Raw genomic sequence first — 141,564 nt, forward strand, 5'->3', positions numbered from 1 at the left:
GTCAGGGAGCAGCCCCTGCCTTGTCCCTGCCGCTAACGCGCCCCCGTCCACCCCTGTCTGTCGCAGGGGGCAGATGGCCTGTCGGAGCCCGAGGGCGTCTCTCTGAAGCGGGTCGCTGTGGTGGAAGATTTCTTTGACATCATCTACTCGATGCATGTGGAGAGCTCAGCGGAGCCCGGCAAAGCCCCCAAGCACGCGGGGCAGAAGAAAACCTACCGAGCGGTGAGATTTCTGTCTCTGCCTCGCTGGCAGCCCCGGGCCTTGGCAGGAGGCCACGGGCTCCGCACATGTTGGGAGCAGAGGGCGGGGCAGGGAGCTGAGGCGTGATGAAACGGCCTGTGGGGACCCGGGGCGGGGGGGGGGTATGGTGGTGGGGGGCGCAGGGCAAGGGCACCGCAGCCAGCCGTGGCGGCTCCGGGGCAATGGGGCGGGCTCTGGGGTCCGAGCACAAAGGAGAAGCAGGTTGAGGGGAAGAGGACGGGGCTGGGGAGGGCAGGAGGAACTCGAACCCTCCCCACCTTGGCCCCCCCGCCCTCCGACCCCTCCCCTGTGCCCTGGCAGCCTGCTCGGGCTCTGATTGGGAGTGGGGGGATGACGGATGATGGTGATAGTAGAACAGTCGCTGCCGTGGCATCTGCCCCGGGCCAGGCCTGCCCAGGATGCTTCGTCCCCGTGAGTGCACGCGGCTTCCTGCGTCCCCCGGGAGGTCTAGACCAGGCCTTCCCCAGGGGGGAGTCTGATGTGCCCCCCACCCCCGGCTCCTGAGCCTCACTCCCACCCACACACAGGGAGAAGTGCCCAGGGAGGGGTCACTGGTCCATCAGGGCGGGGAGACCGAGAGCAGAACCAAGATGTGAGAAACAGGACCGTCCCCAAGACGAGCCTGGGTGCCCGGGCACCTAGCAGAGGCACCCCCAGACCCCCAGTCTCAGCCACCGCGCGGAGCGCCAGGGGGGCCATCACGGAGAAGGCGGCAGGAAGCTGGGTAGGCAGGAGGGAAGCAAATGATAGGCTCCTTGGGGCGGGAGAAGGCACCCACGCTGTCGGAGGGGGTGTGGGGCAGAGCCCGGCGCCTGCTTTCTGGGTCCCACACCCCCCCGGCCCCCCTGCAGCCTCCCCCCACACACAGCTGGGAGCTGGTTACATACTGCACACCTGTCCAGGCAAGACTGACCCTCTCTAGCCCTGCCCCGCTGGACAGTCCTGTGACCCAGGCAGGGGTCCCCCGCACTCAGGCCGAGGGAGAGGGAGCTGGGCAACCTAGCTGGGGTCCCCTGAGCACCATCTGCGTGGGACTCATCTCGGTGTCCCTGTGAGGGCCTCCCGCCCTCCCCCGCCCCCACCCACGTTCTTGGTCTCAGCCACTGCGCTGCAGTCGAGGTGGCCGCCAGATGCCTCTAATCTCCCCACATGGCCCTGGTCTGTGGCCTTGGAGGACGATGGCCTTTGCCCTGAACAAGCCTTCAGGATGTGCCGGTGGGGGGGTACAGGGGGGGGAGCAGGAGAGGGAGGGGAGGACAGTGCCATCTGCCCCTCCCCCTCACTTGTCACTGGGCAGTGACCCTGGGAAAATGGCCCATGGGAGGGGACTTCCTAGGTCACAGACAAAGGGAGAGACCCCCCCCAGCGGGGAGTCTGGCCCCCTTGGCACAGAGACCCCATGCATTTTCCCGGCCCTGAATGGACTTGTGCCAGGCTCTGGACTCAGCCCTGCGCCATTGTTGGCTTTCAAGAAGGTGGCATGGCTGCAGGCCGGGTGCCCATCTCACAGATGAGGAGACCGAGGCTCCGAGGGGCAGAAGCAGCAGTGCTCAGAGCCAGGCAGCCCACTGGGGGCCACCTTCTGCCTTTCGCCAGTCTCCCGTGGTCAGCACAGAGCCCAGGTGTGCCTCCCCTGGCCGGGCCTTCCCAGGGGCCGTCCCCGGGTGCTCCTGGAGACCAGGGCGCAGGGCGCTCTTCAGTGTCTGTGCCCAGGAGAGGGCAGGGAGGGCCGCTCCCACCTCGCCCGCTGCCGCCGACCCGCCCGCCCGTCGCAGCTCTGGGCCAGGCGCGTTGCTCCGCACTTCCTGGCTGCCTGTCCATATGCCCGCCCGCGTGCCCCACTTCCCGCGGCCCGGCCTGGAGCTGGCACATGAGTGGCAGCACGCCAGCTGGGCTGTGCACAGAGCTGGAATTTCAGCAGCAGGGCCAAGCCCGAGCGGAGCAGGCCAGGGCCCTCCTGCGGCGGGTGTGAGGCCAAGGGGGCTGCCACCCGCCCCGCCTCCCCTCGCCTCCTCCCTTCCCTCCTCTTCCCATCTGCCACCCTTCCCCGTTCGTTCGTTCGGGAGGAGTAACGGGGGTGGTGCCTGGATGCTTTTGTGCCCCTCTTCATCTGCTCCCATTTTCCTCCAGCCAGGCCTGGGCCCTGCTGCCTCTGTGGACAGAAGAACCCCCAAGGGCACCCGGCCTGCGTGGCCACGGGGGGGGGGCAGGGGGGGCCAGCCTGGTGCCCCAGGGTTGCCACCTTTGGCTGAGGGACTCTTGTCCCCAGCTCTGTACTTCTCCAATACCCGGGCACTGCCAGCCCATTCCAGGCACCAGACACTTGGTGTTCTTACAGGCTTGTGAGGGTCCGATGGGAAATGGACGCACGGGGAGGAACGGGGGGACACCTAACCCCGTGGGACGAGGCTTTGTCTGGCCCCTCTGGCCACCCAGCACGTGGCGCAGGGCAGGGCGTGAGCTTTCTGAAATGGGGTCATGTTGACAGAGAGACTCGTCCCCGTGTCCCTCTGATGCTGGTGAGTCAGAGGCCCCGGGGTCCCCAGGGTGGTCCTGCTGGTATACAAAGCCCCCCTCCACACCTTTCCCCTAGGGGACCGGCCCTGGCTTTGGGGGCCCTGCGGGTGTCTCTTGGCACCCGCCTCTGAGGCTACCCCTCCCTGCCAGGGCCCTGGAGGGCGCGATGGGGTTCCGGAGTCCGGATCCAGCGGCCCAGACCACGGCATGCAGCAGTCTGGCCAGATGTGGTCAGCAGCTGCTCGGGGCCTCTGGGAGCTAATCCGCCCCTAGGGCAGAAGGGGGAGCTTGTAAAGTGGCCCAAATCCCCCCAATTGGCTTCATCTGTCTCTGTCGGGCCTCGAGCAAGCACAGGAGCGAGAAGGGGCCTTGCAAGTCAGCGACTCTGCAAATAGCCTCTGCCCTGGCGGCCGGCGAAATGGCGCGGCTCTCCCACGGGGGCACCCCTCCCCGGCCGCGGACCAGGCAGCCCCTCCAACCCCCGCCTCAGCCCCCAGTGCCATCCTGACCGAGGTGTGTTCCCAGAACTGCACAGGAGGCTCTGAGACCCCCCTCAACCTCTTCCAGCCCCCTGGCCCACAGCCTGGCCCAGCGTGTCCTGCACCGGCTCCTGCTTTTCCTGGGAGACCCGGAACTGCCTGCAGGAGGCTGCTGCCCAGGCCGGGCTGACCCTCCGCCATCCGTGTGGGTCTGTGGGGCCGGACTGGCTCAGCGGGGAGCCTTAGCCAGACCACAAGCTGCTCCCCTTCCTGTGGGCTGCAGTGGCCCCTCATGTGGCCCAGCCTCTGCTTACCCCGGGCCCCTGCAAGGCCAGGACACTCCTGGCACCATCTGCCCTCACCCTGCAGAGCAGCCAACCTGAGGCCCACCCCGGCCCCTCCAGCACAGCTCAGCTGGTGACCCAACACACCCCCGGGCCAGGGGACTGCTCCAGCTCCTGGTGGAATAAGGTGGCTGTGGCCCCTGCGGAGCCTAGGAGGCATCTATTGGCCTGGTCAGTCGGCCAGCTGCAGTCCGTGTGGGTGTCCTGGCCCCTTCACTCCTGTTGCCTCTAGTGCTCCCATCTCCCCGTTCTCCCACTGACCTTCCATCCCACCCACCCCGGCCTCTCCCATTCCCCATCCCCCTAACCCTCTCACCCCCCAACCTTTCCCATCCCCCCAACTCCTCTCACCCTTTAGCCCCTCCCATCCCCCATCCCCTCCCATCCCCTAACCCCTCCCACCCCCAACCCTTCCCATCTCCCACCCCTCTCACCCCCCCAACCCCTCCCATTCCCCTAACCCCTCTCATCCCCCAACCCCTCTGACCCCCCATCTTCCTCAACCCCAACCCCTCTCATCCCTCCAGCCCCTCCCATTCCCACACCTTCCACCCCCCACCCTTCTCATCACCCCTAACCCCTCCCATCCCCCACCCCTCTCATCCCCCTAGCCCCCTCAATCCCCCAACCCCTCTCATCCCCACCCCTCCCATCCCCACCCTTCTCATCCCCCCAACCCTGCCCTATCCCACCTCACCCATCCCCAGCTCATCATCCCCCTACCCGTCATCCCCCATCCTCCCATCCCAACCCCCCCTTCCCCTAACCCATCCATCCCCCCTCCTATCCCCCTCCCTTCCCATCCCCCTTCCTACCCCCCACCCTTCCCAGCCCCTCTAACCCCTCCCACCTCCCATGCCTCTCATTTTCTCTAATCCTTCCCCTCCTCCAGCCCCTCCCAACCCCTAACCCCTCCCCCTCCCCACCCCTCCCCTCCTCCAGCCCCTCCCATCCAAACCCCCCCATCCTCCCTCCCGCTATCTTCCCATCTATCCCCACTCCTCCTACCTCCCACCCCTCCCATCTTCTCTAACCCCTCCCACCCCCTAACCCTAACCCTAACCCCTCCCACCCCCACTTTCTCCCCCTCGCCCATGCCTCCCATCCCCAAACCCCACCATCCCCCTTAACCCCTCCCACTCCCGACCCCTCCCCTCCCAGGACCCTCGAGACTGATGGGCAGCTGGGACTGGGATGAAGACGTCCCCGCCCCTTTTCTGGCAGGTCGCTCACCCCTTTCCCAGGTGAGGCCCAGGCAGGTTGGCCCCGGCTCCTCGGAGAACGGACCCTCGGATCCTCACGGCGCCCGGCTGACCTCTGCACGGGCGCCCGCCGGCCGCAGGGGCCCTGGACAGCCTCAGGCCTGGGGCAGGGAGCACAGCCCGGGTCCTCGCGCGCCCGCCCGCGCCCCCCTCCCGGCCAGTGCCGAGGGACCGGCCGGTCCCCGGACACAGCCCGCCGCCCCCTGTCGGTTGCCCGGCGCCCGCTGCCAACTTTCCCCGCGGGCTGCGTGCGGCGGGCGGAAGGCTGGGGTAATGCTGCCCCTTAGTGGACAGAAGCGGGAGGACTCCGAGCCGGGAAGGGAGGAAACTAGCCACTGGGCAGCCCCAGCCCAGGACACCCGGGCGAGGGCCCAGCCCCATCAGGGCGGTCCCCAAAGCCAGACGCCGGCCGGCAGGAGTGTCCCCACGCGGCCTCGGCCCTCTCCTTCAGCCTCCCTTTACCCCCTCCTCTCTCTGACCTTCCCTGCCAACGCCTTTCTCCTCCCCAGCTGTGGGGCCCTGCGGCCAGGCCAGGGGCTTTAGGGGGGCACTGCCACTGAAGAACTCACGACCCCAGGGGACCTCCCGTGGAGTATGAAGGTCCCCGGGAGCCTCTTTTCCCACCCCAATCCCCTCCCCCACCCAATCCCCGGGACCTCTGCCAGAGAGAAGCCCCCCTGAAAATGGCCCGGGAGAACCCAGTGTTCTCTCCCAGACCCCTGCGCGTGCGATTTATCTGCAGGGTTTTGATTTATCCATCTCCAAGAGGGCACATGGTCGATCCTGTCCCAGAGCTGCCGAGGAACATATTTTTCAGGATTCAGGGCCATCTTGCTCTCAAACAGGTTAGAAACCAGAAGATGAAAAAGGTTTGACTCGCTCTGATTTTTTTTCTCTCTCTCTTTTTGGGTCACACCCGGCGATGGTCAGGGGTTTCTCCTGGCTCATGCACTCAGGAATTACTCCTGGAGGTGCTCGGTGGACCCTCTGGGATGCTGGGAATTGAACCCGGGTCAGGCACGTGCAAGGCAAACGCCCTCCCCGCTGTGCTATCCTCTGTCTTTTTTTTTTTTTTTAAATTGCCCTTGCATGTGGGCTGGAGTGATAGCACAGTGGGGAGGGTGTTTGCCTTGCATGCAGCCAACATGGCCAACCTGAGTTCGATTCTTCCGCCCCTCTCGGAGAGCCCGGCAAGCTACCGAGAGTATCTCGCCCGCACGGCAGAGCCTGGCAAGCTACCCGTGGCGTATTCGATATGCCCAAAACAGTAACAATTGTCACAATGGAGACATTACTGGGCCTGCTCGAGCAAATCGATGAACAGCGGGAGGACAGTGACAGTGACAGTGCCCTTGCATGCAAAACTCTGGAAGCTGGTGCTTTCCCACCTCAAGAACAGAGCTGACTGGTTTCCGAGGCTGGACCCCCACTCCTGGCTCCTGGCCCCCCCCCCCCCATCCTTCCCGCTATGACGGGTCACTCCTCGGTTCCGCCCTTGGTGTCCGGGTGGCCTCCTGGCAGAGCGACGTGACGAGCGTCCCTCCTCCCGCCCGCAGATCGCAGAGACCTACGCCTTCCTCCCGCGAGAGGCCGTGACCCGCTTCCTGATGAGCTGCACGGAGTGTCAGAAGAGGATGCACTTTAACTCCAATGGCCTGGAGCCCAAAGGTAGGGGCTGTGCGGGAGAGGGCCGCCCCCTCGACAGACAGTCTCCCTCTTGCCCCCCACCCCTGGGTGGCTCAGAGTCTCTCCTGGGCGGTGGGAGTGGTGTGCTAGAGGGGTTGTGTTTTGAAGCTCTCGCTCAGAAACCAGTGCTGCCTGCCCAGTGCCCGCTTGCATGTAGGAGCCTGGGGTTAGGGCCCTAGCCCTGTGCACTGAGTTGGAAGTAGCCTGTGAGCACTGCAGCGTGTGACTTAAAAAAAAAAAAGACTAAAACTGACTGACTATTCCCTCCACCTGGGACCGAAGGGATAGAACAGCGGACAGGGTGCTTGCCCCAGGACCAGCCTCTGGGCCCCTGGTCCCAGGGAAGAAGGATCCCCGATGAGGCCAGAGCGACAGTACAGGGGGCAGGGTGCTTGCCTTGCCCATGGCCAACCTGGGATTGATCCCTGGTACCCCGTAGTGTCCCCCGAGCCCACCAGGAGTGACCTCTGAGCTCAGAACCAGAAGGAAGCCCTGAGTGTCGCCGGGCGCAGCACTAAAATAAAACAAACAGAAAAGGCTGATCCCTGAGCACAGTGCCAGGAGTTGCCCCAAACTGTCCCAAACAAATGAAAGACATTACCCAGCCCTTCAGAGTCAGGCTGGCCCTCTCCCCCACCCCACCCCCAGCTTCCGCAACGGAATGACCCCAGGCCCATCCTTTGGCTCTTGCCTGCTTCCCACTCTGGTCTCTGACCCCTTAGGAGCACCCCTTATCGGGCTGGAGCGATAGCACAGCAGGTAGGGCGTTTGCCTAGCACATGGTCGACCTGGATTTGATTCCCAGCATCCCATAAGGTCCCCCCGAGCACCGCCAGGAGTAGTTCCTGAATGCAAAGCCAGGAGTGACCCCTATGCATCGCCGGGAGTGACCCAAAAAGCAAAAAAAAAAAAGGAGCACCCCTTGTCCTCTGAGTCCTCCCTCTTGTGACCCCCCCTAGGTCCCCCCCTACGTATCATTTATCCCCTATAGATCTACCCAGCAGATCTAAAGGAATTGCTTGGAATTTAAAATCCTGGAGCAGGGCCAGGGCCGGAGGGCTCCCTGACTGGTCTGAGCACTTTCTTTCTTGGGGAACGGGGGGCTGGGTTCCATCCCTGGCTCTGTGTGTTCCCCTAGCACCGCCCAGTATAGCCGCAAGCCCCCCCAAGACAGATGAGTAAAAATAAAACACCTAGAGCACTTGTGACAAACCCAGGCTGACCTCCCGGCCTCGGTCCACACTGTCCAGCTCTGCCGCAGTGGGGGGAAGCCATCCCACACCCACCCACCCCAGCCTGCATCTCCCCAGAGGTCTCTGTTGGCGGGACGCTCTGACACAGGGCCACTAGGTTCGCTGGTAGGGTGACCACAGTGCCCTGGGAAATGGTGCCTACATGGCCAGTTGGCCAGGTGGGCTTGCTTCGAGGCTTCCCCTGGGCCCGCCCATCCTGCAAAGGTGGAGTCTAGGTTTTCCTCAACTCCCTGCTCTGTGCCAGCTTCTCTCTCTCTCTCTCTCTCTCTCTCTCTCTCTCTCTCTCTCTCTCTCTCTCTCTCTCTCTCTCTCTTTCCCCCCGCCCTTTTTGTTTTTGGCAATGCTCAGGGGTTATTTCTGGCGGTGCTCGGGGGCCCGTGTGGGATGCCTGGGATTGAACCCGCGTCAGCTGCATCCAAGGCAAGCGCCTTCCCCGCTGTGCTATGGCTCTGGCCTCTGTACCTGGCCTGTTGGACGGTGCCAGAATCACCCCCACCAGAGGGAGGGAGGGAAGAGCAGCCAGGAAGCCCAAGCAGGTGGTCCCCAAGGAGTCAGCACCGCAGCCCCCAGCCCGCCTCCTCTCAGCCCCCTGGGTGAGTGGGCACCCGCCGACCTGCTGAATCCAGAGGCTGGGCTGCTTCTTGGGAGAACCTCGGCTAGATTCTGTTTATTTATTTATTTTGCTTTTTGGGTCACACCTGGCAATGCACAGGGGTTCCTCCTGGCTCGGCACTCAGGAATTACTCCTGGCGGTGCTCAGGGGACCATATGGGATGCTGGGAATCAAACCCGGGTCCGTCGCGTGCAAGGCAAACGCCCTACCCGCTGTGCTATCTCTCCAGCCCCACCTCGGCTAGATTCTAAAGCCGCCCCTGGGACAAGAAAGAACCCAGCTGCCCCCTCTTGGGCACTTGGTTCAGAGCTGGGATCCCCGCGCTGGCCCATGCCCAGGCCAAGGCTGAGTCCCTGCGTCCCCTGCTCACACCCTCCACCCCGTGCCCTGCCCCCGGCTGCCCCAGTGGGTCCCCTGCTTGCACCCCCCCTGCCCTGGCCCCAGCTGAGTCATCTCCACCCCACCCCCCTGTCATCAGGTTTGGGATGACAGAGGGGCCAGGGCAGCTCTGGGTCCCAGAGGCACATGTCCCAGTGGCCGTGCCTGGTCCCTTCCCCACCCATCAGCCGGTCCCCTCCTGTTCTGTCTTCCTTGTTTCCATAGCAACGGGGGTGGGGGGAGTCAGCTTCAGAGTCGCCTGCCTGCCTGGAGGAACGGAGGCAAGGCCAAGAGGGGCCAGGGTGGTGGGCTTCTCCAGGGTGTCTGCCTGCTATTCTGCTGCCTTGCTCGCCCTCCACCCCCCACCCCTGCTGGCATGAAGGACGGTTCTCACCTCCCCCTCCTGGCCCGGAGGCGCCCAGGTCTCCCCCTCCTCCTCCCCCTCAGCCCTGGTGGGCGGGTGCCAGGCAGGGCAGTGGCCCATTTCTTCTGTGTCCTGCCCCCACTGTGCCCCCACCCTCCCCAGGAAGGGGCGGGAAGAGGAGCAGGGGAGGGAGGCGGAGGCAGGGAGAGAGCACAGCGGGAGCTGCCTGGAATATAAACCAGCTCCGTGGTTAGGCTAGGCGTTGGTAGGAACCTCTGGGGGCAGCTCCAAGCCGGCCCAGGCCAGGGGGGTGGAGGCTCCCTGGACTGGAAGAGGCAGGAGACCTGGGGGTGCCACCCTGCTCCCTGCGGGGTGCCCCGGCAAGCTGGGGGGGGCTGCAGCAGGCTCGCTGAGCACCCCCTGCTCCAAGGCAGCTCCCCCAAACCTAAATGCCACTTGCTTTACAGCTGAGGGGTGACTGGTTCATTGGCTTGGTCAGGACCCCCCAGAGGTGAGGCCATTGTCTCCTAGGCACCATGGGAGCCCCCGGGAACTGCAGGGAGGGGGGCTCATATGGTTGCCCCAGAGGCAAGAGCACGGCTGTCTGTTATGTCTCCCACATACCTCTGGGCCAGTACCCCAGGGCCACACCTGTCAAGAGCAAAGGAAGTATGGCTGGAGGGGTCGCAGGCTCTCCACCCAGGCTTGGTCCCCGGCACCCCTTATGAAAGGTCCCTGAGTCCACCGGGAGAGATTCCTGAGCACCACCAGGTGTAACCCAGAAACGAACTAACAAAATGTAAAGGGAAGTCAGAGGAAGGGGTCTGGGCCGAGGGGGAGTGCAGGGGTTAAGGCACTGGCCTTGCACAACACTGACCGGATTTCCACCATCACCCCCCTCCATCCCATGCATGGTCCCCGAGCCCTGCCGGAAGTGAGCACAGAGCTAGGAGTAAACCCCCGTGCACAACTGGCCCCCAAACCAATTTTTTTTTTGCCTTTTGGGTCACACCCGGCGATGCACAGGGGTTACTCCTGGCTCTGCACTCAGGAATTACTCCTGGCAGTGCTCAGGGGACCATATGGGATGCTGGGAATCGAACCTGGGTCAGCCACGTGCAATGCAAACGCCTTACCTGCTGTGCTATTGCTCCAGCCCCCCCCCCCAATTTTTTTTAAAAGATAGAAAAATGAAAGGGAAGGAAAGGTTTAGTTTTGGGAGAGGCCCTGCGCCTCCTGGCCAGCTGCAGGGTGAGATGCTATCACAGGGCCACGCTCAGCTGCACACTGCCTGCGGCCCCTCCCTCCCGCAGCCTGCCCAGAGGGGGGCGGGTGGGCCGGGCACTGGGCTCAGGGCAGAAACTTCTGAGGTGCCATGGGGAAAAAGAAGGGTCCACTCCCTGGCCTCATGCTAGGCAGAAAGGGCAAAGGCAGAGCTATCTGCCGGCCCCCAAGGTCTGTCCCCTGCAGCCCCGTGGGCCCTCCCGTGTCCTCCCCCTGAACCAGGAGTACAAACAAAGGAGCCCCCGAAGTTGGGGAATGGGGCCTCGGTGGTGGTGGTGGGGGGGGGTTGTTTTCTCCATGCAGCTGTTCAACGAGGAGTTAGGGGGTGGCTTGGTCACCTTCCCAAGAGTCCCCTTGGCAGTGACAGACACTGCTCAGGATGACAGCTGTGACCCCTCTGCTGGTACCCATTCCCCACCTCTCCCCCATGTGGCCCCTCCCCCAGGCCCCGTCCCCGCTGGGGGGGGCTGCAGACAGTCCTGTTGCCTCCTCTGTGAAGTGGGGGTGGGACACTGGGGAAGGGGGGTACTGGGGGGCTTGTTCTCGGTGCTCTCCCGGACTGGCTCCTAGTGCTGATTTCCAGGACCCACACCCCTGGACTGGGCAGCTCTCCCCCCCTGCATCCCCCCCGCACACATGTCTGTGTTCCCAAAGTCTCCCCAGATTCACCTCCCCGGGGAAGGAGCTTCCCCATCGCCCCAGGCCTGGGATCTGCTTCCAAAGCTGGACCCCTTGACGGGACGGCTGGACTCCCCCGACCCAGGGCCCCCTCCTACAGGTGGCCTTCCGCTCTGACCTTGCCTACAGACCCCCCCCAAAGCATCTCTGAACCCAAGAATCGTTCCACTGTCATCCGCTCTGTCTACATAAGCACCCGAGAATGGCCACCTCCAGGGTCTCACCCCCGGCCGGCCCCGGAGTCAGACCTGGGCTGAGGTTTGTACTATGGGCCTGCCACCTCACCTGGCTGCCACCTCACCACCTCGCCCCGGGCGCAACTCGGCCCTGGGCAGAGCCTTCTGCAGCGCCAATGCTTCCCCAACTTCCCTCTCTGACTCCTGGAGCTCCGGCTGGTTTCAGTTTTCCTTGGCAAAGAAGGGTCAAGGGCCGAAGAAGTGACTCACTGGGCTGAGCATACGGTTTACATGTAGGAGACTCAGGTCCCATCCCTGGCACCACATGGTCTCCGGGCACCCATAGGGAGCTGAGCACAGCAAAAAAAAAAAATTTTTTTTTTTGCCGGGGGCGGGGGTGGGGTGGGGAGGAGGTTCACACCCAGCGATCCCAGCGATTGCCCAGTTTACTCCTGGCTCTACACTCAGGAATTACTCCTGGCGGTACTCAAGGGACCCTATGGGATGCTGAGAATCGAACCCGGGGTTGGCCCCGTGCAAGGCAGATGCCTTCCCCGCTGTGCTGTTGCTCCAGCCCCAGTGTTGAATGGTTTGGGGGAGGCTTTCTGTTCAGACCACTCCCCCTACTGGGTTACTTGGTCGCTCTGAACTCACTGATGGCAACAGGTCATTAGTGGCCAGAGTGTGGCCACTCTGTGCTGACCCCTATCATGCCGAGCCCACCTCCCCAGGGCCCAGGAGAGCACGTCTTCCCGGTCCCTGTGTCCACCCCTCCCCGGTGCCCACTAGCCCCTGCTCCTTCCCTCCTTCCTGCTGTGCCACTTTGTCATCTCCAGATCTGGGGGGGGAGCTCCCTAGGATGACACCCCCCACCCCCACCTGTCTCCTTGCTGAGGGCCGTGCCTGGGCCCCCCCCACCCCTACACAAACTCACTCCCCCCCTTCCCAGCTCATTCCTTCGCATCCAGGTCCCCGCCCCACCAAGGACAGAGCTCAGTTCCAGAACTGCTGAATCCAGCGTTGCAGGGCACACTGACCTCTAATGCATGTGTGGCTGCACCACGCCGGTGTCCACTTGTGTGTGCGGGCACTCAGGATGCCCCGCTGCGCCCAGAGGAGTGCGCTCCGCCCCCTCCGAGCTGTCTTGGCTCACCCTGGACAGAAAGCTGCAGTGGCTTAGAATCTGTGGCAATGCTAGGGGCCCCTCTTGTGGGCCCGTTCCCAGCCACAATTATTTTCTTCTCTCTTTTTTTTTTTTTTGAGGGGGTGGCGGGGAATGGTTAGGCTATACCCAGAGCTGCTCAGGGCTCACTCTGGGCTTTTGTGCTCAGGAACCACTCCTGGTGCGGCTCAGGGGACTGTATGAAGTGTTGGGGATGAAACCCAGGTCAGCCTCATGCCAACACCTCACCTGTGGTCCCGGCCTCTGCTCCCCTTCCTTGTTTGAGTCCCAGTAGGGACAGGTGGTCTGGAGCAGATCTTCTCAGCAGCCCTGTCCCCTGAGGTCCCCCAGGCAGAGCCACCGCCACGCCCAGGAAGTCCCCTGCACCGTGTGTGGGGGCCTCTGTGGGTAGGGGAAGTCCCTCTCCTGCGCCAGCTTTGCGCCAGACAACCCCAGAGTTTGAGGAAACGAAACAGCCAAGGCTGAGCTTGGTCTGGACTCATAGTCTGAACACAGGACTGTGGCTCTCTTTTTGCTTGCGGTTTTTATTTGTTTGTTTGTTTGTTTCTTTGTTTCGGGGCCACATCCAGTGGTGCTCAGGGCTTCCTCCTGGCTCTGCACTCAGGAATGACTCCTGGTGGGACCCAGAGGACCTTATGGGGCGTGAGGGACGGAACTCTGGTCACCCACGTGCAAGGCAAGCGCCCTCCCTCCCCGCTGTACTATGGCTCCGACTCAACCGGGGCTCTTCTGAGAGACCCTCTCAGCCAGTCCCATAGATTTAGGGCGAGTCAGGCCCCCCACATATCCCAGGGCTTAGGAGGGGTTTCTGAGAGAAGGGCACAGGCAGGCGAACAGTGTATTTTAGCTTTCCCACCTGCAACCTTAGCACCAGGGCAAAAGGGGCTGGTGCATATTGGTGTCAGGGAGCCCCTTTCCCCCTGCAAATGAGGAAAGACTTCTCTAAAGACAGACCGAGGGGTTGGAGCAATAGCACAGCGGGTAGGGCATTTGCCTTGCATGCGGCCAACCCGGGTTCAATCTCCGGCGTCCCATATGGTCCCCCCAAGCACTGCCAGGAGTAATTCCTGAGTGCAGAGCCAAGAGTGACCCCTGAGCATTCCTGAGTGTGACCCCAAAAAGTCCCCCCAAAACCTGAATTAATTAATTAAAACCTAGGGAATGGGGGGAGGCTCATGCATGCATCTGACCCCAGTTCTGTGTCATCACATAACATCACCCCAAGAAACTTTCATTTTAATGAATTGGGGAAGGGGGAATCCCAGAATCCTACACAGAACCTCATACATACAAGGGCTACCTCCTGGCTTGGCACTCAGGAATCACGCCTGGTGGGACTCGGGAGACCACATGAGATTCCGGGGATGGAACCCTGGTCGGCCATGTGCAAGGCACACAGGTATGAGCCCCACCGTCGGGGAGGGAGGCTCGGCCACACCAGCAGTGCGTAGGGGTCATCCTCAGCAGTGACTGGGGATCAAACCAGGGTCAGCCACGAGCAAGGCCAGTGCCTTCACCCCACCCTTGTCTGTCTTGTCTGAGCCCACCCCATTTTAATAATCGAGAGATCAGTTCAGCGGCACGAATGCCATTCATGCCGATCAACTGTCACCGCTGTTGCGCCCCAGACAGATTTATATGCCCCAGGACGCAGCAGATTCCTAGGGCTGCCCCAACCCCAGGAACCTCTGTTCTGCTTTCTGGCTGCGGGTACCTGCCTCGTCTAGCTGGGCTGTCTCCCTAGAGTCACCCCCTCTTTGTCCCTTGGTGTCTGCCTTCCTACAACCTGCATCATGCTTTCCCAAACTCCGGTAGCCTCTCCAGCCCGAGCTGCAGGTTCCGCCTCCATCCTCCTCCTCTGGTCCCTTCCCCCCTCAGTCCTGGGCACTGTGAGAGTGGGCAGGCATCAGCTGGTCGGGGAGTGGCTCCCTCTTCTGCGCTCGCTACTCAGATCCAGCCTGTGAATGGGAGAAATCAGGGGGCATCTCTCCCCGCCGCAGCTGCCTCTGCAGAACGCCATTGGTTAGAGATTTGGGGAGTTACCAAACATTCCCACCCTTTAACCCATGAGATCCACTTCTTGGAATCTGTTGGCTGTAACGGAAAGGATCAGAAACCTGGACGGGTACCCATGGGCCAAGATGTTCCCTGCAGCGTTGTTTATAACATTCCCCCCCCCCCCCCCCAGTCAGAAGCCACCTTGATAGCCAATAAGGAAACGATTTAAGTAAACGATGGTAAAATAGCACCTGGTTATGAACACCCGATTGGCAGGGCAAAGCAGGGTTTAAATTAAGGTGCCGTGTTGGGGGTGTGCAGGGGCACACCAGCTGTTTTCTGGGGCTCTTCCATGCGGGGAATCACACCAGGCCCTCGCAGACAGGGCATATGCTCTACCCCTTGAGCCACGTCTCCAGACCCCCAAACAAGATTGTTTTTGACGGTACCTCTTGTACAATGTTGCAGGGGGGAATCGCAGATTCTAGTTCTTTGTATGCATTATGATAGCCAGCATGTGAAGAGAAATCACAGGGAAAAATAAACAAAAGCATATGCCAAGCTGCATGGTGCAATTATCCTTTTTTTTTTTTTTACATCTTTCTACATTGCAAATATGCTACAAAAAGAACATGAGTTACTTTGATCTTCAGGACAACAAAGCAATAAATGGGAGGAACAATGCGCCTCTCAGGATGACTAAGGAGGAGCTAGAGCTGGGGGGGGGGGACAACTGGAGGCTTCCCCCAAACCCCGGAGCCATGTGGCACCCGAGGGTGCTGGGCAGGTTGGCTTGGCAGGGGTGCCCACCTGGGAGGGGGCTGCCTCCTTCCAGGATGGGAACCTGGACATAACCCCAGCTAAAGGGGAGCACGGCAGGAAGTGGGGAGGATCACAGCAGAGAGAGGCTGAGGAAGGAGACTCCTATAAGACAAGACATCCCCGAGACCCAAATACAGACCTCAAACACAGACCCCAGACCCCAGATACAGACCACAGACCCCAGACCGAGACCCAGACCTCAGACATAGACTGCAGACACAGACCCCAGACCCCAGACACAGACCTCAGACACAGAACCCAGACACGGACCCCAGACCCAGATCTCAGACCCCAAACCCAAGGCCCCAGACACAGACCCCAGACCCCAGACACAGACCCCAGACCCTCAGATCTTCAGATCCACCCCCAAACTTTTGTCAATTTTTTGGGGTCACAGCGGATGGTGCTCAGGGCTTACTCCTAACTCTGTCTGTGCCCAGGGATCACTCCCGGAAGTACTGGGGGACCCTCTGGGGTGCCAGGGATCGAACCTGGGAGGCTCTGGCAAGGCAAGCACCTTCACCCCTGTACCATCATTCCAGGCTCCTCTTTCTCCTCCCCCCTAAAGAAGCCCCAATTTCCTGAGTTTTAAAATAGGAAAAAAATCTTAGAACGCTGGCACTGGATGGGGGCGCTGGCTGGGCGGTCTGAGCGGGAGCCCAGGGTTTCACCTCTAGCCCCGTGTGTCCCTGACCATGAGCACCAAGGGGGGGGGTCTTCCTCCCCAGCTCTGTGCTAGGCACTACAGGTGTGGCCCCTGAGCCAGAAACTCGCCACTGTTCCCTCACTGAGAACTCTGAGGAGAGGGGACTCACCCAGGCCAGATAAGGTTCTGGGGCCCCTGGCTCTCTCCTCCACCTCATTCCCCCCCCCCCCCCGGCAGAGATGGGACTCTCCGTCCCCTGGGGTATGGCCTCCTGGCCAGGCTGCCCGAGGCGAGGCCAGCTGAGTCCTGCCTGTGGATCCTTCTGGGTGTAGGGATGGGGGGAATCCCCACAGCACCCCACTGAAGCAGACATCCTTTTGCTCTCTCTGCCAGAAAACGAGCCTGCCTCGCCTCTGGTCTCGGGGATCATCGACTACAACATGCCCCTGACCTCCACCTACCTGAAGCAGATGAAGCTGCGTGTGATGAACTCCCAGGAGCAGGTAAGGGGCCCCCAGCCCAGACCCCTCGCCCTGCCTGGAGGCGCTGCTGCCTGGACTTGCCTGGATATAACTGATGATCCATTCCAAGCCTGCCCCCCCCCCCCATAAACACCCTGGAAATCAAAGAGGCCCTTATCTGGCTCGCTGGGCGGCAGGCGGGAAGGAATGTGTCCTGGTGGAGGGTCTGCGGGGTGCAGGCGGCAGAGGGACCGTGCAGCAACCCCCCCTTTGCCCTTTGTCACTCGCTTCCTTCTCCCCTCACCCCCCCAGGTGAGAGAGAGGGTGGGCCAGGACCCCTGCTTGTGGCCTCTGTGTGGCTCCTGGGGCCTCTGAGGGTTGCCCAGGCGAGATAAGGCTCTGGGCCCCCTGGCTAACCAAGAGCCCCAGCTGGGGGTTGCCAAGGGCCTGCAGGAGCCATGGAAACAGGCTTTGAAAAGAAACCCCAGCTCTTCCTGCTTCCCCCACTGCCCTCTGTCCAGCCCTTTGCAGAGCTGAGGTCCCCGTCCTTCCCAGGGGGCTCCGAGGGGGAGCTGAGCCGAGCTGGCTAGCCTCCCCTGCCCTCCAGGTCCATGTGGTCGCTTCGGTCACCCCATCTCAACACGCGCCCCCCCCCCCCCCAAAGTCCTTGCAGGATCTTTGTCTTATTTATTTATTTATTTATTTATTTATTTTTGGCCTGTTGCTCGCTCGGGGTTCCTCCTGGCTCTGCACTCAGGAATTACTCCTGGCAGGGTTTAGGGGGACCATATGGGATGCCGGGGATCGAACCTGGGTCGGTTGCATGCAGATGCCCTCCCCACTGGACTATGGCTCCAGCCCTCCTTGGGGAACCTGTGTATGTGGAAGTGGGTCTCTCTCTCCCCGGCTTGCACGTGGTCTTCCAGGCCAGCGCCCCTTCCGCTTTCTCTGTTCATCGTTTCTTTCTGCCCAAGCGAGGCAGTGGCATGGGTGGGCCCTGCTGGAAGGTGAATGTGCCTCAGACGTGCCCGGGTGATTCCGCTTTCGCTAGGAAATGTTTCACTGTTGCCAGAGTTTTGCCGACACCCCCCCCCCCCCGTGTTGGGTGAGGCGGGTCTCGGGTGCCCTCTTAAGATGCCAGGTGGTGCTCACTGTCCCCTGGCCACCCATGTCCCGCCCTGAGCAAGCGTGTCGGGGACCTCCGCTCCAGGAGAGGTCATCGCAGGTGTGATGGGAGCGTCTGGAGCCGCGTTTGAGGAGCTGAGCTGGGCGGCGTGGACAGACCCGCACCGCCCTGGGGTGGACGGAGAGATGGGGCTCTCCAGCTCCGGCTTTGCTGTAGCGATGGGGTGGGGGTCTCCCGGCCCTGTGTCTGTTCCTGAGGAACTTCATCCCTCACCTCAGAAACCTCGGCCAGGAGGGCGGGAACGTCAGTAGGGGTGTGACTTTTGTTTGTCATTGTCACCATCAAGCTGAAGCATTGCCCTCCCCACAGACCCCAGCACTCTTTGCACATTTGGTGGCTCAGTGTGAAGACTCCTCGGACCCCCGCAGAAGGGGATCAGAGGCCTGGCTGTTCCTCCCCCCCTCCCCCCCATCTCACATTCTCATCACGGCTTTTGCCATGAAGGGTACAGGTCGAAGCCGTGGGCACTGCCCCTGCCTCTGCTTTCCTGCCAAACGGTCTGGCTCCATCCAGGTCACCCCACGTCCTGTCTTATTAGGGGAGCCCAAGCCACGGTCTCTCAACCCTGGGCCGTCTTGGGGCTCCAGGTTCTTTCTGCCCGCGGAGGGCCAGGCCCGCTAGCTGAGGAGGTGAATGCTTCTGGCAAATGCTGTGCCCTTTCTCATTCTTTGGCTTTGTTTTGTTTCACTGGGGGGATTTGTCCCCTCTCGGTGGTGCTCGGGGCTTCCTCCTGACTCTGCACTCAGGAATCCCTCCTTCTGGAGCTTGGAGGACCATAAGCGGTGTCAGGGATGGAACCAGGGTCGGTCGCGTGCAAGACAAGCGCCTTAGCCTTGCACAATCCCCTCCCAGTTCTTCTTTCGGTCCACGGAGAAACTGACCATAGTGAGATTCCCTTGGCCCCGGCTCAGGGCAGGTGGCTTGAAACAGCCGAACAGGGGCCTGTCCGCAGGGGTGAAGGCGGTGCCCAGAGCACCCAGTTGGTGGGGGTGCAGCTTCGAGGAACACCAACGCACAGTCCAGGGAGGTAGACCCTGCACGGGAAGCCTGAGCTGAGATGGAGGTGTCAAGGGAACAGTGCGCTGGCTGGAGGGAACTGACCCGTGGCTCCTGGGCTCTCATGGTTGATGAGCGGCTTGGAGAGCAAGTTCCGCTGCGGAAGGCAGGGGGGTCTGTGGGAATGTGTGGGGAGGGGGCTCTGAGTGTCCGGGGGCTGGGGGGGGCAGAGCTGGGCGGGAGAGCTGCATCTTCATCACATTTCCCCCAACCATCCTGAGAGGTGCAGATGTCCTATGTGCTGGCACCTCGCCCTCCCCCGCCCCCTTGTGGGTGGGCTCACTGGGAAGGGAAACCATACTGTCCACACGCTATTTCCCTGCAGCCTCCAGGAAGGGCCAAGGAAGGCCAAAGCAATCCTGCATTGCTTCTTTGCCTTGATTTGGAAGTAAAAATAACAATACTAAGGGACAGGAGCCATAGCAAAGCGGAAGCTGTTTGCCTTGCCCGCAGCCAAGCTGGGTTCGATTCCCAGCATCCCATACGGTCCCCTGAGCACCGCCAGGAGTAATTCCTGAGTGCAGAACTAGGAGTAACCCCTGTGCATTGCCGGGTGTGACCCAAAAAGCATTAACATCATAATTGTCACTGTCACTGTCCTCCCGTTGTTCATCGATTTGCTCGAGCGGGCCCAGTAACGTCTCCACTGGAGACTTTGTTGTTACTGTGTCTGGCATATCGAATACGTCACGGGGAGCTTGCCAGGCTCTGCCGTGCGGGCGAGATACTCTCGGTAGCTTGCCGGGATCTCCGAGAGGGGCGGAGGAATCGAACTCGGGTCGGCCATGTTGGCTGCGTGCAAGGCAAACGCCCTACTGCTGTGCTATTGCTCCAGCCCTAACATCATCATCATCATAATCACTGTCACTGTCCTCCCGTTGTTCATCAGTTTGCTCGAGCGGGCCCAGTAACATCTCCATTGTGACACTTGTTACTGTGTTTGGCATATCGAATACGTCACAGGGAGCTTGCCAGGCTTTGCCGTGCAGGTGAGATGCTCCCGGTGGCTTGCCGGGCTCTCCGAGAGGGACGGAGGAAATAACAATAATAACAGTACTAAATTAGCAGCTTCTCTCCTGGACAGCAAAGTCAGTGCAGGACCCCCCCCCCACCCTAGGGCACATGAAGGGCCTGGCAGATGGCCCTGGGACCCCCAGCACCCCCAGCGCCCGCCCTGCTGCTGTGTCCTGCCTCCAGCGTCACTCGGCACAGAGAGCCGGCAGGACTTAGCCCCGTGCCACCTCCCTCCTGCAGGTGCCAGGGAAACACCTACTGTGGGAGGGACTGCACTTCGGGGGGGGGTGGGAGGGAGGGAAGGACCATGCATTCCCGCCCACCTGGGCCTTCGGGGTGAGGAGAACCCCTGTCACCGGTGGTGGGGCTCCCGCATGGACAGGACCCCAGGGTGTTCGTGTGTGCTGTCCCGTTGAGTCTGATTAGGCATCTCTGCAGAGCGCTCTGGATATATGAAAATGCAAGCGCCAGGTTCACACAAAGAGGGAAAAAAAATCCCTCTTGAGGCCTGATTCAATATAGCCAGTATTTACAGTGGCCTCGAGATGCAAAGCAGGGGCTGTAGGGAGGACAGTGCGGAAGGTGCTGGCCCTGCACTAGGCTGGCCCCAGCTTGATCCCCAGCGCCACAGAGCATCCTCCTGCATTGCTGCAAGTGGCCCCTGAGCACAGAGGCAGGAGTAAGCCCTGAGCACAGTCGGGTGTGGCCCCACGAGGGGGGGGGCAGGGAGGAAGGGAGGGAGACAGAGACAGAGGGAGAGGGAGAGAGGGGGGGACGGGGGGGGGAGTGAAAGGGGGTGGAAGAGAGAGAGGGGGAGAGAGTGGGAGAGAGAGTGAAAGAGAGAGAGGGAGAGAGAGAGAGAGGGAGAGAGAGGGAGAGGGAGAGAGAGAGAGCAGTCAGGCGAACACGGCCGAGACTCTGCCCTCCTGGCCAGCTCTCAGAAGCAAAGGCAAGGACTACCCAAATCAGCACTGTGGGGCCTTTGGCCAGGCTGGAGCAGTCAGAGGAGGGGAGGGGCACCATCGGGTACCTGTCCCGGGGCCGGCTCAGTTCCCTCTGCCCTGGCTGTGTTGCGCAGAGGCTGCAGCCCCAGCTGCCGGTCACAGGGCGCACAGACAGGAATCAGGGAAAGCCAGACAGAGCCCGTCCCTCCCGGAATGTTCCATGCACCTGCCAGCCCCCACCCAGCCTCTCCCTGACTCACCGTCCAGGCAGAACAGGAAGTGGGTGTGCCACCTGCAAGGGGCACCCCTTGGCTCGGTGCAAGGAGCTGTCCCAGGCAGAGATGGTGGCAGAGTAGGTCCGAGCCTTGGCGTAGGGGCTGGGGCTCTGCCTTATATATCCTGAGCTCAGGACTGTGGTCGGGGAGGGAGTGGGGAACCCCACTTGGTTTGGGTTTGGTTTGATTGTTTGTTTTTTTTGGGGGGGGGGGTCACACCTAGATGCTCAGGGATTACTCCTGGCTCTGCACTCAGAAGTTTCTCCTGATCATACCCCGTGGGGACCACATGGGATGCCCGGGATGGAACCCGGCTGGGGCGTGTGCAAGACAGGCAAGTGCCTGACCCACAGAGCTATCGCTCAGGCCCCGAGCACCCGGCCTGGGAGCTCCCCACCCCGTGTTCTGCAGGTGCAGGCGACTAGGAGGGCTGGGGATGCCCGTCTCCCTGAGGTTGCAGCCTTGAAACAGGATCCATACCCGGCGGGGGTCCTGCCCCACACTCACACTTGTGTTTTATGGCACTGGAGGCTGAGGCCCCGGGCTGTCCCCAGGCTGCCCCCCACTGCCCCACCGTGTCCGCAGCTGGAAGGCTGTCAGCACCCCCTTCCCTCCCCTGCCTCCAGTTCCTGGAGCTAATGTCCCACTAATGGTTTTAATGGTCCTCCCAGCCGCGTGTGAAGTGGCACGAGCTCCTTTGTTTAAGCCCCTGTGACGAGGCTCTCACTTGTCTCCATTAACCTCTGCCTCCCTCTTCTCTCCTGCTCCGGAGTTTTCCTTGGGTCCTGGAGAGTGGGGGAGGGGGCCCAGGGCTCCCCAAGCCCCCTGGCTTACAGTCTCTGCTGGCTCCGAGGCCCCGCCCCCTGCTCAGGGCTCCTGGGGTCTCCAGAGCATTGGCCTTCCAGAGCCTGTCAGCTCTGCGCCAGGATGCCCCACCTCAGCCAAGGGCCCTGAAGCAGAGTGGCAGCCCCAGTTCACCCACTACCCAGCAGCTGTGTGATCTCAGGAATATTACAGCTGTGTGATTTCGGAAATATTGCTTCACCTCTCTGTGCTCTCCACCCCATCTGTTCCTTGAGAGCGATAAACAGTAGAGCGACTCCATGGTGTTATTCCAAGTGTTCAGTGGTGCCAGGCCAGCTCCGTGCCTTGGACATTGTGGGGGGGGGGGTGCCCCTTGGAGGCAGAGAGGAAATGGCCGTGGTCTGTCCTGCAGCTTATATTTCATTGTCGTCCCCTGGAATAGCCTTACCCATGAGACCAGGGCCAGAAGGAAGCCCCAGACGGTCACTGCGCAGCTGATGGGCTACAGTGAGAGCCAGTCACTGAAGGAGCCTTTGTCCAGCAGAGCAGAGAAGAAGCAGCCTGGGAGGGTAACAGCCTTGGGCAGAACCAAAACCCAGCAGCAAGAAGGGGCCGCAGGGTGGGAGAGACAGGACAGCAGTCAGGGTGCTGGCCTTGCACGCGGCTCACCCGGGCTCCCAGGAGTAAGCCCTGAGCATTGCTAGGTGTGACCCGAAAAGCAAAATCACGAAGAAGAGGCCGAAACCTGGCAGGCAGCTGGGGACTCGGGCTTCTTTGGAGCTGAGAATTGGACAAGCAGAGGAAAGCAGAGGTTTCTGGGAGGATTTAGCTGGAGGAAGGCAAAGACTGCCAGGAGAGAGGAAGGAAGAGGAGGAGGAGGAGGAGAAAGAAGAGGAGGAGGAAGAGGCAGAGGAAGAGGAAGAGGAGGGGGAGGAGAAGGAAGAGGAGGAGGAGGAAGATGAGGAGGAAGAGAAGGAGGACAAAGAGGAGGGAGGGACAGACTCAGAGCCACTGGGCATGGTCCTTTCTTGGAGCTGAGAGTCTGGGGGAGCTGTGGGTGGGGACGGGGTGGGGGGGAATACCCAGAGGATGAAGGATCAGGACAGGAAGTGAGTACAACACAACCCCCTCTGTCCTCCCCCCCCCGCCCCCCCCCCACACACACACTCTGAGCTCCCTCCCTGGAGAAGGAAGCCAATCCTCCGGGAAAGCCTCCCCACACTCCCTTTTCTCTCTTCTCCTGGAAACTGTGTAAGAGAAAATTGGCCAATTCCGCGGCATTAAGCACATTCACTGTGTTGTACAACCTTTATCACGACTTCCAACATTTTCGCTCACCCCAAACGGAAACCCAGTAATCACGACGCAGCATCTCGCCAGCCCCTGGTAAAATACCATTTACTCTGCCTCCGCAAACTTGACTAGCTCCGGGCTGGAGCCGGCACAGCGGGTAGGGGTTGCCACTGGCCTGGCTCCACCCCTGGCACCACGTCTGGTCCGTGGCACCCCGCCAGGAGTGATCCCTGAGCACAGAGCCAGGAGTCGTCCCTGAGCACTGCCAGTTAGTTATCTCCCATCCTCCACCCCCACCCCAAAGAAACAAACTCGATTTGACAAACTAGCCTTTTCCTTCCAGTAGAACTGTGCACTACTGGGGCTGGAGCTATAGTGGAGCGGGGAGGGCATTTGCCTTGCACTCGGGCAACCAGGGTTCAAGCCCCAGCATCCCATATGGTCCCCTGAGCACCACCAGGAGTAATTCCTGAGTGCATGAGCCAGGAGTAACCCCTGAGCATCGCCGGGTGTGACCCAAAAAGAGAAAAAAGAAAAAAGAACCGTGTACTATTTGTCCTGTGACACCCAGCCCTATGTTTATAGGGTCCATTTGTGCCACGGCATTGGGCCTCATTTTCCCTGACAGCAGAGTCAAAGGCTCGCCAGGAAGCAGCCACGTTTGGTGTCACCGTTCACCTGCTGTGGGTCGAGGCACTGCAGTGCCATTGCTGTGTCTGGGCTCCTGAATCTGCTTTTTTGTCTTTTGGGTTGAGTCGTGGGACACGGAGGGACGGACACAGGATTCTGTTTCTCTCTGTTCTCATCCTGCTGGAGGCCCTTATTTTTCTTACCCAAACTCTCCAGCGCTCACTTGCTCAGAAGGACCCAGAGAAACTGGCAGACCCATGCCGGAGCCATAGCACAGCGGGTAGGGCGTTCGTTTGCCTTGTACACGGCCGACCTGGGTTCAATCCCCGGCATCCCAGATGGTCCCCCAAAGCACTGCCAGGAGTAATTCCTGTGTGCAGAGCCAAGAGTAAGCCCTGAGCATCGCCGGGTGTGGCCAAAAACGAAAGAAAGAAAGAAAGAAAGAAAGAAAGAAAGAAAGAAAGAAAGAAAGAAAGAGGGAGGATCGAAGGAAGGAGGGAGGGAGGGAGGGATGAGACCCAGGATACAGTACAGCTGATGGGCTGCAGTGAGCTCTGGTCACTTAGGGAAAGAGCAGCAGTCCCAGGGCTTCCCCCCAGGACAGGGGCACTGTGCCCAGGAGCTGTGTCTGCTTCCCCTCCCACCCTCGGGCTGCCTGTGGCCCAGACAGGGGTACTGGGGGAGAAAGGGCAGCCCAGGAATGTTGCCAAGTGGGCTGCTGAGGCCCAGCCTGCGTAGCCTTTGATCACCTTGTGGAAACAGAGGCTCTGATGTGCTTCTTTAAAGTGCAACGAGGGCCTCTCCCACAGCTAACCCTGGCACTTAGCTCCCTTACACCACACGGGATCCCCCATCACCGCCAGGAGTGACCCCTGAACACAAAGCCAGGAGTGGCCTCCAGCTCGCTGGGCAGGACCCAGACCTCACCCACAGTTAATTAACCCAAAAAAGAAACGAACGTCTGAAGAGCTAGTGCGGGGTTAAGGCATTGCCTTGCCATGAACCGGGTTCCAATCCCTGGTACCATGTACGGTCCCTTGGTCATTGTCAGGGGTCACTCCTGAGCACAGCCGGAGTCCCTGAGCCAGGAGCGGGTGTGCCACCAAGCCCCTCCCCAGTAATGAACATAAATGACAAAGCTGTTTTTTCAAACTTCCATCTTTATTTTTAAGACATTACTGGTGCCTGCTCGAGCAAATCAATGAACAATGGGAGGGCAGTGCTATACAGTGCTATTTATTTATTTATTTATTGCATTTTGGGTCACAGCCGGCGTTGCACAGGGGTTCCTCCTGGCTCTGCACTCAGGAATTACTCCTGGCAATGCTCAGGGAACCATATGGGATGCTGGGAATTGAACCCTGGTCGGCTGCATGCAAGGCAAACACCCTACCTGCTGTACTATGGCTCCAGCCCCAAATAACAAAACTTTTTTTCAAAAATTATAATTAAATGAAAAAGTAAGCTCCACAGAACAGTAAGCTCCACGCAGAACTGCTAAATCACAGGAGAAAACCAAATAAAATGTCGTTGGTCTAGCAAAAGTCATTAAAAAAGAGATAAGTCAGATAAAAACCCTTAGGTATGGTCACAGGAACAAGGCTGCGAGTCACTCAGTCACAATAAGTATAAATGGGTTAAATTCCACGACCATCAAAAAGAGGCTCCATTGGGACTTTTCTTCTTTTGTGGAGGGGAGGGAACCCGCGATACTGAGGGGTTAATCCTGCCTCTGGCTGGAGCGATAGCACAGCGGTAGGGCGTTTGCCTTGCACGCAGCCAATATGGCCGACCCGAGTTCGATTCCTCCGCTCCTCTCGGAGAGCCCGGCATGCTGCTGAGAGTATCTCGCCCGCACGGCAGAGCCTGGCAAGCTCCCCGTGACGTATTCGATATGCCAGACACAGTAACAACAAAGTCTCCAATGGAGACGTTACTGGGCCCGCTCGAGCGAATCGATGATCAACGGGAGGACAGTGACTTTCCCAGCAATCCTGCCTCTGCACTCAGGGATTGGGATTACTCCTATGGGATGCTGGGGAACAAACCCGGGTTGGCCACATGCAAGGCAAATGGTCCTCCCCACTATGCTATCGCTCCCGTGGGGACTTGTTCCCTTTAATAGTGATTTGTGTCTTTCTCCCCCCCTTTCCTTCTCTCCGTTGTCATGGCAGTGGTGGGGATCCCTTGGCTGTGGTGCTTGCTCTCTCTTCTCAGCAGAGACCACACACACTGAGTGGCACACAGGACCCCACATGGCATTGTGGCCAGGATGGCCCTTGGCATGTCGGGCGGTGCCTGCGATGGACTCAGCCTCACGTCTGCCTCTACCACTAAGGCTTCACTGGGTTCCCCAGATCGGGATTTTTTTTTTCTGGTGGCAAAACACAGTTAATACCTATAAAAGACTTTTTTTTTTAAATGACGCACTAAAGGAAATAAAATCAAGAGTCCAATGCTTCCAGTGTCAAAGAAGCAAACATTCAAGGCAGAAAAACCTTACCTAGCATAGAGGGTAAGTGATCTAGAAGTGAGGTATTTTGTTGGCTGATAGATTTGGGGGGGGGGCACAGCCAAGTGATGCTCAGGGCTTACTCCTGACTCTGTGCTCAAGGATTACTCCTGGTGGGCTGATGGGGGGCATATGTGGTGTGGGGAATAGACTTGGGGTTGGCTCCCTGCAAGGCAGGCTCCTTAACCCCTGTACTATCTGTCGCTCCGCCCCCAGGAGAGCTAGTTTGTGTCCCCAGTAAGATCTCAGCCTCTCGAAGGTCTGCCCCAGGGGCAGGTGGAGGAGGTCTGGGGGTCCTTTGAGCATGATGCAGCATCTTCTGCCGCGTCCCCTTGCATCTTCCCCATCCCAGCCTCTTCCCCCACTGCAGTTCCTCCTCTAAGCCTCTGTCTCGACGCCCAGTGTCCACTCTCTGGAATTGTGCTCGGAGCCCATGCTTGGGTGGACCTGGTAGGGATTGTGTGTGAGTCGACCCCCTGCTCCTGCCACCTTGATTCTAGTCTCTTGTCCCTTTCCCCGGATCACCCACCAAGGTGTCCTGGAACGGCATCCTCAGCTCCCTGCCCCCTTACCCCTTCCCTTCTTATTTTTTGGGGTCACACCCGGCGATGCACAGGGGTTACTACTCCTGGCTCTGCACTCAGGAATTAGTCCTGGTGGTGCTCAGGGGGCCATATGGGATGCTGGGAATCGAACCCGGGTCAGCTGTGTGCAAGGCAAATGCCCGACCCGCTGTGTTATCGCTCTAGCCCCTTCCCTTCTTGCCACCTGCTCCCGGGCTGGCTCCCTTCCCTCACTCCAGCCCTGGCTCTCAGACACCCTCAGCCTCTGGCTGCAGCCCACCTGGTACCTGGTATGTGGCAGAGGCAGTGGGCGCGAGAGGGGCTCCAGCCTGGCCTCTCTGAGAGCCCAGGGCATACCTAGAAGCCACTGGCCCCGTTCTGCAGATCCACGCAGCCATCATCCAAACCGTTTCCCGTTTCCTGTCTCCGTAAATCCCTGGCTCTGCGCGTGGATGGGCTGCTGCCGCCACAGAGACACTGACCTTGACCAAGGCTGTTGGGATTTCTCTCGGCCAAGAAGGATCCTGGGAGCATTTTGGCCGGGAGAAGTTGTGCGGCTGGGGTCGTGCTCCTCAGGCCCGTCTCGAGCCCCCCCCAGCAAGCCCCCCACCCCACAAGCAGCTTCCCCGGAGTGCAGAATCTCTCTGGCTGGGTGGATCTTTGTTAGCTTGAACATTCAGATTTCATTTTCCTTCATAGGTGGAAAATCCTATAGAAAATCAGTAGACGCTGCTCCGGCCTCCTCATTTCAATCTCTGCTCTTCAGAAGTCACCTTTTTCTTTTTCTTTCTTTCTTTCTTTCTTTCTTTCTTTCTTTCTTTCCTTCCTTCCTTCCTTCCTTCCTTCCTTTCTTTCTTCCTTTCTTCCTTTCTTTTTTCTTTTTGGGTCACACCCGGCGATGCTCAGGGGTTCCTCCTGGCTCTGCACTCAGGAATTACTCCTGGCGGTGCTTGGGGGACCATATGGGATGCTGGGAATCAAGCCCGGGTCGGCTGCGTGCAAGGCAAACGCCCTACCGGTTGTGCTATCGCTCTGGCCCCTCACCTTTTCTGTATTCCCCGCCCCAGCTGTCTCTTGTGGGTTGTTGGCTTTGCTTTTGTTGCCATGTGTTTTGTGGGGGCCACACCAGCCAGTGCTTGGAGGCACCTCCTGAGCTCAGTGCTAGGCATGGGTGGATCTTTACCAGTGGTGCTGGGGGGCCCACCCCAGGGCTCCTCCAGGCAGAGCATGTGCCTCAGTCCCTGGGGCGCCCCCCCCCCACTTCTGGGATTCCTACCTCCTGTTTCTAAATTACATGCTTGGACCCCAAGTGCTTGTTCTTGTTTGCTCAGGAGTGACTCCCACACATTGCTCAGGGGTGGCTCCTGGCTGTGCCAGGCTTGGGGGGTGCCAGGTGGTATACAGGGACCAAGACTGAGCCTTCAGAGGCCGAGAGTGGGCCGACCCGCGCCCTCACCTGTCCCCCGGGCCCTGCCTTTAGTCCTTCCGTGTTCACTTTTCTGTGTGATCTCTCACTGTAGGCGCTGAGTACGTACACGCTCACATCCTTGGAAAAACACACTTATTACATCGCCTTCCTCTGTTTCTTAATGTGTCTGTGCTTCTGTTTGTAGATAAACCACTGTCTTCTGCATGTTTTTATGCCCCGTGTTTGTGTTATACATAGTGGAGCCAATTAGCATACCGTGATCACATTTCCTTCCTTTCAGTGGCCTGGATTTAGCCCTTACATCATTTCCCCTCCCCAACATTACCCCTGGTGTTTTGATTTTGCTGCTGACGTGTGTTTTGCATATATATATATATATATATATATATATATATATATATATTCAAACCACCCCCTACCCAACGCAGCACCACCAATCAGACAAGAAACAAAAAATTGAGAGGCTAGTAAGGAATCCCTACATTGACCCCTGAGGGTTCCCATGCAGTGACAAGCACCCTGCATAGTGTGATTTGTCTGTTTTTTACTAGTGAGCCTATACTGCTGCATTGTTTTGATGGGAGGTCACAGTTGGTGGTGGGAACCCCCCAGTTTGTGCTTATTATCCTTTTCCTGTCTCATTGTCCTACTTGGAATAAGAATCACCTCATGGGGCTGGAGCCATAGCACAGCGGGTAGGGCGTTTGCCTTGCACACGGCCGACCCGGGTTTGATTCCCAGCATCCCATATGGTCCCCCCCCGAGAACCGCTAGGAGTGATTCCTGAGCATGGAACCAGGAGTAACCCCTGAGCATCGCCGGGTATGACCCAAAAAGCAAAGACTCACCTCAGCCCGCCTGAGGTTTTCCTGTGTGGTGGCCTCTGCAGTTTGAGATTATGCAGCCGGGGGCCATGTGGCACGTTGACACTAGTCCAGGTTCTTCCCCATGTTAAATGGGGCTCTGAGTTCTGGGGATGCCCACAGCTGCCATTTGGACACATGGTGTCAAGGGCGCTTGTGCTCACAGACTGGATGGTTGTCACACCCTCTGGGGTCTTTGTCAAGTGTCCTTGCTGTACAGTTGCATTCTCCTGCCTTTCCTTACAGGAGTTGGGGTGCCTGCAGTGCCGTGGAGGGGTGAGCATGGCTGGGCTGTCTCTCCCCAGGGTGAGACAGGGTGCATGTAGCCATTGTGAATCTTTGCAAGGGAAATTGTACTCCCTCCTCCCTTATAACAGTATAACAGGATTCCATTGTTACTTTCTCTCTCTCTCTCTCTCTCTCTCTCTCTCTCTCTGTTTTGTTTCTGGGCCACACCCAGCAATGCTCAGGGCTTACTCCTGGCTCTGCACTCGGGAATTACTCCTGGCAGTGTTTGGGGGACCATATGGGATGCCGGGGAATGAACCCAGTTTGGCTATATGCGAGGCAACACACACTTGTGCTGTACCCGCTGTTTCCTCTCTCTCTTTCCTGCCCCACCGTTTATTTCTCCGACTCTTTATGCAGTAGGGCTTTACTTGATGCTGACCTTGTGCCAGCCGTGGCCACTAGGAGGGTTTCTCTGGGCTCCTCTGTTCTTTTGACAAAGTGACATCAATTTCTTTCCCCGGGGGTGGGCGTGAGGAGGAGGGGATGTTTAAATCCAGTTTTATTGTCTTTTGTTTTCAGTGTTTCCTTCTTTCTTTGATGGGGGGGGGGGGTTGTTTTTCTTTTTGGGCCACACCAAAAAGGGATGTTCAGGGGTTCTTCCTGTCTCTGCACTCAAGCAATCACTCCTGGTGGTGCTTGGGGAAACCATAACGGGATGCCAGAGATTGAACCTGGGTTGGCCACGTGCAAGGCAAATGCCCTCCCCGTTGTATTATCACTCCGGCCCCTCAGTCTTTCTGTCCTTGGGGGACCACACCGGGCTGTGCTCAGTGATCACTGTTGACTCTGTCTGGGCTCGGGGGACCCAATAGGGTGTGGGGATCTAACACTGATTGGTCAGGTGCATGGCAAATGCGCTGCCCACTGGACTATCTCAAGCTCCATTGTTGTTGCAGAGCCCAGGAGCACGCCTGCCCTGCTGGAGCCTGTGCATGTTTTTTTTTTTTAACTGTGTTGCTCGCAGGGGGTTGAGCATCTGCCTTCAGTGCCCTCACGCTTGGCCTCGGTGCTCTCCGAGGGCTGCAGTCCTTTGGTTGGGCTCTCACGGCTGTTCACCTGGACTCACACTCTTCACTGGTGCTCACGTGTCTTCTGGCTGGCGCGTTCACGGCGGGTGGACGGTTTCACTGCAGGCGTCACACTCGTGCTCTCTGGGGGTGATGCTTCATGGCCTGGGATTCCTCTTACAACTTCTTAGTTGTGGAGCTCGCTGGGGGTTGCACATCTTTTAGTGTTGCTTACACGTGCCCGCCTGTCGCAGAGCCAGATATTGCTGGTGGTTCTCGGGGACGATAGCTCGCCGGGCTGCTTGAATGCCTTGTGGGGACACCGGGATCTGAACTCGTGGACCAGAGCTTTGTAAAGCTGGCGTTAGGCGCTCTGCCTCCAGGCCCCTCAAGTGTCTGCTTCCTGCCGCCGCAGCTTTCATAATTGAACTAAGTTTTCATCTGAATCTACTAGTCATCTGTCTTCTCTGTTCATGTACCACACGATGTAAAATAGTAAGATTAACATGTTTTAATATCTAATTGAAATGATTCCCTAGCCTTGTTCTCCTTTTTAAAAACGTTTTCCCGGGTTTGGCTGGGGATGTGGTTCAGTGGCAAAGCACGTGCCTTGTGTGTGGGAGGGCCTGGGTTTTGTCCCTGCCACCGCATAGTCCTGTGAGCCCCGCCAGGAGTGATGTCACTTTATCCAAAGAACAAAGAGTAGCTCCTGAGCACAGCTGGGTGTAGTCCCAGACAACACAACACCGTTCCCTGGCCTGTGTTTAAAAAGCAAAGATGGGACTGGAGTAATCGTACAGTGGGGAGGGCGCTTGCCTTGCACGCAGCCGTCTGCGTTCAATCCCCAGCACCCCTAATGGTCTCCTGAGCCCCTCCAGGAGTGAGTGATCCCTGAGCACAGCGCCAGGAAGAAGCCTTGAGCACTGCTGGGTGTAGTCCCAAAACAAAACAAATGTGTCTCGAAAAAAATTGTTCCATGTCTTAACTTCTTGCCTCCCTCAGTGGGTGGGAAATACGCCAGAAGCACCATTGATAGGAGCACAGAGTTGTTAAACTAAGAGACTTTTTGCTACCGGCCTTTGTGTTCAAGAACGAATGGGGGAAGAGGGTGTTAAGCCAGGAGCAAGCAGTCAGATGCCAGTGTTAGAACAGGGGGCTCGAAGTATGGCCAGCCTGGCATCTCACCCCAGCAAGCACTGCAGCACATTTCTGAAACTGAGCGCGGAAGTGTTCTGAGAAACCTCTTTCTCGGAGGCCTGAGACAGCACAGCGGGGAAGGTGGTTGGTTGCTTTGCACGCTGCCTACCTGGGTTCTATTTCCTGCACCTCATATGGTCCCCAGGCCCTGCCAGGAGTGGCCCTTGAGTGCAGAATCAGGAGTAAGCCCTGTGCACTGCCAGGTGTGGTCCAAAAACAGGAAGGAAGGAAGGAAGGAAGGAAGGAAGGAAGGAAGGAAGGAAGGTCTGTCTTTCTTTAGAGGACAAAGAGGCGAGTGACAGTCCATTAGCAGGGAGGATAGTTATCACACAGGCTGCTGACCTGGGTTTGTTCCCCAGCATCACATATGCTCCCCTGAGCCCTGCCAGGAGTGATCCCTGAACACGACCAGGTGTGGCTCAAACACCAGAACCCAAAGAAAATCAAAGTCCACTTTGCCTTCTGTGCTCGGGGGCGTTCTCTGGGTCCCCGCTGCTGTTACTGAGCATCCTTGGCGTAGTCCAGCTTCCCAACACGGCAAGGAAATGAGCATTTCCTGGTTTCCTCCTGGTAGCAGGCAAGCTCCTCTTCTCCCCTTTCCTCCTGCTTCCTCCGAGCTGTGAGTGTGGGAAACACAAGGAAAACAGCCAACATCCTGTCTCTAAAGCTACTCCCCGGAACCCGAAGCAACCCATTGTCCCCATCAGCCCCTAAAGGCTCTGACCCCTTCCAGGCTGCCTCTGTACCCCCACCCTCCCCCTCCACACCCTCCCCCTGCACTCAGGATGCCTCGTGGCCTTTCAGCCTCATTATCCCCGGGAAAATGCACGCAGTGCCCATAATTTACTGGTGCCGGCAGGAGAGCTGCCTGGTGCCACGAGCAGAATCCTGTGCGCAGGCTTGGCCCGTGGGTGCTTTATCTGTGTCACGGGGACAGCTGGGGTGCTTGGGGGGAGGGCTCCCCGAGCCCCCACACAGGAGGGGAGGTAGTCCTCAGGCCCTGCGGGGAGCCCGGGCTGCTGACCCCACGCCGCTGCTCCAGCTCCAGCTCCAAGGAGGAGGAAGGAGCCAAGAGGCGTCTTTCCCGCAGTGCCAGGAAGGAGCCGTTCCAAATGGCCAGATGGTCGCTGAACTGCCCGCGACCTCTGACCCCCTAACTCCAGGCTGGCCTGACCCAGACCTGGAGACCCCTGTGGCCCTGTGGTGAAATCCGTGTGTGTGTGTGTGTGTGTGTGTGTGTGTGTGTGTGTACCCTTGTGGCCCTGTGGTGAAATCCGTGTGTGTGTGTGTGTGTGTGTGTGTGTGTGTGTACAAACTAAATTCCTGACTCCATTTCTGCATCTCTAGAATCCTGGGGTGGCTGGGGCAGAAGACTCAGGCTCTCTCTAAGTTTTGGCCCCTTCCTGCCTGCCCTCCTGCCCCTGGGCAGTTGTGTTGGGCAGCTGAGCCCTTTCCCCTTTGTCCGGCTTCGACTTGGGCTTTTGACCCATCCTGGGCCTACTCTTGGGGGTGAGGGCGGGGCGCAGACAGGTCTCCCCGCACCCCAGCTGGGGGTGGGTGGGCGGCTCTGAAACCTGACCTGGAGAGGGAGGGAGGGTGCAGGGAGGCAGCTGATGTCTGGAGATCAATTAGAGATAATGGCTCTGGGTGGACGCAAGAAGCATGGCCAAGATTTTTCCTGGTTATGATTATGTTTACCTCATTAACAGGCCTGTTTTTTTCTCCTGCAGCGGGTGGGAGGGCAGTGTTAGGCTGTGAATTTGTGCCGACTGCTTTCTCTGTTCAGGGTGTCTGGGCGGGGACCCCTACCCCCACTCCAATGGAGGAGACAGCCAAGCGCCCCTTCTGCTGCTCCCAGCCTGCCAGGCCCTCGTCCTCCCTGTGACCCCATGTTTTTTTAGCTTAGAAAAAAAAATTTTTTTTTCTTTTTCATTCACAAATCATTTAAGTTCTTACTCTGAGGTGTGGCGAAGGAGAAATCGGACAGGAGTTAAGGTGGCAGCCCCAGTTTAAGGCCTGGGACGGCTCAGACCTCCCCTCTGTACTGCTGGGGGCAACCCCCCAGCCCCCAAACACAGCCAGGAGTAAGCCCCAGCGCTGCTGGGTGTGGCCCAACCCTCGCCCCCACCAAATATTCCCCTCTGCCCTAGATGCTGAAGACACAGAATTGAATGAGAGCACGCAGGACCCCGCTGCTGGGGTGCCATGGCCCCCAGAGATGATGAAGAAGACAACAAACAAGAAAAAATAGATACACACGGGGCTGGAGTGATAGCACAGTGGGTAAGGCGTTTGCCTTACGCGGCCGACCCGGGTTTCAGTTGCCAGCATCCCATATGGTCCCCTGAGCACCGCCAGGAATAAGTGCAGAGCCAGGAGTAACCCCTGTGTATTGTCAGGTGTGGCCCATAAAGGGAAAAAAAATAGATACACACAAATGAGATATTTGGGGAAGAGTGTTGACGGCCCATTATACCACTCTGAGTGAGAAACCCTGATTTGCACTAGAAACTGCACACCGAGCGGGGGAGCGGGGAAGGGGTTCCTGGGTGGGGAAGGCCTTGAGAACAGCGGGGAACCTCCACGGCTGGCCCAGAGGGGAACCGCCAGGGGTGGGGCCCAGGACCCAGGAAGCGAGGGATGAGCTCCAGCATGGGTGGAATCTCCCATTCCTCCCCCCTTCTCTGGGGGCAATGGAGGCCAGCACCCCAGATTATAGCGGTTCAGGTCCTCAGGCCCTTCCCCCCTACAACTAGCGTCTAGCTGACTTCCACTTCTCTGGGCCGCAGTTTCCCTGTTCCTGGGCAGCACAGGAGGTGGGAGTAGATCCCCGCGGTTCCCAAGGTTCGCCGCTGGCCACTGGCCAGAGGAACCCCTTCCTTCACCAAAACTCCTGTGGGAGGAAGTTGGCTGTGTGGAAGGCCCCCAGCAGGCAGGCATGTCACAGGCAGAAACTGGGGAAGGGACCCCCTGCACTGTTCCCACCACTTCCTGCCACGGGACCCTCCCCCAGGTCCCAGGAGCAGAGTGGGGCTAGTCCCAGAACTTTGGGTTGGGGAATCTCGGCCCAGCAGGACCCTGTGCCACCAGCCTCAGCACCTTTCATTCTCCTGCTGGTGGAAATGTGTCATGGAGTCAGCCAGCCGTTTGTACAGCAGGGAGGGCACTGGCCTTGCACGCAGCCGACCTGGGTTTGATTCCCAGCATCCCATATGGTCCCCCAAGCACCACGAGGAGTGATCCTTGAGGGCAGAGCCAGGAATAACCCCTGAGCACTGCTGGATGTGGCCCAAAACAAACAACAAAGAAAGAAAAAAATTTAAAAATGAGCACTCCGGCCTTGCCAGTCCCCCCCCCCCACCCCCAGGGTGGTTTGGAGCCTGGACATGTGGAGTGGCTCAGGGGCCCCCGGAGGGAATAGTGCAGGTGCAGAAGATTCTTGGCACGTGCTGGCTGCTGTCCACTGGCCCTGACACGCTCCCGCGCCGCAGCATGCTCTGAGGGGCCAGGACACAGTCCCCTTCTCTGTTCTCTTTATTTTTTATGTCTTGGGCACCCCCAGTGGTACTCCTGCCTCTGTGCTCAGGGATCACTCCTTGGTGGTGCTCACTCCTGGGGCAAGTGGGCCACCTGCTCTCTCTCTCTCTCTCTCTCTCTCTCTCTGTCTCTCTCTCTGTCCCTGTCTGTCTGTCTGTCTGTCTGTCTCTCTCTCTCTCTCTCTCTCTCTCTCCCCCCCCATCCTTGATCACTTCAGGCATTGACACTCGAGAGAATGAGACGTGCGGGTCCTCACCATCTAGTCTGTTCACAACATGGAGTGTAGGAGACAGCTCTGACTGCTAACACAAAGCCCCGACTGGTTGTAGTGCAAAACAGGAACTGACTTTCCTCCTGAAACAGGAAGTGTGGAGGAGTTGCAGTGGGTGCGCCCGTTGGCCATACTGGCTGGTTGTCTCTGGAATGTTCTTGGAGGTCTCCTCATGCCTCCAGGTGGGCTGCTGTTGTTCCAGCCGTCTTGCCCACAAGTCAAGCCAAAGCTGGAGCGATAGCACAGCGGGTAGGGCATTTGCCTTGCACATGGCTAACCTGGGTTCAATTCCCAGCATCCCGTAGGGTCCCCTGAGCACCGCCAGGAGTAATTCCTGAGTGCAAAGCCAGGAGTAACCCCTGAGCATCACCAGGTGTGACCCCAAAAAAGCCAAAAAAAATGCTGAGATGAAAATGGAAGGGGTGGTGTCCATGTCGTCCAATAAGGCACAAGCTACCCCAGACAGTTGCCACGGCAGTGTTTCGTAGACTAAGGTCGCCTGACTGGCTAAGGTCACCTGGCCACATCTGAAAAAAAATCCCCTGCACCACCACCTATCCCATGGAGTTGATATAGGGAAGGAAGAAATATTGAGTTTGGGTGATCTGGTTAGCTAGTTCATCACGTACCCACCAGGAACTGGGCATCCTCAACTGAGCATGACGATTCCTTTGGGCGTTGAGATGCCAAAGGCTTGGGCAGAGGAAACGAATAGCAAGGAAGAGAGGAGAGGGAGGGAGGTGGGCAAGGAGGAGGAGGAGAGAAGATTCCCCAAGGGCCTTTGTGTGCCAGGTAACATGGGGAAATGGGCTTAGTCTCAGCAGGTTGAAGGAACTGGTCCAACGTCAGAGAATCAGTGACAAAGAGAGACCCATCCCCTCCAACACTAGTGCTGGTTGCGAGGGAAGAGGTGGGAGAAGAGAAGGGAAGAAGGAAGTGGAGCTGAGCCCCCCCCCCCCCCCCGCCCCCGGCCGGGCCCAGCCCAGCAGCAGCGGTGCCTTGAGCTTCATGGGAGCTGCTCGTCTTAGCGCCAGCACAAGGCAGAGGCTCTGTAAACAGCAGCTTCCCCACATGACCTTTATTCGAGGCAAATAAAGACCTTCCTGCTGGTGCCCCGTGTTGGGCCATGGCCGACCCTGGCTCTGTGCTCAGCAGTGACCCTTCCTGGTGCCAGGGATTAAACCCAGGTCTGCCTCATGCCAGGCAAGAGCCTTACCTGTGTACCTGCTGTCTGTGGTCCATGGTCTCTCCACCTCCTATTTTTCTTTTCTTTTCTTTTTGTTTCTTTTCAGTTTTTTGGGTCACACCCAACGATGCTCAGGGCTTTGGCTCTGCACTCAGGAATTAGTCCTGGTGGTGCCTGGGGGACTATATGGGATGCTGGGAATTGAACCCGAGTCTGCCTCAGGCAAAGCAAGATCCTTAGCTCTGTCCCCGCTGTCTCTGCTCCATTCATATTCCCCCCACTGTCCCCCATTTTAGAAATGAGAAAACCAAGAGGCAGGGATGCTGCGTCACTTGCCCGAGGTCATACCTGAACCTCAGCACCTCCCCGTGTCTGGCTCAGCGCCCAGCCCAGACGCTGGCCAGCGGTCTTGGGGCTGTGGGACTCCTGACCGTCCCGCACACGCGCACACAGACCTGCCTGTGGGTATGAATGGGAGCGTCCTCTACCCTGCCCCCAGCTCGGGGTGCTGGCCACAGGGAGGGTGAGCTGTCCACAGCCTTACCCGGGCCCCACAGAGGCTCTGCACAGTGCCATCACCCCCAGGGCAGCTTGGGGCAGAAGCCCCAGGGCCTGGGGTCCAGCCCAGTGTCTCGAGCAGCCCGGCCCGTTCCCTGGCCCAGCCCCAGGGGCCTCTGGCTGCCTCCTGGCTGGTCCTGACTTGCTCTGCCAGGTTCCTCTCTTTGCTCCACTGGTGCCCAATGAAGCGTAACACCCCCACAGTCAGGCTCAGCAGTCCCCGCTCAGACCGGCCCCCCACGCACCCCAGAGACCAACCCATGCTAGTTCCAGCCCCAGCAGTCACTCGAGTGGACCCTGGGCCCCGCCCTGGACCCCGAGCGTGTCTGCTGGGCCCTGGGTGTCTGGGCAGGTCCTGTTATCTGCCCGCCGCAGCCTCCTCCTCTCCCTGTGTGAAAGGCAGCTCACATCCGCGCTGTGATGTCAGGCTGCAGCCCAGGGGCCAGCATCTGATTAGTGGGACTGCAGCCCTGGACCGTCTCTACCCGAGGCTGCCCAGCTGACCAACCAGCCTGGCCTTGGAACTTTGTTTGATTTTTAGTTTTTTTCTTTTGTTTTGTTTTTTGATTTTTTTTTGGGGGGGGGCACACCTGGTGGTGCTCAGGGGTTACTCCTGGCTCTGCACACAAAAATTATGGGATGCCGGGGATTGAACCCAGGTCAGCCACGTACAAGGCCAGCACCCGACCCACTGGACTATCAGCCTGGTCCCTTTTAAAACTTTGGTGGAATTTTGATAGAAGAGAGCCGGAGCCATAGTACAGTGGGGAGGGCGCTGGCCTTGCACGTGGCCGACCTGGGTTCAGTCCCCAGCACTACATACGATCCCCCAAGCACCGCCAGGAGTGATTCCTGAGCACAGAGCCAGGAGAAAGCCCTGAGCACCACTGGGTGTGGCCCAAAACACACACACACACACACACACACACACACACACACACACGCACTCACACACGAGAAATGAAAATGACCAATGTCCTTGAGTAGCCAACCTGAATCCAGCTCCCATGACTATTCTTAGAGCAAGAAACAAAACATCGCAGTGCGAGAGAGATAGTCCAGGGGTGAACTCAGCCGCTTGCCTGCATCCAGTGGACCCCAGTTCACATCCCCAGCACTGTGGTCTCCTGAGCACCACCAGGGGTCCCTCAGCATGGAGCCAAGAATAGCCCCCCTGAGCACTGCCCAGTGTGGACCCAGACCCAAACATTGTCGCTAGCTCAGTGGGCACATACTTTGTGTGTGAGCCCGGGTCACTGCATGGTCCCCCAACGCCACTGGGAGTGACCCTTGGCCCCCAGCACAGAGCTGGGTGTGTCCGCTAAACAGAACAAAAACCACTGGAGAGCTAGTACAGCGATGCACTTGCCTTGCATACAGCAGGCCTGGGTTTGATCCCCGCCACCACATATGATCCCCTGAGCACTGCCAGGAGTGATCCCTGAGCACAGAGCCAGAGTAAGCCCTGAGCACTGCCAAGTGTGCATTATCCCCCACCCCCACAAAAAAAAGAAACATCAAACAACAGAAAAACATCAGCATCCCAGGAAACTCTGGGTCCCCTTGGTCCTCTGCCAGCAAGAATGCCTGCTCCCTGATCGGGCAGCCCAGGGGCCTTTCCCCCGACCCTGATCACTGGGCCCATGCAGCATGTCAGAGGAGGGAGGCCTCGGACTGGGGCCTGCTTTCACCAGGCATCTTCCTGCTGCCGTGGACATGTGGCTGCTTCCGGTTGGGGTTGTGGTGAACTCTGAGGCTCTGACCATACTCTCGTGTTCTTTGTGCGCATGTGGATCTGTGCGTCTGCTTTAGTTTGGGGCCACACCTGGTGGGGCTCGGGGCTCCCTCCTGGCAGGCCTTGGGGACCCTGTGCTGAGTTGGGGACTGAGCAGGACTTGTCCATGTGCTTTTCCGGGGATACGGTTTCTTGAGCCCTTGTGTGTGTTCCTTAGGGACTACTTTTACCTGCTTTCATGGTGAGCACTACCCAAAGAGGAAGCACTGGATGGTGGCTGGCCCTGGCCAGGCCTCTGCAGAGTTGCTGGAAGGAAGGACGAGAGAAGGGCGGGAAGGACGAGAAAAGGGCGGGTGTGTGTTCTGGGGGAGACAGAGCACGGCCTCTGGGGGTGAGGGCGGGGGGTGGTGTGCTAGCTCAGATTTCGGGGTCCCACGGGCAGGACACAGCTCCCGGTGACCGGTGATGAGCCCCACCTAGCACAGCAGAACGATGCCTCGGGGACTCTGCCAGTGACTCTTGTCCCTGTCTCCCCCAGAGTTCATAGTCCAGCTGGGGGAAGTGAGGTGTAACTCTAGGTGCATTGCAAGGAGTGGCCCAGGTGATGGTCCAGTGCTGTGCATTCCGAGTGGTTTCGATTTGGTTGGGGTAGACGGTGTCTTTGTTGAGGCCCTTCCACCTGATGCACACATACATACTTCAACATCCAGCTCCAGCAATACCTCCTCGGTGGAGCCCTCCAGGGATGTCTACGGCATCCTTCTCACACCCTGGGCATGGGCTTCCTTTCAGGCTGCACAATGGTCCAAGTGCACACTGAGGATACTTCCATAGTTCCCCAAAGCAGGCTTGATTCACGGCCCAGAGCGGGTAACACATAAGTGGTGGTGGGTGGGGGGTGTCAGAAGATGGTGGGCCTGTGAAGCAGGGTTAACTCTGGATGGCCGTCAGTGGGGGACTTCGGACTCCTTGCCGAGAAGGGCATGGCCAGTGCCTGTCATGGGGGGCTGCCCGAGATTGGGCACAGGGCTGATGTGAACAAAGGTTGGCTGATAATGTTCGAGAATTGACATTTTCTCATTTTGCTGGGTCCAGAGGAGAGTGTATTTCCACAGGCCAGGAAATAGTACATTTGAGCTGTACTCATAACGGGAAATGGATCTCAAAGGAGGAGGAAGAGGAAACGTTTGATGCTGAACTGTGATTTGGGTTTCTTTTGTTCTTTTTGTTTTGGCTTCGCACAGAGCAGCGCTTAGGGGTTCCTTCTGGTTCTGCACCCAGGAATCACTCCTGACAGTGCTCAGAGGACCCTATGGGATGCCGGGGATCGCAACTGGGGTCGGCTACAAACGCCCTCCGGGCTGTACTATCGCCCCGGCCCCAGACCAGTGCTCCTTGACTCCAGCAAAGGGCCCCACTGGTTATGAGATTGAAGCTGTGCAAAATCCAGTGATTGTGGAGAAGGATCAGCTGAGCCGCTAAGGAACTTACAGATGTTTCTTTTGTTGTTGTTGTTGTTGTTGTTTGTTCGAGAATTTGGGGGCCACACTCAGCCGTGCTCAGAGCTTACTCCTGGCTCTTCGCTCAGGGATCACTCCTGGTGGGGCTCAGGAGATGTGAAGTTGGGGGATTGAACTGGATCAGCTACTAGATCAGAGGGTGCAAGGCAGCACCCTCCCCGCTGAACTGTCTACTCTGGGTGCTGGGGATGGGACTCTTGCTTTCTCGCCTGCAAGGCAGGTGCTCTCCTCCTGAGCCATGGCCCCAACCCGTTGGGTTGGGTTTTTCTTCTTCTTCTTCTTCTTCCCTTCCCTTTGGTGCAGTTGCCCTACCAAGGGGGCAGAGGGCAGGTGCTCACCGGGATTTGCATACCTTTTAAACAAAAATAACAGTGTATTTTTTTTTAAATCCCTATCCCTTTGTTTCTGCTGCAAGGACGGGCTGCTTGCTGGGACTTACCTACACCTATTCTCTCACTGAACTGCTGTGCTCACACACTTAGAGCCTCACCCTAAGTGTGCTCACACACTTAGGGACTCACTCTTAGACCCGTGGTGCCGGTGCACTTTCTGGTGGCAGTTCTTGACAGAAGTGCCACTCTTGGCCTTGGTGCCCAAATACAACTGGTTGTGGCATGGGGAATTCTGGATAGCATTGCCCCAGAGACCATGCTCGGAGTCTGTGGTGGCACCAAGGATCAAACTCACAGCCTCAGGCTTGCAAGGCGGGAGTGCTTTTACCACTGAGCCCCCCAACTCCCTCCCATGAACATCGCCAGGTGTGACTCAAAACAGCCCCTAAGGCAGAAACTCCCCTCTGTTCTCCAGTTCAGCCGGAGTACTCTCTGCTGGAGTATACTTCTGGTCTTGCTCTGTGGGGGCAGTTGGCACTGCTGTTCGTGGAGGTAGAGGAGAGTGTTAACCCGACCAGGTCCTCAGTTATGTTCTAGAGTGCCGAGACTGGGATTGGGAGGGAATAGACAAAAATCATGGGGAATGAGTGCATGACAGAGTTGACTTGCTTAAAAAGATTGTATTGGGAAGGTTTTCCAGGGGCCAAGGCACCCCAACCTCCAATTTGATGTCAGAGCCACAAGGAAGTGAGAGGGCGAGGTGAGACTTGAATGGGGACCTGCACAAAGGGGAGGGAGGAGAGAGAGACAGAGACAGAGAGACAGAGACAGAGAGTTTTGCAACAACCTGTCTAGCCACCAAAAGGAAAAATTAGCTAGCTCTTCATCTCACTATTTGGAGATAAATTACAGATGAAATAATGATTTTAATGTAAGGAAGTTAAAATGCTCCAGAAGAAAATATTGAATTACTTTCATCATCTTAGAGTATGTGGATGTTGGGGGAACCACCTTTATTTTGACTGAAAATCCGAAAATCTAAAATGAAAAGATAATTAACTGGTATAAAAATGTAAAATTTCCACATGGCCAAAAAAAAAATTCCATCACAAACAAAAGGAAAGGATTTCATATTCATAAAATGTATGAGTTTTTTTTTTCACTTGCAAAAGAGAGAGATAGGCAAGGGATATAGAAAGAAAGAAGGAAAGAAAGAAAGAAAGACGGAAAGGAAAGAAAGAAGTACAGCTGGTAGGGCTCTTGCCTTGCCTTGTCAGAATCCCATATGGTCCCCTGAGCATTGCCAGGAGTGACTCCTGAGTGCAGAGCCAGGACTAACCTCTGAGCATCACCAGCTATGGCCCGGAGGGGGGGCGGACACAGGGGCTGGAGCAATAGCATAGTGGGTAGGGCGTTTGCCTTGCATGCGGCCGACCCAGGTTCGATACCCAGCATCCCATATGGTCCCCTGAGCACCGCCAGGGGTAATTCCTGAGTGTAAAGCCAGGAGTAACCCCTGTGTATTGCCGGGTGTGACTTAAAAAAGAAAAAAATAATAAAACAGAAAAAAAGAAAGAGAAAAAGGAGAGAGAGAGAAAGAAAAGGAAAGATAAAACGGAAAGAAACTAAATTAACTCAGGTCTGGATGCGTCCATGCTCCAGTCCCCATGAAGAGGGTGAGGGGAGTCAGGTTCCTCCATGCCTCCAAGATGGGCTGCAACAAGATAAAATAAATGCTCAGCGCGGCAGGGACAGGGTCACTGGGAGGCCTTTGTGGAGCAAGGTCTGGCCATCCCCAAGGACCATTTTGGTGATGAGAAGCTCCCCCCTCCACTCCCTGGAGCAAAGATCCCTATCTTTCGTGTGGGGGGGTGGGTCATACCATTCAGGGGCTACTCCTGGCTTACGACTTGGGGAACTCTGTGCCAGTGATGGAGCCCAGGCCTGTGGTCATCCCGTTGAGCTACACTCCGGCCCAGGCAGAGTCCAGGGCACCGTTTTGCTCCCTGCCTCCGGGACCCTAAGCACATGACTGGCCTGGGGGCATGAGGTTGGGGAGGCAGAGGTTAGTCCTGGCTCTGTACTCAGGACTCACTCCTGGCAATGCTCAGGGGACCATATGGGATTCTGGCAAGGCAAGGCAAGAGCCCTACTGACCATCCTCATGGCTGGGGATGGTCAGTCAGGCTTGAAAATGCTGGCTGCCTCAGTTTCCTTCCTTCCTTCCTTCCTTCCTTCCTTCCTTCCTTCCTTCCTTCCTTCCTTCCCTTTCTCTTCTTTCTTTCCTTTCTTTTCTTTTTCTTTCTTTCTTTCATCTTGCTTCCTTCCCTTTCTCTCTTCTTTCTCTTCCTTCCTTAATTCCTTCCCTTTCTCTCTTCTTTCTTTCTCTTTCTTTCATCTTCCTTCCTTCCCTTTCTCTCTCTCCTTTCTTTCTCTTCCTTCCTTCATTCCTTCCCTTTCACTCTTCTTTCTTTCTCTTTTTTCTTTCCTTTCCTTCCCTTTCTCCTTCCTTCCTTTCTTTCTTTCTTTCCTTCCTTTCTTTCCCTTCCTTCCTTCTCTTTCTCTCTCTCTCTCTTTCCCTCCCTCCCTCCCTTTCCCACCCTCCCTCCCTCCCTCCCTTCCTTCCTCTCTTTCCCTCCCTCCCTCCCTCTCTCTCTTTCTTTCTTTCTTTCTCTGTCACACCCAACAATGCTCAGGGTTCCTCCTGGCTCTGCACTCAGGTATTACTCCTTACTCCTGACAGTGCTCCTGATGGTCCACAGGGGATAGCGGGGATTGAACCTTGATCAGCTGTGTGCAAGGCAAGCCCCCTACTCTCTGTCCTATTGCTCCAGCCCTTGGCTGCCTCTGTTTCCGACCTCCATTGTGGAAACTTTGCCAATACTACATTAGACACAGTCTTGTATTGACTTGGTGGGGGAGGAAACTGAGGCTGAGAGCGGTGCCTTTGGTGCCCTCACCGCTCATCTTATGCAAGAGCTAGAATCTCATCCTATCCCATTTGTGAGCTCAGCTCCCTGCTGTCCTTCAAATCCCAGCTCCTCTGAGCTACACTTGTCCTGCCCCCCTCCAAGGATAAGATCCGGGGCCTCTGTTCCTCACCACCCGCTCACCGCCTCCTCCCTTCCCCCAGCCTGCTGCTCTAGGGACACTGGTCCCCTTTCTGTTCCTCAAACATGCCAAGCCCCTTCATGCCCTTTGCACCAACCATTCCCTTTGCCCCAAGTCTTCATCTGTCAACTTCTGCCAAGGGGAGGCAGCAAGAGGCAAGTGGGCTTACTCAGAGGGCCCTCCCTTGACCCTTCAGCTCTCATCCTTGCTCCCCCCACCCCCGTCTCTGCTTCTTTTCCTCCCCTGTCCATCCCCTGCCTCTACTGTCCCCTGTCCCCACCTCCTCCCTTGTCTCTAGGATTCAAACCTGGCACATAGTTATTTCATTTTTGGCTTTGGGGTTACACCTGGTGATGCTCAGGGGTTACTCCTGGCTCTGCGTGCAGGAATTACTCTTGGCAGTGCTCAGGCGACCACTTGGGATGCTGGGGATGGATGGTTTGAGGGCAAGACCAGAGGGTCCTACCCCGCTGTGCTATTGCTCCGGCCCCAGTTATTTCTTTTACTTGATTTAGACCAGTCAAGTAAGTGACCGGGCATCTTTCAAGAGTGCAGGGCTGTTGGCGGGGACAGCCCCCTCTCTGCGTTTCTGGTCTGGCTGTGACAGGTCATTTTGGGTTCAGTCCTCCAGCCTGTGGGGGACACCACACTGGTGACGCCAAAGGCCAGCACAGGGGGCATTTGGTCCTTTGCTCTCAGGGATGTCCAGCAGATCTCTTCCTTGGCCGTGCAAGGAACTCCCTCTCCGTCCTTGAGGGTCTGGGTAAATGTTTTGGTCTTTATTTTAATGAGCTGTTTGAACACTTTCCTACGCTCTGGTCACATGAAGCTCCTGTCATCCTTTGTAACCAACCCCTGGGTCCCCAAGGCCAGGCTCCACTTGGGGGGGGGCACTCTCATTTCTTCGAGGAAATCTGCCTGGAGGGGCTGGGGTGGAGATGCTGAAGGAGCTCCCCCTGCAACACCCGCTGACAAAGGCCCCCACTGTCTGCAGCTCCTGGGGGTGGAGGCGGAGGAGGCACAAAGGCAGTACTGCCCCTTTAAGCAGCCCAGAGCAGCCTCCTCTGCCGCGTCTCCCCCAGACCCCGGCTGGGAGAGGGGACACACTATTGGGAGGAGTGCTCAGGAAACTAGGTCACGACATTCCTTGCTGGGACCTGGGCTGTGGCCACTTTAAGGATGGAGGGAGTTGTCCAGAGGCACAAGGACGCCGCCCCGCCTCCTCCTCCTTCTCCGGAAAGCAACCTACACAAGGTTACTCCAGGCGCAGCCGCTTCTGCGGGAATCCGGAGGGGAGATTCTGCAGGCTTCAGCACACACGGATCCTCGCCTAATTCCAGGGCTCCCAGCTGCTCTCTGTGCCAGTTTATGGCAGAGGTGGCACCCGAGTTGAGTTCACATTTCGTGCCCAGAGAGGATCTCTGCTCTGCCCTCCTGGGCGGCACCCACCAGCTTTTATTAGTCAGAGAAGAGGTGGGTATCTGGGTACAAGTGCACCTTTGCACTTCCTGCACTCCGGTGGTGGCTTTTGACTTATTTCCAGCCCGGATGTCCACTGCCCCTGTGAAACAGTGACTCAGGCCTGGCGATGTCAAAGGTCCCCAGAAAGGAGGTGCAAGGCAGAGGCACAAGCCTGCTTTCCATCTCCTCCTCCACACGGGAAAAGCCCAGTCCCCTGGGAATGAACTGCAGTCTTGGCCACTAATTAATGCTAAAAAAAGAAGTGTGAGGCACCCAAATGTGTGGCCGCGCCGGCAAGGAAGCCTCCCCGCTGTCCCGGGGCGCAGAGGGGGGCCCGGAGCCACCTAAGAGAGAACTGGGGGGAACTGGTTTGGAAGTGCGTGTGTTTTCAGGAATAAGAGGTGCTAATGAGCAGCACGCCCAGACCCTCTTTCAAATCGGAGATTGCCTTCTATCGACGGGCGATGGCTCTGGCGGCTGCTCGAGGACGCCTGTGTGCCGTTAATGCGCTATGTGTTGTCATCTTTTTTTTCTTCTTCTAATGGGGTGAAACACTCAGCCGAGCCCGTGGCGTGGTGCACTTCCAACTCCCACCTGAAGAGGGAGCCTTGTTTACCTCCGATGCTCCACAATGCAAAGCTTTCGGTGCAAAGAAAGAAAAAGGCTTTGGGGAAAAAAAAAGAGAAAAAGAAAGAAAACCCACAAAACCCAGAAAAAAAGTTGGGCGGGTTAAAGGCAGTCAGTTTCAAAATCGCCAACAATCGCCGAGGCTGTCCGGCTTTCTCGTCCTCGCGGGTCCCACCGCGAACGAGTCGTGGCGTCAAGTCAGTCGGCAATCGCCCTTCTGGGATGCGGCGCGGGGAGCGCGGCGGGGGGACCGCCGTGGGCTGAGTTGTTGTTTCTTCTGCCTTGGCTTTTTGGTCTGGCTCCGGCCGTCTCCTCCGCAGAAACCCCGCAAGGGCACACCATCCCCGCCACCCCCCGTTCGAGAGCGCGGGCTGGGCTCGGCTCCCCTTCGCCCCTCGCCTTCCCTCCCGGGGGCCGCTCGGCGGTAACGGAGAGTGCGTTCGACAGCGGTGGGGGTGGCGGCTCCGAGCCCTCCTCTCCGCGGGGGTCTCCTCCTCCCGGCTCGGGGGCGCACGAGCGGCGGGCGGCGGCGGCGGCGCGGAGGCGGCGGGCCCCGCGCGCCCACCTCCCCCCCACCCCCCAGCCCGCGTGCGCCCCGCGCCGCGCGGCTCCTCCGGGCTCCGGCGATGCTGCGCGTCGGCGGCCGGCGCGCGCCCGGGCCGGGGAGGGCGCCGCGTCCTCGGGCGCATCCCATTACTTTCCTCGGGCGCCTTTGCGAAGCGCCGCGCGGAGCCCGCGGCCCCGCGACCCGCGGGCCGGGCGCTCGGCGTCGCTGAGAGGTTCGGGTCGGACAGGTGAGCGCGGCCCGCGCCCGGGCGCCCGCCCCGGGGGGCACGGACGGAGCGGAGCGGGGGTGGGTGTGAACTAAGTGGTGGGAAAGAGACAAAGGAAGAGTGAAGAGGCGAGACGGTGCGGAATAGCGGGAGGGGGAGGGGAGTGGGGAGGAGGGGGCAGCGGGTGGGCAGCGCGCCGCGCCGAGCTTGAACTTGATCAAGACGCGGGCTGGGGGGGGCGGGGGGCGTGAGCGGGGCCGGGGCCGAGGCCGGGGGGGCGGCCGAGAGCTCGCCACGTGCCTGGCTCTCTCAGACCCGGTCTCGCTCCCGCCGACCGGGTGGGGGGGTCCAGCTCCCCACCCCCCAACACACACACACACACGCACACACATTCCCTCCCGGCCTGCAGCCCCGCCCAGCGGGGACCCGCGCCCGTCGGGGACTGGGAGGCGCGCGGGGGTCCCCGGGTCTGCGCGAAGGCCCCGGGGCGCCTAGAGTTCCTAATGGGGCCTGAGTCACTTTCTTTGGGCTAAGTCGCTCCTCGCTCGGCCGGCACGCCGAGAGCCGGTCGGGTGACCCGGCAGCCCCCGATCCGAAGGCTGCGGCGGCCCCGGGTGCCGCGGGGAGGGGAGGGAGAGGGGGGCGAGGCTCCGGACTCAGACCCCCGCGGCCAGGCTCCGGCTCCCAGCGCGTCCCCCTTAAGGACGCGCTCCCCCCGGCCCCCCCGGAGCGCACGGCGCCGCGTCCAGCGCGCCCTCAGCCCTCCCCCCTACCTGGCCCCGCACCCCCGCCTTCCTCCTTCCCCCCAGCCCCCGCCTCTCCCTCCTTTCTCCGCTCTCCGGGTGCCTCCTTCCCTCTCTCCACCCTCCCCCGCCCCCGCGCCCACTCCTCCTCCCCGCCCGCCCCCGCACCTCCTCCTCCGCCTCCTCCCGCGGCGTGCGCCCTCCCGGCGCTCCCCTCCCCCCGGCCCCCGCCCCGCGCCCGGTCCCGCCCCCTCCCCCGCCTCCCCGTGCCCGGTGCCCCCCTCCTCCGCCTTCCTCCCTCCCGGCCGCGGCGCCGCCGCCGCCGCCGCCGCCGCCGCTCGCCTGGGCCCTCCCCCTGGCCACCCCCGCCCCCGGGCCGGGCAGTGACGCGCCGCGGCGGTGCCAGCCCCTCTCCCCGGGCAGGCGCGGCGGCAGCAGCAGCGGCGGCGGCGGCGGCGGCGGCAGCAGCAGCTGGAGCCGCGGGGCTGTCAGCGCCGCCCGCCCCGCTCACTCGCCGAGCGCGGCCGCCCGTCCCCGCCTCGCCTCGCCTCGCCGCCCGCCCAGGTACGGAGTCCGGCCCGGCGCCCGGGCCCGGGCCGTTTCCGGGCCCCCGGCCGCGCCCCCCGCCTGCCGCCGGCCGTTGATGTGCGGTTGGGGGGCGGGGGGCTGGAGGGGTTCCGGGGAGGGGAGCGGGGGCGCTTCCTGCGCCGGGGCCGGGGCAAAGGGGCGCGGGGGAGCGGCTGCTGCGCCCGGGGCCGGCGGGGTCGGGGGCGGCGGCCGAGGTGGCCGGCGGTGATGCGGGGGCGCGGGGGTCCGTGGAGCCTGCCCCGGAGGGCCTGGCCCCGACTGCCCCGGGACCCGCGCGCGCCGCCGGGCCCGGGGGGCGGCGATTGTGCGCGCCGCGCCGCGGTATTGTGCGGCGGCCGGGCTGGGAAGGCGTCCGCGGGCCGGCGGGCGGGGGGCGGCCGCGGCCAGAAGGGAAGTGGACTGACTGTGTTTGGGGATGTGAGGACGGGAAGCGCGGAGTGGCCGGGAGGGGCTCCCCGCCTGGGCGCGGGGAGTTGGGACGGGGTTGGCAGAGTTGCGCCCACTTCGGCAGCTCCTGCCGCGCAGGTGTGCCGGGGGGCACCCTTCGGGCCGGGGGCTCCGCGGGGCGCGGGCGGCGCACCCGCGGGGGGCTCGAGCGCTCGGGTTAAGTTGCATTGGCACCTCCCGCGGGTCGCGCTCTCCGCGCTCCGCCGAGTCCTTCAGGTCCGGACGCTTGGGGGCGGGGTGGGGGCGTGCATTCCGCATTTTTCCGCCGGCCGCCGGGGTTCCGAAGTGACCGGGGCTCCGGGGTCCCACCTGGAGCTGAGGCCGGTGGCCCCTGCCCGGCCGCGCTTCCTGGGGGAAGTTCTCATTAAGCCGCGCTAATTAGCATTATTCCCCGGGAAAGGTTAAGGTTAGACCGTCCTTTTCCGTACCCGGAGGCCCACCCCCTCCTCCCCGATCCCCTCCCTCCCGCCTCCCCGAGAGCACAAAAGCACAAAAAGAAAGTGTGAAGAGGCGCAGATCAATGGAGAAGCCACAAACCCATTAATTCAAATGGAACCCTTCTTTCCCCCCTCTAGAACATTGATTTTCCTTTCTGCCTTCTCTGAGGGGAGATTAATAACCTCCTGATTTCACCTGAAATGGTGTTTGGACTCTGTGATTTCCTCCTCTTTCTCAGAAGGATCTTGGCTTGAAATAGATTCTCCCCTGAGATAAAGCCCTACTTATCCCAGAATCCGCTGGAACCCCCAGCTTGGGCCCAGCCTACCAAGGGGGGTGGGGTGGGGGTGGGGTCTCTCTCAGCGCCTGGGGGTGGGGGTGGGAACCCATCCTTGTAATGGGACCCGGGCACCCGGATCTCGCTGGAGCTCTGCTCTGGGAATTGGGGGGCAGATGGGGGCGGGAAGGGGAGCCCCATCTGTGTTCCAGGCCCCTGTGATGGTTTAACCCCCAGCTGGTCAGCAAGCCCCTCCTTGGAAAGCTGGCGGGGCCTGTGTGTGTGTGTGTGTCCTTGAATAATATCTAGCTCCTGTCTAATCCCAGCTCACGCTGAGCTTGTTTCCAGACTGCACCTCCTCCCTCAGCACCCCCCCTCTGCCCCATGCTTCCCAGTGTGGGGTGACACAACGCCCCCATTCAGCATCCGGCACCTTCCTGCCTGAAACGCTCCAAGCCCAGCACCCCCAAAGTCAGACTTGGGAGAACTTCTGGGGTCTTGACAGCCCCGGGGCTGCATTGCCCTGGCCCCCTACCCCAACAGTTGCTAAAGAACTTTTTTGGGTTCGCCTGAGTCATTTTCTTGGAAGGAGAATCCTGCAGGGGATTGCCTCTTGGAGCAGAGGTGGTGCCTGGGGGCTCCCTGGCCCGCCGCTGCACTCTGAGGCTCATCTCTCCAGCCTCCCTTTTCAAGGGACACCCCCCAACCCCCCCTGCCCCCAGTTCACAGCAGGGCCTGGGCTATCAGTGGGGCCCTCATGGTGCAGAGCCCTGGGAAAAGAGCCAGTTGCCTTTGCTTAAGAAACAAAAGCTCGTTTTACACTTGCCCGGCGAGTAGGAAGGTGTTGGAAAAGCTCCCTCCCAGCATCCCGGCATCACGGCCATGGGCATCCCTGTGTGTGTGGGCATGGGGCATGGGGTTGCAGGGCTCCTGGTGGCCTCCAGGTACGAGCTGGGGCAGGGGTCTCTAAGGGGGCGGGGAGTGCGGTAGATGCCTGGCCAGGCCTCCGCCCTCCCCACTTGACATTTCCCAGAAGGGCTGGTGCCTTGTGAGCAGAGGAGGCGGTTGTGTGTGCAAGAAGGGGGAGGGGAGGGGCGCCTGTGCGTGCAGGCCGCTCCCCCACCCCTGACGGTGGTGGTGGTGGTGGTGGTGGTGGTGGTGATGGGGAACCTCACCTCCCCCTCCCCAGACCACCCGAGGTCCCGCTGGGAGAGGGGGGCTTCCCGGGTCCAGCCCGGGTGGACGGAAGTGGTTAAGTGGGGGTTGGGGGGGGGTCCAAGCGCGGTTCAGTACCTTCTTGGCATGCTCTGAAGACTGCGTGCGTGGGGCTTGCTGACATGGAGACCAGGGAAAGGGTTGCCTGGGACAGAAGATGGCTGGGATCCGGGAGGGGTTCAGCCCTGCACCACCTTCTGCGCCTTGATGCCCCCCTCCCCCCCCAGCTGTATAGTGCCCGATCTGGGGCAGCAGTCAGCCTGAGCTTGGGGGTCTCTCCAGCAGGGAGCGTGGGGGGGCGGTGGAGCTGGCCCTAGGGTGGGTGTGCTTTCTGTTTGGCCAGCAGCAACCCTAGGCAAGGCACATCCCTGCCCCCCACGTCTCCCTAAGACACACCCCAGGCTCAGGGCTGCTGGCCCACAGGCTCACTAAATTCTCAGCAAATCCTCCCCCTTTTCTTTCCCCCTGAGCAAGTGGTGGAGATAGAGTTACAGCGCCCGGGAGGAAAGGCCTGGAAAATGTCGTGCGAGGCACACCCCAGGATCCCTGTCCTGGAGGATGCAAATGGCTCCACTTCAGAGGCACCAGGAACCCAGTTCCCGAGAAATTGACCCCAGTTGTAAACTAATCAGGTTACTGATAGCACCTGCACACAGTTACACGCCACGGAGACAGCTGTGCGGCCACCCCCCCCCCCGCCCCCACCCCACCCCCCCCAGCTCCCCAGCTCACCTCCTCCTCCTCCTGGGCTGGGCCCCTTGCTCGCTCCTGCAGCTGGTTTGTCTGCAAAGCAGGAAGGGCCAGTGCCCGGGCACCGGGCGGAGAGCACCCGCCTGCCCGTGAATTTTGGACTGCAGATAAGCGCCGGAGAGCTGGACCCTGTGTCCTTTCCCTGTGTCTGGTCAGGGCCCTGGGTGGGTGGGGTGCTGCTTGCCTGCCTGTGACGCCCCCCCCCCCCCGAGCCCCACTCCTCAGCCCCTTTCTCAGAGCAGCGGGTCGTCCAGCCCAGTGGCTCAGTGGCCCAGGCCTTGTGGTACTCAGCTAGGAATGGGCTGTTAGGAACAGGTGGGCAAGGCTGCAGGCTCTGGCGGGGTCCAGGAGCCAGGCCCAGGACAGCGGGCAGGCCGATGCTTGGGGCAGGAGGGGCCCAGAGGCAGTGGGTCATTCATGCCCTTTTGGTTTTGCTTTGGGGGTCACCCACGCCCAGGGTGCTCAGGGCTAACTCCTGGCTCAGGGATCAATCTCTGAGGGGCTCCGGGGTAGGAGGCGCCAGGGCTCGAACCCAGCCTGACGACATGCAAGGCAAGTGCCTTACCTGTTGTACTACTTCTCTCCCGCCTTTTACTCCTGTTGAAAGTTGAGTGAAGTGTGTTTACCGAAGGAGAACCGAGGCCAGGATTCCCTTGAGATCCCAGCAGGAGGAAAGTCAAGCGGAGTTTACCCTGTGGGCTCTGGGTGGGCTGGGGCTCGGGGAGGCTGCAGGCGGGTGCTCAGGCCCCAGGCCCTGTCAGCTCAAAGCCTGTGCAGGCCGCTCTCCCGCACAGCCCCTGAGATGCGGGTGGTCTGTCCCCACCCTGCACATCTGGGCTGCGTGTGCTGGTAAATGCCTGTGTAATTGGTCTGTTCTGTAGCCGGGGCTCAGGGGCAGTGGGTGACTGGGAGAGTATGGATGCGGGATCCAAGTGAGATCAAAACTTAGTGCATTTTGGGCACGGAGCGATAGTGCGGCGTTTGTCCTGCACGCGGCCGACTTGGGTTCGATCCCCAGCATCCCATATATCTCGTATGGTCCCCTGAGCACCGTCGGGAGTAATTCCTGAGTGCAAAGCCAAGAGTGACCCCTGTGCATCGTCAGGTGTGACCCAAAAATAAAAAAACACCCAAAACTTAGTGTGTTTTGTCGTTATTAGTGTTTTGGGGGGCACACCTGTATACCATCAGGGCTTACTCCTGGTTCTGCGCTCAGGGGTCACTCCTGACGGGGCTCAGGGGACCGTGTGGCGCGCTGGGGATCGAACCCGGGGCAGCCATGTGCCAGGCAAATGCCTTACCCTCTGTACTACTGCTCCAGCCCCCTGTTGTTTTGAATGATTTTGTTGCTTTTTTTTCTGTCTGAGTTCTGGCCACACTTGGGTGGTGCTCAGGGCTTTCTCTTGGCAGCGCTCAGGGGTCAGTCTGCAGTGCTTGGGAGATCTGGGATCAGGAATCAACCTGGGTTGGCTGAGCGCAAGGCCAGGTGACTTACACACGGCACTTTACTGGCTCTGCACTCTGCACTCAGGCATCATTCCTGGTGGCGCTTGGGACACCGTGTGGGATGCTGGGGATCAAATCTGAGTTGGCGACACCAAGGCAAGTGCCTTGCCCGCGGTGCTCTCACTCTAGCCCCTGTCTATATTTTTAAAATTTGGCGGGATGACTAAATTTCTCCCCTTTAGAAAAAAAATTACTGTGAGCCATAGAGTAACAGGATCTACGTCTGAAATCAAAGGTCACAAAACGGAGTTCCGTGTGTCCGAGCGCCTTTCTGCGGTCGGCGGAGGGTTGGGGAGAAGGTCCCGCAAGCCCTTTCCCACCTGGTTTGGAGGAGCCTCGGAGTATCGGCCACTCTGTCTGCTTAGAGGAAGCAGACCGTCGTCATTCTGTGTCCCTGCACACAGGAGATGCAAATCCAGCACATCTGGTCTGGCTGGGGAGAGCCAGCCGGGAGGCAAGCGTGTGGCCGGGGGGTCCCCCCGGGGTCTCACTAGGAGGCCTTTGCTCTGTTGCAGCTGTAGGGGCAGCATGGTGAGGAGGCCCCTGGGTGTGGTGGTTTGTGCTCCAGGCTCTGGCACCGGCCGTCTTTGTTCCCACATCCCTGCTGTACCACCAGCTCTGGTGCTTTGGGGCCGCTGTTCCCGGGACAGGTAGCAGATCTCGGGTTGTTCAAAGAGGACGATAGAGGGCCGGAGTGATAGTACAGTGAGTGGGGCATTTGCCCTGCACACTGCCGACCCAGGTTCGATCCCCGGCATCCCATATGGTCTCCTGAATGCAACGCCAGGAGTAATTCTTCAGTGCAGAGCCAGGAGTAACATTGCCAGGTGTGACCCCCCCAAAAAAAAAAACCAAACAGGGCGATGGTGAGATGATGTAGAAAGACCAGAGCGTGTACTGGGCTCTTCTTTATCTGAGTACTGCCCCTCTCGGACCCCTTGGACCTGTCAGAGCTGGCGCTGGGGGGCATCACTGGTGGATCTTGAAGTTACCTGAGCCTGAAAAAAGCCTAGACTCTGGTGCAGCTGTGAGTGAGAGATGGTGAGCTGGCAGTGACTGTCCCCCACATGTGGTCCCCCTTCCAGGATGATGAGTGGGGTCCCCGGTCGTCTGACTCATGGCGCGTCCTCTTTCTTAGCCGGGCAGTGGGAAGGGCTCAGCCTCACTGGCCTCATGGGGGCCCAGGAAACAGAGGCCACTGGGCACTCTTGGGCAGGACTCCCGCGTCTCTGGGCCAAGCCCGGGGCTCTGTGAGGGCCTAGTGGAGGCAGCTGGCCGGATGCCACAGAGGAAGGGGCGTGCCTGGACCCCTGTGGCAGAGCTGCAGAGCACGTAGGTCTAGGTGAGGAGCTGGACCGTAAGCCTGAAGGCTGGGAGGCAGCGCAGGGGAGGGGGTGACCTGAGGGTTGTACCCCTCCTGTGGCTCTTGCTCTCCTGTGCAAGGAGGCCAGACTCTGGACCTTCCCGACCGACCTGGGCAAGGCGAAGCGAGATCACCCCTCCTGGGGAGAGACTGTTCAGTTCCTGGGCAGAGTGGGGCACCGTGAGCTGGGTGGTGTGCTCTGCCTTTCCCTTGCCCCACGAGACCCCTGTGTGTTGAGTGGACCCTCACCCGCCTCTGAGCTGGACAAAATTCTGCCTGGAGTGGGGGCAACGCTGCCCCGTGACCGCTCAGTACCTGGCTATTCCCGGCACCCTACGGCCCGTGCTCCCCATGGCCACCCCCCATGGCCACCCTCCCCTCTCACACTATGGCAAGCCCTCAGAGGGGCTTCCCATACCCCACCTGTCACTGACCACCCGCGTCGCCTCAGTTGCTGGGGGCCACTTCCCTTTGTGGCTGGCACTCAGATGTGCTTCCCTGCAGCCGTGCCCTCTGCCTCCCCACCTCCCCCCGGCCCAGAGCATCTGGAATTCCACATCCGAGGAGAGCCCCTGCTTGGGAAATCCCTGGGGGTGAGTGGACGGGGCAGGTGGAGGCATAGGCTGCAGGGGGTCGCAGGTGGGGGGGGGGTGCGGCATGCCTGGGGGCCAGGAGATTTGGCACCTACCCTGCGCTGGGCGTACCGGTGGGCACCTCCTGTTCCAGTGGGGCAGGGAGCCCTTTGCTCTGCGGAGAGTGCCCTTGGTGGGGCTGTGCCATCCAGGCCCGTGCAGACAGGCCCCCCGGTGAATGTGAGGGGCCTTGGGGAGATGACCCTGGACTCCCTAGTGTCGGAGGAGCTGGGGTCCCACGGCAGGGACTGGGAGGGAGGGGCCCCCTGAGGGTTCCCCATCTCCCTTCTCCCCCAGACTCCTGCTTGGCTCACCCCCACCCTTCCCAGCTGAGCAGAGCTGGTGGCCAGGCTTGGTCACATCTCCGCGTTTGGTGGCAGAGGGTGCCGTGCAGGGAAGCCGTGAATGCCAGGAATCTGCGTGCCAGCCCCCGTGGCAGGGCAGGGGCTGACCATGCCAGCTCCCCGGCACTTGGATAGCAGATGTGTCCGCCCGGGGATCGGCAGCCCAGGAAAGTTCCAAGTGGGAGGAGGAGGGGGACCTGGTGGTGCAGAGAGGGCGGGGCCCGGCTGCCAGGCTCGAGCGGGTGTGGGGTATGGGGCTGCTGGCCTCGTCTTCTTTGCTGTTTTCCACGAGTTCCCAGGCACAGTTGCTGCTCTTGAAAGAGGCCGGGCCACGGGGAGGGAGGTGGGGTCCCTTCCCGCCAGAGGGCTGGATGGAAGGGGGCCCCACCCCGGGGGTTCCCAGATGACTGGCCAAAGGCTCTCGGAGCGAGCCAGGGGCCAGGAGGCAGGCGTGGTCCTCCCCGGCGGGCCTCCCGGCCGTGTGGAAGTGTGGAAGGCCCTGGCGGCCCCCCAGGGCCCAGAGCCGAACCCCCAAGCCCTGGCCTGCCCCACACCCTTCCTTCCCCACACTTCGGGGCTGGCCTTTGCAGGTCTGGAAGCTGCCCAAGAGCCTATCTTTGAAGCCCAGCAAAGGTTAGGAAGAGGAAGACAGAAATGTCCTCTGGGCCGGGGGAGTGGGAGAGAGGAATTCCATGTATGCTCCCTGGGAGGCGGGAGGCGGCCAGCTGGTGGGGGCGGCCAGCGTGCTCACCCCCCCTTCCCCCCAGGCTCTGCTCCCCACTTTGGGCTGCCTGGGCCCTGGGTGAGCTGCAGGCCGGGCGTGGGGGTGCGGTGGCCCTTGTTTACTGTGTTGCTCCCAGTCTGGGCTCCCGGGGAAGGGCCAGGCCCCTTAGCGCCCCACAGGATGTGAGACCTCGTAATTGTCTTCAATTACAGACGGGCCCAGCCTGGGCTCCGGCCTGGCCCCAGCTTCCGACAGGAACCAGAGTGCAGGCCACTTCCACTGGGGGGGTGGGGACGCGGGGCTGGAGGTTACCCCCCCCCCGCGCCCCGCCGTGGCCTCTGGTGCCACGTCCAGATGTGCTGGGCCGGGCTGGGCCCCGCTGAGCCCTGCCGCCTCTGCCCGGCAGGATGAGACTTCTGTGAGCAGCGAGGATTTTGATATGAACGACTCCACATGGATGTCAGCTGACCCGCACCTGGCCTCCAGCCTGAGCCCCAGCCAGGACGAGAGGATGAGGAGCCCCCAGAACCTCCACAGCCAGGAGGACGGTGAGTGGCCGCGAGTGGCTGGCGGGCGGGGCGGGGCCCGGAACCTGCGCCTCCGGGGGGCCTCCAGGGTGCCGAGACTTTCTGCATGGCATGGCCCGCTGCCATGGGCCCAGGCCCCCCCAAGAAGCAGCAACTCCAGGGCATTGGGGAAGAGCTCATCAGACCTGGTGGTGTGTGCCCTGGGGCCGTGGGGGACAGGCTGGGTCCGGGACAGGTCTCAAAGTCGCCTCCACGGAGGCTGAGGGAAGGGACAAGTGTGCTGGACCCGGGCCCTTCGGTGAGGAAAGGCCGGGTCTCTGGCTCCCTGTGAGGCGCCAAGCCAGGGCCCACATTGTCCCGCGTGGACCCCCAGGCCGTGACCTGGCTGGGGAGCTGTGTGGACCGTCCCCTCGCCTCTGCCCCCTCCCCTCTCCCACATCCCGGGGGCTGCCTTCTTGTGGGGTGGGATGGGGCGGGGGAGCGTGGGGGGCTCCGGGCCCCGCCCCCAGGTGAAGCAGTGGGCGTGGGCCACCCCGGCCTGGCTCCCGTTTCCGGGATGGGATCGATGGATGGCGAGTGAAGCGCCGGCGAACTGGGGTGTAGCGTGGCCATTAGGAGGGGTCGAAGGTCGGGGCCTGGAATGCTGAGAGGGAGGCGCAGGGTTAAAAAGGGGTGTAATGTTAACTCCGCTGCGGGTTAGCCTTAAAGAGCAAATAGGGGGTAGGAGCCTCGAAGTGCGGGTCAAAGTTCGTCTCCATGGCGGAATCGTCCTCCTGGCCGCCTCCCTCCTGCCTGAATCCGGCTTTGTCTGGGAGGTGGACCGCCTGCCCGGAGGGAGGCAGCTGGGACCGCCGGGCCAGGGGCTGGGGAGTCCAGGGGTTGGTCCCGTGAGGGCTGCGGGCGCGGCTGCTGGGGGGGTTGGGGTGAAGAAAGGGCTTTTTGTGCCTTGACGCCAGAGTAAGGCCAGCACGACCCCCCTCGTGTGCAGCGCCCCTTCCCCCACGCGGCCACAGCTGGGGGCAGGGCTCTGGGGCCCGGGAAGTGTCCAGTGGCTGTCCAGCCCCCCCTTCTTCGAAACGGATCGGGGGTCACACCCGCTCCGCCGGACCTGCGCCTGTGGGTCTGTCTTCCTGAGAAGGATCCAGAGTGCTTGGAGACCGGACGGGCCCACATACCTCCCCCTCCCGCTCCCCAAAGTCATGAGCTCCTCACGCCCTGGCCCTGGCCCTGGCCCGGAGACTTCCTGTGGGGCTGGGGGCGGGGGCGGGGCAGGATGAGGGGCAGAGGGAAGTGCTGGGGGGAGCAGTGGGGGGCGACAGGGCTCCCTCAGCCTCGTGGCCACTGTACCCGGCGGCTGGCGGGGGGGGGGGTGGGGGGGTGGGGGGGGAGGAGGCCGAGAGATTGGGTGGACGTGGGGGGCTGGGCTGAGCGTGACGCAGGCAGGGAGGCTGTCTGTCGGGGCAGGAGGCAGGATGGTGGTGGCCACGAGGCTGTCAGCTCAGCCACTGACCCCGAGGCCCGAGTGCACAGCTGACCCAGGGGTGGGGGGGGGGGCGTCGAGAAGGTCCAGCTGGCTGGGGCCTGGTGTCTGCTTCCCTGCCGGGGCCTAGAGCCATTAGTGTCTCTCTCAGGCCTGGGCAGAGCAGCGGGTGCCCCATGGGCTTCAGGTCGGGCCCAAGTCCCAGCCCTGCCCCAGCTGCCCTCCCCGAAGGCGCGGCCAGCGCGGCCTCCACTCCGCTCCCGTCCACCGGTCAGAGAGTAGACGGGGCGGGGCTTTCCTCGGCTCTGCACCCCACTTCCACCTTCCAGGGCCCCCCCTCCCTGACCGTCAGGCGGCCTTCTCTGGAGGCCTCCTCATCCCGCCAACTCTGGGGGTCCGGCTCAGAGTTGGGTGTCTGTGCCTGGGGGTGGGGGTGGGGAGCAGGCCTGCTGGGCGCTGCGGCCCTGGTGAGAAGGGCACAAACGTGTTGTGGTTGAGAGCTGAGCCTGAAACCCCCCTTCCAGAGGGGGTTGCAGGCCCGGCCCACCCGTCTCGGGGGGGCTAGTTGGACCCTTTGTTTCTGGGGACCCCCCCAGTCTGGGCCAGGAAGCAGGTTTAGGGACTGGAGAAGCCATTTGCCTTGCACTCAAGGGGCTTGGCTTGATCCCCAGCACCGTATGTGCTCCCCAGAGCCCCTCTAGGAGTGATCCCTGAGCACAGAGCGAGGAGTCCTCTCTGAGCCCTCCAGCCTGGCCCAGAATGGGAGTTCCCACGGCCTGCCCAGGCTGTCTCGCTCCTGCCGCACAGCTGGGAGCACTTGGGCGGGGGGTGGGGCGGGGCGGGGGAAGGGGCAGCTTACACGGTCCACAGCAGGTGGTGGGCTGGGAGTCGGGGGCCTTCCTCTTCGGCTTCCATGTGTTTTGTCCTGGGGCCACAACCCGCGCACTCTCGGGGTTTGCTCCTGGCAGGGCTGGATTGCATATGGCGCCAGGGATCGCGTGGCACTCACCAGCCCCCGCCCACTTCTCAGCAAAGAGGTGCTGGGAGCAGGTCGTGTTCTCAGCAGGCCGGTCTCCTGCTCCCCAAGCCAACCGTGCACTCCTGGCGGGGAGCCCCCTCCCACATCTCCCCGGCAGTGGGCCCAGGACTCTGGGCTCTTCCTCTTTCCTCTCTGGTGGACGGGCCACCAGGGGGGCTCCCCTAGGAGTGGGCTACGGAAGCTGAGGCGACTCCCCATTGCCAGCGTCTTGGGACCCAAGGGACGGCCCTGGTGCTGCGCCGCCCCTAAGCTGAGGCACTGGGCGTTGTTGAGTCCAGGCAGCGCCCCGGGGTCATCCTTGGGGCCTGGACGAACCCTCAGCCCAGGTGCGGCCTTCAGGAGGGGGTGGTGAGGGAAGGCCCGGGAGAAGGCTGTGTGTGGAGAATCAGCTGGGGACACTGTGGTTAGGGTGAATTTGCCAGAATCACCACCCCCCTCCCCAGCCCACATACCCTGTGCACAGCAGGGGTCAGGGTGGGGAGTGAAGGGGGTGCCGGCACGGGCGTGGGCATCTGAGCCTGCAGGCCGCATCAGCGCTGGCTCCACGGCCAGGCTGGGGACCCAGCCACCCACTGCCAGCAGGACGGGGCCAGGCCAGGGTCCCTGCTGCGGTCAGCAGGACGGGACTAGATCACGGTTCCCATCACAGCAGGACCAGGCCGGGGTCCCCACCACTGTCAGCTGGATGGGGCCTGGCCAGGGTCCCCCAGTGGTCAGCACGATCGGGCCAGGCTGGGGTTCCCGCCACGACCAGTGGGCCCAGACTAGGCCGGGATCCGCTCCTTCCTGTTCCCCTGAATGTGCCTTGCGGGGCCCCTTGCTCTGCCCCTTCCTGAGCGGAAAATGTGAGGCCTGGCCTCCCAAAGGGATGCCTCGGGGGTGGGGAGCGGACATTACTCACCTCCCGGCAGACAGGAAGCCAGCACCAGCGGACAGCCGCAGCCGAGGGTCCTGCTTCCGTCCTCCTGCAGGCTTGGGGGGAGGGTCCCGGGCAGGGGCTGTGGCGCCTCAGCATGTCGAGAGGCTGCTGTTGGACTCGTGTCCCAGCCCGCGTCCTAGGACCTGGGCTGAGCACCCCCTGCCCGTCCCCCAAGGGCTGGTCTCTTCCCCCAGGCTGGACAGCTGGACACGGACGTCAAGGACCAGGCTGCTCCCCTGCTCTCTAGCGGGGCTCGCTCCTGCGTTCGGCCCACCCCTGGTGCTGCCTTCCCGCAGGGGTGGAGGGAGCCGGCACCCCCATACAGCCAGGATGGTGTGAGTTGGGGTGTGAACCCCGCAAGGCCGAGTGGCCAGAGGGGCCCAAGAGAGATGATGAAGACACGGTGGCGGGTGGGGCTCAGAGTGGCGAGGAGAAGCCCTCAGTCCTTCTGGGGAGGCTGCTGGCGTCTTGGACCGAGGGACGGCCCCGAGGCTGTGCTGCCCCCAAGCTGAGGCATTGGGCATCCCTCTGAGTCCATCCCTGTGCTTCGACTCACCTCTGCCCCCCCAGGGCCATCTGGCCCCAGCCTCCCTGCTCCTCACAGCACTGACCCCCCCCCAGGGCTGCAGAGCCTCTTCAGACACCAGATGGGTAGCTGGAGCGATAGCACAGTGGGCAGGGTGTTTGCCTTGCATGCGGCTGACCCGGGTTCGATCCCCGGCATCCCATATGGTCCCCGAAGCACCGCCAGGAGTAATTCCTGAGTGCAGAGCCAGGAGCAACCTCTGAGCATCACTAAGTGTGGCCCAAGTGAAAAAAAAAAAAAAGACGCCAGATGGTCCCTCAAACCCAGAGCCAGGAGCTCAGCCCTGAGCACTGCCCCGTGTGAGCCCCCTCCCCAAACAAACAAGGTAGGGGAGCCAAGGAATGAGCAGCAGGACTGCCAGTGTTGGGGGCCCCTTTCTCTGGGTGTCATCTGTCCTAGGAAAGGAGGCACAGGCTCATGCAGGGGGGGCTGAGTGGGAAGCTGAGACCCCCGCTGCAGAGGAGGGGTGGGGGAGAAATGGGTGTGGGGTAGAGGCAACTGATGGCCATGTTCCTCCCTGGGCTCTTCCCTGCGCCTCCTGAGCAGGTGACAGGGTGGTGGCTGAGGGTCCCAGCCCCAGGTGCATCAGAGGCCTTGGGAGGGGCCGTGCGGGGTGGCAGCCCGACACTCCCTGGGATCCTAGGCTCATCAGGAGCGACGGTCGGAGTCTGGCCAGGCCATTGGCTGGAGGATGAGAGGCTGACCTTCCTCCCGACGTGCCCTGGACACCTGGTCCAGCAGAGCCAGGCCTCCTGCCTCGGGTGACCGCGGGCCAGCGTTCACCTTTCTGGGCCTTCTGAGCCCTGGTACTGGGCAGTGGGAGTGCAGGTCCGCCACCCCCCGCCCCCACTGGCCTGGCTGGGGCACAGCCTTCTGTCCTGGGGCACAGCCTTGTGTCCGGTGAACACAAGTCAGTGCCCTGAGTGGTGGGGTGGCCAGGGCCGGCCGGACTGGACACACCTCAGGCTGAGGGGCTACAGGGGAGTTAGCAGTGGCTTCTCCCGAACAAGGGAGGGGTTCTCGGTTCTCCTCGCCACTTTGACCCCCGGGTGTGGCCTGTGTCCAGTCTCTCTCAGTCCCCTCTGGCCACGCAGCCCAGCTGGCCCTCCAGCACGCACCCCACTGCCCTTTGCCAAAGTTCTACGTGTCACCTCCAGCCCCTGCTGCCCCCGCCCCCCCCCCCCCGGGGCTGCTGCTGAGAGCTGGGGGGGAGGGGTCTGGGATCCCAGGGAGCGTTGGGCTGCCACCCCGCACGGCCCCTCCCAAGGCCTCTGATGTACTGTGCTGGCGAGTGGGTCAGCCTCCCAGCGACCCATGGCTCGACCTGTCCCTGGTCCGTCACCCGGACGGAAAGTTGCAGCCCCTTCCCAGTGGCTCCCTGGTCAGATCTGAGGGTTTCCCCCCGGCTCCCCCTGAGCCTGTCCATCCCTGAACTCTGGGTCTGGGCCGCATTCGCGACCACACGTCACCTCCCCTCCTCCGCGGGCTCTGTGCTCCTGAGGGTAGGAGGCGTGGGTACCCCGGCCCCCTATGCCTCTTCTCAGGAGTGGGTCTTGGCTGGGAGCCCCCCTCCGGCAGCCTGCAGTGGCAGGAGATGGTCAGTCATCAGCCAGGCCACAGGTCGCACGGAGAGGGTCCAGGAGCCAGGGGCCGCCAGAGCCCCCGTGGGGGAAGTCACCTGCAAAGGTCACCCCGCCCCCACCCCTGCAGAGTCCCTCCCTACTGTGCTCCAGTGGTGGCCCATGGTGGTGGGGACATCCGAGGCACGGGCACCCCCAGCCTTTCCAGGGGCGGCGTGGCCAGGAAGCAGGAAGTGAGCAGGGCCACAGTTGGTCTCAACAGCTCTGACCTAAGGACGGGCGTGTGCCGGGCCCAGGCTGGCTTCCGGGGAGGCTGGCTCGGGGCCTGGCAGGCGCTGCCATGATTCACGTCCACACGGACACCGGACGCCCGGGGCGGGCTGTTTGCTCTCAGAGCACGTGACTCGGGAGTCAGGGGCCAGGGCGGGCTTCTCCCCCCGCCCCCACCACCCCGGGTCTCCGCCTGGAGCTGGTGTTGACTTTCCATCGCCTGGAGAGTTGTGGGCGCTGGGCAGGGGTGCAGCAGCTGGGGAGCCCCGGGCAGCCTCCTGGATGGACACACGTGGATGGAATGCGTTTGGGGGCAGGGGCTGCGGGGGGGGGGGAGGGAAGAGGGGGTCGTTATCCCATAGTTCTGGTAAGCAAAGGGAGACCTAGGAAAGGAGGAGCCCAGGACGGAGCGGGGGTCGGGGGGGCTCTGGCTGGACACCTGAGGCATCATGGACTGGTGATGGCCCGTCCCAGCCCGGCTGGGGTCCTCCGCCACGGGGGCCAGCACCCCGGGGCTCCTGCCATGTGCCGGGCTGCGGGAGAGTCAGCGCCGGCTGCGCCTCGTGGGACGCGACGCTGCTTTGGATCATATCGGCTAAATAAAATAGACCGTCTCGGCCCCTCCCACCTGTTTCTCTTCACGCTTCTGACTCTGGCAGCCGGGAAAGGGACATTCCCGCCTGGGACCTCAGTCCTGTTGCTTTTGGCCGCTGCTGCTCTATGTCTGAGGGCTGGAGGGGGGCTGTGGGGGGGGCCCTGCCTAAGGAATGAGGCACAGAAGGTGGGGCAGGAGGGCTGGTGCCGTGGAATCCAGGTCCTGGATCTGCCAGGCTGATGGCCTGGGGAGGCAGGGGTGGAGTTCAGGGGCCGGAAAGAGAGCACAGTGGGCAGAGCCCCGATCTTGCAAGCGACCGACCTGGGTTTGATCCCCCAGCACCCCATGTGTTTCCCCAAGCCTACCAGGAGTGGTCTGTGAGCAGAGCGAGCCTTGACACCGCTGGGTGTGGCCCTCACCCCCCCAAAAAAAGTCTGGAGTTGTGCCCGGGGTGGGGGAGTTCTCAGAAGAGCAGCCAAATCCCGAAGGCCAGACAGGGCAGATGGCAGGGTGCCCCCCACCCAGGCCCGTGGGGTTCCACCCCTCGGTGCCCCCAGATTGACCCCGGGGTCCTCCCCCTTCCTTCCGGGAGGAAGAGCAGGGTGGCCCGCCAGGAGCCCGGCGCTCCAGGGAGCTATGCATCGTGTAAACAGAGCCGGCCACTGGCCTTTGTCAGAGCGGGCGGGGGCCTGCTGGCAAGGTGCACGCCTGTGTCCCCCCAGAGCAGAGCAGACCCACAGGGTGGGGTTGGGGTGGAGGCTGGCCCTTCAGAGACCCCCGCCCCCCACATAAACCCAGCGGGGAGGGAGGCCAGCCCCCGCGGTTGCGTCCCTTGACTTGGCCCTTGGCTGGCATGACCCCAAGTCTGGCCCATGGTCCTGGGGTCCTGGGCCACTCCCGGGGTTGGTGCGGGTTACCCACCAGGCGAGGGTGCCGCTGGCCAGCGCCCAGAGTCCTGCTCGCACAGAGCAGGGCCTGTGTGGGCCGCAGGGCGCTGGCGCCCACATAAGGGCATTGTTTGCTGAGGTAAAAGGGGTTTTTGTCTCCATCTGGAGACGGGACAGAGGGAGGAACAATTTCCCCCATTCATGGCCAGTTCCCCCATTTGAATAGCAGAGCGTTGCCCGCGTCAGGGCCCACGGGCACGGGCACGGGCACGGCCTTCCCTGCCCGCAGGGTTCCGGCACAGGTGCTCCCGGGCAGGAGTCGCCCCAGTGTGAGGCTGGCTTCCCCCAGGGGCCCTTGTGCCCACGTGGTCATGGGCTGAGGGCCTTGGGGTCCCGGGGGCGGGCGTTGCTCGGGTGTGGGGCAAATGCCTGTCCACAGCACCCCTTGGCTGGAGCCTGGGGCCCGCGTGGGGCCAGCTGTGCGCCCTCCCCAGCCATAAAGGGCCAGAGGCCTCGAGGCAGGAGCAAGGGACAACTCCCTGGCTGCAGATAAGGAAGCAGAGGAGGCGGCAGTGCCCAAGGTCGCCCTGTGGGGCTCCTCCTGCAGGGGCCTCTGTGTCTCCCCACAACCCTGCACCATTTGGAGGGGTGCGGGGGAGGCCTCAGGAGGGGAACGGGAGCCAGCCTGAGCTCTCTATCCCCTCTTTGGGGGTGGCGGAGTGTGTGTGTGTGTGTGTGGGGGTCCCATTGCACCGAAGGCGCTGCCCAGGCCTGGCACTGGGGTGAACCAGAACAGTGGGGTCCCACCTGGGGGTCACAGTGAGGAGGAGGGAGCCTGGCTTGCGCTTCACCTCTGCCGCCCAGGGCTCTGGGGAGAGGACCCTGGATCAGCCAGGGACCAAACTGCACCCAGAACACCGCCCGTCTGGGTTCATACTGGCAATAAGGAAACGATCAGTGTGCGGCTGGGCGTAGCTCGGCAGTCAGGGGCGTGTGCTCCACTGTCCGCCCCCAGAGCCAGCCTGGCCATCTTTGGGCTCCCGGAGCACAGCCAGGAGCACCACTGGCCTGGCCCGGGTCCCACCTGGGTGCTCCTGGGTAGCTGACTAATCCTGGCCCCGCCCCCTGCTGAGCACTGCTTAGGAAGGTCCCCCCCCACCCCCCAAAAGGGAAGGGAAAGTAGGGCCTTTCTTGGCTTCGGGCATGGCTGGACTGGGAGTTTGTCCCTGCTGGCCCCTGTGGGCCGCCCACAAGTTCTGGGATGCAGGGGCGGGGGGGACACATCTTTCCTGTCATACCAGCAAAGGCCCCAACTTGTCTGACCTGGTCACTCTGGGGGCTTCTGCTCATTGGCCAGGCCTGGGTCTGACGTGATGTCCACTTGAAAGCCATGCCATGACCACCCCCACCCCTCGCCCCCAGTTAGGCAGAGGGCTGTGTGGGGTGGTGGTTAGCTCTGCAGGGCAAGGGAGCTGCAGGTTCATCATTCTGGCCACCCCCCCCCCCCCCCGTGATGTTGGGTGGGGCCTTGCTCAGGGTGCCTGTTCCTGTTTGCTTGTGTCTCCCCCTCCCCGCCAACTCCCCAGGCTACACCCAGGGAAAACTTTCTGGCCACTGGGGATGGAACTCAGTGTCACACAGGCGAGGTTTGTGCTGTCACTGAGCTCTCTCTCCCGGGCTCCCTGCTTGAGGTCTGGGGTTGTGGGGAGAGGGGGAAGAGTTTTCTTGTGGTGAAAGCTAGCTGTTAGCATTCCTGAATGTGGACTTGGCCTGCATACGCCTGCCGGAGGTGTGGCGTGGTCGACTCCATGGCCCACTGCACAGTTTGCATCTCCCTGAGCTGGATCTGGCCCTTTGTTTTGGTTTTGTTTTGCTACCATACCTGGCGATGCTCAGGACTTACACTCAGCTCTGCATTCAGGGATCACTCTCCCTTGGGCTCAGGATGGGATGCTGGGGATCGAACCCAGATCAGCCACGTGCAAGGCAAGCATCCTACCTGCTGTACCATAACTCCAGCCTGAGTCTGACCTTGAGACAGACAGGTCATCTCCTGCCATCTTTACCCTCCCCACCCCAGAAGCCCAGCTGGTTTTCTGGCTTTCTGCATCTGCCTGTCCTAGAAATTGCGCCCAAGTGGATTTTTTCATTCGTCTAGTTGGGTTTGATGTATTCCACCTGACAGAATAGTTTCCAAGAGCATCCAGGCCATAGCGTGAGTCTGAATTTCATTTCTCCCCCTCTTTTTCATTGCTGAGTAATATTCCCTATATGAACAGGGAACATTTGGTCTATTTAGCTTTTAAAAAACAACAAACCCTCCCTTAGAGGGTATTAGCCTATTTTTTTTCTAGCTTTTTTGGGTCACACCCAGTGATACTCCTGGCTCTGCTCTCAGGAATTACTGCTGGTGGTGCTTGGCGAACCATATGGGATGCTGGGGATTGAACCTGGGTCGGCTGTGTGCAAGGCACCCTGCTGTCCTATCACTCCGGTATTTTAACATGGGGATATTCAGACTGGTGCAGATCTTCAGTTTCTTCTGAAAATACTGATTGCATGGCCCAGGAGGGCCAGGCTTCTGGTGTCCCAGGGGGCACTGTCGTCCAAGACGGGAGCCAGTGCCCAGATCCCTGGTGGAGCAGCTTGGGTCCAGCTGCTGCTGATCTGGGCGGTGCTCAGGAGTGCCCACCTGTGTACCCTCAGCAGTCCTGGAACCTCCAGCATACCGGTGTCTGGAGGTACAGGCCACGAGGCTCCCTCCCCCACACACCCACCCACCCCAGAGAGACTTGGTGAGGGAAAGTAGGTGGTCAGGGTATCGCCTGGGGTCCTAGCACAGTGCCAGTGGTGTGGCCAGTGTGGCGTGGTATCATGGACTCATCCAGCGGCGCCTCCTTCCAGGCAAGAAAAGGCTTAAGCACTTTGTGGCCCTGGGGAGAGGGGGTCTGGTCAGGGGAAAGCCCTGGTGCCTGGGGTTGAGCTGCCCAGCAGAGTGTGTGTCTGGGGGTGTATCCTTGTCCTGCAGCTCATGCCCTCTCTACCCCGCCCCCCAGGCCCCTGGACCTGAGCCAGGCTGGGTAGGGGGTTGTGCCAAGGTCCGCCCAGCCCCTGAAGGCAGTGCTGAGCCCCTCCTGGCCAGTTCACTGGAATTTCCCATCTGAATCCACACTGCAGCCAGCGGGCCTGACCAGGGACACCAGGCAGAGGCCCTGAGATAGATCTGAGGTGCAACGGGGAGCTTGGGCCCCGGGCTTGTAGAGGTCATGGGATCAAGACCACAGTGTGGCAGGAGTTTGGACTCTGATGCACTAGGCAGAGAACAGGAAGGTTCCAGAAGGAGTGTGGACTGGATAAGGGTGTGACTGCCCAGCAGGGAGCAGCCCTTGGGGGGAGGAAATGGGAGTGGTTTGGCCAGCTGGAGGCCCTTTCCCCAAGTTCCCTGGGGTGCGTTGGTAATGGCCCCACCTCCCGGGGCGCCCGTGGGTGCTCAGTCCAGAGGCGGCGGGTAACTGACTCCTTCCTCCCTATAGGCGCGCTGGAGGCAGCAGGAGTGCAGGCCTAGGAGGGGGCCAGGGGATGGACAGGGTGTCCAGAAGCAGCAGGGGAGCAGGGGTTGTAGGCTGAGCAAGGGGGTGGGGAGCCATTTGTGGGGCGGCTTTGAGCTGAGACTGGGGCTCCCTTCCCCGCGGAGGAAGAGGAGGGGCAGCCGGGCCCTTCGGGACGGGACGGCAACCGAGCGGAGGGCTGTCGCGCGGGACGGGGCCTTTCCCCACCCCCCTGGGCCCTGGGCCCCGGCTGTTTGATGGGCAGCCCGGCTCCGCCCCCGGGCCGGCAGGAGGCCGGTGATTGGCTGGGGCCGAGAGCGCTCGGTCGCCATGGGGACGCGCTGGCGGCGCGCGTGCCCTGCGCCCCGGCACCGGGACTAAGTCTTCCTAATCTGCGGGGAGGGCGGGGGCGGGGTCCTGCGAGCCCCTGGCCTGGGGAGGGGGGCAGGGGGCAGGGGGCAGGCCGCTGCCGCCCCTCCCCCACCCGCTCCAGGTGCAGAGACCGGGGGTGGGGGCGGCCGTCCCCACCCCTCCCCTCCCCGCGAAGCCGAGTGGGGACTCGAGCGCAGGTGTCCGGCCCCGTTAGTCGGGTCCTTCCGGGTTCCCGGGGCGATGCTCCGCACTGGGCAGCAGGGGGCGCGCTCGGCCGTGCCGGGCATCGCAGGGCACCACGGCGGCCGGAGCCCCCAGCCCCGCAGGCCTGGGGGGCCGTGCACAGCGCGTGGACGGGGACACGGGGACACCGCATCCGTGCCCAGGATCCCGGGACGGGGCCAGGGCCTGCCGGGGGTCCCAGCGGAGGCGCGGGGGGGGGGGGCTCCGGGGCTCTTGGAGGGGGTCGGGGCTCACCCCCAGGCCTCTGCCCGCAGACGACTCGTCCTCGGAGAGCGGCAGCGGCAATGGGTCCTCCACCCTGAACCCCTCGGCGTCCAGCAGCACGCAGGGCGACCCCGCCTTCCCCGAGATGAACGGCAACGGCACCGTGGCCCCCATGGACTTCACGGCGGCCGCCGAGGACCAGCCCATCAACCTGTGCGACAAGCTCCCGCCGTCGGCGCTCGGCACCCCCTCCTACCCCTCGGACGGCTGCGCCGACGGGCTGCGGAGCCGCGTCAAGTACGGGGTGAAGACCACCCCCGAGGTAGGGAACAGCCTGCTCCTGCTTCCCTCAGGTTCCCATCTGTAAAGTGGATTTGCTGGAGGTCGGGGGAGGGGGCGTGCGCCTGCTCCCGCACCCGGGTGTTCTGCCCTGAGACTGGAGGCTTGTCCAGCTGCTCCTGTGTTGGTCCCCGCCAGCCCAGGCTGCAGGTGGGTGCCAGAAGCCAGGAGCCCGGGTCCCACCAACAGTTTGTCACCCGGACTCTTTCTGGTCTCTCTTGACCTCAAGAAAGCAGTCACTTGGCTGAGGGACAGGGATTGGGGACTGTGAGGTGCCTGGGGGCCCCCAGGCCTGTCCAGGCTGAAGGCAGCACCCATCAGGGGTGAGCCCAGGGCCAAGCCCCCAGACCACATTTGGGGTCCGAGCAGCAGCTCTTTGCTCCCTGAGGCCGACTCTGCTAGAGGCCCACTGTCCCAAGACCAAGACACTCCCTGTCCCCTGTCCTGTGGGGTGCTGGCCGGCCCGGGTCTCTCCCCCTTTCTGCACCTGCATTGTTTCCGGGTTTACCTGGTTTCTTGGGTGAGGGGTGGTGGTAGACAGAAGACCCCTCCCACCTCCTGCTCCCCACCCCTGGAGCTTCTGGGACGCTTTCATTTTATTTTACTTTGGCTCTGGAGCACACCCCGTGGTGCTCAGGGCTTACTCCTGGCTCAGGAATCTCCCGGCGGTGCTGGGGCTTGAACCAGGTCGGCCGTATGCCAGGCAGGCGCCTTCCACACTGTAGTATGTCTCAGCTCCTGGAATGCACATTTGTCTTGTGGGCCCTCCGCCTCGGCTGGCTCCCCCCATGCCGCTCCCCACCCCCCCAAGCCCATCTGTTCTCACCAGGCTGCTCTGGGGACAGCTCAGTTGTCAGCTTGGGCTTCAGCCCCGAGGGGGCGGGGATCACAGTCAGGGCCGGTTGCCAACACAAGTCGCAGAGGCTGGCTGGGGGGCACGGGGTGGGGTGCATCTCTCGGCACCCGCCTCTCCTTGCGTCAGGCGGGGCGTCCGGGGCTGCGCTGGCACCTGTGGGCTGGGGTGTGGTCATTTGCTCAGGGTCTTGCGACTGGTGTGCGGCCCATCCCAGCCCCCGAGCTCCCCGGGACCCATGGGGGGGGCCCCCTAATGACCCTCTTTTCCCTCCTTCAGTCCCCCCCCTATAGTTCGGGGAGCTACGATTCCATCAAGACGGAGGTCAGTGGCTGCCCAGAGGACCTGACCGTGGGCCGGGCTCCCCCTGCGGATGATGATGACGACGACCACGATGACCACGAGGACAATGACAAGATGAACGACTCAGAAGGCATGGATCCCGAGCGCCTCAAGGCCTTCAACGTGAGCGCCTGCGGGGGCCCGGGAGTGGGGGGAGGGGGGCGGCGGGGGGCAGGGCGCCGTGGCGAGCAGCCCGTCCCAGCGGCCACCGTCTCCCACAGATGTTTGTGCGGCTCTTCGTGGACGAGAACCTGGACCGCATGGTGCCCATCTCCAAGCAGCCCAAGGAGAAGATCCAGGCCATCATCGAGTCCTGCAGCCGGCAGTTCCCGGAGTTCCAGGAGCGCGCCCGCAAGCGCATCCGCACGTACCTCAAGTCCTGCCGGCGCATGAAGAAGAACGGCATGGAAATGGTGAGCCCCCAGCCCCGCTGCGCCCTGGGCTGCCTGGACACCCCACCCGGCTAGTGACTGCACAGTGCGGTCCCTGGCCCACGGAGGCCAGCTTTCTTTTTGCTTGGGGGACCACTCCTGGTGGTGCTTGGGTCTGCTTCTGGCTCTCAGCTTGGGGCTTACTTCCCGTGGGCCCTGCAGTGCCAGGAATCAGACCCGGGACTCCCACATACAAAGCTTGTGCTCCAGCCTGTCGAGCTGTTCCCCTGAGAGTCCTGTCCTGCCCTGTCCCCCTGAGCGGGTGTGGGGGGTGATAACGTAAATTCACGTAGGGATTGTGGAAGAATCTGCCAATATTGAAAGGGCTGAGCTGGAGCGATCCATGTACAGTGGGCAGAGCACTTGCCCTGCATGTTGGAGTTGGAGGCGACATGTGGTTCCTGCAGCCCTGCGGGGAGTGGTCCCCGAGTACGGGGCCGGGAGTAATAAGCCCTGAGCACCGCTGGGCGTGCCCCCAGCACAAAAGCACTACAAGGTCTCTGAGCTGGGAACGACTCCAGACTCTGACAAAGCCCGCTGGGTTAAGAACCCCCGCCGGGCTGTTTCAGGCAGTGTGTGCCCTGGCTGCGTTTCTCTGGGAAGGGTTGAAGAAGTCCCTTGGCACGGAGGAGGCCGGGCCCGGGAGGTGGAACGGGGGTGCCAGAGCCAGAACCCCAGGCCAGCACAGCCCCAACCGTGGCTCTCCCCCTCCACTGCAGACCAGACCCACGCCTCCCCACCTGACCTCGGCCATGGCAGAGAACATCCTGGCGGCTGCCTGCGAGAGCGAGACGCGGAAAGCGGCCAAAAGGATGCGCCTGGAGATCTACCAGTCCTCACAGGTGGGCCCCGCGCACTGGGGCACCGTCGGGCACCCGCCTGCTCTATCCTTGGTGCTGGGGCCACCACAGGGGGATCGGGGTCTGGGTGAGAGGGACCCCACAGCCCCAGAACACCGAGTACCCGTGTTCCTGCAGGGGCACGGAGAGGTGGGCGGGGCACCTTTGCCAGGGAGCAACTGGATGTCCCGTACCTCTAGGCGACAGGACCCCAGGAACGGGGCGGGGCCGTGGGGGTGGACTGGACTGGGTTGGGGTGGGCTTCCAGCGCCTTCTCCCGCCGCTGCAGGACGAGCCCATAGCCCTGGACAAGCAGCACGCCCGGGACTCGGCGGCTGTCACCCACTCCACCTACTCACTGCCAGCCTCCGCCTATTCCCAGGACCCCGTGTATGCCAATGGCGGCCTCAACTACAGCTACCGCGGCTACGGGGCCCTGGGCAGCAATCTGCAGCCCTCCGCCTCCCTCCAAACCGGAAATCACAGTAACGGTGAGTGGGAGCCCTCTGGGCAGGGAGGGGCAGGGTGGCCGCTCCCGAGACACTCACAGGGAAGGGTCCTTCGGCGAGGAGGCTCGGTTCCAGCAGAAAGCCTGGGCCCGGAGAACTAGTGCAGCAGGGAAGGCCTTGCACACACCTGGCTGGGGCTTGATCCCCCGCGCCCCATCTGGCCCCCTAAGCACCACCTGGCGTGACCTCTGAGCACACTGGGTGTGGTCCCACACCACCCCGCCCCCACACAGACACATCAAGCAGAAGGCCGGCTGTATGCTGGGCGCCCTTCTCACGTCCAGCAGGGGCTTGTCCCTCCCTTCAGGCCTCACAGCTGGCCTTGTGTGGGAGGTGAAGGTTCTTTCACTGAGGTGTGGGGTCTCAGCCCTTGCCACCCAACACACACACACACACCCAGAGCACTCCCCAATCCCCCTGGCACCAGCCCTGCATGGATCCTCCACTTCCACCTGGGCTCACCCTCTCACTCCCGCCTAACGCCTCATCCCCTGGGCAGCTCCCCGAGTGCCAGCCGCTCACTCTCGCCCTGCTCAGTGGGACCCTCCTGATTGCAGGTGTTTAAGGCAGGGAGACCAGAGCCACTGGGGAACTGAAGGGTCCTCTGTCCACACCCCTCACCTGGGGGGTCACTGCCCTGCCTGTGCCAGTCGAAAGCTCACCCCCACACCCAGACCTTCCTTGGTGGGGGCTGGGGCGACGGCTGGCGTGGCCCATATCTCCCTGAGGCCGCCGGTCATGGAGACAGACTGCGTAGCCCTGTACACCCTCGCCCGTTTGGCCTGCTCACAGAGTGGGCAGCTGTTGAGGCTGTGGGGACCCTCAGACGGGCTTCCTTTTGGCAGATGTCAGACTTGCACAGTGCCCACCGTGCACCTCCTTGGTGCCAAGATGCTCGCGCCATCCCCATCACTAGCAGCAGGAAACTGCCCTGCTGGGGAGCAGCCTGTTCTCCACACAAACACGGTTCCCTGCCTGGCCCCTGGCCCACTTTCTGATCCTGGGCTGAGGGATCCCTCTGAGCCCGGGTTCCCAGATTAGAAAACCACCAGGGGCCAGAGGGGCACCACAGCGGGTAAGGCGTTTGCCCTGCGTGTGGTGGACCCAGGTTCAATCCCTGGCCCCCCACATAAACCCCTCAAGGCCGATCACGAGTGATCCTGAGTACAGAGCCAAGAGTAAGCCCTGGACACCACCAGGCGTGGCCCCCAAACCTAACCAAACAATAGGAAATAGCCAGCGTCCCCTTGGGAATCTTCTGCTTTCCCAAAAAGAAAGCAAAGCGGGACCCCAAAGGTACCCCAGGCTCCCCTGCCACCCTGAATGTCCCAGCGCCTCCATCCCACCCACGGTGTGTCCCCCAACCTTGGAAACAGCCCTGAGCCTGAAGCCACATCTCGAACCCCTTGCCCCCCCGCAGGTGGGCTGTGGGGGGTGGGGAACAGCATAGCTGAACTTGCCCGCCTCGCACTGGGGTCGCTGGGCTCTGCTCATGTTGGGGTGTCGTTTCACTGCCCAGAGTCCATCCCCCAGAGGCTGGAGCCGGGCTGACCCCCCACCCTGCCCCTGCTCACGCCTCCCCTCGCCTCTCCCCAGGGCCCACGGACCTCAGCATGAAAGGCGGGGCCTCCACCACGTCCACCACTCCCACGCCCACACCCTCCGGCAACAGCACCAGCAGGACCATGCCCAGCGCCCAGCTCAGCCCCACGGAGATCAGCGCGGTGCGGCAGCTCATCGCTGGCTACCGAGAGTCGGCTGCCTTCCTGCTGCGCTCCGCAGACGAACTGGAGAACCTCATTTTACAGCAGAACTGACCCCCCCACAACCGGCGCCTGGAGCGCACGACCCTCGGGAAGGAGGCTGTCCTGGCCCCGGCTCCCTGCCTCGCCAGTTGGTACATTCTGTTTTCTGAAAGAGGTGGGATCCACACGCTGTTTCTCGCCACACTCCAAGCACCTGAAACTTTGGGCACAAGGACACTTTTTTTTTTTTTTGAATCTCGCCACACGGGTGCTTCGATCCTGCTTGGAAGAGGTGGACGGGGCAGCTTTGGAAGGGCTGGAGTGCCCCCCGAGCAGCCGCCGGGGCCACAGCTCTCTGTAGAATCATCTTCGTGGACCCCGATGTTAGACTCCCACCCCCCGATAATTACCTTTCAAGTCTTAGGTGAGCAGAATCGCATATTTATTGAGAAAAACAAAGTGGACCCTTTCTTCCTCGCCCTTTAGTAATTTATTTTTCTGAAAATGGATTCTTTTGTGTTTGTACAGATTGCCAGTCTGTGTCTGTCTGATCAGAAGGATGTGTCCCTGTGACCTAACATTCCATATCACTACACTGGCGGGGCCTAGGGACCGGCGGGGCGGGCGGGGCAGGCACATGCCAGGCTGGCCGGCGCCCCTCCAAGTGCCCAGCCCCGCCCAGCAGCAGGACTCTTCCCACACCCACTGCAAAGCAGAGAAACAGAAATGGCTCCCCCACCCCCAGACGCCCCAGTCCCACGGTCAGCTGTATTCTACCTCACACTCCAGCGTGGGCTTTTTCCAGGATGTGCCCCGAACCTATCCTGGTGGCTGCCCGGGAGGTTCGAGGGGCCCTGACCCTCCCCAGCAGCCACCTGCGCCCCCCCCTGCCCCCAGCCCTCCCAGTGACTCCCCGGGACAGAGTGCGGGGAGCCCCCGTCCCAGGGAGCCGAGCTGCGTGCTCTGCCCGGGCCAGGCCCTCCACCACCCTTTGCGAGCCCCCCACTTCGGGCAGCCGCTGGATAGGAAGGAAGATGCGAGGCCTGGTGGACGGCAACTCCTGGCCCTGTGCTCGGCCGACAGGGCACGTCCAGAGGAGTGGAGAAGCCACTTGGGGTGCCCTCGGGCCAGGCCTTTCCCCCGAGGGACCAGTCCTGGAACAAACCCATCTCCCTGGAGTGTGAACGCGGCAGGCAGGAAGAAAGAGCTGGCTTGGTCCCCTCGGCCCCGACAGGCACTTCCTCTTGCTCAGTGCAATACCTACCAGTGCTGCTAAAACCAGGGACTCGCCCAGACCTCAGAGGCCCCCGGGGCCTCCCCATGGAACACTCCGTAGCCATGACGGCGGCGCCGCCGCTGCCCGCCCCTGCCCAGCGCAGGCAGAAGCCCTGTTGTTGCCTTTCCTCCCTCAGCGCAAGGAGGCCCCCGGGGAGCCAGGGCCACGTGGACCCCAGGCCAGCCACTGAGCGCCACTCAGCCCCCAGAGCAGGCACCCCCTGCCCCCCACCCCGCTCTCCTCTCTGCCACCCACAGGAGGGGCAGGGAGGGGGCCCTCGTGTGGCTACCCCACACTGCCTCGGACCCCCGACTGAGCTGGGGGCCCCAGAGCCAGAAAGGGCAAGGGAGGGGGGACGCGCGCCCGCCCGCCCTGTGCTTGCTTCCGAGCAGAGGCTGGGGGTGGCCTTCTCTTCTCTCCAGTGGCCTCTGACACCCCACCCAGCCACACCGCTTCTTGCCTTCCACCGGCCCCCACCCCGCAGGCCTCCCCCAGGCCAGGCCCCCCCCACCCCCCCACCCCTTCGCACAGCACAAACTCCAGCGCCCAAGGCCTCTTCCACGCCCCAGCCATGCTCTAGTCCAGCCCTCACCTGCTCAGCACCGATCCCGGATGTTTGAATTTGTGTAAATATTTATTTTTGTGTGTGAACAATACTACAAAGCGATCAGTAGATCTTTTGCAAAATGTTACCCCAGGCAATTTGTGAAAATCTTAAATGTTAAAAACTGGCAGAGACAATCGCCGCCTGAGACGTCTTGATCTCAATTGCTCAACATGTCATTTTTTTTTCCCTCCCGGAGGCTGGACCCACACCAGGCCCAAGCGGTTCACGTTTCTTAACAGACAGGAGTAAGGAAGACTGGGGAAGGGGCTCCCGCCGCCGCCAACACCCCACGAGGGATGGGATCTAAAAGATCAGTCTTGCGCTACCGTTTGAAGTCGCGTGTTTTTTTTTTTTTTAACCTGAGTTCAAGCTGTCCTAACAGGCCCCCCCCATCGGCACTGCGCTCAGCGTAGTGGCATCGGTGTGTTTCCAAGAGAAAGGAAAGGCAGAGTGCTGACGTTCTCTGGGGCTCCCAGCCGCCCCTCCGGGACAGCCGATTCTGCCACGCTGACACCCCCTCTTGCGGCGGGCTCCTTGCCTGCTACCCAATGCAGCTCTGTGAAGGGCAGAATCAGGAGCACGTTACTGTGTGGAAACAGGACCCCATTAGCTAGTTCAGTCAGGGAACATGTTCTGTTTTGCTTTGGTTTTGGAAGATGTAGCTTCGACCCTTCTCGCACCTCCTGACCCGGAGAGTAGCACCCACCATCTGGTTCTGCTGAACCTGGCTTCCCTCCCCTCCTCTCCTCCCCACCCCCCAGCCCAAGCCATCTCCTGGAGCTTCTATCTCAAGCCACTGTGCGCGCGGAGGCCCTTGGGGTACCCTAAGTTAGAGACTGAGTCTTGGTAGGGGGGCTGAGTCAAGAAGAGACTTAGAGAGGGACTGAGTCTCTATGGGTCATCTCAGAACCATCACCACGCCTACAAAGGGACCATTTATACCCAAGGACAGTGTTGAGGGCGGGCGGAGGCAGGGATCAGATCGGGTGACTTGCAAACGGGTGGAGCCCAGGCCACCCCCTTCCCCAGGGCCACTCCAGGGGCGCCATAGGATTAACTACCAGTTCATTCTCAAAATGCTGCTTTGAACTCAGAGGGTTGATACTTTTAATTTGTAATTTTTTGTAAAACTTTTTACAAGATAGTAAAGTATTTCATCAGAATACCGGTTTCAATCCGTCCATGGTCTGATTTTTATATAATTTAGTGGTGCTTTAGAGACTTTGTTTTTGTTGTTTCTGAGCTAAACAGCTCAACCCTTTTCCGCCTGTATCTACCTAAGACCAATGTGAACCTTTGTATTTTTGCTCCTAATTTTGGACTCAGTGAAAGTGTACTGTTTACATGTACAGATGCCCCAGTCCCCTGTGTGTCCTGCAAGACTCTCTCGAGGAGGAAGGCGCACCTCACTAAGCTCATCTGCTTAGCAAAGCCACAAAACAAAAACCTCTCACTTTTTACCTATGTTTCCACCTAAAAAAAACAAAAACAAAAACAAAACAAAAACCCTCACCACAGAGATTTGCCGAACACTCTTGTAAGCTCCGCATAGCTGAGGTCCCCAGAGGAGCAGGCCCAGAATAGGCTTCCGGCCAGCACCGGCATGGACACCAGCGGTCGATGCCGACTTGGCTGCAGAGCTGTGGGATGGCGCGGAGGGGGACCTCCCGCAGCCCAGCCGTGGGGAGGATGAGAGGACCCCAAGACCTTCAGGGGTCAGACCCACCCGCGATTGGATTCTGGGACACAGAGAGGTCCCGACTCTGGCACTGTGGGCGTGTCCCAGGACCAGAGCTGAGACCGGGCAATGCAGAGGGCACAGCACATCTCTCCAGGGCTTCCCTGGAGGCAGCTTGTGCAGGAGGCACGGCTTCTGGGGTGGGGCCGAGGGCTCCAGACGGTTAGCATATGGCACTTAAAGCAAACAGTGGATGGCACCCACTTTTCAAGGTGAATCTTTATTACTGAATCAGTGGCTTCACCTCTGAATGGTATTTTTACAGACATGCACCTATGCAACTTCACGTGGCTCTTCTAAGCAGGCGAGGACTTCCTCCTCAGTGCTCTATAAAAATTTGTGTTCTATATAGTGAGTTTTTCCAGTACATGTGGCTTAATATTTTAATTCTTAGAATGTGTCTTCTCTATGTGATGCAACTAAATTCTGTTTTGTTTGTGGAATGACTAGCACAGGCCAACTCCCTCTCCCCCTCACTTAACAAAAGACCAATGAGCTGTTGATCGAGCTGTTTATCTCCATGGTATTACTTGCTAAATGCACTGATTTCATAAGTATGTGGAATCCTTTTTCTTTTGAATCTGTATATCATATATAAGACTGAATCTACTTAATAAACACTGAATAACAAACCAAAGGCCTTCTCGCCACTCTGTCCTCTCGGCAGCAGCCCAGCCAGAGCCCGGCCCCTCTTCCTTCCATCTCGAGCTGGCCACTGAAATACCAGCTCCCGAATCCACCTTTTGGATCAGGACGCCTGCACTGTGGCACCTGCCCGCCATAGGGGAAGACAAAGCCCTCCTTCTGGGCTGGTACTGCTCGCTGGGTGCCAAGCCCTGGAAAGTACCATGCTGGAGTCTCGTGTGCTCTTCCGGAGAATGCACTCCCCCCGCCCACGTCTCAGAAATGCAAGCCGTAAGCAAGCAAGGTCCCAAATCCATGATTTCTCTCTAAACTAGGCACCCGCCTCCAGCATCCCGTATGTGCTTCCATTGACTAAAATTACTAACAAAACAGCTCCTGGGTGTGGCTTGGGAGCTGAGAGATCATCGCCGCTGCTCTGAACCTTTAGTCCCAGACTTCCCACCCATCCCCAAACCCTTAATTTCGGGGGAAACAAAGGGGACACTCTTGCACAAGTATTTAAGTTCCAGGCATAAACGAGTTTGTTGAAACTGCCTCTGTGCATACGGATACCAGACACATACGGCACAACAGGGGTCTTGGGAGTACTGCTTTGTAAAGGCAGAAGAGTTCCCATCGAATTTCTATGGAGTAGTCCAATACACATTACAGACAGGGCCAACGGTCCGAAAGCACTGACCCATGAGCGGGACCCTTAAGACCAGCAGTCCCAAGCACTCCCTCCCCTCCACGTGACACCGTGGGCCCAAGGGCCACCAAGGCTCAGGAGCCCATAGAAGCACCTATCTGCTCCAGACCACCACTGCCATGAAAGCAAAGACACCTGGACAACCTGGCCCCTGCGCACGCAGACCCAGGGGTCACCCTGAAAAACACTCACCTCGACACGCAGTGCCGCCGCACCGGGGCTAGAGAAGCTGGTAGAGGACGGTGAGAAGTACCTTCAGCCCTGTCCGGCTCCTTCGATGGGACTCCAGGCCACTGTTGTGAACAGCGGACAGGACAGTGTCAGAGCGCAGCACCCTGAGGGAATAGTGAGCTCAGACAGACCCGCTTGTGTCACGGTGCATGCAACTGTGTTTCAGGAAAGAGCCAGACCACAGGTGCTGAGGCTCTTGCTTTGCATACTGCAACCCAGCTTTAACCCCAGGCACCATAGAGATCCCCGCTCCACTCCCCCATCCCCCCAAGCCCTTGGGGTCACTCCTGAGCACGGAGCAGACCGCCTCTGTGCTGGCTTAGAAACAAACAAGGGAAGTTTAGTAGTTACAGGAAACCCAAAAGTCCTTTGCAAAGTTACCTTTCCCCACCTTGATCTTTAGTATAAACTTAGATACAAAGCCTTATCCCCAGAAAGGCTGTCTTTTTGTCACTCTTCCTTAAGCTTTTTTGTTCTTAGTTCTTCGCAGTTCTCTGCAGGCTTTCAAACTGATGCAGAGATGAGGGTGATGACAAGACACCCTTCTTGGGGGTCCTCTACACAGACAGGCAAGGTTTGATTTCCTGAAAAGCAGGCTGGACATAAATCTATGATAGTACCAGTTAGTGATACTCATATTCAACTCTCTCGTCCTTTGGAACATGAAGAAAAACCCTCTTCCCTATTATACACTTCCTCTCTACCTAGGACTGTACTCAAACTGTTGAAGTGAGGGCAGAGTCACATTCTCTGGGAGCCCACATCTTCCCGACAGCAGAGCTCTACCCAGATCAAAGAACCACAATCCTGTCCTGTCTGCAACACTGGAACACTTCTGACAGGCCAGGCATAAGCCACTTTGTTCAGGTGGAAACTTTGTAGCAAGGGGCCGCAGGATGCTGTACTCCCGCAGGCGGTTCTTCACTTGCAGGGGTCCACAGGCAGGTGGAAAAGCAGACCACTGCTCTGCCCGACAGCACTGCTCTCCTCCCTGAACAGCCAAGACTGCCTGGTTTCCTGCAGTTGGGACACATGACTGTCACCAGGCGGGGGCTCCCAGAGCCTAGGGAATTTTCCAAAGGCCCTTCTACCAGAGGGCAGCCTAGCAAGCCTGCGTACCAGGGTCTCACTTCTGTCCCTTGTCTTGCACTTGACTCCTACACTAGGCCTGTTTGTGAGCGGCTGCCACCCTTCCTCAGCACTGAGGGGCGTGTTTGTGGCTTTCCTTCCCCACCAACCCACAGCATCAGGAATCATCAGCCAAGTGTCTTGTGGACACAGCTTGGCATGACGGCCGTGAGACGCTCACAGCTCCCGGCTTGACTCACAGACGGCACCCTGTTCCTTGCACTATTGCTGCCAGGCCACGTGCTAGCAAAGCTTTGCCAAGGCAAGCAGCCTACAGCACCCCGGGTGGCCTTTAGGACTGACCTCAGAGAAGCAGAGCACCACGGGCAGGAAGCCAGGCACCGCCGAACGTGGGCTCCGTCAGTGGCCACGCCTCTCCAACCTGACCTTCCCACCCAGCAACGGGGGCCACAAGGATGACCGAGACCCAAGGCAGGTTGTACAGGTTTATTTCCAATACCACAGAGACATACAGGAGCAATACTTTCCCTGGCAGGCCGATGGACCAGACCAGTTTCCAACTGTACCTAGCATGGCCCAAGGAAAAGGGGACCCTCTGCTCCCTGTCTTTGGTTAAGAACTCTGGAAGGTGCCAACTTGGACTTGGCCAACACTGCATTTAAATCACCACCGTATCAGTGCCAACTTCCCCCTCAGGCTTCACGTGACAAAGATGCCACAATGGATGAAAGGAAGGGGTGAGGTGGGGGTGAGCCTTTCAGATGCAGAGAGACTGGCGTAGGCCTTACCAGCTTGATACTTCAGACTGCTGCATTTGAAGGGAGCCTTGGTTTAAACGAGACCTCGCAACACCGCCACAGTTGAGGTACAAGAGATAAGGCAGGAAGTGGGCATGGCTGTTTCTTCCCCAACTTGCTGGTGTCGAAACAGCCCAGTGGGTCCCAAGACAGCCAGGTCCCAGGTACGGCTGACAGTGGTGGCCCTGGAGCACCGCCTGGGGGAACAGCCCAGGGCATGTACCCTTGAATCCAGAAGCACCAACACTGGTGGTGGGGGTGTCACAGATGGCGGTGAGCAGCCAGTAAAGGCTGGAGAGGGCACAGAGGAGCGAGATGCACTTGCTTGGCAGGTCGTGAGCGAGTGACTGTGGCTCTGCAGGCTGCGACAGGACAACGGGCCAACGGAGAAGATGGCCAGTTACCCCACGCTCATGTCAGACGGCACAGCACGCAGCGGCTCTGACACAGGGGAAGAGAAGTTAGTCACACGACTTTAATTCAATGACGCGGAAGACGTAAACGGAGGGAGACGGTCGTGTTCTCTGTACAATACATCCATTTACAGAATTGGCCAGTACTGTGTACAACATATAAATACATGATAAAACATTAGAGGTGCATAGAGCATACTTACAGAAGCCCAAAAGTTCACTTTATACATCCAAGAATAAAGAGTTAAAAATATAAAAATAAGAAACACACACTGTTCTGAAATGTAAAATGACGTTCACATACACAGGCGTATGGAGATGCCCACTCTGATGAGAGTCCAAAGTGACGGGAAGGGGGTCAAGCGGAATCCACCTGCCAACCGTCTGGGTGGCTGACCCGTGGTCTACACATGGCATTCCCCGGAGATGGGTTAGCAGGTCTATCCAAGGTCCCAAAAGCTCCTGTCGGCCAATGGATTGTACCGAAACTGTAACGCTGCAAATTTGCTGCAGCAACAGAACCAAATGTCAGGCTGGTTCCGTTAACTGGACAATGAGCAAACTGTGACCCTGAGGTCAGCGAGCGCTTCAGCCCTCGTGGGCTCTGCTGGGAGGTGGAACCCTGTGCTGGCTTCTTTCCCAACCACCAACTCGCCAGAGAAGCAGGAAGATGGATGGCAGGGAGGGGGCAGTGGAAGACTAACGTATCTACTCAGTTCAGTAGGTGTGTGCCCTCGGGGGAGAACACAACCTTCTTGCTTCAGCGTCAAGTCCGTCGGGTCCGGGCGGGCTCCCCACATCACACCAGGCTCTGAGCGAGAGAGAGCTGGGCAAGCAGGAGGGCCATGGGCAGCCCACGTGGCCCTGCAGGAAACCCCTGCAGCGAGACCCGAGGGTCTGGTGAGTGACAGAGGGGCTGGAGCACTGTGAAGTTTTCGGGAGCGGCAAGAGTGCTCTTGCCTAGAAAGACGGTCTATCAATGATATTTTGTATACAGCTTTAAGGGTGATCATTATCAAAATACACACACTAAATATACAACTTTTCCCATGGCCATAATTTATTATCTCACCACAAGGCACAATACACAGAGCTTTGAGGGTCCAATACAGTCATCGTGACAGAACGCACCACAGCCCTGGCACATGATCATGGCTTTCAGACTGCAGGCACACTGGAGGGAGATGCTCTCCACCGTGCTGCTGTCGGTGAACATCTGCAGGGAAAGGGATGCAGTGTGGCTCGCCCCGAAGTGTGCTTTGTGGCTCAGCTGTACCACACTCCCGGCAAGGCCTTTGGGAAAGGTGGGAGAGCTGGAGGGGTAATTAAAGCTGGTGGAACTGAGCTGCAACTTGGAAAGCTTCCCATAAAACGCCTGTTTGATGTTGAGCTGGGAGGGGATGGAGGAAGGCTCTAACGGCTGGCTGAGCCCTTTCCCAGGCTCTCGGGGTAACTTCCAGAAGGGGAGGTCGAGGACAAAGGGCACCTCGTGCAGGTCATCTAGCAGCTCCCGGGGGCCAGGCCCAGTAGCATTTCTGTTCTCTGCATTCGCCTTGAGGAGGCCCCCCACGAAAGTCTTCTCACTTTTGATGCTAACAGAGGCAGGTGGTGGCTTCGGCGCCCGGTCCTCCCTGGCAGTCTGCACCCCACCAGAGACGGGATTTTTGCTCGGCCCCAACTTCCTGTTGGGGAAGCTGGAGGGGGCATCAGAGGGGGACAGCGCGGGCTCCGTGGGCCGGGGACACTGGAGGGCGGCAGACACGTTACGAGAGCCAAAGAGCTTCTTCCCCTGGCCTCCAGCACTGCTGTGCTCGCACAGGGGCCCAGCCGTCTGATCGGGATCTGACGTCACATTTGGAGATGAGAAACGAGGGACTGTCGAGGTAGTGAGATTGCCTGGACTTTTGCTGGGGGCGGCATTTGAAACACTGCACTGGGATGGGTCACGAGCTTCCTTCTGATCTCCTGAACTAAAGGAAGAGAACTGCTCTTTGGAATCCACTTCAAGTTTCCCTGAGGCAGTTGTTGCATTTGAAACTGTGTACAGGGCGCCTAAGCTTGGGGCTGTCTTGGGAATCATCTGGGGCCCTGCAGGAGCCTGGGGGGCCTCCGGCTCAGCAAGCTCGGCACCCGCTGCGCAGCTCTCAGGTGCAAGAGGCAGCTTCGAATCTCTGAGAGAACCGAGGCCACTCCTGTCAACTTCACAGCTATTTTCCTTGGGGTCCCGCGAAGGCCCCAATTCCAAGGAGCCCTGCTCTTTTTTGAGTTTGAGTTGTGGGGATTCAAGGGCTGGAGGAAGAACCTTCTCTAAGGGCAGGCTGCCCTGCAGTAACTGCATCACGAGTGGACTAGAGGCCTCCACGGAGGACCCCGGTCTGCCCAGGGATACGGGCCTCAGCTGATCCTCAGTGCTGGCCAAGAGCAGGGAGTCGGGGATCCTGGGAGGCATGGCACATACACGGGACACCCAGCTCTGAGGAGCGACCAGCCCCTCAGTCCGGGAAACCAGGCCTGGATCACCTTTCACCTTGGCCAGTGGGCCAGATCGGTCCCAATCCTGGTTCTCACCCTTGTCTGCCACCAGGGACCCCTTGGTCACCGGGGACCCACTAGGTTCGGAGTCACTGCTGTCCTCGGAAAGGTGCCCGTCACAGTCAGAGGCTGTGTCTGTCGACTCACCGTGAGGACTCAGTGCTTCCAAGTTCTTGGAAAGGCTGATTTTCAGCCTCTCGACTCCTGCCTGCTTGTCCTCACCGCCAGCACCGTCAGCACCTTCCACGGACCGCACTGTCCAGAGCAGAGGAAAGCGGTCCACGTCACCAGCAGCCTTCTGGGTCGCCAGCCCCTCGGGCAGTGCAGGAGCGAGGGGCCCGCCGGCCTTATCCTGCTCTTCTATGACCAGAGGCACCACAGATGGGAGGCTTTCTCCACGCGGGGGTTCAGGCTGACCCTCTGCCCTGTCGCCTGACAGGCCCGGCATCCAAGGAGCAGCACCAGCAGAGAAGAGATCCTCAGGTTTCAAGTTTTCTCGTCTAGTAGCACTTTCCCTCGTGGGTGGGCATGAGTCACCAAGTCCTAATTCGTCATCAAATTGTCTGTCCTGCAGGCAACCAGCCAATGACGATTCAGAGGCGCAACTGGGGGTCTGAGACTCCTGCAGCACAGGAAGACAGCTCTCGTCCAGAGCAGGGCCAGCTTGCTCCAACAGCAGGTCCCCCTCTGCAGACAGGACAGGACTTCTCTCCGGGCAACCAGGAGGTTCTTGGTCATCATCCTTTCCCCAAGGAGTGTCAGCAGACCCACACTCAGTTCTCACATCTAAATTCAACGGAGGCTGCTCAGCTACTCGCTCAGGGGCTGAGGTTTTCGAGGACATGAGGGGCAAAGCCTGGCAGGGCTGGTCCCCAGTGGGAGCAATGGGGAGCTGGGAGGCCTCTTCCAACCCGCCTGCCAGACTCTCAGGCCCCCGCTGGAGCGCGCGGCTCTCCTCTGCTCTGAGAGGAGCCTGGTCCTCCTTCTTGGCTCTGGACACGGCAGCTCGAGCCTGGGTGCATGCCCCGCTCAGAGGACAAGGCGGCAGTAGTTGTGTTCGCTGTAGATCTGGCGCACACTCTCCAGGGGGGCTCGGGCCTCCCCCGGGCTCAGGGTGGCCACAGGTCTCACCACCATCACCACTGCTGTCTCTGCCACCTCCCTCGTCGGTGGGCCCGCCGCCACCTCCACCCGGGCCACCCCCCCCTCCGATGGCAGTGGTGGCCGCCTCTCGGCAGTGGTGGCCTCTCGCCCCTCGGACCTGCAGAGCACGGGCTTTAATGTCTGCGAGGGTCCTGGCCCCTGTCCAGCCCCGGCAGGAAGACTCTGTGACGGGGACAATTCGGGGGCATATCTGGTAAGCGGGCTGACCTTTAACCACCCAGGGTGGTTTGATACGTGAAAGTTGAATCTGCAAGAGAAGAATCGGAAAACAGCTTTAACTGGGTGATCCGAATTACAAAAAGTAAAAAGCTAAAGTATGGTTCTGGCAGTCAGGAGAAGCACTTTCCCCTTAAGATTAAAATAATCATGGCAAAATGGTCCATAAGACCATCCCATTCTTACAGAATTCGGCTCAAGTGCTTGTTACATGCTTCATTGCTAAATTTAATTTCTGGTGGGATCAGATGAGTCATCAAAGAATGTGACACCTCCTAATGAAAGACTTTTAAATCCCAAAGGATTCTGACCTCTAAAGACCACTTCAACAGCATGAATAAAAACACTTCATCCCAATGATTTCAGTGTGGAGGGTTCTAAACTTCTACATAAATCCACACAGCCCCGGGCCATATGGTCCTGCAAAAGTGTGCCACACACTGCTGTCTCACAGAAAGTTCCATGCGGTAAAGGGCTCTTACCCGGATGGGCGGGACTTTGGGCTCCTCTTTGGTGGGCTGTGGCTTTTCGGTGTGAACACTTTCAATTGTGTTACGAAAGGACTGACGATCTTCAAGCCGGGGCTTCTTTTCGGGAAAGGACGCAGAGGCTGCCTGCTCAAAGGACTTCCTCTTCTGATCCTTGGGCTCCTGATCCACCGTCTCCTGAGGCAAGCTGGGAATTCTGTCCGGAGTCGCAGAGGCTGCGCGCACCAGGTCGTCCGGATTGGTCTGGATCCAGGAAGCCACAGGTTTGGCAGGGAATTCGGGTCCCTCTGGGTTGGGTACTGCAGAGGAGGTATCAGGCCGGTGGGGACTGCTCACCCCTGCCGAGTCAGTTTTAGTCTCTCCGTCCTTGTAGAGGGGTGCAGCTGGTACCAGAGACTGTGTGTCTTTGGCAACCCCTGCTTGTTCTGGCTCCTGCTTTTTACACAGATTCCTTCTGGTTCTGGTTCGAAGATCTGGCCGAGAGCGTTTCTTAAAATGCCCATCTCGCTGCCGGGTGGCTGGACCGCGCTGTGGCCGTGCTGATTCTCCAGGGATATGCAAATCACTCTTGATCTCAGCATCCTCCTGGCCCACATGCTGCTGCAATGACTCTTCTTTGGTCAGCCCCAATCTGCAAACCAAACACACCGTCAGTTAGAGGCCAGAGAAGCCAAGTCTACTTAATTTCTATGAATCACACACACCCAGATAAGAAGAAATCGGAACAAAATAACCGCATGGTACAGAACACTAACCACACGTGAGTGTTAACATGTCAGTAAAATCATTTTAGCTTTCTTCCCTGTGGTGACATTCACGCAAGCTACGTGACCCGAATCCCCCGAATCCATGCCCCGTCCCTGCCATCGTCTTCTAAGAGGTAAGGCTGCTTGATTTAGAGACCATCTGGCCCTATCCCCACCCAACAGTGCAATCAGAGTATGAGGCAAAAAGTGCCTTACTTCTGTCCATAGTAGTCTTCAAAGAACTTTTCTTTCCATTGCTCCACCTTCTTTTCCTTCTCCATTTCCTGTCGTATCCTGACTTGCATCTCATGAGTAAATTCACCTAGAGAAAATAAAAAGTTCCAAGGGTATGCATTTAGAAAATTATTATCTTTCTTACGGGAAGCTCAAGCTGAAGTGACAGCACAGCGGTAAGGCCTTGCACTCAGCCAGCCCGGCTGAGTCGATTCCTGCGCCCCTCTCGGAGAGCCCGGCAAGCTACTGAGAGTATCTCGCCCGCACGGCAAAGCCTGGCAAGCTACCCATGACATATTCAATATGCCAAACACAGTAACAAAAAGTCTCAAAATGGAGACATTCCTGGGCCCGCTCGAGCAAAAGTCGATGAACAACGGGAGGACAGTGTTTGTTTTGTTTTGTTTTGCTCATGGGAAGCTGAATCTTGCAGTTCTACCATGTCAGCAGTTTTCAAAATCGAATGACTGGGGGGATGGGGGTGGGGGATGGTGATGAATAGTGGAGTAGGGGAGGGGATTCTCACCCAGCAATGCTTAGGGGACCATATGAAATGCCAGGATTGAACCAGGGTTGGCCACATACAAGGCAAGCGCCCAACCTGCTGTACTATTGCATCGGTCCCCAGTGACTTTAAGAGTTCTTTTTAACCTTCACCTCTCTTCTTCACACTGGCTTCTGTCACTTCCAAAGGCTACCTCACATCATGATCATACTCAGGAGAGAAATACAGGTCTATTAGAAGGGAAATTGGATCTTTTGCAGCATAAATGGTCATTTAACATCAACCAAATACATTTTTCAAAAAGGCAGAACAACAAACAATGGAAACATTCTTATTCCCTGTACAGAAAAAAGTTAACGCAGCAGGCCTGACTGCTTATTCTTAGAAAGGCCTGCTTACAAGTCTGACCCTTGGCTGACATCTGGGAACTTGGATTTCAGGAAGGTGCCCGCCCACTCCCTCCTATAATTGACACGGTAGCTCATGGTGCCTCGACGATATATACATACAAAATGGTTTGTAGTGGGCGCCAGCATTCCCTTGGGGGACGTGGAATTTGGGCTATGTGCTAGGCAGAGGCTTCCTATGGGATGAGTTCCGAAGAAAAGCCCTGGACATCAGACCCAGGTTTGTTAACAAGCTTCCCTGTAGACTATGTTCCATATGTGTTGTCACATAAGCTCATAGCTGAGAAAGTCCATCTCATGTGACTCTATGCAGAGGGAACCCTAGAAGTCTGCTCTGAACTACCCCTACTTCACTCTGGTTGTTTCTTTCTCTTTGTTGACTCTGCTCAGTAACTGTTTCGTTGTAATAAGTAACTGCCAAGAATACAACCATCTGCTGAGTCCATGAATCCTAGTAAACTGAAGGAAATAAACTGAGAGTGGGTGTTGGGGACCTTCCAACACACATCCCATATAGCTTCCCCACAAAATTATAACTAAGAGGAACTAACAATTGTCCCAAGGACAATGTTAAAAAAAAAAAAAAACAAACAAAAACCCCAGCGACTACTGGAGCTCAACATTTAGATTAGCACAGTGCACTTCTCCAACCCTCACCTCTAGGACAATGCCATCCATGACTACTGGGGAAAAAAAAGACCTTAGTTCTTCAAAAAAAAAAAAAAAAAAAAAAAGAAAAAAGAAAATTCTGGGGTCTGGAGCGATAGTACAGTGGGGAGGGCATTTGCCTTTCATGCGGTTGACCCAGGCCCAATTCCCAGCATCCCATATGGATCCCTTAGCACCGCCTGAAGTAATTTCTGAGTGCAAAGCCAGGAGGAACCCCTGTGCATTGCCGGTGTGACCCAAAAAGCAAAAAAAAAAAAAAAAGAAAATTCCCAATACACCTGGACCTTCCTTAGCACTATGAACCTTTAATAGCCACCACTTTTATTAACATTGTGAGGAAGACCTGCCTTATACTAAGTAACTAAGTATCTCTTTTGGAAAAAAAGAGGAAACACCAGGCTTATCCTCTCCTTGGTGACAGGTCCACATTTCCATTCAAGATGTACTACTCCAGGGCTGGAGCGATAGCACAGCAGGTAGGGCATTTGCCTTGCACACAGCCAACCCGGGTTCGATTCCCAGCATCCCATATGGTCCCCTGCGCACCACCAGGTGTGACCCAAAAAGGAAAAAAAAAAAAGATATATACTACTCTGGTGGGAAAAGCCTGTGTTCTCTCCTGAACACATAACTTTCTCTTTTCTCTCACATCTAAGTAAATTTTTCTTCCTGTTTTGCTTTTGGGATCTGCACTCAATGTATCATTTCTGGTGGGGCTTGGGGGACCATATGGGGTGCTGAGGAATCACACCTGGGTTGACTGCATGCAAGGCAAGTACCTTTCCCACTGTACTATCTCTCTGGCCCTAGGTAAATTTCTTATATCTACTTTGCTTCACAAAAGAGACAAAAATGAAACAAAAATCAAACTGGTGAGAAGTTAGTGCCTTGAGACCAGAGAGAAAGTTCAAAGGACAAAACACTACGCTTTGCACATGGGAAGTTCAGGTCTGATTCCTAGCACCATATGGTTTCACTAAGCACCGCCAGGAGTGACACCCAAACACAGAGCCAGGAGTAGCCCCTGAGCACCATCAGGTGTGACCAAAAGCACCCCCAATAATATATGTTTTGTTTTTAAATCTTCTGATCTTGGGGCTGTATCCAGTAATGAGCAAGGACTACTCTGCTGGCCATGATCCTGGAGATTGCTCCTGCTGTTGTTTGGGGGTGATGTGGCGTCTGGGATAGAACGAGGGCCTCTGTGTGCAAAGCAATCTGGCCCAGAGTCTGGGTTTTAAATACCAGGAGACAAATGACACCACACACAGCAGGCACCTTTTAAGCTGAACGAGACAAGAAAGTCTACTCACCATCAGCCAGGCGTTCTCGCCAGCTCTGAGCTGCATGGGTGAAAAACTCATTGTTCAGCGCACTGGTACTGAGACGCAACAGGCCATCTGTCCCCACCTAGAGGGATCAATAGAAAAAAAAACCCAATTAATAAAGAAACTTAAAAAGCTATCAGAAGCCTGTCCAGAAAGCAGCAAGGAAGATGCATGCACCCGATCTGGATCTGATCCTTGGCACAGCATGGCCCCCCTCTTAAGTATGGCCAGATGCAGCCCGGGAGGTCCTCACATACAGCCCAAGCCTTAATGGAATGGCATAGTAAGCCAAGAATCACCAGGAGTGGCCACTAGGCCCTCTCAGCACTGCTTATGAGGACGGCCTCTCCCTTAAGCCCACCACTCCCCACGAAGGGGAAGAAAATAAGCAAAGAAGTGACCCATCAGCACCTGTCTGTCCACTTCAGGCAGAAGGAAAAGAAGCTGCTGCTGGAAATGGGATGGCAGAGCATGGAAGGTCCGCGAATTTATCAGGGCCCGGAGGTTGGTGTTGACAAGGATGGACCCAGGCGTCTCAAAATCGATCTCTTCCCCTCGGTTTCGCTTCATTTGACCTGTGATTATTGAAGCAATTAAAAAAATCAAGAAACAAAAATTTCAGCTTCTAAAAACCAAAAATGTGTCATACTTGACGTATTAGCTTTGGTTAGTTTTGGTGGTAGCCCCCACACCACTCAAACTTATCTACACATAATCTGCTCAATGGTCTAATATATCCTGACCTATGCATGCCAAAGACTCTTGACAGGTCACTACTGTCACCATCAAATGTAAGAGACTACCTAGGCTTGTGTCCTCCCAGAAATGACAGTACTATGTATATTACAGCCTGAAGAGGAATCTCTCCTCACAGAAAACCAGGCAGAGGACAGGGTCTGAGCTTGGGAAGACTGGAGATGTAGAAATCAAGTCCACACAGTCTTGGAAAATGATGGAAGTTGTCCAAAGAGTATCAGGTACTACGAAAATGCCTATGAAAACCTTCTACGTGTAATTCCCATGTCAAAAGGAACTAAGGGTTGTTTATAGACCACTGAAATGTCACTCTTTGGAACATCTGTGCAAATGTTAGTTTTATCTAGATTGGGCGGGGGGAGGGATCACCGAGAATAGAAACCTGTAAGATTAGACTGAGCACTGCTATTGAGTTGAAAAAGCGGCAAGCAGCAAACCTTTCCTCACTTGGGCAATGATTTATTTTCATTTCCAAAAGCCAAGGCTAGTCATCACAATGGTTTTATGTGGCACACCTACAAAGAAGCAGGATCTGGGCATCGCTAAAGGAACCCTGAAAGAGCAAGAGCCATTCCCAGGTTTATTAGTATCCACACTCAAGGGGCTGGGGGAAGGAGGTGACTGGATTATAGGCATCCATGCAACAGAATGACAACTTGGCTAAAATGGGAGACTACAGAGAGTGAAGACAAGCATGGCAGAATGCACCTAGGAAGGAAAAGGATGTTGGAATTCTTCACTGAGAAGCTCAGAAACGATTTTCATTCACTCACATACTAAGCAGTACCAAGGCCAGCAAAGGCTGATCCCTTACAGGGATAACCAAGGAGTAATGTGGCATCAGCTCACAGGGAGAGTTCTCACACAGCCCAGCAGAGAGCTACTCTATTAACAAAACCAAAATATAAAGATAAAGCAAAAATAGAGGGTTACCCAAGAAGTAAAAATAAAGAGTAAAGAAAGAGAAGTAGAAAGCACCATCTTCTCACTAGCTCTTCCAGGGGCCCCCTTTTCCACGCAGAGAAATGAGTGCCAAGCCACTCACCTGTGGCTGGCTTCCGGAAGCCTCTCAGGAGCGGGGCAGGGTCCCGGGTGACCTCGGCCTGGCCACGAATAGCAGCGCTGCCCAGCGCCAGAGAGCTGCTGCTGCTGCTGGACGGGCTGCCGCTCTCGCCATCGGCGTGGCGGCCCGAGAACCCTGAAGGCACACATTCCATGGGTCAAAAGCATCACACGCCGCACCCAGGGCTCTCGACAAGCTGACTGCTCCCAGCTCTCCCTGAGACGCTGCCAGGAATATGGGTGCTTCTAGGGCCCGGGCTCAGGCTGTCAGAGACCACCACCGCCTGGTCTGGCTTTGAAACAGTATGTAAGGATGCCAAACCGCCACCTTGATCCGCACCACACAAAGCACCTGCATACTACTTCGTCGTCCCCTCATGGTGGCCCTGGGGGGTGGGTGGGTGGGTGGGAGGGGGCAGGCCAGGGCTGGGCACCGGAACCTAGGTCAGGTCTCATGGCCACAGCTTGTGGCCCGCCAGAGCAGGCGCTCCTGACCTGACTAACCACACTAACTGGGTCGGAAACTGCTGCCACGGCCTGAGGAGGGGGCAACACCTGCATAGAGTTTCTACGTACCTGAGGCCGATTCCACGTGGGCCCCGTTTACCTTCAGAGGAGTAAGGACAACGCGAGGCAGCATCACCCCTGTCTTTTTCTTTTGCTTGTTAGCCTACATTCCCCAAGGGAACACAAAAAAGAGTCTGGGTCACCTGCAGGGCTCCAACAGCCATCTGTCCTGACCACTGCCTCGTCAAGCAGAGCTCATGCCAGCTGCCCGGGCCCACGGGCCGCAGCCCAAGTTATAAAGAACACGGAGTCATCTCTATGTCACAGACAGGAAGTTTTAAGGTCTGAAGCCAGTGAGTGGCCGGGCCATTCACTCTACCTGCTGACTCACGAGACTCCTGCCCTCCCCACTATGCGGATGTTCCTGTGTCTGTCATAAGTATAGATAAAACGACCTATTCATGGGAACAAGAAAAACCAAAACCACTCTGCTCTCAATTCAGCACCCATCTTCAATGTCACTAACAATAAAAACCAAGCTAACCCCTCCCCCCCACCTCCTCCCCCCCCGCCCTGCAACTCTTCAAATATATTGACCAGTAGATGCCAAAAGATCAGGGCTGTGGCTCAGTGGGACAGCGCATGCCTCAGATGTCTAAGGCCCTGGCTTTGAGACCAGCACAGAGGGAAAAATAGTAAACAAGCTTGAGCTGAAAGAATCATCCTGTCTTCTGGCTGGCCGTAATTCTCTCTTCCCTACCTGTGAGGAAGCTCGGTAGCTATCTCTGGGATTAGAAAGAGGCCGACTCTGAGACTCTGCAGAACAGGATGCATTTGAAGATGTTTCATCAAGAGATACTGGAAGAGGGAAATAAACATCAGCCTCCAGCAGCCGCTTATGGCTTCTCTTGCCCACAACGTTAGGGGCACTTACCGTCATTATCACCACTCACAGTACTGGCTTCGTTGGATCCACAGCTCTCCACGTCAGCTGTGTCCTCTGGCTCTTCTCCTTCCACGGCAGCTGCACTGCGAGACCACTGCAAGGCATCCTTCTGGGACAGCAAGGCATAGCTCAGGTGAGCAAAACCCCACAAAGCCTACAAGCACAGCACTCATTCCTAAACGCATATTGCCTTTGTAGAAGAGGGAATGAGACTGCTGAGAAGCTGCGGTCCCTTTCTATTTGATCAGACTCAGAAAGTTTATACAGAGAATTGGATTTAGCTGCGCATTCAATCATTTGTTAAACATTTATGGACTGCCTCCTATAAGTTACAGCATGCTCGTTTCTGGGTGGAGACAGGATATAAGAAATGGGAAATGGCCCTGCCTTCAAGGAGTTCAAATGAATTGAGGAAGAAAAAACAAAATCTATTTCAATGACAGAACAGTGACCTAGGTATATCAGAACTGTGAAAGCATGGAAAAAGGGGCATTTACATCTCTGAATTGAAGAAAGATGCTGTGGAGGTGGAGGTACAGGAACGAAATAAGGACCAGGAAGCAGGCTTTCAGGAAGAGGTGCTGCTTGAAGTAAGGGTGAGACTTTTATTCTTGCTGCTGTTTTTGTTGCTCAGGGGCCCCGAGGAGTTCAGAGACCATGCAGGAATCAAATCTATATAGTCTTGTACATGTACACCATCACTGGCCCTTGAGAAACAAGTCTTAACAGGTGAGCTGGTAGGCAGACAGGAGGGCAGGAGGGAGATTGCAGGGATTTCTAGGTAACAAAATCAGCAAATGTGGAAGACTAAACGCAAGGAAATAATTTCTGTGTTCATGTGGGCAACTGGGTATGATAGAGAAAGCAAGGGACAGGAAATAGTATGGTAAGAGTATGCGTAGAGATGAATATCTGGGTTGTTTTATAGTCTCAATGATCAGAAGAATGATGTGAATTTTAGGAATTTCATGCAAGCAACCATGGAAAGTATTAAAGGGAAGAGTTAGTGGATGAAGGATCTTAAGTAAGACACAATGGAAACAGGCTGAGGAGGAGATCTACTATTCAAATTTCATCTCCGTAACATTTGCCCCACAGACTGCTGCTGTCTCAGAATCAGATCACCTATTTCCAAGGAATCCAGGAGCTACCTCTTATCTCAGAACTAGGAGAGATTAATACGAACATTGGGGGCTCACGAGGAGACAATTTTTTTTTAGTCTTTAACATTTTTTTTTAATTTTTATTAGTGAAACACCTTGAGGTACAGTTGTAGACCTACAAATTTTTGTGCTTGGGTTTCAATTATACAATGATCAAATACCCATCCCTTCACCAGTGCCCATTTTCCACCACCACGGGTCCCAGTATCCCTCCCCCCCTCCCCCCAATCCCACCCTGTCTCTGTGGCAGGGCATTCCCTTTTGTTCTCTCTCTCCTTTTGGGTGTTGTGGTTTGCAAAAGAGGCACTGAGTGGCAATCATGTTTGGTCTATAGTCTAGTTTCAGCATGCTTCTCCCATCCCGGGAGGATTCTCCCAATACCCTTCTCTATCTGAGCTCCCTTTTCCCTTAGCATGTGTAGCTGGCCTCCAAGCCATGGAGCAAAATTCCTGGTACTAATCTCGGCCACTCTTGGGTGTTAGACTCCTATTTTGTTACTTTATGTTCCCCAGATGAATGCAATCTTTCTGTGTCTATCCCGCTCTTTCTGACTCATTCCACTTAACATGATACTTTCCATGTAGTACTTTCCATGTAGTATGTAAATTTTATGACTTCATCTTTTCTAACAGCTACATAGTACTCCATTGTGTAAATGTACCAAAGTTTCTTTAACCAGTCATCTGTTCTCGGGCACTCAGGTTTTTTCCAGATTCTGGCTACTGTAAAGAGTGCTGCAATGAACAAACAAGTGCAGATGTTACTTCAACTATACTTTTTTTGCGAGAGGAGACAAATTAGGGCCAGGGCTTTTCTTCTTTTTAATAGCGTAAAAAGTGTCAAAAGATTAGGGAAAACCATGATTTTAACTCTTACAAAAATACCAGGTCCTTTTTTTAGCTTTTTGGGTCACACTCAGTGATGCTCAGGGGTTACTCCTGGTTCTGCGCTCAGGAACTACCCCAGCGGTGTACGGGGACCATATGGGATGACGGGGATTGAACCCGGGTCATCTATGTGCAAGGCAAACGCCCTCCCCACTGTACTATCACTCTGGCCCTATACCAGATTTTATTTATTTTGCTTTTTTGGGTCACACCCAGCGATGCTCAGGAGCTACTCCTTGTGGTGCTTGGGGGACCATATGGGATGCTGGGGATTGAACCCAGGTTGGCCACGTGCAAGGCAAATACCTAATCTGCTGTACTGTAGTTCCAGCCCCTTTATAACAGATTTTAACAGGAGAAAATCACATACAAAAAACTAAAGGACATGGGTGCCTGGATCAGTAGATTAAATCTTCAATTTTGTTAAACCAAGTCAAAATCATGGGAAACTAAAAGAATCAAAAATAAGCCAGGGTCTAAGGAAGCGAACTCAATAGGGCTGGAGGGCATGCCTTGCACACCTGAGACAAAGGCCCTATAAACTCAATCCCTGGCCCCACATAGCCCCAGAGCACTGCACAATCTGACCATGTATCATGCACTCGAGAACCATCAGGAGTGGGCTTGGGGTCCCTAGAGCATTGCTTCCAATAGCCCTTTTCCCCAAAAATTAACAAGCCATAGTTTTAGGTTTTTTTCCTCTTTTCCCTACTGGCAGTTAAGCTGAAAAGTAGTCATTCTATCTAGTTTGTAGAGGATGGGCTAGAGGAGGACATGAGGCTCTGGATCTTAAAGACCTGCACGTGCATTAAAGGGTATTTTAAATATTTGTAAAGGAGTTTTAATTGTTTGGGGGCCGGAGCTGGCATTACTCAGGGTTTAGTTCTGGCTCTATGTTCAGGGGGCCACATGCGATGGTGGTGATTGACCCAAGTAGGCTATATGCAAGGCAAGTGCCTTACCTACTGTGCTACTTCTTCAGCCTTTAAAAGCAGTTTTAGGGTGGTATGGTGCTGCCAGCAGGTCAATCTGTACCTGTGAGGCAAGTGTATAGGCAGCCTGATGGCGTCCTCAGACTTCCAGATACCCCAAAACTGCTGCCGTGCCTTTGGCCAGACCCCAAAAACTTGGGGCAAAGTTTACCAAGAAAGTAAATGGCCAAAAGTTGGGTATGTGGGAGACACACCCACAAACCAACTCCAGCTCAGCTATAGAACTGGAGGCATGGCCTCCCTGGTTCCTGGTAGAACTGCTTAACGGTCATGATCCCAGAGACTCAAAAACAAACCTCAAAACCCAATGGATTTTGGCAGAAACGCGTCCAGTCCCTGCAGTAGGTTACCGGCGCCGGGCCACCCCAGGTGGGAATAGGTTTGGAACATGCCTTGGCCTGTTCCCCCTGGTGGCCCGGTGGCCGCCATCCTCCAGAGGCTACTGGACAGTCAGGTTTGGGCCCGCAGTGAAGAGACACGCCGGGCATCGGGATGGGGGTAGATCCGGCCCTTTCCTCCCCACCCCAACAAGACCCCCAGTTGACGCCACGAACAGCCTCTCTGGCTCCTGATCAAGCTGCTTAATGGTCATGATCCCAGAGACTCAGAAACAAATCTCAGAACCCAATGGCTTTTGGCAGAAATGCGTCTGGACCACGTAGTAGATTACTGTCGCCAGGCCACCCCAGGTGGCAAAGGGTGCTGTCCCTCTGCCTGCTCCCCCAAGGCAGCTCAATGGCCGCCATCCTCCAGAGGCTATTGGACAGTCAGGTTTGGGCCCTCAGTGACAAGACACGTGGGGCCTCACAGGATGGAGGTGGAGTCGGCCCTTTCCTCCCTGTCCCATCGCGACCCCGAATCGCCACCCACGAATGCCTCTCTGGCTCCGGATCAAGCTGCTTAACGGCCATGATCCCAGAGACTCAGGAACAAATCTCAGAACCCAGCAGGTTTTGGCAGAAATCCCTCCAGATTTAATTGTTAAAATTTCGGAATTTCAAAATTACAAGGCCACTACTGCAGCCACGTGACATCATGAATGTTATTCATAACCAACAATAGAAAACAAATTGTCTACTGCTGCCTTTTCAGCAGATCTGAGCGTTGGGGTAAAATCCCAAATAATAATGGTGGGTCTGGTGTCAAAATACTGAATGTAATCAAAGTAGAGAGAGAGTAATGTGGAAATCATCTGCCCACAGGTAGGGGGAGGGTGTGGGATAGGGATGTGCTGGGGTTTTTTGTGGTGGAGAATGGGCACTGGTAAAGGTACGGGTGTTTCATTGTATGACCGAGACTTAAACCCGAAAGCTTTGTAACTGCTCTTACAGTGATTCAATAAATAAAATTATATTTAAAAAAAAAGGTGGAGTTCATCCCAATTCAATCAGCTAATCAGTGGCTGAATAGCAGTACTCCTACATTAAAAAAATAAATAAAAGCAGTTTTAGTATTAACCTTGTGATTTTATGGAACGATAAAACAAATTTAATCTTCTTAATCACACAAGCAAACTAAGATAACATATTTCCTAATGAAGAGATTTGTTAAACTAGCAAAACCAACCCCAAAACTCCATATTTGACAGGTATTAGAAGAAAATCATGGGTCACGGTCACGGGTCATGGTCTTCCCGCTGTTCATCGATTTGCTCGAGCGGGCCCAGTAACGTCTCCATCATGAGACTTGTTACTGTTTTGGCATATCAAATATGTCACGAGTAGCTTGCCAAGCTCTCCGAGAGGGGCGGAGGAATCGAACTCAGGTCGGTCATGTTGGCTGCGTGCAAGGCAAACGCCCTACCGCTGTGCTATTGCTCCAGCTCCAGAAGAAAATCATACAGCGATGATAAAAAAAAACAGCATTAAAATTTTACACGGCACGGTAAGCAAAAAAATCTAAAATATGTACACACTTTGTATTTTTGTTTTGGGTGGGGAAGGAGGGGCCAAATTTGGTGATACTCAAGGCTTACTTTTGGGTCTGCACTCAGGGATCATTCCATGGCAGTGCTCAGAGGACCATATCGGGTGCTGGGGATGGAATCTGGGACTCCAAGATGAACACCCTACCCTATACCTTATGCGCTGTACTAGCTCTCTGGACTATGTACACACCTTTTAATCTAGTACTTGTAAGATTTACACAGGACAATGGAAATGTCCTTAAAGAAGAGAAATATAAACTAATTTAAACATATTGAAATTAAGATCATCTAGTCAAAAAGACTAAAAGTTGGAAAAGATATTTGCAACTAAATATTATGATTACAACTAAATATTATTCACAACTAATAGAATAAAAGAATTTATTAGGACTATGAAATCAATATGATAAGAACAATTCAGAAGGGAAAGAGGCAAAAGATATAAATTAATCATTGTACTAAAGAGGATATCCAAAGAGTTACCATATATGGGGAAGATATTTCACCTAACTGTGAGACATGAAATAGAGCAAGTTAGAACTAAAATGATGTAACACATCCTTAAAGACAAGTAAAATTAAAATTTAATGATACCAAACAGTAATAATGAAGTGTGGAATAGGTACACTGAAAACTGATCCACTCATGATTTTAACCTTGAACAGAGTTTGCCGTTATCTGGTTCAGCTAAGACACATTTATGATAGAGCAATGGCAGCAATACCTGGATTCTCTAGGAAAGAATATGCAGACGGCAGCATCATACTGAACCTGGACTAACCATTACCAAAGTGTACATCACCAGTACAACCATAACATGTGGTATATTCTATAAGTAGATATAACAACAGAACAAATGAGCCCGTTATTCACAATAAAACCCTTAACAAAACGCTGAACAAAAGCATACTGTAACCATTTTATTTGTATGAAATTAAAAGACACATCCGAGAGATAGAACAGTGTGGCCAAGTGCTTGCCTCGCACATGATCTACCCAGCTTCGATCCCCAGTACTCCATACGGTCCCCTGAGCCCGCCAGAAGTGATCACTGATCCCAGAGCCAGGAGCAAGCCTTGAATACCACTGGGCATGGCCAAAAGAAAAGGTTGGTCCGTGGGGGGGCCTGGCCAGCAGGAGTGACATTTGCCATGCCACACCCACGGCCAACCTGGGTTCAATCCCCAGCACCCCATATGGTCCCGCAAAGCCCTACCAGGTGTTGATCCCTGAGCACAGAGGCCTGTCGGGTGTGGCTCAAAAACCCCCCTCAAATATTTTTTAATAAAAATTTTAAAAGGACTGGGGATGTGGCTCACTGTTTGAGGGCATGCCCTTGAAGTGCAAGTTCTGGGTTCACAACCCAGCACTGAAAAATTAACAAAGCTGGAGAAATTCTCTAGCATCCTATATGGTCCCCTGAGCCCACCAGGAGTGATCCTTGAGCACATCTGCATGTATCCCCAAATCCAATAAAATATAAAACTCACGAACAGTTTAACAACAAAAAGTACAATATTTCCACCTTAGCCATTTGAAATAGTTTTGGAATATTTAACGATGATAAATGCCAGTGCTAATGTGAATTAAGCAACTAAATAGTGTGTGTTTATTTTTAAAAGAAAATTATGTGAACCTGTTTGCATGAATAAAAGATCAAAGAAATATTCTATATGGAACTAATCCATCACCACCTCTAGGTGGTGGAGTTGAGTCTACTTACTTTTTGATTTGGAGCATTTCTGTAATCAACATATACTGATTTTTGTAATCAAGAAAACAACACTGAAAAAGTTAAGTCAAATTTCCTTCCTCGAGGTCCCAGAATCTCAAGAAACTTAAGTGCTGATTACAAATCTCATCAGAGAAGTACTGCCCCTTGTTTGCAATTCAAACATGTACTGAAAGTTTCTAAAACTAAACACTTCCAATAAAAAGCAAACAGAACAGAATAAAACCTATAAGAAAATGAAAGCAAGATTTGTGATTCTTATTCTTTACTTTTAAATATAATCTTTCCATATAAATTCTAGATTTTGAAACTAACTTTCTAAACTTTAGTAGCAAGACAAAAATGAAACAGACTAATCATATGCACCCAAACTAAGGATTCCCATTTTTTGGTTTTATTTTGGGATTACACCTGGTAGTGCTCAGGGTCTATTCCTGGCTCTATACTCACAGATCATTTCTGGAGGCACTTGGAGGACCACATATGGTGCTGGGGATCAAATTCAGGTGGGCCGTGTACAAGGTAAGTGCCCTACCCATTGTACTATCTCTCCAGCCCCAAGGTTTATTTATTTATTATTTTTTTGAAAAATAGTTCCAATCCAAAGTTTAAAACACTACAGACATGAACCACTGAAACTGTGAGCCACTAACCTGAATATAAAAACTGCTATAGGACCAGAGACGTAGCTCGGAGGGTAAGGTGCTTCCCTGCATACAGCTGGCCTGGGTTTGATCCCTGATATCCCATATGGTCTCCAAAGCGCTGCCAGGAAAGGTTCCTGAGTGCAAAACCAGAAGCAACCCCTGAGTGCCTCTAGGTTTCACCCCTGCCCCCCACCCACTGAAACACAAAAAAATGTTCTAGAATGGGGCCAAAGTCATAGTACAGCAGACAGGACACCTGCCTTGTGTGTGGGTGACCCAGGTTTGATCCGGACACTCCATGTAAAGTGACCCTTAAGCACACAGCCAGGAGAAGCTCAGAATCCTGAGCACCACTGGTTGTGACCCCAAAACGAAAACAAAAATTGCTGGGGCTGGAGAGATAGCACAGTGGGTAGGGTGTTTGCCTCGCACGCGACCGAGCCGGGTTTGATTCCCAGCATCCCATATGGTCCCCTGAGCACTGCCAGGAGTAACTCCTGAGCGCAAAGCCAGGAATAACCCCTGTGCATTGCCAGGTGTGACCCAAAAAGCCAAAAAAAAAAAGCTATAAAATATGCAAAAACATTTTTTTACTTTTTTCCCTGTTGATATTTTTATTATTATTATATTTTTAATGAATCACTGTGAGTTACACACTTACAAACTTTCGTGCTCACGGTTCAGTCAAACAATGATCGAGTACCCACCCCTCCACCAGTGCCCATTCTCCACCACCAGTGTTCCCAGTATCCCCCCTACCACCCCCACCCATTCCACCCCCACTGCCTCTGGCAGGCACATTCCCTTTTCCCTCTCTCTCCTTGTTGTGTTTTGTTTGTGTTGTGGTTTGCAATGTAGGTATTGAGTGGCCATCGTGTTCGGTCCACAGTCTACTTTCAGCACGCATCTCCCATCCCGAGAGGGCCCTCCAAGTATCCTTTACTTTGTGGTCCCTTCTCTGAGCTGCCTTTTCCCCCAGCATGTGAGGCCAGCTTCCAAGCTGTGGAGCAATCATCCTGGTCCTTATCTCTACTATTCTTGGTTGTTAGTTTTCCATTGTGTTATTTTATATTCCACAAAGGAGTGCAGTCCTTCTATGTTTGTCCCTCTCTTTCTGACTCACTTACAAAAACATCTGAACATAAATCAAATAGTAGGTAGCAAGGTTACATCTATTGAAATTTTTCAGAATGCAACCAGTGACATGAGCTTATAGAGAATAATGCCTGTGGAATCATATAGACCACACACATGCAGGGATAGAACTCAGGTAAGCTGCTGCAAGGCAAGGGCTTAACCCCTGCAGTCTCTTAGAGCTCAGGGCTTACTCCTGGCTCTCTGTTCAGGGATCACTTCTGGCTGGGCTCAGGACTATATTGGATGCCAGGGATTAACTTAGGTCAGCAAACATGATGGCCTCTCTATACCGCAAATCATAATGTCCAAAAATAGAGAGAGAGAGAGAGAGAGAGAGAGAGTAAAAAGGAAAGTGCCTGCTATAAAGGCAGGGGGTGAGTAGGGTGTGGTGGCAGGAGGGATACTAGGGACATTGGTGCTGGGAAATGTACAGTGGTGGAGGGATGGGTATTCGATCATTACATGACTGAAACTCAATCATGAAGGCTTTGTAACTGTACTTCATGGTGATTCAATTAAAAAAAACTGAGCTTAAAAAAATAAAGTAAAAAGTTATTTTTATTTTAAAAACTTGCAAGGCAAGCATCCTACCTTCTATACTAATGCTCTGGTTCCATACCATTAATCTGAAAAGACATCCTGGTGAGAGGAATTGAAAAAAAGATCAACCAGCAGTAATAAACCTAAATGAAATACCCTCCACTAAGTCAGATGTCTCCAAATTCGAATAAAATAGAATGCTGAAAAGTTTACACTGATAAACTGGCTGCAATTAGGTTTTTCAAACCAAAAGAACAGAGAAGACCTAAGGTATTTTTTTTCATTCTTTTATGTACATATACATTCATAAATGTATATGAATAAGAAACAGTACTACTGGGTGTTGGAACATTTGCAACTGAAACCCAATAATGAACAATTGGATTTGTAACTGTGTCTTACGGTAAATTTTTTTAAAAAGCAAGAAAAAGAAGTATTAGGAAAACATTAAAATATTTACATATTGTTAAAATTTGTTTTTATGAAAACTATTAAAGATTAAGAATACACTGACCATTTATTGACATACTAACATATATTTGTGTTACTAATACCAAAGCCAAAGAAATGAGGAGATAAGAATGTCATTAATTTCCAGATAGTGTGACTGTCTGAAGTGAAGATCCAAAGATTCATTTAGTAAGAAAATGTAGCAAAATTAAGAGACTCGATATCACATAAAAAAAAAAACTCAAGGTCAGACTGAATTTAGAGCTATTTTCAATGATTCAATGTTACTGGACAGGCAAAAGGCAGTAAAGATAAACAAATGGGACTATATCAAACTAAAAGCTTTTGCACTGCCCCACCCTCCCCAAAAAAACAAAAACAAAAACCCAGTGACCAGAGAGAGTAAAAAGACACCCTACAGACTGGTAGATTAATATTTGGCCACTACTAAGCAGTTGTGGGCTGGAGCGATAGCACAGCGGTAGGGCATTTGCCTTGCCTGCAGCCAGCCCGGCTGAGCCGAGTTCGATTCCTCCGCCCCTCTCGGAGAGCCCGGCAAGCTACCGAGAGTATCTCGCCCGCACGGCAGAGCCTGGCAAGCCACCCGTGATGTATTCGATATGCCAAACACAGTAACAACAAAGTCTCCAATGGAGACGTTACTGGGCCCGCTCGAGCAAATCGACGAACAACGGGAGGACAGTGACAGTGACAGTGAAGCAGTTGTAAAATTTAAGAAAAAAACCAACCAACCGACATTACAAAGTGGGGAGGAGAGATGAATTCTTCGAGGAAGAAATACAGATGAGAGCATGAAAAAATACTCGGCATCACTTATCAGGGACATGCAAATCCAAACAGTAGGACATCACCTCACACACAGTGGTGGTCAGGGCTCATTCCTGGCCCGGCTCAAGGGACTATAGTTGGTGGTGGGGACTGAAAGAAGCCGGCTGTAAGCAAGGCAAGCATTCAGCCCCTGGTTCTCTCTCCACCACGTGCCCACTCCCTCAGGGAAGAGGGGGCCGTTGTGGGGATCAAATCAGGCCTCCCCTAATCTAGGCAAATGCTCCACTACCGAGCTACCTCCGCAACTGAATTTCCAGTGTGTCTCTTTAGTCTTTCAAACAGTGCTCAGGGAGTCCAAACTTCCAGCAATTGTCAGTAGGGCCAGCGAGCTGCCTGTAGGGCTGAGGATGCAGAGCTGCAAGAGCCCTCCCAAAGCCACCCTCGTGGTGCTTGGCAGTGTCTAGAGCCACATTCAGCAGGGGCGGTGGGGAAGGGGAAGGGGAGGACCTGGAAGGGCAGCAGGTGATGTCGTCAGCACCATACGGTTTGAGCTCAGGTTCTGGTGACTAAACGATCTCTCTAGCCCCTTTTAAGGATTTAAGGTAGCACAGTAGCACTGTCCTGTTGTTCATCGATTTTCTCGAGCGGGCATCCGTAATGTCTCCATTGTGAGACTTGTTACTGTTTTTGGCATACTGAATATCTCACGGGTAGCTTGTCGAGCTCTCCGAGAAGGGCGGAAGAATCGAACCCAGGTCGGCCACGTGCAGGGCAAACACCCTACCCGCTATGCTATGGCTCCGGCCCAGGGATTTAAGGTAAAGGACATTACATTATATTTGGATTTATCCTGGTATAGAACAAAAACACATACATGAAAATGACAGAGCAAATGTAATTATCAGCGAAAGAGAGTTGGGGAGACAGTGTAGCAGATAAGGCATTTGTCTTCCACGTGGCTGACCCCACCAATGGTTTCCCAAGCCCCACCAGGAGTGACACCTGACCACGACTCAGAAGCCCTGAGCACAGCTTATGATTATGATCCACCCTGTCCCAACCTCCCCGCACACAAAAGAACAGAAAATGAACAAGCTGATTTTAAATTTTACATGAAAATGCAAAGAATCAGGAGAAATCAATATAATCCTTAAAAGACAAATATCTTCAGGTGAATTTTATCTATTAAAAAAATAGAAGTGGGGCAGGCAGTGCCACGAAGTCAAACCCAGAACTTCACACATGCAAGACAAGTGCTTAACCTCTGAGCCACATCACTGGTCCCCAGACCGGGGGTGGGGGTGGGGGTGGGGGGAGGGAGAGGAACACAACCTCAAAATTGAGAACTTCTAATAAAATATGCCTTACAAAAATGAGGACAAGAAATTAGAGGAAATATCTGCAGAACCCATATCTCCTAGGAACATGTATCCAGAGTCATCTTTTAATTCATATATGAAAGGCAAAAATTGTGGGTTTTTTAAAAGAGCTGTCATGTTCTCCCCAAACAAATCTTTCCTTTCATTGAACAGTGAAGGAGATGTAGTGTTGGAAGATGATGCGGGAGCCAAGAGGAGGGTACACAAATAGAAGGGCACCATCCTGCCCAAGCACAAGACTGCAAGACTCCAAAGGACACACCACAGCCAATGAACTTTATCTGAACCCCAGAACAAAGTTCAAAAATATTGACATGAATTAAACGGCTGAAAATTCAAAGTATTTGTCTCCAAGAAAAGAATTATTAAAAGTGTGGGCTTGAAGAGATTAGTAGAGAGGGTAGGGCGCTTGCCTTGCACGTGGCCGACCTGGGTTCCATCCCCGGCATCCCATATGGTCTCCCAAGCATCACCAGAAGTAACTCCTGAGCACTGCCAAGTGTGCAGCACCCCCAACCCCGCCACAAAAAGAGATTACAAGTGCAAGAAAACAGGAAAACTGACCCAAACTGACAAGAGAAATTAAAAATGACAAATGCTACAAGATAGTAAATGCTTTATCTGTATTTCATGTGCTGAATACAAAAGAGTAAGAAATGTAAAAAAATACCAAAATAGAACTTCTAGAGATTAAAAAAAAATACAAAGTATGGATTAACAGAAGATGGAATACTGCAGAGGAAGAGATTAGTGAGCATGTGACTCTATTAGTAGAAACTAGGCAAAAGGATGAAAAAAATCACAAGCAAATTGGCGGCAGGACCACCCTCAACCAAAAACACACGGTAAATAACAGTTCCCAATGCGGGAGAGAAGGTATAAAGAAAAAATATTTAAAGAAATAAGTGATTAAACATTTACCAAATTTGATCCAAGTTTAACAAGACAACACAAAGCAAACCCTAACAAAGAACATCATAACCAAAGTGCTGAAAACAATGAAGAAGAAAATCTTAAAACCAACCAAGAGGGCGCTGGGAAGACAGCTCAGAAGGTTGTGACATGTCTTGCATGCACCTGGCCATTGCCAGAAATGGCCCCAGGCTCAACAGTCTAATTTTTGGTGTGTGGGGATGGGGTGGGGTGTGAGGCGCTTACTCCTGGCTCTGCACTCAGGGTCATTCCTACAGGTGCTTGGGGACGTGTGGTGCCTGGTCAACCATATGTGAGCACCTTCCTGCACTCAGGCCCTCACAGAAAAATTTCCTTAATAAACTTTTTAATGGGGGGGGGGGGGGGGAAGATACACTATTCATAAGGAACAACAATTAAATTAACTGCATAAATAAGTAAAGTAAAGGCCCTCCCGTTGATCGTCGATTTGCTCGAGCGGGCCCAGTAACGTCTCCATTGGAGACTTTGTTGTTACTGTGTCTGGCATATCGAATACTCTCGGTAGCTTGCCGGGCTCTCCGAGAGGGGCGGAGGAATCGAACTCGGGTCGGCCATGTTGGCTGCGTGCAAGGCGAATGCCCTACCGCTGTGCTATCGCTCCAACCGCATAAACAAACAAGGAAAAAACACAATCTAAAATTCTCTATCAGGGGCTGGAGCAATAGCACAGCGGGTAGGGTGTTTGCCTTATACACGGCCGACCCGGGTTCAATTCCCAGCATCCCATATGGTCTCCCAAGCACCGCCAGGAGTAATTCCTGAGTGCAAAGCCAGAAGCAACCCCTGTGCATCGCCAGGTGTGACCCAAAAAGGAAAAAAAACAATATTTCTGTATCAGGTGAAACTCTTTTTTTTGCTTTTTGGGTCACATCCAGCGATGCTCAGGGGTTACTCCTGGCTCTGCACTCAGTAATCACTCCTGGCGGTGCTCAGGGGACCATATGGGATGCTGGGAATCAAACCCGGGTCGGCTGCGTGCAAAGCAAACACCCTACCCACCGTGCTATTGCCCTAGCCCCGAAACTATCTTTTTTAAATGGGGAGAAATAGAAATTTTCAGACACACACACACACACACACGCGCGCGCGCGCACACACACACTTTGAAAGACTACTAGCAGCGACCAGCACAAGAAAAATTAATAGAAGTCCTGGCAGAATAAAGATGGTACCAGTGGGATTGCAAATCTACACATAGGCAAGGAAGAACTCATCCCACAAACAGAAAATAAAAAGTAAAATTTTGTTTATTTCTATATCTCTTTAGGCATCTTTATAAATAAAAACAATAACTTTTTACATATGTGGTTTAAAACATGTGTAAGTTTATAACTATAATAGCACAAAGACTGACTATGGAGAAGACAGCTCCTATAAAGTTCTTAAAATACAGGAGAAATGATATAGCTTGAGACTGGGCTATAGTAAGTCAAATACTAATAAAGCAGCCCCTAAATAACAAATGAATATAACTAGGAGGTAAAAAGAGAAATGCTGAGAGTATCTTGCACGCATGGTAAAGCCTGGCAAGCTACCCGGGATGTGTTCGATATGCCAAACACAGTAACAAGTCTCACAACAGAAACATTACCGGGTCCGCTCAAGCAAATCGATGAACAACGAGAGGACAATGCGACAGTCTGAAAAATGTAATCCTTTACCCAAAAGGCAGGGAAGTGAGGGAGAAGGAACAGACAGGACAAATAGAAAATAACAGACAAGGGACCTATGCAATAGCACAGCAGGTAAGGCACTTGCCTTTCTTCACAAGCCTGCCCCATGTCTTATTGTTCCTGGAACTCTACTAGGAGTGATCCCTGAAAACAGAGCCAGGAGTAAGTTATGAGCACAGAAACAAAAAACAAAAACAAAATTTAAAAAAACCATAAACAATATGGCAGATTTTAAACCACAGGTTCAGTCATCAATAAAAAGTAATGGTCTAAAGACTTGGCTGAGGGGCTGGAGTGATAGCACAGCAGGTAGAGCGTTTGCCTTGCATGCAGCCGACCCGGGTCCATTCCCAGCATCCCATATGGTCCTCTGACCACCGCCAGGAGTAATTACTGAGTGCACACCAGAGTAACCCCTGTCCACTGCCAGATGTGACCCCCCCCCCCAAAAAAAAGACTTGGCTGGAGTGATAGCACAGTGGGTAGGGCATTTGCCTTGCATGAGGCTGACCCGGATTCGATTCCTCTGTCCCTCTAGGAGAGCCCGGCAAGCTACTGAGAGTATCCGAGAGTATCCTGCCCACGTGGCAGAGCCTGGCAAGCTACCCATGGCGTATTCGATATGCCAAAAACAGTCACAAGAAGTCTCACAATGGAGACGTTACTGGTGCCTGCTCAAGCAAATTGATGAACAGGAGGACAGTGCTACAGACAATGCTACAATGGTCTAAAGACTCACAACAAAGATAGAGATTATCAAACTGAATATTAGCAAGAACCAACTTCTTTTAAAAAGCAATGGAAAGGGCTAGAGAGATAGTACAGTGCGTAAGGATCTTGGCCTGCTAACTGCTGGCCCAGGAGCCACCTCCAGCACCACACATGGTGCCAGGGATGCTGCCTGCCAAGGCTGTACCCAGAGTATAGCACCAGGAGGAAGACCCAAAGCACACTAGAAGTGGCCCCCAAACAAAACCAAAGTAAACAAAAAACAAAGTAAAACCAAAGTAAACAAGAAAAGCACTTAAAATACAGAGGGCCAGAAAACTCATAGAGCGGGCAGGGTGCTTGCCTTGCACACGGCCAACCCGGGTTGAATCCCCAGCATCCCACAGGCTCCCGGAGCACTGCAAGGAATAATTTATGAGTGCAGAGCCAATAGCAATTAACTCCTGAGCACCGCCAGATGTAATCCAAAAATAAAATAAATAAAAGGATCAGCTCAAAACAACAGAGGAGCTGTCAACTTAGCAAGAGAAAAGTCAATCCTAATGTGTATGGGTTGTTTGGTTTGTTTGTTTTCTGTGACCTCCTGGGGGCCAATCCTTGGTGATGCTGCTGCTCAAAGCTGTGTGGTGCCTTCAATCAAGCTGGGCCCTTGCACATGCAGTGCATGTGTCCCGACTCCTGAGCTCTACTTCTCTGGCATGGTACTTAAGTACCTGGTAAGGCAAGTACATTTCAAGCTACACAAAGCAAAAGCGACAAAGCTGAAAGAAATTAATCCTTATTTCAGAGATAGAGATTTCAAACGTGTTCTTTATTACTAAGAGACTAAATAAACAGCAAATCAGTAAGACTAACGAATGTTTGAACAGTATGATCAACCAGCAAGATAATCAACTTTTATAGGTAAAGGTAAAGGCCCTCCCATTGATCGTCGATTTGCTCGAGCGGGCCCAGTAACGTCTCCATTGGAGACTTTGTTGTTACTGTGTTTGGCATATCGAATACGTCACAAGGAGCTTGCCAGGCTCTGCCGTGCGGGCAAGATACTCTCGCTAGCTTGCCTGGCTCTCCGAGAGGGGCGAAGGAATCGAACTCGGGTTGGCCATGTTGGCCGCTTGTAAGGCGAACGCCCTACCGCTGTGCTATCGCTCCAGTCAACTTTTACAAAATAGAGTATCTCTGGGGCTGGAGCGATAGCACAGTGGGTAAGGCATTTGCCTTGCACACAGCCGACCCAAGTTCGATTCCCAGAATCCCATATGGTCCCCTGAGCAACGCCAGGAGTGATTCCTGAGTGCACGAGCCAGGAATAACTCCTGTGCATCGCCGGGTGTGACCCAAAAAGCAAAAAATAAAATAAAATAGAGTATCTGATAGCAACAGAATAAAACCATGTGAACACCACAGCTAAAGCATGCAACCCCCTAGTGTGCATGGAATGCCACCAACTGTCTGTAATCCCTAATCACAACAATGAAAAGGGGTAAATGTATAAGAAAAAAGCAAACTGAACACAGATCAAATATAGGGAATTAAACAGCAACAAAAGCAGAGATAAATAGACCAGAAAAAAGTCTTTTAAAAACTTGACAAATATAAAAACCAGCAGCTGGGAACAACAACAACAACAACAACAAAAAAGCTGGTTTTTGTGATTATCATTAAAACTGATGAACCAAGCCAAGCCAGACTAATAAAGTAAAGGCAGAAATTGCACTTGCCAGTATCATGATAAGAAAAGACATATAATATTCTTTATAATCTCTGTATGTGTATACTCTCTCTCTCTCTCTCTCTCTCTCTCTCTCTCTCTCTCACTCACTCAAGAGGGCAGATAAATACTACAGAGGATAAGGTATCTGCCCTGGACACACCTAACCTGGGTTTGACACCTGGCACCACATATAGTCCCTCACCCCCCACTAGGAGTGATCTGTGAGTGCAAAGCCAGGAGTAAGTCCTGAGCATGTCAGGTATGTCACCAAACAAACAAAAAAAAAATTTTGGAATATCCATATCACAATGCTGGCAACTTAAAAAAAATGGACATAAACAAAACTCACCCAAGAAAAATATAGGGATTTTTAATATTTTTTTAAAGAGTTAAACATCTTAAACAGTCTGTACCTGTGTATGAAATTGAATTTTGAATTTGTGGGGCTAATGTATGTATGGGAGGTAAGACGCTTGCCTTGCATGTGACCCAGTTTGATCCCTGGCACCACAGTATTACCCGCCCCCATCTCAAGTACAGCCAGTAGTGATCCCTGCGCACAGAGACAGAAATAAGCCATGAGCACTGCTGGGTGTGGTTCACACCAGGGAGGGAGGGTGAGGGAGGGGGGGAAGAGGAGAGGAGAGGAGAGGAGAGGAGAGGGGAGGGGGAAAAAATACTTCTCCATTTCTATAGTCTGAACATTCATGTTCATCCAAAATTCTCAAGTAGGAAATCCTTATGTCCAGCATAGAGTGCTTGCCTTGCAAGTAGCCAAATCAGATTCAATGCCCAGCGCCCAAGCCCTCCAGGAGTGATCCCTGAGAGCAGAGACAGGGGTAAGATCTGAGTTCTGCGGGCTGTGGCCCCTAAGCCAAGATGATGAAGACGACAACAACGATGGAGTAAAAGGAGGAGACTTGGAAGGGACAATAAGATCACGAAGGTAAATCAGTGCCATCATAATCCAACAGAGCTGCCCTTTCCTTTTATCACGAGAGGGTACAAGAAGTGCAGCAAAAATGAAGCCCACTTTGGCCATGCTGGTACGCTGCCTTGTATTTCCAACCTCCAAAATGGCAAGAAATAAAGTTTTCAGTTTTATGGGCAATCCAGTCTGTGGTATTTTATGATAGCACTCACAACAAAGATGCCAATGTATTCTACAAGGACAACACTTCCATGAAAATTAGGCAGGCACACTAGAAGAAAACTACACCTCAACATATCTTATACAGATGCAAACAAACACTGTTGATAAATTTTAGCAACCCAATAAAATATTCTATAGAAAGAATAACATCATGGCCAAGAAACTTTTATTATACAAATATGGGGTTAACTTAACATTCAGAGCAAAAAAAAAAAAACAAAATAAAAAAAACCACGCTTAATCTCAGTAGAGGAAGACCAGCATTTAAAAAATTCTATATCCACTGCTATCAAGTATTAACAATATATTCATATGGATAACTAGAATAAGGATTTTTTTGTATTATGTATTCTAGTCTTACAATTTTTCATTTAAAATATTTCCAAAGAGTCTTTTTTTTTTAAATGACTATATGAATAGCTATTATCCCAGTTCCTGGAAAGAATTAAGAGTTTAATAATCACGTAACTCAATGCCTTATAGTATATATTACAAAACTGAGGCTCAGTACGATTTTTTACTCAAAGGTAGGGTGTTTGCCTTGCATGTGGCCGACCTGGGTTTGATTCCTCCGCCCCTCTCGGAGAGCCTGGCAAGCTACTCGGAGTATTCCACCTGCATGGCAAAGCCTGGCAAGCTACTCGTGATGTATTCAATATGCCAAAAACAGTAACAATAAGTCTCACAATGGAGACGTCATTGTGCCCGCTCGAGAAAATCGATGGACAACGGGAGGACAGTGCTACAGTGCTATTCTCCTATTAATGACTAAAGTCCAAGAATCCAAGTCTCCAGAGCTCGCTTCTAACTTCTACCTCTCCCCAATCCTACCATACACATTTTATAATGGCACAAACTCATTTAAAACAATGAAAATGGGAAATATGTTTCTGTCTCCTACCCCCATCCCTTCAATGTTGGTGTTGTTACTTGCTGCTCCTGTGTAAGGCCCTGGGTTCAATCCCAACACAACAGCAAGTAAGTGGGACACTGGTCTGAGCTAAGTAGGTAAGTGAACAGGAAAGATTTTGATCCAGATCAGACTGCCCCGATAATGTCATGGAAAAAGAACAACACTGCTATAAGAAGTCTAACTTTGAGCCAGGGAGACGGCTTGCAAGACTGTAGCACATGCTTCGCACGGAGGAAACCTAAATCCAATCCCTGGCATGATCTTCCAAATACTGCACCATGAGAAGCCCCTTAGTACCAGCACATGTGGCCCAAAAACCAAAGGAAAGGAAAAAAAGACTATGTAATATGGCCTAGGGAGAAAGCTGAGGAGTCAGAAGTTCAATGCCCAGTACCCGATAGCCCTCAGTATCACTGGGGTGGCCTGGAGGTCCCCAAGACTGCTGGGCCCATGCTGCACTGAGCCATCTGGTCAGCCACACATTGCTGGAGTGGCCCCCAAAGCCTGAGCAGCACCTGCTCTGAAGGTGCTCTGGGTGTCATAAGGGTGGTCCAGGTAATGCACGGTACCACACAGTCCAAGCGGCACCCTATCCTTGGCCCTTGCACAGACTACTGACCCAGTTGACCAAGTGTATCAGCATACCTGGAGGGAGCTCAGACCTCCTGAGTCCCTCCTAGGAGGTCTCTCCCCAATAAAGGCATAGTAAAAATTATTTTCTGGATGGGGCCACACTCAGCTGAGTTCAAGGCTTACTCCTTGGCTGTGCTCCTGAATGGGCTCAGGGGCCCACATATGGTGCCCCTGAATCAAACTCAGAAGAGCCATGTGCAAGGCAAGTACCTTCCCCACAATACTAGCTCTCTGACGCCCATAGTATTTTCATTTGTTTGTTTGGGGCTATCCCCAGCAATACTCAGTCAGCCAGGGCTGACTCCTGGCTCTGTGCGCAGGTATCACTCCTGGAAGGGCTCAGGAAACCAGATGAGGTGCCAAAGATCAAACTGAGTCAGCCTCATGCAAGTCAAGTGCCCTACCCACTTGCTCCAGCCGCCCTAGAAACAATTTTGAAGAACTAAGATTTTTAAAAATTAGTGATCACAATTCTTATAAATAATTTTAATTCACATATTAGAACATAAAAACTCTAGAGTAAAGTTTTTTTTTTAATCCAGCTATATAAATTGGACATAAACAGCAGAAAATTAGGAGGAAACTAAAAGAGCTGAAGAGGAAGTTTTAACTACTTTCCTCCCAAATGACCAAAGAACTTAAAAGAGCATTACCTTGAATAAAGAGAAATATTTTAGCAATGAGAACCAATCCAAAAATTAACAACCAAAAGCCTGGATGTATATTGTGGAAGCTAGTCTATAAAAATGACCCAATGAAAGAAGCTACCTGGTATTTTCCTCACACTCTTCCCTCTTAATGTTTCTGTGATGACTGGGGGTCCCACCCACGTTGGCAGTTGTATTCACCAGCAGTCACATTACCAAGCACTTGAAAGAAATGTTCACTGTGGATCAAAATCCTTTGGTTGAGGTGCTCAGACACATTCTAAGTTTACCTTGCTCACCAGGGGTCACCCTCCTAGTCACTGCTCCCATGCTTTTGGGTCTCACCCAGCAGTGCTCATGATCTGTGCTCAAAGATCACTCCTGGCCATGCTCAGGGGACCATATGCAGGTATCAAACCGAGACTGGTCACATGCAAAGCAAGTGCCTTAACCCTTGGACCATCTCTCATACCCTGCTCCAACATCTTTTTATCTGCAATGTTTTATCTGCAGTCTCAATTGCAGGTCACTAGTGGTCATAACCTTGAGCTGCAGCACACACACAACTGGACTGCAATGCGGCTACAAATCATTCTGGCACTGAGGATTAAGGACAGAGCTGCCAGTCATAAACAGAAACACCAGAATCACCAGAGGCACATGTGGCAGCACAGGGATGAAACTCACAGTCTCACACTTGCAAGGCAAATTTGCTCTAGCCCGGGGCCATCTCCCAACCCACCACCTTGCATTTTTTCTTTCTACGCATTCTCCCAAAAGCTCAGCTCATCTCTTGATCTGCTCTATGAGAGATTGTGACAGAAGTGGCCCTATGCCAACCCTGAGACTAAGAATGCCTGGCAACTCCTGTTTTTACATTTTTTAAATCCCTGCACTTCCTTCCATATAAGGAAGCTGGATACTCAGGCTAGAGAAGCAGCCCAAGAGGACTGTGGGAAAGGGAAAAGCTTTGAGACTGCATGAAAAGAAATTTGAGCAATCCCAGCACTTAGCTTGGTCTTCTGGGCCATCCCAACCAGGTGCCAAAACAGTGAATTACCTTGGACATTTTAGTCTGAAAAAGGCCAAACATAACTGCAACTCCGCTTGACTTTAAGTGGAGCCCGCTCCCAGCCCAGTTAATTCATAGATACATGAGACACAATTAAAGAAGCTGAAGTTCTGGGATAGTTTACTAGACATAACACATAACTTAAGCCACAAAATACACAACCTCAAAATATATAAAGGAAGGAGCCTCAAACAAAAATGAAAAAAAAAAAACCCACAAAGGAAACATTTCTCATGCTGATATCATTAAGCATATTTACAAAGTAAGACAGGACCAGTGAGATAGTCCTGGAGGCAAGGTGCTTGCCTTGCATGCTGCCAACTGTGGTTAGAATCCCAGGCACTACAAATGGTTGCCTGGCACTCCGGGGAGTTACTTCTAACAGATACACAGGAAGAGCCCCTGAGCAACACAAGTTATGGCCCAAACCCCTTCCCCAAACAATAAAAATATATTTAGGTTTTATTTTAAATAAACATTCAAGGTAAAGATAAGGGCACTTTTAAAAACCTAACGGGTATACCACAGACTTCTCATCAGAAGCTATGCAAACCAAAAGATAATGAATTGTTATCTTTAAAATGATAAAAGAAGGGCCAAAGAGATGAACAGTATGGGGTTAAGGGACTTGCCTTCCATGCAGTTCACCACCACATCACACACGGTCGATCCTCCAGTGCCACTGCCAGGGATCACTCCTGAGCAGAGTCAGAACAGTTCCCAGAGTGGCCCAACAGGCCCCCGCTCCCCAAATAAATAGAAGAAAAACATACCAACCTAAAATTCAATATAATATCTAGCACAAACACCCACACCAAACAACCAAATTCAGACTGCCACAGCAGATCTGCACTACAAAAAAAGTTAAACTTTTTCAGAAGGAAAATGGTAGCAAATGAAAAATCTAAATTTTTAAGAACAGAAATGACAAACATAAAGCTAAAAGACTTTCCCCATTTAAAAGTTTCTTTATAAATCAATAGTGCTATTTTATAACATGTATAACCTGCATGAAAGAGAAATGTACAAAAATCACAGCACAATGTCTAGCAGGGAGTATGGGAGAACAGTGTTGAAAGTATCTTGCATTTTATGCGAAATGATAGAATACTATTTTAAGATTTAAAATCCATTTTGTTAAAGTAAGCAACTTCTAGAAAAAAATTAAACGGACTAAGTTAAAAAGCTAATAGTGGTGGTGAAAACATACTTGAAAAACTCAATCCAACTGGTAGAACTTCACAAGAAAATACACCCAACGCCTTCAAAAAGTGGGGAGAAAAAATAAACAGAAACTTCCTCAAAGAAGAAACTCAAAGGACTAAAAGGGACATGAAAAAATGTTCCACATCACTAATCATCAGGGAGATGCAAATCCAAAAAAAAGAAAGAAAAAGAAATATCTCACACCACAGAGACTGGCACACATCCAAAAGAAGAACAACCAGTGCTGGCACAAATGCAGAGAGAAAGGGATTCATTCATTGTTGGTGGGAATGCCGACTGGTCCAGCCTTTTTGGAAAAAAATATGGACGTTCCTCAAAAAACTAAAAATTGAGCCCCATCTGACCCAGCTATACCACTTCTGGGAATATACCCGAGGGGCCCAAAAACACACAGCAGAAATGCCACCCGCACTTCTATGCTCACTGCAGCACTATCCAAAATAGCCAGAATCTGGAAAACAACACAAGTGCCCGAAAACAGATGACTGGATAAAGAAACTACAGGACATCAACACAATGAAATACTAAGCAGTGGTTAAGAAAAAACGAAATCTGAAATCTGCTTACTCTAGATGGAAAGACATGGAGAGTATCCAGCGGAGCGAAAGGAGCCAGAAGTCAAGCCCTCCACTGGCTGTACCATCTCTCCAGCCCGATGACACACTTGCGTATGTGTAATGAAAGGGCCGAATTTTCCTGTTTGTAAACCTAACACTAAACTTCCAAGGAGAGGAGAAAAGCACCATAAGCATCAATATTTACTAGAGTAAATATACTTTAGTCATCTATGGCCTATCTTTAAATAGTACCTTAGGGTCAGGGAAAGGATCCAAAGACTGACGTGCATGCTTTGCATGGGAGAGCACCAAGCTCAATCCCAGCACTCATGCTTCCCCGAGCACCTCTGTCAGGTGTGGCAAAATAAATATCTAAAGAATATACAAATGAAAAAATAGCACTTTTAAGACACACACACACACACAAAAAAAAATGAAAACAGGGACTGGGATGTGGTTTCAGGGGCAAAATACAAGCTGTGCAGGTATGAGAGCCCGGGCGAACCCTGCGCAACACCAAGTATGACCCTTGGTGAGTCACCTAGCACTGCCAGTTACTCACAACTTTGACAACAAAGAAGACCACCAAAGCTATTTCTCAAAGCATGTATGGGGGCAGGAGGGGCTATCTCTCAAAGGGGAAGCACATGCGTGTCATGTGCAAGACCTAGAGTTCAATCCAAGTACAGCATTGCCCCCAGCACCACTGGGGCCCAACTGAGCTGCTGAACCTGAGAACTGAACCCCCAGACCCAACCTGCTTGATCAAATACTGATTCCAAAACAGGACAAGGTTTGAAACAGGAAGATCACAAATATGTCACTTATGAATACAGATGTGAAAATTCTAAATTATTCATAATCTAAGTGCCAAACCAAAGGTCACAGGTACTGCAAGGATACACTAAAAAAAAAAAACTAATATATATAACAGCATGATTTACTACATTTTTTTTAATGAACTGTGATTAACTCACACAAATATTTACTGTGTTTCCTTTTTTCCTAGGGGTTGGAGATAATAGTAACTAAAATTAGAAACCTTCCCCTAGTAGAACTTATGTTCCAGTCAGAGGACACACAGTAACAAACAAAATACATACATCATACAAATGTATCAGACAGAAGTGAATATAAAGGACACAAACAAGGCAAGAAACAGAGTTGTTGGATTTCTTATCCAGACAGATATGCAGCTATCTGGATGCAAAGCACTAAGAACAGAAACAGCAAAAACAACAACAAAACCTATGGAAGACACTGGTCTGTGTAATATTTGCCAAGTAGCCCACAGATCACGGAGTGACCCAGGGGGCATAGTCAGAGGAAAGGGAGGGGAATGCGGGTCGGAGGCAAAACCAACCAAGGCACTGCAAGTCACTCCTGCCAAAGGACGGAGTGAACAAAGGGGGAAAGGGCAGGATACAGGGGAGGACTTCAACCAGAAGAATGAGATGATCTGACTAACATATAAAAAAAAAACCTCTTCCTGGGGCTGGAGAGATAGCTCAGCAGGCTAGAGCTCTCGCTTGAACATCACTGGGAGCACAACCCCAAGCGTAACCTGAAAACCCAAATAAACCCATGTATACACACCTCTTCCTGGGGGCCAGAGCAATCATACAGCAGGTAGGACACCTGTATCTGCATTTGCCTTTTGCACAGCCAACCCAGGTTCAATCCCCGGCATCCCATATGGTCTCTCAAGTGATCCCTGAGTGATCCCTGAGTGCAGAGCTGTAAGTCAGTCCTGAGCACTGCCAGGTGTGGCTCAAAAAAAAAGTGGAGTCCACAGGTCCCTCGAATCCTTCTGGGAGTGATCCCTGAGCACAGAGCCAAGAGTAATTAAGCCCTGAGCACCACTGGGTGTGGCCCAAAAATCAAACAAACCAAAAAAACTTCTTCCTAGGAACTGGGAAGACAACTCAAAGGTCTGGAGCACACACATTATTCACATGTAGAACTTAACATTCAAACCCCAGGGGCTGGAGAGAGAGCACAGGGGGTGGAGCGTTTGCCTTGCACGCGGCTGACCTGGGTTCGATTCCCAGCATCCCATATGGTCCCCTGAGCACCGCCAGGAGTAACTCCTGAGTGCATAGCCAGGAGTAACCCCTGTGCATTGCTGGGTGTGACCGAAAAAGCAAAAAACAAAAAACAAAAAACATTCAAACCCCAGGACTACATGGTCCCCTGACAGGAATGGTTTAAAAAATAACATTAAATATATGTGGGAGGCTGGAGTAACAGTACAGTGGGGAGGGCATTTGCCCTGCACATGGCCAACCCGTGTTCAATTCCTGGCAACCCATATGGTCCCCCAAGCACTGCCAGGAGTAATTCCTGAGTGCAGAGTCAGGAGTAACCCCTGAGCATCACTGGGCATGGACAGCCCCACCAAGAAAAAGCAATATATATATATACACACACACATATATATGTATATATGTATATATATTATGGGGGAATATACATATGTATGTGAGATTAGGGAAAAAGGATTCAGTGATAACCCAAGGGCTTCTGTCAAAGCAGCTAAAAACTGAAGTTCCTACTACGTGATACAGGCCAAGAGTAGGGTGAAGCCAGGTGGGAAAAGTATGAAAACAAATTCCTACATGTTTTTTTTTGAGATGCAATTAGTATCTAAATAAAGATGTCAAATCAGGCCAACCGAATATATATAAGCCTGATATCCACGGAGGAAAATCCAGGGCAGGATATAATTTCGAAGCTGCAGAGTCAAAAAAAGACAGAGGCCAAGGAGACAAGTTAGCAAAGCAAAGGAAGATAAAACCTTTGTGTTACAGAGGGAGATGCAGATTCAATCCCTCCACTCCAGACAGGTTCATAACTTAATCTGGGTACACTATGATCAACAAGGATAAGGCACGGGTTTCAGAAGATGTATTTGTTAAAAAGTCCATGTTAGGGGCGAGACCGATGGTACAGTTTGCCTTGCACACAGCTGACCCAGGTTCAATCCCTGGCATTACATAAGGTCCCCCGAACACCACCAGGAGTAATTCCTGAGTACAGAGCCGGGAATAGCCCCTGACATCGCCGGGGTGTGACCCAAAAAGCAAGAGTCCATGTTCGGACGTGAATATACATCTACTATGTAAGTAGGCATCTAAATAGCTACAACTACGCATTGCTTCAGGAGACAGGTAAAGGCACAAACTACAAAAATATCTTGCTTTGGATTTTGTTGATTTGGGGAGCTGGTGAGGGGCAGGGGGTGGTGGTTCATACCCAATTCTATTCGAGGGCTTATTCCTGGCTCACTCTTAGTGGTCCTTGGGGAACTATATGCTATTGTCAGAGAATAAACAGGGGTCAAACATGCACAACCCCCTCCAATCTCAGCATTCTTTAATACCAGAAAATGATTCTAACATAAACTTAAGGTAGGACAAACACTCAACAGTTACCTACCACCTATTAAAAAATTTAAGTTCCCAGATCTGAGAGAGATGAGTCATTAGGCCCTAAGGGATCACCAAATACCTAGCACACAGGTTGAAAAAACGATATGCATGCAATTATATGCTCATGAAAAAGATCCTGAAAGCTTTTAAGAAGCAGTGTAAAAAAAAAAAAAACAGAGAAAAAACATCAAAGGTCAGGAATCTACAGGATACTAGATTTAAAAAATAACATTTACTAAAACGTTTTTTTATATGTTATATGCTTTCAAATCCTGTCCCATGGGATTTATAGTAAACATTCCATACTACATATTTCAATTTTGGTATCAAAAGTTACTATCCTGTGGGGCCAGAGCAATAGCACAGTGGGTAGGGCATTTGTCTCCCACACGGCCAACCCGGGTTCGATTCCCAGCATCCCATATGGTCCCCTAAGTACTGCCATAAGTAATTCCTGAGTGCATGAGCCAGGAGTAACCCCTGTGAATCTCTGGGTGTGACCCAAAAAGGAAAAAAAAAAAGTTACTATCCCGAAATCAATAAAGCTGTCTGACAAATACTGGCAACAATCAAGTTTTAACAATCCCTTCTGTGTGTTTTTCCACTGCATTTATCCAACAAACATTAATTAAATGCCTACGATGATGGATGCCAAGGACATAATCAAAAACAAATAGCCAAGTGTAAATTAACAACACGTTATGTTCTGAGAAACGTATCCATAGGCAATTTTGTCATTTTGCAGAAGTCAAGGATTTAATTACACAAATGGAAACAGTAGCGCCCATCACACACCAAGGCTATCACTCTTGGAGCCACTATCTCAGAGCTGTTTGTTCTGTCTGAAACATTATTAAGTTGCATGTGACTGTTGTCCGATGTCAGGAGAAATTTATCAATCATCTAAATAATTATATTATTGCAAAAAGTGAAGTTCAGGGCACAACAGGAAAATCCAATTTAGAGAGAGAGAAAAAAAAGAGGTTCCTCTGAGAACAGGCATTTAAGCCGAGACTCAGAGCCAAGTCAAAGTGGAAAGAAAGAGTTCTAAGTGAGAGCGCCTAAAACTGGAAAAGAGACTGATGGAATTTGAATTTGAATTTGAAGCAGTAAAAGAAGGGCAGTGTGGCTGAGCACGGTTTAGTTCTGTCATGCCATGGAAAACCACTACCGGCAAGACTACCATCAGAAAAGTCTCACATGTTTCAAACAAAAACAAAGACCACCCTGAGGCTGCTGTGCAGATTACAGAGGAGCAAACTAGATCCTAAGGGGACAAAGTGAAACAAGCAAACCAGGCAAGTGCTACTTCAGTATATGTAGCATAAAAGGTAATTTAAGTTAAGGCAGAGCCAAGGGTAACGGAGAACAAATCACAAAGTGCGAGTCTTAAAAGAAAAACGATTTTCAAGTGTTATTTTCCCCAAAGGAAAATTGGCATTAAGAGTCATGGGGGAGGGAAGGAGGGGGGGAGAAAGAGAGAGAGAGAAGAGAAAAGCACCTGCCATAGAGACAGGCAGGGGGTTGGGGGTGATGGGAGGGACACTGGTGCTGGGAAATATACACTGATGGAGGGATGGATGTTGGACACTACATGACTGAAATCCAATCATGAACAGCTCTGTAAGGGTCTATTGCACAGTGATTCAATAAAGTAGTTAAAAAAAAAAAACACAGAAATAGTACAGCAGTAGGGCCAAGCTGGGTTCAATCCCCTGCACCCTTTGTAGTCCCCCATACACCTCCCAGGAGTGATCCCTGAGTGCAGAGGCAGGAGTAAGTCCTGAGCAGCCAGGTGTGGCTCCACAATGAAACAGACCACCACCATCTCCCACCCTCACCCCCCCCAACAAAAAAAAAGTCATCTTTCTAGGGCTGAAAAGACAGTCAGGAGGTAAGGTACTCACAGTGCATGCGTTTTTCCCCCCAACTCCCCGAAATCCCTGGCACTGCAGAAGGTCCCAAGCACCACCAGACATGACATCAAAGCAGACAAAGAAAACAGACATCTTTCTGCTCCCTAATTCTTCTCTCATGATTTTTCTAGAACTCTGCTTTTCAAGCATTTGAAAACTCAGAAACTTTAAATTCCTAATTTGTCTTCCATGTGAGAAATATAAGTTTCTCAAAAGACCGACAGTGAGACTTTGCATCATTTACTCAAATTCTCTCAGGCTATTTCCCCACTAAGAGAAGACATGTTAGTTTTTTTTTAAAAAATTATGTGAAGAACATGGCTATCTGGAATAGTTAGCACTCAATTAAACATCAATTTCCATCTTTTCTTCTAGATTTAGCTAAACTAGAAAAGAAATAACTGTCTTAGAATAAACAAGTTCCTCACATAACTCTCCCCCAAAAGTCTAATCTTAAGAACAGAAATCAATCAAATGCAGTTTTCCTATTAGCTAACCCAAAGCAAAGGCCACATAAGTCAGGAACATATAAAACCTCCTAATCTTTTTTTTTTTTTATCTTTAAAATACACAGTACTAGCAACCCAGAAATTATTACCCACCCTCCTGAAAATCTTCACTGTGGTAGTGTTTTTCAAACTGTTACCTGATCTTCACACTTCATTTCTATAGGCTTTGAACTCCAGAAGTTAGGACAAAAGGCAACTCATCTCTTAGGCAAAAAACCAGAGTCTGACCAGGGCTCTGAAAACAATCAAGTTCTCTCTTCTCCCCAAGCTGGCTGGGAATCCTAACAGACAATAAAATACCCCCTTTCATTCAAAGGCGGCTTTGACATCCCTTGAGAGTCACTCAAACGATTAAGAAACCATTTACCAACTGAGAGGGTCAAAGCCTCCATCAAAACCAAAGCCGGCTACAATTAACCTGTGCAAAAGGCACTGCCGCTCTAACTGGGCCTTCTGCGCAGACTCCGCAGCACACAGCCAAGAGGGTTGTAAGGAACCTGCTTCCGGCAAACACCAACATTATTATAGAAGAAAAACATCCAGGTCTGACTGTTATTCAGAAGAGTCTAGATGCAAAGATGTGAGCAAAGGATAGGAACTTTACAAATTTTACTATTGGACACTTTCAGCAGAGCTCCAGGGTATGGAAAAGACATCCAGAGCAGAGGATCAGCATGACTGAACCTACAAGGTGTTGATATGGCCCTTGTGCTTACTGCAGCTCCAACAGTTTCAGAGTCACCTATTTATACTCCGAAGCTGCTTTTATCAGATAAAATCTAACAATTTCAAACTCCTCAGTGTTAGAGACAAAGATAAGTGGATATAATTAATCCATGAAATGCTACCAGACCTTGACCTCTAATGACAACACGTATCATTCATTTGACATGAAACAGATTGCAATACTGGGGTCCAGAGCAATAGTACAGCGGGCAGGGCAGGGCGCTTGCCATGCCTGGCACACAGTGCCCTGCCATGCAAGCAGTTGCCTCAGGTTCAATTCCCAGTACCCCAGGTGGTCCCCTGAACACCCCTAGGAGTGATCCCCTAAGGCACGGTCAGGAGTAAGCCCTGAGCACAACTGCATGTGTGGTGTCCCCCGCCAAAAAAAAAAAAAAGCCAATACTGAGTCAGAGCAATAGAACAGCAGGAAAGGCACTTGCCTTACATACAGCTGACCCAGGTTCAATCCCCAACACCACATATGGTTCCCAGGGCACCCCAGCAGTGACCCCTGAGCACTGACTGGTGTGCCCCCTACCAAAAAAAACCCACAATATGCAAAATGAAGTATTTAAAGACAAACTAATAAAGACTATGCAGAGCAATTTTGCTTAACAATTTTAAGAATTTTCATTTTGAGAGTAAAACGATCTTGAGAAAAAGTAAGGGATGCACTGACGTTTCAAAAGAAAAAAAATTGTCCAAGAGAGTAAAATCTAAAAAGAAACGAGTTTCTTTCTGTATCAACATACTGAAATCAAAACCCAAGGTAAAACTCAACTTGCCGCATCCATTTATTTATCAGATATAAGGCCTCAAATAAATCATTTAATCTTTTTTTTAGAAGCTCAGTTTTCCACCTGCAAAATGGAAATCAATCGGATGATGTGACACCCCTCCCACATGAAAACTTTAGAATTCTAAGCATTAAAAGATGCTAATTGATAAGGCTAACATTATAAAAGATACTATCTTAAAATGTCACCACTGTTTCAAATGAAAGAATTACTTTTGCTGACAAGCAAGGTGGTCAAAGTTCAAAACCCCTAAAGGAATAATGTATCTAACAAATACCTACAGTTTGACTTACATCTTCAGCAATTAAGAAGAAAACCAGATTATGGTCAGTGCCTGGGAAAGATTTATTTCAGGTGTCAGCATATTATTTCACAGATTTATATAAAACTGCTCTATACCGCCAGGAGTAATTCCTGAGTGAAGAGCCAAGAGTAACCCCTGTGCATCGCTGGGTGTGACCCAAAAACCAAAAAGCAAAAAAAAAAACTGCTCTAAAGAGGACAATGGAGGAAAAGGTACTTTGAAGTCCACTGCTGAGCAGGAAAAAAAAAAAACCTAAAATATGCATTTGTTATAATGAAACTGATGTGAAGAATTATGAACTATAAGGAGGGTTCACTTGCTTTTTAAGACTTATCTGACCAGGGGCCAGTGGCTAGAGGGCTTGCCTTGCACACGGCTGACCCAAGTTCAATCCCTGTATCCATTATGGTCCCCTGAGCACCATCAGGAGTGATTCCAGAGGCAGAGCCAGGAGTATCCTTAGTTTCGCTTAGTGTGGCCCCAAAAACAAACAAACAAAAAAAACAAAAAAAAAAGGAAAGGAAAAAAAAGGGTTTTGATCAAGGATGGAGTGATAATATAGCCGGTAAAGTGCTTGGCTTACATTTGGCTAACCTGGGTTCAATCTCTGGCACCCCATTTGATTCCCTGAGCCCTGCCAAGTGTGACCACTAAATACAGAACCAAGAGTAAGCACTGAGCACCACTGAGTGTGGCCAAAAAAAGATTCTGATCTGGGGGCTGGAGCAATAGCACAAGCGGGTAGGGCGTTTGCCTTGCAAGCAGCCGAGTCAGGTTCGATTCCCAGCATCCCATATGGTTCCCTGAGCACCATCAATGGTAATTCCTGAGCGCAGAGCCAGAGTAAGCCCTGAGCATAAGCGGGTATGACACAAAACGCAAAAAAAAAAAAAAAAAAAAAGATTCTGATCAGTCTTATCTTCTACTTTTCACTTGGTCAGTATTAAGTATCTACCAAAGGCCAGACATAAAAGAGTGGGAAATACTATTTGGCAGAGATGAGCCATAACCAATAATTAACTAGAACACTGAAGTAATTTCTGATGATGAGAGGATTAACAAACTAACCCTCATAATGGAGTGGAAATAGATTATAGATTATAGTAGAGAAACCCTCAATGAGAAGATACATTTAGACGAAGACTAAATGAAGAAACACTACCAAAGAGTAATGAGCTAGCATGGGCACCAGCATGGATTCAAATTGGGAGTGTTTGCAAAGTACTGACCAAGGAAAAAGTATGAGGACTGCAAGTAAGATAGGCAGACGAGCTGGTGGAGAAGTAATCTAATTTGCAGGTTTGAAAGATCAATCTGCTTGCTGTACACCTATCAGAAACCCAAGTATTTATTTATATAGTGCCTGTCAACAGAACACTGACTCGAGACCAGAGATAGTACAGAGCGTAGTGTGCTTGCGTGGCACACAGCTGACCAGGGTTCAATCCCTCACAACTCAGACACTCCCCCAGACCACCAGGAGCGATTCCAGGTTGGCCACCTGTAAAACAAGCACCCTAGCCACTGTGCTATTGCTCTGACTCCAATCAAAGAATGTTTTAATTGCAACTTAAATAAGTAACACTGGGAGATGCAATAATCTCTTCTTCCTACGTCTACAAATTTTTACTTGCATACAACGAATTTTAATGGATGAACAGTTTAAGTGTAATTATCTTTTACTTGGGTTTTATACATTTAAAAGTAAAAAGTACTTATTGGCCAGCAATGTAACTCAGTAACAGACCACACACCTAGCACATTTGAGGCCCTGGGTTCAACATCTGGCACTAGGCCGGAGAGACAGCTCAGGTGCTGGAGTGTATGCTTTGTATGCAGGAGGCCCAGATTCAATTCCTGGCACCACATGCTCCCCTAAGCACCAACAGGAGCAACTCCCAAACACCAAGCCATTCTGTGAATGCTGCCAGGCGTGGCCCTAATACCTGTGCCCTCCCCCTCAACACATACACACAAGAAAACTCTTAAAATCCAAGGCACCAAAAAAGGGAATGCCCCGCCACAGAGGCAGGGTTGAATGTGGGGGGGATCGGGGGTGGGAGGGATACTGGGATTGGTGGGGGTGGAGAATGCACACTGGTGGAGGAATGGGTATTTGATCACTGTGTAACTAAAACCCAAGCACAAAAATCAGTAAGTCTACAACTGTACCTCATGGTGTTTCACTAATAAATAAATCAATCCATGGCACCAAGTCAGAGAGATAACAGAGGGGTTAAGGTGTTTGCCTTGCAAGTGGCTAACCCTGTCTGGATCTTCTGCACCGCATGAGAACATTTTGGAGCAACTGCAAGCACCACCAGGTACAGCCCAAAAGCTCAGAACAAATCCCTGACCACACATACAGAGATTTCTATATATTTAAAAAGACTCAACTAAGCTTACTAACTGAATTGAATAGACTCTGAAGGCTGGCTGAGCCCTGTATGACCACATGGTACACACAGCCATAAGTGACATCAATGACATTTGAGCATCATTCCACAACACTGAACGATGTTCAGATGACTGCAGTTATACTTAATAGCGAGAGCCAGAATGACCATTTACCAACACAGGTTAAAGAAAAGCATAGTAGCTCAGCATGAAAGTGCTAAAAACATACTAAGAAGTCCAGAGAGGTTTGATGAAGACAAGAATTGCCAAGTGTAAAAAACTAAGAAAAACTAGGAAAGCAAAGCAAATAAACAATTCAAAGCCTGGATGTATATTTCACCTAGCCCGTCTACTCCTGAGGACTAAAGCAACCTTCTATCTGTATATTAGTGTTAAACGTACCGTCATATTACCCAGAACAACTTTTTCCAGAATGTTCCCTGAGCAGCCCCATCCCTACCGCCACCAAATACCAGTTTATCAAAATGTTTGGTAATCATGGATGTCATCATACAAATGGCGGGAAAAACTAATTGCAAAACCACATGGTTAAATAGTTCTGACTGTGACGATCCACTAGAAAAGACTTGCAGGGAAAAAAAAAATAGTAACTTGCAGGAGCCAAGAAGATGGCTTAAAGGGCTGGAACACACGCTTTGCCAATGGACCTCAAGTTCAATCCCCAGCACTACATGGTTCCCTCCTCCTGCCACCGCCTCTCCCCAGGTATCATCTCAAAACAGAAACAGGGCCAAAGAGATAGCTCAAGGGGCCAGAGCACATGTTTTGCATGTAGGAGACTGAAATTCAATTCTGGCATTATTACATGGGATCAGAAACACTGCTGGGTAACAAACTCCATCCCAGCCCTGCCAAAAAGACTTCCAAGTAGGAGAAAAATTCAACTGTGTATCATGACTTTTTCCTTAATAAAACAAACTTTAGGCAAAACAACAACAAAGCCAACAGGATTTCAGTCATATCCTACCAAATGCAAAAAGAAAAAGAAAGAGTTAAATAATCTTCCCGTTCCATATTACATGTAAGATCTGACTACGTTATCCCTTCATTAGGTAACAGAGTTATTTCCATCTTCCATGGGCGAGAGGCTCTGAGTAATAGATGTGATTAGTAGTACAAACTAACCGAGTCTCAAAATAGCCAAGATTTACTTCAGCATTTTTGTTGTTATTGTTTTGGGGGAGCCATACCTGGCAATGCTCAGGGGCTACTCTGAAATCTGCTCCTGGCAGTGCTTGGACAAACATATGGAATGCCACGGATCAAACCTGGGTTGGCCTCATGCAAATTGCCCACCGTACTATCTCTCCAGTCCCAACTTAAGCATTTCTAAAATGTATCTTACTACACAAGCCAAATACAATTAAAAAGATCACTATCAATAATCTGCTAAAAATGATCCAAGAAAGTTTCCTGAGAGGAAAGTGTGTGAAGACTTCTGTATCTCACCCTGAAGCCATTAAACCCTTATATAAGAGATTACTAACATGCTGTTACAGGTTGAGCCCTGCGTACAGATATTTTGTTTTTTAGGACCGGCTTTTGGGACTTGGATGGTGGTGAGAAAATTCGAAATAATGACGGTGAGTAGGTGTAATGGTGTTGGGACTGGTGTTGGAATACTGAATGTAATAAAGTACTGTGAACAACTTTAAACATGAATAAAATACACAATAAAAAAAATGTCCACGGGGGTGGAGCAATAGCACAGCAGGTAGGATGTTTGCCTTGCACGCAGACAACCTAGCATCCCATATGGTCCCCTGAGCACCGCCAGGAGTAATTCCTGAATACAAAGCCAGGAGTAACCCCTGAGCATTGCTGGGTGTAACCTAAAAAGTAAAAAAAAAAGCTGGAAAGCATGGTTTGCATGTAGGAGTCCTGGGTTCACCTCCCTTCAGCAACAGCATAAGTGATTTCGAGCAGCAAACTGGGTGTAATTTCCCAACACCCCTAAAATCAATGCTATAAAAGACAAAACATGGTAAAGGAAATGTTTTTCATTAAAAAAAATTAAACTGAATTACAATAAAGAGGGGCTGGAGCAACAGTACAGTGGGTACAGTGTTTGCATTGCATGCGGCAGACCCAGGTTTGATCCCACTTCCTCTGAGCTCTGCCAAGAGTAATTCTTTTTCTTTTTTTCTTCTCTCTCTCTCTCTCCCTCCCCCCCTCCACTTTGGGGTGGAGGGAACTGAGGGGCAAATGGGGCAGAACACTAGGTCAATTCCCTGCTTGGGTCCAGAGGTGCTGGGACTTAACCTATGCTGGGGATGGAACTCAGGGCCTTGTGCTCCAGTCCTTCAAGCGTTCTCCACAGTCTGAGAAAGTAATTTCTGACTAGATGGTGAATTTAAAAATAAGTTCTAAGAATATTTTTGGAACAAGAACATTTGAATAAGGGTTGGAGCAATAGTAACCAATAGGGCACTTGCCTTGCATGCAGCTGACCCTGGTTCAACCCCTGGTACCGGATAAGATCCCCTCAGCCCTGCCAGGAGTGAGCCCTGAGAGCAGGGCCAGAATAAACCCAGAGCACTGTCAGGAGTGGCCCCAAACACAGACACACACCTCCCAATAAAAGAGGAAAAAAAATTAAAGTCTCAAAAATTTTAAATGAAATATACTTAATAACTTAGACCATATCTTAAACTCAAGTGTTTATTGGTCAGAGCTGGGTTCTTCAGTGATCAAGATGGCCATCAGGTGCAGGTGGCCAGAGAGAAAATACAGCAGGTAAGGCACTTTCCTTGCAGGATACTAAACCAGATGTAATCTCTGACACCTTATATGATCCCTTCAAGCACAGTTAGGAGGACGCCCTGAACACAGCCAGGTGTGGCCCAAAATAAAAACAGAAGGCAATCAGTTCAGAATTCTTTCTCTTTTAGCCTTTCCTAGTCATCATTTTTTTTTCTTTTTCCTAGCCATCATTCTTGGACAGCAATAAAGTCAGTTGTGACAGAATTGCTAGGAGCTTGTGTGAAAACCAGGGACCTAATTATTAACACAAATACATAAGCTGGAATCTAGAATCCTGCAACAATCTTCTGATTTTCCATCCTGAGACAGTTTACCTCTCCTTAGGCAACCTAACTGTCTACCTCTACTGGGAGACCACTATATTGATGTCAAAATTAGTGCAGACACCCAATATTACACTCTAGCAGCACAGCACATTAAAGTCGAGAACTCCAGAACTCAAACAATTCCAGCCTCCCGAGCAGATGGGAGGTGCATGCTAATGGGACCAGCCTACAGCACTTCTTTTTGTTCTGTTTTGAGCCATACCCAGCGATACATAAGGCTTAACTCTTGGTTCAGTACGCGGAGAAGACTCCTTGGGGGTGCTTAGGGTACCATATGGTATACTGAGGGCTAAATTCAAACTAGCCACATGTAAGGCAAGTTCCCTAGCCACTACTATTCCTCCAGCTCCAACAACACTCTTAAAAAAAAAAAAAAAGTACAGCCGTAGCGAGCACATACTTTCAGGGAGGAGGTATTTGCATTTTGAGATGCTTCAATCTCCTGCTCATCAAAAGAAAAAAAAAGAATAATAAGGTTCATCTATATGTACCAAAGCTACATTAGTATAATCCAATTGGTCTGCTTGTTTGTTCTGGAGTTGGGAAGTGGGCCCACACTGTGTGGTGCTTGGAGACTACCCCCACCAGCAATGTGTCTAGAGAACCAAGAGGATCAAACCTGGGCCTCCAACATTCACTGACCTATCTGGTACAAAATAATCCAATTTTCTCAAATACGAGGATATAATCTGTTAAGATTACAGGTAGCAGAATATTATTACTTTCTCTGTTGCATTCTGCTTTTTGCTGTACTTGCATACACTGTTTTATAAAAGGTCAAAATATTAAGAAACACAAATAATTAACCAAGCTACAATTCTAGCACAGCCACCACAGTAAGCATTCTTCATTTCAGCTGAGATGAGGTAGATCTAACGATAATGTCATCAGGATTATGAGTAGTATTTATTATCAGATGCCAAAACCAAAGAGGAACAAAGCAATACTAGCATGCATCTGTTCTTAATTCATTCATTAAATATGTATTTATTAATGGCTACTTCATTTGGTATACTAGCATAAAAATAAAATGTAGCTTATGCCCTCAAGGAATTCAGTCTAAGAGAACCAGAGAAGCAAAACATTAATCCAAAAGAACAAAGGTAATAGTAGCTGACATTTAAGTCCAATGAATAAGATATTACAAAAACTAAACAACATAAAGCCAAATGCAGATGTGAAATGAGCATGTCTTCCATCAATGTAACCAGACAAGGGCTACAGACTAAAAGAATACAGAGCCAGCACACAGAATAAAAGGAAAAACTAAATTTAGCTTTTTCCATTCTGGAGAAGCAGCCCCTCTCTCTTGAACATGCATCTCTTTCTCTCCCCACACATTTCCTTAAGTAAATTTTTCAAGATAAAACTATTTGGCATCACAAAAAAAAAAATTTTTTTTTGCATTTTTGGGTCATACCTGGTGATGCACAGGGGTTCCTCCTGACTCATGCACTCAGGAATTACTCCTGGCGGTGCTCAGGGGTCCATATGGGATGCTGGGAATTGAACCCGGGTCGGCCACATGCAAGATAAACCCCTACCCACTGTGCTATTGCTCTAGCTCCCCCCAAATTAATTAATTTTAAAAATAAAACTGATTTCCTAACTTAAGCATCAACTATGCCAAGATTTCGGCACAGAACCGCATCACAAAGACAAAAAACTACCTATGCTCACAGGAAAAGACATTTCTGTGTTCTTAGTAAGAGGAAGGAAGGACTTGCACCACATGCCTCCACTTTCACCCAGCATTGCCACGAGTGGCCCCCAATAAATTAGAAATGTAATCAGTAAGAGTATTCATAATTTATAATATAATGCAGATAATTACAAATAATCACATTAATATGTAACAAAATGCCATTAACAAGCAATTAAAGAGGTGGAACCTAAGGAAAAACCATCAAGGTTACCCCTTTTAAAGACTTCGTTGTCTATTTTTCTTTCCGGGGAGGCGTGTTTTGGTTCACATTTGTCTATGCTCAGGCTTACGTCTGGCTCTGTGCTCAGGGATTACTTCTGCTAGGACTTGAGGGAACTTTGGTTTGTTATGTGGTGCCAGAGACCCAACCTGATCGAGCATGTGCAAGGCAAGTGTGCCAAAACCCCTCTGTACTGTCTCTCTGTCCTCCCAAGAACTGATTTTGTATCAGAGGTGCTGGCACCCTCATGAAGAGAGGTTAAATTCATCTCAGTTACAAAGTTTGGTTTTGAACTAAGAATTTTTTTTGGGGGGGAGGGGGAGTTTGTGATTGGTCACTACCAGCAGAACTCAGGGATCACACCTAGTGGTGCTCAGGTAACTTTATACAGCACCAAGTATCAAACCCGGGTCAGCCGCAAGACACGGATCCTATCCCTGTTCTATTTTACCAGACTCTGAATACAGGACTCTTTCACCGAGGATTGGGTTCTGAAATTAGTTTGTGTTACCTCTTAATAAAAAATGTTTAAAATATTAGAAATAAAAAGCACAAAAACCAGCAGACATCTGAACATAAGATGCACTTGATATGATCATGAAGATCAAGTTTTATACCTACAAGTCATAGAGCTGTATGTTCATGTGTTTTAATTAAGACAAGTCTATCAAGAAAACAAAACTAAAAGGTTTGCATCGCTACTGTGACTTATGATTAACTATGGAATAACAGGAGGGTTGGTATCTAATTTTCAATTTCCTCACCATTAACAAATCATCTTTAGTTTAAACCAACGGTCAACAACACAATTCATCTGCCCTACTACTTGCTTTGTGAATGATTTTAATGGAGGGGCTAGGGCTCAGCAGTAGAGCACTTGTTCGCCATGTGTGAGGCCCCTGGTTAATACCCAAGACTTCACACACAATCAAGTTTTACTGAAATATTCAAGCACATTTCTTTAGGTATTCTATGGCTGCTTTCCTGGTACTACGGCATAACTGAACAGTTATGATATAAATAAAGATGGTGTGCAAAATCTTAATTATCCGGCTTTTTACAAACAAAGTATACTGGGGGCTGGAGCGATAGCACAGCAAGTAGGGCGTTTGCCTTGCAAGCGGCCGACCCGGGTTCGAATCCCAGCATCCCATATAGTCCCCCAAGCACTGCCAGGAGTAATTCCTGAGTGCATGAGCCAGAGTAACCCCTGTGCATCACCAGGTGTGACCCAAAAAGAAAGAAAAAAAAAACCCTAAGTATAATGACCCCGTTTATTTACGTATTTTGGGTTTGGGGCCACACCAGGTTCTCAGGGCTTACATCTGGCTCTGTGTTCAGGTGACTCCCAGTGTAAACAGTAACTGTAACAACACGCCATAGCCATGCCACCAGACCCTCGCACAAGGCTGTTTCATTTCGGGCAAGCCAGAGGGGGGTGGGTGAGGCCCCTCCCCGCCCCAACAGAGCCAGTTCCAGCAGCCGACACCCTCATACCCTCATATACCTCATATACCTCATTACATCCCCAATATACCAAGAGTAGCACACCACATTTGATTGGGTTTAAAGTAGAAGGCAACCAATCTTAGGGGAAAATATACAGATATAGATATAAGCACACAAGGCTCAACCTTTAACAACATGTTACGAACCTCTTATAGAAGGGCTTAATGGCTCCTATGTGAAATTCAACAATCTTCAAACACTTTCCACTAAGAAGCCTTTTTTGTCTCATTTTTAGTAGATTATTCATAACAAGCAATGCAAAATAAATTATTCTGGTTCTGCTTTGGGGGCAGAGTTTGGAGTTTGGGATGGAAATACGGTGCTGGGAGGTATAATGGTAGTGGGATTGTTGTTCGAATATTAAATGTATCAAATACTGTGAACGTTATAAAAATAAATTAGAAATTTTTTTAAAAAACCTGTAGCACAAATAGCAGGAAATTTAGCCGATACATTTCAACCCTTTTTGAGCTTTATTTTAAATGCTACCTGATTTATATCATCTTCCTCTTTAATTAGTATCATTTAATAAATGCTAAATAAATTCAATAACTACTGTTATTGAATTCCATAAATGCTATTTCAGTTACTTTCCATTGAACAATTCATACTTTAGCTGCCCAGCAATTTATCCTTTGCAATATTATTACAAACAAAATCCTCATCAAGGCACATCTGCAACTTTGTCACAGTGACTTATCCCTCTACTTCACACAATCTGCAAAGCTACAGACAAGCAAACACTAAACACAGACAAAATAATTTCTAATACCCTAATTCGTAACAGAACATTTCAAATGGGAGGTGGAGGGGCAAGCTGAAGGGAGGGTACTCTCTGAGGGGAAGTGGGGGGGCCGCGAGGGGGGTTGGTATACTGTATACATGACTCACTTCAGTAATATCAAGCTGAATCGAGGTGGCTCAAAGTTTTAAAAAATAGAACACGCCACAGAACCAGTTGTACCAGTAGGTTTGAGCTTCGAGTCCATGCTCTCCCTTTAACATGAAGCTTGCTTGCTTGCAGTGTTTCTTTGCCTGCCTATTTCTACTCTGGAGAAGCCTGTGTTTACGGCTGAACATGTACTCCTCCCTCTCTCCCCACTCACATCATTCTAAATAAATCCCAATTGTATAAATGGAGCAAGTATCTAGCTCCATTTGTAAAATACCATCAAGATTACCTTACTGCTTATTTGAAATTAAAATTCAGGAACTGGAGACAGCACAGAAGATAGGGCACTTGTCTTGTACGAGGCCAATCCGGGTTTAATTCCCAATACCCCTTATGGTTACCCACAAGCCCCGGCAGGGCTTGAACAGTCAGGAATATGTCCTGAGCCCCAAAACCGAAACAAACAAAAATCAAGGTGTCATGAGTGGGGGGGAGGCGGAGGGAGGTGTCCCCACACAGTGTCTATAGCAGCTATGCAATGCTAGGTTCAAAGCGTCTCTTCCATTTGAATTATCTCCCCAAACCTCGTGATTCTTACACTCACTACGTATTTTAAGTACACCAGAGCTTATATTAGTTACCTTTAGTGTGAAAAGGCTAATTCGGCCAGGCAGTTTATAAAACAGTCCCTCTCCTCCTCTTGAATTGGAATGCAGCATGGCATTGAGACACGCGAGAGGGGATGTCCCACTGTGAAAACATATGATGAAAGATGAGGGCCATACAAATGCATATACCTGTTTCTCAAAGATCTAACTCATTCTTTTAAAAAAAAACAAAAAACCCACAGTAGATATCCTAAGATCCCGTGACTATTTCACTATAAAGTAGCTCAATAGTAACTAAACAAAACATTCATTCTTTTGTAACATCACATAATACCCTTGTTCCATACTGACACCTTAGTGTATTCTGAAAATATGAACCAATCTTAAGATTAAGTTAGAAACTGGGGGTGCAGAGCAACAGTATAGCACGTACGGTGTTTGTCTTGCATGTATCTACCCCGGCTCAATCCCCAGCATCGATACTGTCCCTGAGTACCACCAGAAATTATTTTTCAATACAGAGCCAGGAATAATTACTGAGCTACCAGGTGTAGCCCCAAAACAACAACAAATATATATATATATAGAAAAAGGGCCAGAGATCTCAGCATAAGAATTAGGGCACATCATGTACCCAAACCAGATTCAATCCTTGATACTACCCAGCCTCCCAAGCACTGCTGGGTGTGGCCCTGGAGGCTGCCAAGAGAGTGTCCCTGGTAATTCTCAGCACTGCCAAGCAGCACCAAACAAACAGCCTGGCTGGCAGAGTATCACCAGGAGTTCCTCCCAAATCCCCCTGAAAACACTCAATCTGGCAGGGGGTCACACCCAACAGTGTTCGGGAGCTAGCTATTCCTGACTTGGTACTCAGCAACGACCCCTGGCAGTGCTTAGGAAAGCATATACAGTTCCAGGGATCAAACCAGATCTAATGCAAAGCAAGTGCCTTATCCCCTGCACTAGCTCTGTGGTGCTAAATTTAAGTATCAATTGAAAGCAAAAAACCTTGTGTTTCCTGTTTCTGTATCTCAACCTGCATAACACACTTAGAAACTGTCACAGAACATTATCAACAGAAAGATCATGAAATAAGTGATGTGAGGTTAGCCTGAGAAAATAAGCACATCTTTTTTTCCAGTTAAATATTTCCTAATGAGCACATAAAAGGATCAACCAGTACTACATCTGCTTTCTTTTCTGTTGGGAAGTGGAAAGGAGGGTTTTATTCAACATTTCCCCAGGAACAACCATTTAAATGTTAATATAAAAAGCAAAGTAAGGAGCTGGAGCAATAGCACAGCGGGTAGAGCGTTTGCCTTGCACGCGGCCGACCTGGGTTCGATTCCCAGCATCCCATATGGTCCCCCAAACACCGCCAGGAGTGATTCCTGAGTGCAGAGCCAGGAGTAACCCCTGAGCATCGGCTGGGTGTGACCCAAAAAGCAAAAAAATAATAATAAAATAAAATAAAAAGCAAAGTGAGTCAAATGAAATTGGTACCCAATAATACTCAAACACTAAAACAGAAAGGACAAAATGTCATTTCATTGGTCCATGCTACATGAAGATACAAAACAAAGACCAGTCAGTGAGTTATAAGCTATCTACTGAGGAGCTGGAGAAATAGTCCAGTAGATAAAGCGCTTGCCTTGCACGTGCCTGATTCAGGTTCAATCCCTGGTTTCCCCAAGCACTGCCAGGAATAATTCCACAGTACAGAGGCAGGAGTAAACCCTAAATATCACTGGGTGTGGCCCAAAAAATTGAAAAAAAAAAAAAAAAAACCACCACTACCAAAAAACCCTACCTAATGAATCTTAAAATAAACTGTCCAAAATATCGGTCAATCCCCATTATTAATTTTAACTGAGTTTGGCTCTAGCAAGTGTCATAGTTCACCCATGCCCATTTTCTTCCCTCTCCCCAGCATGTTAAAAATACATTAAGCATCTTAAGAAAAGCTTCTAAGCATTTTTTCAGAACTAGAGGCCCTAATTTATACAGTGTTAAAAATAAATTGAGTCAAAAAAAAAAAAAAGAAGTTAAAAAAAACCCTTATTACTTATTCTGCTTTGGAACACACTGGGTGCTAAAAAAATTTTCACCGAGAACCAATCTCTAAAAGAACCCTTATGCAGATCTAGAGTAGCAAGTGGGTGTGCTAACATCTCTGCTACAAGAGGGAACGGCACGCTGGCAGAGTCCTGGGAGCAGTTTGACTCCTACACACTATACTTCTGCCTACAAATTACAGTGCTGCTCACTCATCAAAGGCACCACTACAGCTTCCTAATTCTTATAAGAGCAAGAAGCAAAAAACAAGTTCAGTTCTCAATTCTATTTGTCCCAAAGGGACCAATTTACCTTCTATATGCATAGGGGTCCAACAGCAGTACAGACAGCAGCATGACAGGAAATAACCCAGAAAAACAAAAATAAAACGTGATTATAACACATCATGCACAGGTATAATTTAAATGAATATGATCAACAATCCTATCTTTTCTCCCAACAAAACTAGAGAATGGTGAAATAGAGAAAAGTGAAGCTGTTTTGTTCCTTGGGGGGTGAGAAGGGGAGGAGTACATTAGTGGCCACACCCGGCCCTGCTCAGAGATTATGCTTGATTCTGCGCTCAGGGGTCACGCCTTCCCCCCCCACACACATGGTAGAAATCGGTTTATTAACAGTGGCAGGTCAACAGTGACAGGTCATCTGCGGGTGGCCAAGGGGTCGAGCCAGATCGATCCAGGACCGGCCTGAGCTCAGCGCAGCGCAGCCGCCGGGCCTCTCGCTCGACCCCAGCAGGGTGAGCACGCCCCCCTCGCGGACTGGGCCTTTCACGTTGCGGATGATGGAGCGGCTCGTGTCCTCCATGAATTCCACGCGCACCTGCATGCACAGTCCCTGCGATCCAGTCCTTCCCAGGACCTTGGTGACCTGGGCTAATTTGATAGGCTTCAAGCAGCTGGCATCCATGATGGCGGCCACTGAGTAGGGGGACAGTGGTTCAGGGATCACTCCTGGTGTTGCACAGGGGACCATATGTGGTGCAATGATCAAACCGTGGTCAGCCGCATGCAAGGCAAGCATACTATTTCAAAATTAAGGATATTTTGACCCTAAAAAAAGGCTAACTTAACATAACTAAAGGTTATTGAGAAAATAAGATCTGCCTTTTGCCTAAGTACCCAAGAAGTGATTATGATGTGCTCCTCACTTTCATTTTTTAAAAATGTCTTGGGCCAGAGATAGCACAAACGCTAAGGCAATGAAGGAGGCCGACCCCAGATCAATCCTTCTTTTTTTTTTTTTTTTTTTTTTGCTTTTTGGGTGACAGTCAACAATGCCTTGGGGTTACTCCTGGCTCTGCACTCAGGAATTAGTCCTGGCGGTGCATATGGGATGCTGGGGATCAAACCTGGGTCAGCCGCGTGCAAGGCAAACACCCTACCCGCTGTACTATAGCTCCAGCCCCCAGATCAATCAAACCACGTATCATTCAACCCCAAGCACTTGCCAGAGTGATCCATGAGCACAGAGCCAGGAGTTAGCCCTGAGCACTGTCAGGTATAATTCAAAAACTGAAAAAAAAAAAATTTAGTCTTGGGTCCTTTAAAATCATGGATCTATACTAAAGTTTTGTACATTAGGCCCTCCCCCCCAAAAAAAAACCAAAAATAATTATTAACTCTTTTAGTTCAGTAAATCGACTCCTAAAGTCATTATAAATTTCAAATTTCTTGGTGCCACATGATCTTGATTTTACAGAAACTCCTAATTCACAGTTTCTAAAGTCAGGGTTGTATGTAGTCTTCTTAAAAAGATGTGTAAAATGTTTCAGGCCAGTGTCTCTTTTCACATACATTTATTATGAAGACGAGTGAATAATGATTTTAAAATGACAATTAATTTACATGAAAGGTATATTGCAGTCTGCTTTTTGACAGAAATAAACTGACCTTTTCTTCTGTATTTGTAATGCTAGTTATTAATTTAAAGAGGTAAGTTACCGATGGAAACACTGACATAAAACTGTACCAATCAAGTATTTTACTATGAAAAAATAAAGTCAGGGAGACAGCTCAAAGGGCTGAAGTGCATACAGTGGCACGTAGGAGGACTGGGTTAAATCCTCAGCACCACCTGGTTTCCCCAAGCCCCACCAACAAACAGATTAGGGACACAAGGACTGGGAATGGCTATACACTCCCACCCTCCGCTCAGGGAAATGCAGAACCAAGACAGCCGAACCCTACCAGCAGGAGAGTGGGGGTGTGCGTGTAACTTACAGACAAGAAGAACTTGCACCATTACTTAACTACAGAAAGATACTCACATTATTAAGAAACTAGAGCAATACAAACCTCATTTCCTTTAGTCCTTCTGCCTCTATGACCTGCAGAATCTGTTTTGGTGTCATTGGAGCATCCGAGTAGTTCTCTAGTACCTGAAGAGATATAAATGTCTGACTTCAATGTGGAATTTCCATTTATGCCCAGCGGTCTGTACCGTGGACCACAGTTCTGCTATGAAATGACCACTGCTGAGAAGTTAAAACTACCCATGTAAAATTACTTCAGAAACAAAATTACACACATACCCATTTACTGAAAGTACTGCAAGTAGTTAAAATATTCTACCTCTCCATTCTAAAAACATATCTCCTTAACATACATGTTATGTTATGTAGGCCTTAGCACCCTGATTACTACTTAAAGAAGCTGTTAATGTGATTGAAACAATAAACTGCTATATTAAAAAACTGTTAAGGCAAAAGTGCATCCAGACTTTCTTTTCCAAGGAAGCGTGACTAGTACCTGTGTTTGTCAATGATTTTTGCCACCGTACTGCAAAATTCTAATATTAACAGCCATAGCAGATTTTACCATTTGGTAATAGGATGTTGTAATTCTGTGTAACTGGCACAAGCAAACAATGTGCCAAACATCCCGTTTTTGTTAGTAGTCATGGCAGTAGTTTTATAGTGAACAAATGCAGCATCCTCATCTAAAAGATGTTTCAGAAATGTGATCTAAGAGAGGTTTATCTGTATCTCTGTCCTCTCTACAGATAGTTACAGTTACCAAATCAGACCAATAAAGTAGTCACTTAACAACCATGGTAACTAAGTACTACTCAAAAATTAAAAAAAAATAAAAATAAAAATAGGAAGTCTAACAGAACCACTGCTGATGTTTCTGTAAGAGTACAAGACCTTAGCACTAAGTATGACAAATTTTAGAGAAGTCACGGCTGAAATAAAACCCCCCTCTGTTCCATTTTTAGTTTCTTTTTTCAGTATTTACATTCTCCTTGGTTAACACCATTGTCTCTCAGCTTCAACTACCTAAATTTTGGTAACTCCCAAATCTCTTCCCCAAGATCCAGAAAGAAATCTAACCCCAAGCCGATTCATCCTCCAATATTTGGTTCAGTCTAAACACTCCCCACCCCACCTTGTCTATTTTAATTTCTACTCTAATTCACTTAATCAGCAACTCCAATTGTATTCCCTGCCTCGGCCCACCCCTCCCACCAGACAGAGTCTTCTTCCAGTATTGCCAATCTTGGTTAACAGCCTTTCTAATCATCTCACACAGACACCTCGATACCACGCTCACGGAGCTCCCCCACCCAAGCCCACCTTCACTGTCAAGTTTCTTACTGACACAACAGCCATTTCACCAATGTCTGCATCCCACCCTACTTTCTTCAAACCCCTCTGACTCTGGTGCCGTCCTTTATTCCAGAAATGAAATGAAGGACCTACTTTGTGCCAGGGAGTATTCTAGGAATTCCTCAAAAAACAAAATTAACTTACTCTTGTAGAACTTTCTCGCTAAAACCTGAGGCCAACCCAACAAAATCAATTTGTACTCATCCCTTTCCCATTTAAAAAAAACCTCCAAAAGGGGCCAAAGAGACAGCACAGCAGATAGGAAGTGTTGCCTTGCACACAGCCAACACAATTCAACCCCTGGCACCACAGGTGGTCCCCCAAGCCCTGCCAGGAGTGATTCCTGAGTGCAGCAGAGCCAGGAGTAAGCCTGAGCAGAGGCTGGAGCGATAGCACAGCAGATAGGGCATTTGCCTTGCACGTGGCTGACCCGGGTTTGATTCCCAGCTCAGGGGACCATAGTCCCATATGGTCCCCCGAGCACCGCCAGGAGTAAATCCTGAGTACAGAGCCAGAAGTAACCCCTGTGCATTGCCAGGTGTGACCCAAAAAGCTATGAAAAGAAAGAAAGAGAGAGAAAAGAAAAAGCCTGCGCACAGATGGGTGTGGACCCCCCCCCCCCGAGACACACACACACACACACACACACACACACACACAAAACCAACCCTTCAACAGAAACCTTATCTTATGTAACAAAAGCTGAAGTTCTGGAGAATCCACTGGCCGACTTGGAAAGCACAGGCTTTAGAAATACAGGAGATTAAAATTCTGGCCTTCAAAGCCCCCTCGGAAGTTAAGTTCTCTAGCCAGCCTGAACCTAGATTTCTTTCCTTTGTGAAAAAAGGATACTATTTCCTCTCTGCTCTCACAGTTATTTTTTTCAGACTAGAGATAACATAAGTGCCTCCAGTGCCTGGCATAAAGTAGGTGCCCACTGGCCTGGCAAACAAGGCTATTGTATCATAATCTGATGTATCTCTCTACCTGATTGTCACACTGCTACTGTACAGACTTTATGTTGCAATAACTATTTGTAGTTATACCTAACTTCCAGAGTCACCACCCACCAAACACCGGAGCACTCTGCTTTTACTTGTCATCAACTCTTGCTGACACCGGTGATGGGCCAAACTCCTACCGACCCTTCAAGATTCAGTGTATAAAACAGCTTTCTTCAGGAAGCAATTTCTGATTTTCCCAGGTAGAGTTATGTATCTTTTTCAGCCTCCTCACAGTTCCACAAAACAACAATTTCTCTTCCAAAGTGGAACATTCTGAGTGAGAGGAAGAACTATTCATAACTGTGCCTGAATAAGCAGGAACCAGAATGTCTGTTTACCACTTATACCTATGTGGGCCCTTACCATGCCCTTAAGTAAAATTCTACTCATGTGTCCAAACCCACCCAATTACCAGAAGACCACAAGCTCTTCAATGGCAAACCTTATCTATCTTTTATTCAACCTAAGCAAATTCCAAATTAGGAAGTGCTGACTTAAACCACCATAAATTCGGATACAAGCTACATATGTTCACTACCACAGATATTATTTCTCTTATACATATTGCGATCTGAGCAAACAAATTTTGTGGGATTTTCTCTTTCAAAAGCATGACTCTGAAAAGTTAGTTACGGCTTATTTAAACAGCAGTTAGGAAAAGCCTGAGAATCTAAGAGAGGAAACAAATCTCTAAAAGGAAATTACATCAGAAGATACAAAGTACTATTATTAAATCTTTATATGCATCCCAGCTTTTAGTGTAGTTACAATTTAGCAGTGTTCTAGGTTTCTTTCTATTGCACACTTTAAAAAGTCTCTTCTACTTCAAAGAGAAAAAAAAGGTTTGATGTAAGAATGGTCAGTCATGAATCAAAGTGGAAGATAAGCATGCAAGGAAGAGTCTTCTCCAGGACGGGGAGAATCCATTCATGGGCATTCATTTAACGGGAAATCCCCTCAGTATCTGTCCCAAACAAACAATTTCTAACAAACAGAAGGATTTATACTCATTGTCCTCTGCCATCCAACGCTTACATCAAGAAAAGACAAAACTACCAAATGTTTGAAAGATGTCCACCTTCTCAACATAATTCTGCAAAAAAAAAAACCCAAACACCTCCTGAGAGAAATTACTACCAAAATCCTCCTGTCTCTATTTTCCTACTATTCCTACTAAAATAGTTTTCCAAAAGGTTACCAGTAACACTCTAGCCACCAATCTGAACAAGGTCCAAAATATTAATAAAACTGTGCCACTGAAGCAAATATATCCAATTGCCATGGCAAAAACTCACCTGCCCAGAGAGTGGTCAGACCTAACCTACTGCCCTTCCGTTATGACTCAGTTTCTCTCCATCTAGGGGTTAAAGTGCTTAAAACTCTCCACTACACAATGTTACACCAATTTCTTGGAAATAGGGAGAGGAGTCCCAAACATTCCCCCTCATTCACCATTCTGAAGGACAAAAAATTCTAAAACGGTAACAAAATTTATTCCATATGATTAGGAATTTCTTTTCACACGTGTAAGCGCACCAAACAGTAATAACTACACTTCATGTAGCTTTTTGTTTTGGGACCACACCTGGCAGTGCTCAGGGAACACTCCTGGTGGGGTTCCAGGAACTATATGGGATGTTGAGGATCCAACCCAAGTTGACTGTATGCAAGGCAAGCACTCTCTAGCCCCTCATGTTACTATTTTTTAGTGAAGAAACTGGAAGAAAATGAAGAACCTCAATAATCTGCCATGAAGTTGGGCCAATGCCAAAACAGAAATAGCAACCTGAATACTGGCGTTCAAATACCAGATCAACTAAAAAATAAGACCCTAAAGATGCTTAACGGTGAACCTCAATTTCCTACTGTCTTACAGAGA

At 53.6% G+C, this 141,564-nt stretch overlaps 2 protein-coding genes across 3 annotated transcripts in view; one reads left to right on the top strand and one right to left on the bottom strand.

The window, feature by feature from the left end:
* The first annotated feature begins 71 nt into the window (after positions 1–71).
* Positions 72–73,724, top strand: LOC130017136 (nucleolar protein 4-like). Of its 2 annotated transcripts, XM_056107835.1 has the most exons (10): positions 72–222; positions 6,420–6,531; positions 16,338–16,447; positions 56,014–56,155; positions 67,908–68,179; positions 69,329–69,514; positions 69,613–69,804; positions 70,542–70,664; positions 70,951–71,152; positions 72,767–73,724. In XM_056107835.1, the coding sequence occupies exons 1-10, from the start codon at positions 151–153 to the stop codon at positions 72,985–72,987; spliced, it is 1,632 nt and encodes a 543-aa protein (XP_055963810.1). In that variant the 5' UTR covers positions 72–150; the 3' UTR covers positions 72,988–73,724. The 2 variants fall into 2 exon arrangements, with proteins under 2 accessions (XP_055963810.1, XP_055963811.1); XM_056107836.1 differs by lacking the exons at positions 72–222; positions 6,420–6,531; positions 16,338–16,447 and adding an exon at positions 47,754–47,887 and having other exon boundaries at positions 72,767–73,722.
* A 7,476-nt stretch (positions 73,725–81,200) lies between these two features.
* The window catches only part of LOC130017153 (polycomb group protein ASXL1-like), a 62,339-nt gene continuing 1,975 nt past the window's right edge, over positions 81,201–141,564 (bottom strand). Inside the window, exons 2-12 of the mRNA XM_056107863.1 lie at positions 137,369–137,451; positions 133,032–133,140; positions 91,948–92,068; positions 91,774–91,871; positions 91,083–91,176; positions 90,490–90,642; positions 89,100–89,263; positions 88,674–88,770; positions 85,762–85,867; positions 84,794–85,430; positions 81,201–84,342 (exon numbers count right to left, since the gene is read on the bottom strand). Of these exons, the coding sequence (XP_055963838.1) occupies positions 81,463–84,342; positions 84,794–85,430; positions 85,762–85,867; positions 88,674–88,770; positions 89,100–89,263; positions 90,490–90,642; positions 91,083–91,176; positions 91,774–91,871; positions 91,948–92,068; positions 133,032–133,140; positions 137,369–137,451 (4,542 nt within the window). The 3' untranslated portion in view covers positions 81,201–81,462. The remainder of the gene's footprint in view (positions 84,343–84,793; positions 85,431–85,761; positions 85,868–88,673; positions 88,771–89,099; positions 89,264–90,489; positions 90,643–91,082; positions 91,177–91,773; positions 91,872–91,947; positions 92,069–133,031; positions 133,141–137,368; positions 137,452–141,564) is intronic.

This window comes from Sorex fumeus, unplaced genomic scaffold (assembly GCF_029834395.1).
Source record: "Sorex fumeus unplaced genomic scaffold, SorFum_2.1 ptg000178l, whole genome shotgun sequence".
Classification (NCBI taxonomy): domain Eukaryota; kingdom Metazoa; phylum Chordata; class Mammalia; order Eulipotyphla; family Soricidae; genus Sorex; species Sorex fumeus.

Coding starts and splice junctions, on each gene's coding strand:
- LOC130017136 (XM_056107835.1), top strand. CDS start 151: ATGCATGTGGAGAGCTCAGCGGAGCCCGGCAAAGCCCCCAAGCACGCG. Junction 16,448..56,013: donor TGATGAACTCCCAGGAGCAG/GTAAGGGGCCCC, acceptor TCTGCCCGGCAG/GATGAGACTTCTGTGAGCAG. Junction 71,153..72,766: donor AACCGGAAATCACAGTAACG/GTGAGTGGGAGC, acceptor GCCTCTCCCCAG/GGCCCACGGACCTCAGCATG.